Source organism: Peromyscus leucopus, chromosome 2 (genome assembly GCF_004664715.2).
Source record: "Peromyscus leucopus breed LL Stock chromosome 2, UCI_PerLeu_2.1, whole genome shotgun sequence".
Lineage (NCBI taxonomy): Eukaryota > Metazoa > Chordata > Mammalia > Rodentia > Cricetidae > Peromyscus > Peromyscus leucopus.
This window is the reverse complement of record NC_051064.1, coordinates 51,532,949-51,677,127: the sequence shown is the minus strand read 5'-3', so window position 1 is coordinate 51,677,127 and position 144,179 is coordinate 51,532,949. Positions and strand designations below refer to the sequence as shown.

Sequence of the window (144,179 nt, the reverse complement as noted above, 5' to 3'; positions counted from 1 at the left end):
TACTTGCAGAAGCTGAAAGAAAGCGTTAGAGGCTCTGAGGAATTACAGGTGATTGTAAGCAACCATGTGGGTGCTGAGAATTGATCCTTAGGCCTTTGGAAGAGCAGTTAGTGCTCTTAACACCTCTACAGTCCTCCTCCTGTCTGTCTTGACTTGGAAGGGATATAAATGCTATAATTTCTCTCTAAGCATGTAGTCAAAATTAATATATGGTTTTGTTTCACTGCAGGGGAGTTGGCAAACATTGCCATGTTCATTGGTGAAAGATAATTATTGAGCACTGACAAGATCTAATTCAAGAAATGCTCATTCTAAATATTAATAAATGAAGGAAGAGTGATAAAGACTCCAATGGAAGTCAGGAAGGAGAAGAAGAAGCAGAGAGCTGTAAGTTTTCAGCAACCTGGTATGTGTTTGGGAGAACTTTAAATCTGGTAGCAGAAAATATTTCTTTCTTTCAAGTAGTTTAAAAACATTTGGGTTTTATAAGCAATATAAAGTGAAACAATATAACCTAAAATAAGATAAAATTGGATTCTTGTTCATACATTGCCCATTTTTTATATGGGGTGATAGTGAAGGGTTGGACAAAGCCAGTTCCTCTAGATCTGCGCCAGGCTCAGTAGGGAATTTCGTGTTTTATTCTGAGAAACATCAGAAGCTATTTGAAGGTTTTAAAGCAAAGACAGTAAATAGATTTATGATTATGAAGGGTTACTCTTTCAAAGGAGAGAATTGACTATTGATTAAGATCGGGAAGATCGTTGGGAGAAAGGGGCAGTAGATCTAGAGGAACAGCAGTGGCAGCAGTGGGATGGGAAACAGGGCGCGGCTCAGCCTGAGAGAGCAGAGCAGATGCTGCCTTTTATTTAAGGAACAAGACTAAGGGAAGAAGAAGAGCAACAGAATGACAGAAGGTGGAAAATCATTTACAGGTTCTATTTTTTTTTAAATGGAGATGGCCCTCTGCTAAGTGCAAGTGATTGCTCAGTCCATGGAGCTTCACTGGTAATAGTTTGTGTATTTTCCATCTTAGAATCACCGTCTGTTCGATTCTATTGGTCCACATGTCGGTTTTTATGCCAATACCAAGCTGTTTTTATTACTGTAGCTCTATAGTAGGAATCGAATTGAAGACCCTGACATTAACCCACACACCTATGAACATATAATTTTTGACAAAGAAGCCAAAAGTGTACAATGGAAAAAAGAAAGCATCTTCAACAAATGGTGCTGGCATAACTGGATATCAACATGGAGAAGGCTGCAAATAGATCCATATCTGTCACTGTGCACAAAACTTAAGTCCAAGTGGACCAAGGACCTCAACATAAATCCAGCTACTCTGAACCTGCTAGAAGAGAAAGTAGGAAGTAGTCTTGAACACATTGGCATAGGAGATCACTTCCTAAATATAACACCAGTAGCACAGACACTGAGACAAACAATCAATCAATGGGACCTCTTGAAACTGAGAAGCTTTTGTAGAGCAAAGGATACGGTCAACAAGGAAAAGCAACAGCCTACAGAATGGGAAAAGATCTTCACCAACCCCACATCTGACAGAGGACTGATATCCAGAATATATAAGGAACTCAAGAAATTAGACATCAAAAAGACCAACAGTCCAATTAAGAAATGGGCTATAGAACTAAACAGAGAATTCTCAACAGAGGAAACTCAAATGGCTGAAAGACATTTAAGGAATTGCTCAACATCCCTAATCATCAGGGAAATGCAAATCAAAACAACTCTGAGATACCACCTTATGCCTGTCAGAATGGCTAAGATCAAAAAACACTGAGGACACTTTATGCTGGAGAGGATGTGAACTTGGGGAACTCTCCTCTACTGCTGGTGGGAATGCAAGCTTGTACAACCACTTTGGAAATCAATATGGCGCTTTCTTAGAAAATTGGGAATTAATCTCCCCAAGATCCAGCTATACCACTCTTGGGCATATACCCAAGAAATGCTCAATCATACCACAAGAGCACTTGATCAGTTATGTTCATATCAGCATTGTTTGTAATAGCCAAAACCTGGAAACAACCTAGATGCCCTTCAACTGAAGAATTGATAAATAAATTGTGGCACATATACACAATGGAATACTACTCATCAGAGAAAAACAATGACATCATGAGGTTTGTAGGCAAATGGATGGATCTAGAAAAAATCATCTTGAGTGAGGTAACCCAGACCCAGAAAGACAAATATGGTATGTACTCATTCATAGGAGGATACTAGATGTGGAACAAGGATGACTGGACTGCTACTCACATCACCAGTGAGGCTACCTGGAAAACAGGACCCAAGAAAGCACGGGATCACCCAATGATGGAGAAATGGATGAGATCTACATGAACAGCCTGGACATGAGTGGGAGCAATGAACGGCGAGGGTCGAGGGAAAGAGAGCGGGAGATCCCACCTGGATCAAGAACAGAGAGGGAGAACAAGGAATAGGAGACCATGGTAAATGAAGACCACATGAGCAAAGGAAAAACAAAGTGCTAAAGAGGTCCACAGAAATCCACAGATACCCCACAAAAGACTGCTGCAATGGTCGAGAGACAGCCAGGACTGACCTACTCTGGTGATGGGATGGCCAAACACCTAATAGTTGTGCCAGAAACCCCATCCAAGGACTGAGGAATCTGGATGCAGACATCCACGTCTAGGCCCCGGTGGAGCGCTGGGAGTCTAATTAGCGAGAAAGAGGAGGGTTTATATGAGCGAGAATGTTGAAACCAAGGTTGGATAAAGCACAGGGACAAATAGCCAAACGAATGGAAACACATGAACTATGAACCAAAGGCTGAGGGGCCCCCAACTGGATCAGGCCCTCTGAATAGGTGAGACAGTTGATTGGCTTGATCTGTTTGGGAGGCATCTAGGCAGTGGTACCAGGTCCTGGGCTCGTTGCATGAGTTAGCTGTTTGAAACCTGGGACTTATACAGGGACGCTTGGCTCAATCTGGGAGGAGGGGACTGGACCTGCCTGGACTGAGTCTATCAGGTCGATCTCAGTCCTCGGGGGGTGGCCTTGATCTGGAGGTGGTGGGAATGGGGGATGAGCTGGGGGGGAGGGGAGGGAGCAGGAAGGGGAGAACAAGGGAATCTGTGGCTGTTATGTAGAACTGAATAGTAATGTAGAACTGAATAGTACTGTAAAATAAAAGAAAAAATAAAAAAGAAAAAAAAAAAAAAGAATCACTGTCTGAAGGATACCAATGGAAACAATACTCTGGCTTATGTCTCCCTGTGCTGTGCTGAGTTTCTTGAACACCTGGGCTGGGCACGATTAGACATGTGTGTTAAGTGGAGTCTTAGGAATCAAAATCAAGAGAGCCCGGGGCCAGGGGTCCAGAGATGCAAAAAGGAAGAGAGGCATTATTGTTTGAGCCTGCATAAAGATGACCAGAATTTGTGACAATCTAAAATAAGAGCCTAGTAAATCTACGATGTCAGGTGGTGCATGCGTCCTCCATGAAGAATAATTTGTGACAAACTTGGGAGTTAGGAAGAATGACTCTTCTGTGACTTGGATGGTGGTGTGGTGTAATGACAGGGGGAAGGAGAACCATAGGACCAGGTAAGAGTTAAAATTCATGCTGTATGTATTTGTCACCTCTGAGCATATGCAATGGGGTGACATGCAGGGCTTCTCAGAGGATGTGGGGGGAGGACAAAGACTTCAGTCATCAAATAGATCAATGCAGGATGAGAGGCCAACAGGTGGCAATGGAATGTGTGCGAAGACTTGAAAACTAAAGTTGGGTGCAAATATTACTTGGGTACTTAGAACACAGAATCTGACTTTGGAGTGGGCAATAGGGAAAAAAAAACATGCAACTGGGAACATAGAAGGAGGAATTATATAAAGCCTCTTAAACTACATGGAGAGGTTAGATTTTATAACAACTGAAGACCATGAAATACAAGCTTTTAAATATTTTTCAAAAGGTTAGTCTATATATAGGATACAAAATACACAGGAAAAACACAATATTTGGGCAAAAATGGCGTGTGACAGCATTTAATAGATAGTTGGATTGTTATGCTTTGTACAGAGATGGTCTGAGTGTTTTTCCAGGACCAGCATGATGGGAGGAGAGAACTGGCTCCCAAGATGTCCTCCAGTTTTCACTGGAATGCCCCCAAGTAATACACAAATTTGTAAATACATCAATAAATGCAACTAAAAAAAATAAACCCATGAATTTAAACCTGGACTAATCTTCAAACAATTACAATTATCTCCAGCCTTGCTCAGAAGCTTCCCTTTGGGTTGGAAAAAACCAAGAGCTGAATGACTCACACTGTGAGCTCTCGGCCAGTTGTAATAGAATAATTTTCCTCCTTGGAAAAAGACTTCAAGTCTATGGCCATACCACCCTGAATGCACCAGATCTCGTCTGATCTCGTAAGCTAAGCAGGGTCGGGCCTGGTTAGTACTTGGATGGGAAAAAGACTTCAAAACACAGCGAGTGTCATTGGGCAAAGGAATATAAGCTGAATTAAGATAGAAACTGATAGAGTACAGGGCCCATAGAAGAAGTAAAGCATTCCAAGCTTGGCCGTCCTCAGAGCAAGGAATGTTTCTTGTCCTGGGTTGGCTTCTGCTGTGGCTGGCTCAGTGCAGACTCAGTGAGCAGAGCTGTACTCCATGAGAAGGCCCATGGAGTAGATTCATCTGCACGCACACAGTACGTATGACTGTACCACCCCTTCTCCCAAACAGGAGTCTTGGAATCTTCATGGCAATGCACACTGCTCTTTGTTGGGGTTGTTGCTGTGGCATATTGGTTACTGTGTAATGCAAATTGCTAGATGGTCTTATTAATAAAAAACCTAGATTCAAATATTGGGGTGAATGTTGAAAGATCAGAGAAGCAGAACAAGCCACAGCCAACCTCATCTCAACATCTCCTGAGCCAATCCTGTTTCCATGAATCCTCAGACTGAAAGCCTCTAAGTTCTTACCCCTGAGGGTCTCAGTTGAACTGCTGCTCAAAGCCTCTAGTTCCAAGTCCTCATGCCCTATGCACCTTTCTGCTTCCTGCCATCACTTCCTGGGATTAAAGGCGTGTGTCTTTCCCAAGCAAAGACATGAGATCTCAAGTTCTGGGATTAAAGATGTGTGCCACCATGCCTGGCTCTGTTCTCAGTGTAGCCTTGAACTCACAGTGATCCAGATGGATCTCTGCCTCCCAAGTGATAGGATTAAAGGTGTGTGTGCCACCATTTTCTGGTCTCTATGTCTAATCTAGTGGCTGTTCTGTTCTCTGACCCCCAGATAAGTTTATTAGAGTACACAATATATCAACCACATTACTGCTAGATTAGTGGAAACTCAAATATTTGCAGTTGCCTGAATCATGAAATACAGACAAAGTGAATGATAGTGAAAATATGAGGAATATGTGTTGTATTATCAGTAAAGCTATCTGGAATATTTAGACAAAGCATCATTATGTGGTTATCTTCACCAGTATGCATGTATGTGTTATATTATATATTGGTGGTTCTCAACCTTCCTAATGTTGTGACCCTTTAATACAGTTCCTTGTGTTGTGGTGACCCCAGCCATAAAATTTATTTCATTGTTAATTCATAACTAATTTTGCAACTCTTACGAATCATAGTGTAAATATTTGATGTGTAGGCAGGTTGAGAACTGCTGTTATATATGAAGGCTGAATCACAGATACTGAGTGTAAATAATGGAAAATCATATCTTGACACCAGAGCCTGATATGGTGTGATTTGATTTATGCCATTAAGGGCTGCATAGCAATACTTTTCTCCAAAGCTTTGGAAAGAAACTTTCAGCTATCTGTCACATCACAGGAGCAAAACACATTTCAAAAATATTTTCTAAGTTAGAGCCTCCTAAGATACGCTCATGGAATTTATCTTCCATTACAATCCCTATACCACCTTAATACAAAATGCTTCAGGGCGGCCCTACTGCCATGGTGCATAGCACCTACCAGCTGGGGGGCTCGAAACTCTCATAACGAAACTTGGCTAGAGGCAGAGAGGAAGGCGGGGGATCTCATCTGTGTGTTGGCATGTACAGTAATCAGGGCCCAAACAATGTCCACGTTTCATAATTTGTTCTTAAGAACCAATGTGCTAAGAAGAAAATCAAATACTAGTACTTTGTTCAAATAGGGACATTAATGACAAAGGATGGAAAAGAAAAAGTGCCAATTTAAAGCCGGTTTCAGTGTGCAAAGGTCAGCACACAGTTTTCTTTTTACTGTAAACAAGAAAACGTCAATGTGATTATGAGTATGACCTAATCTGTAGAACAAGGATGAGAAATACAGGCAGCCTTCTGGGGCCCAGGTAGATTCCATGCAACAGGTTAAACACTCAATTCCAGCTTTTGCAAGTGGCCCGGCTCAGAATCCTTCTTCTTTTACTCAGTCAGCTCTTTCAAGGTTATGTTGCTCCCATTTCTCTAACAGACCCTAGAGAATGACCATCCTTCCGTGAAGCTGTGGTCAATAGAATCACACAATGATGCTGTATGTCACTACTATGTATGGAAGAGCATTTTCCCCTAGTTCTTGATGCAGATCTCTGAGAGGAGAACATTAATGAGAACATCAGATTCGCAGAAACCTCTGAGTCAGGAGGTCTGTGGATGCCAGCCTTGTGATTATGGCTTCATCACTTGGTAATCACAGAGATGATTTTTAAGGGTTCCCACATGAGTATAGTTCACATTAAAATTTTCCCCTACAATCTTGAATCTGGCCAGAAGCTTGTTAATTGCCTCAAGTACTCGAAGTCTGTTTGGACAGAAAATCACCCCGAAGCCCATTAGCTCACTGAGGCCCCAGCATGACTGGTAGTTGTATAGGCCAGAGTATTAGTTCTAGAAACGTTTTTTTTTTTTTCAAGATGTCACTCAATATTTCATTAATTCCCAGCACACTTGGTGCCTTGAAAATATTCTCCATAATCTTTCTTCCCCCTGAAGCGTACATAAACAAATCTAATTCCTTGTTAGATGCTAATTGCAACTGGTACATAACTGTGCCTCTGAAACCTCCTAATAACACTATCCATATGTCAAGGTCTCCCCCTAATTGCCTGGTTACTCTAATGAGAGAATTACTTCTTTTTTTCTTCCTGACTGCATCCTATTTATCCTGTAAGTGAGATGTCTATTGTGAAGATATCTGGTGTAGCCCAAGGTCAGCAGCATTGTGTACCTCTCATTTCCAGTGACAATGCTTTTGATAGATTTTCCTAGAATACCAAAGACATAGGTTGTGTGAGGCTGGACATATTGCTGAGTTATGTAATTTTATCCACCCATTTCAAGAACTGTTGGGCATCAGGTCCCAGATGACACTAGTATCTGGTGACCCAGAGGGTCATGATGATTCCCTGATCACAGACGAGGATGAACAAGTCAAGCAAATAAATGGAGATGCTCCATCCCAGGTGTGTAAGGATATTCTGCTGAGGATCACAGACTGATAACCATTTCTGAGTCTCTGTAATGTTGGGATGGGGGTACTTGGTATGTGGCAGAAAATTTTCTTTGATTCTGTCATATGTTGGGTAACAATTGTTATGGAAAAGAATAAGTCCAAGCAACTCTCCTTCCTCTTGCCAATTCTACCTTTGCTTCCTCTTTTTCAAGTAGTGGCAAGATGGTAAATGTCTCAGAACTGAATTCCTGGGGAGAAAAATGCTCATTTGTTTTTTGTCAATTTTCAAAATGCCGACTTTTGTTCTGTCCATTATAAACTGTTTGCTAGATGTCATGGAATGAACAGCTGGAAAAAGATGCATGTAAGTGCTTCTTGCCATCCAGTAAAAGCTCGTTCCAGCACTCCATGGCAGGCGTTTTTTTTTCTCAGCATTCTTCTCCAGTGTCTCCAGTATGAAATATGTCTCATACCATGTTAGAGCTTGTTTAGGAAACCCTCATTCAAAATATATAGCCACTTTTCATGAACTGGGAAGGACAGTGTATGTAGTATATGGAGAAATCCAAAGAATGTCAGCATCAGGGACCAGACTGTAGCATTGAGGAACTCCATGGGAGGCATGAATCTCAGCCATACCCTCTGTTAGTGGAATGACAAGCAGCCATTGAAGGAAGCCTCTACCGATCTGGTGCTATGGGTCACAAGAAGAAACATGTCAGTCCTGGCAGCTGCCTCATCTTAAACAGTGGCTGATGAACCTGGAATACAAGATTGGGGCTTGAACTTGAAGTATTTGAGTCAGCCAATTACAGATATTCAAAAAACGGTATAAAGCTAAATGCAGATTCCATGGCTGGGCAAGTCCACTGCTGAGGTTTGGAGAGTCCATGTTCCATTTAAATACATTTTCTGCTATGTGTCTAAGGTGGTTAATCTTCAACTTGACTTGATTAAAACACCGAGGGAACACTTGCCCAGGTGTATCCATGAGCGTAATTCCAGAGAGGAATGACTGAAAAGGGAAAGTTCACCCTGAAAAATGGGTGGTACCACCCATGAGATAATCTTGGAAAGAATAAGAGAGAGAGAGAGAGAGAGAGAGAGAGAGAGAGAGAGAGACAGATAGACAGACAGACAGACAGACAGACAGAGACACAGAGAGAAAACAAGAAGAACATCAACATTTGTCTCTCTGGTCCTCCTCTGTGGAAGCAATGTCACAGGAGCCGACTAATGCTCCTGCTGCCACTGCTGGAGTCGTTCTCACTGGCGTAACTTGCCTGCCATGATGGCCTGTTCCTTCAAGCTGCGAGCCCAAACCAACCACCCCTTCCTTAAATCATTTTGTTGGGTATTTTGTCCCAGCAAAGAGAAAAACAGCACACCCTGTATGTGTATTATTTTTAATATTTGAAAATAGCACACCTTGTATATGTATTATTTTTAATATTTGAAAATAGCACACCTTGTATATGTATTATTTTTAATATTTGAAAATAGCACACCTTGTATATGTATTATTTTTAATATTTGAAAATAGCACGCCTTGTATATGTATTATTTTTAATATTTGAAAATAGCATGCCTTGTATATGCATTATTTTTAATACTTGGAAAAAGTTAAGATAGATGACACTGACTATTCTTCATGTATTTCAAAAAAGTTACAAAGTAGAAACTCAGGGAAGTTAAATGACATGATTAAGAGCATGTATTAAATGCCCGCCAATTGAGAGCCCAGGATGAAAATCTATTGGAAATACATTTTGGGTGGGTGGTGTCCACTTGAGCCTCTCCTCACACAGTTTATGACTGCAGCATGGACTAGGGAGTTTTACAAACCAAACAGACCCCGAGAAGAATCAGGGAGTTTCAGCTGATACAGAATGAACAACTTCTGCTTTCCTTTCTGGAAGTTAGACTCATCTCCCCTAAGAGACCAGATAAGGGAAATTAAAATTCATGTCAGATGGAAGATGAAGGGATATGTGATCAAAGTCCATAAATCATGAAAGGTACATACAGAGATTTGCCCAAAATGTAAAGTAATAGAAGATGGGGATTGGTTTGATGCTTCTTAAAGCAAAGCACAGCTTGTTTAGTACGCTATGGGAAAGACAGGGGCTAAGTGCAAACTGGTTGTGTTCCCAGTGTTAGTCCTGGACACTCATGGCTCCTAGTCTTTCTGTGACAGGGATTCCAAAGTGCTAGAGCCACATGCTAGCAAACGTCTTGAGACATTGGGCTGATACGAGGGGAAATGTAGATAGAACTGTGAGATAGCGAGGAGGCTATAGCACAAAGGCAAAAGTAAAATGGATGAGGCCAGCGAGACAGCTCAATCATCCAGCATGAGGACCCGTGTCCATCCATCAGAACCCATGTAAGAAAAGCCGGCATGATAGCACACACTTGTAATCACGGTGCTGTGGAGGCAGAGACAGGCAGATCCCGCAGTTCATTGACTAGCTAGCCTAGCCTATTTGAAGAGCTCCAGTCCCATAAGATGAGAGATGCTGTCTTTAAAAAACAGAGAAAGATAGATCTTGAGTAACAACAGCTGAGACCATCTTCTGTCCTCCACATGCATTTACACACACACACACACACACACACACACACACACACACACACACGGAGTGGGCAAATCTTTAGTCCAAGTGGCGTAACTAAGAAAACAAATCTGGATGAAGAAAGAAGATGGGAGAGAGGTGGGTGAAGACATGGCTCAGTGGTTAAGTGTAATGAGTCTTTCTCTGTCCCACCAGCCAGCTCTCAAATAATGACATGGAGACTGCTTATTAATCATGAAAGCTTGGCCCATAGCTTATGCTTGTTCCTAACTAGCTCTTATAGCTTAAATTAACCCATTTATATTAATCTATGTAACATGGTGTTACCTCTCTTCCTGGCATCTCCTGCACACCCAGATTCTCTTCCTCTTTGTCTTTCTCTCCCTGGAAATCCCGCCTATACCTCCTGCCTAGCTATTGGTTGTTCAGCTTTTTATTACACCAATCACAGCAACACACCTTCACACAGTGTGCAAATATCCTCAAGGAGTTAAGAGCCCTTGGTATGCTCTTCCAGAGAATCCAGTTTCAATTCCTAGCACCCACATAGTAACTCCCAACAGCTTGTACCCCTGTTCCAGAGCATTTCATGCCCCCTCTGGCCTCTGAAAGGACCAAGCTTGATGATACTTTGAACAGACATACATTCAGTCAAAATACTCCTAAAATAAATTAAACAGGACAGTATTATGGTGAAAAGGTCTGAAGGTAAAACTCAGAGAAGAGCTTTGACTCTGCTTTCAACTGGCACCTCCTAAGGCGACTGAAGTACCTCTTTAGGGGGAAAGAGGGGGCCTACTCTGGGAGAAGTAAATCCTATTCAGATGGTCTCAGGGCTCAGTCTGAAGTGACTGGTAAAAAGCACAAAGTGCGTTTGAAATTATCTTGCAAATTCATAAAATCTTGAATTCATAACTTGTAATACATATTTATTAACAAAATATTTTTTGATAAGTACTAAAAATTATGCCACCTGAGAAAATATGGCATGTATATTTTCTGTAAGTTAACTTCTCCCACTTCAGGAGACTTGTCACTTCTGTTTCTGAGGACCAGAGGGATTGGGCTGAGTTTTGGCTCCTGTGCCGACCATGTATGTATGACTGTGCATGCTTTGATGAGCATATTTAGTTTTCTTCCCAAATCATTGTGTTTCCCATGGGAAAATGAGTCTTCCCTTCAGACACTGCCTGTGGGATTTGCTAGGGTGACCAATCTCCGTTAGCCAAGGGTCAGGCACTGAACAGGAATTGGCTCAAGTAATTTACATCTTTAGTTTTGATGCACAGTAGTTGAAGTTGGTGCTGATCCTGCTAGCAGGACTAATGGCGACACAGTCTGCTAAGATTCTTGTCTCAGAGGAGTCAGGGGAGGGGAAACCATAGTCAGAATATATTGTATGAAAAAAATCTATTTTCAATAAAAAAGGAAAAAAATACTGTTCTTGTAATTTTGACTTCTTAACTCTGGCATATGGTTTTTGTTCCATGCCAAATCCTCTGGTTTTCCCAAATTCCTTTTACCTGCAATGACTCTCATTTTCCTTCAGTTTGGTCTGCTAAAGAATCACGACTTGTAGACATTTGCTCGGCTTAGTTGAAGATCGGCAGGAGAGAGAGGAGGGTTTGAAAGAGTATGCACAATACGGAACTAGTGAGCCAGAGTGCAAACCATGCACAGTGGGCCCGGAGCGTCTGGCTTGCTTATTCCTTTTATGGCCAATAAAAAACACAAAGACGATGTTTTGGGACCCCAACGAGCAGTGGGTTAACCCACCAGAATTGAGGTGCAAGAAGAAACAAGGAAAAAGAAGCTCTCCTACGTTTACTGAGAGCATCTGGCAAGGGACTCTTTGGGTCAGCGCTGTTGGGAAAGGATCAAGAGTGGAGCAGTGTAAGCGATGTCTTTCCTATCTCAGAAAGAGAAGCGTGCAGTGGTTAGTGTTCAACAGGACCTGTGGGTAAAGAATGCAGATTTAAGATCAGAGTTAAGCGTTCTTTACTGACTAGGAGGCAAGGTTGGTCACAGACAGCAATCCGGGAGGCGATTGAGAAAGTCCGGTCAGAGTTTGCGCTGTGGCTGAATCTGCTCAAACCCCTGCGGTTGGGTGAGGAAATAGGAGCTGAATATGGGATGGCGGTGTTTCTGACAACTCTTGGACACAGGCCTCATTAAGTTGGATTAAGCGACCTTTTGAATAGACTGTTCAATGCTGTCTACCCAGTGAAAGAGAGAATACTAGCCTTTTGTACACAAAACCAAAAAAATGCTTAAGATCTTAAACAAATAAAAAAGATAAGAGGGAACTGATCTTAGTCCTTACTTTTACAGTTGTTTGAAAAAGTTTATTTTATTATTTTAGATGCTCGAGCATGTTGCTGCATATATGTACGTGTACTGTGTCTTGTACCCGAGGGGGTCAGAAAGCAGGGTTGGATCCATTGGGACTGGAGTTACAGATGGCTGTGAACCCCATGTGAATGCTGGGAATTGACCTGGGTCCTCTGGGAAGCAGCCAGTGCTCTTAACCGCTGAGCCATCTCTCCAGCCCCTGATCTGGGTTCTTGACTAAAATCTGGGCAAGTCCCTTTCAGCTTCGGTAGTTTCAGTGTTCTTTTTCGTTAAAAGGAGATAAACAGTGGCTCTTGTTAGGACTAACAGGAGAAGTTAAAGTACTCGGGATACAGTGGCTGTCAACAAAATATAGAAAAGCTGTAGTGCAGCAATATGTCAAATTACAGACCTTCCTTAGCACGCTGCCCATGTAGGTTATTTCCACAAAGCCTCAGCGTATCCCTTGGGATAAGTGTTATTAGTATTGCCGTTTTACAGAAACAACATGTACAACCTGAGACAGAGGTGGGGAAGTCATGGAGTGCGGGTGAAATCTAGCCCACTGCCTGCTTTAATACCCACAATCTTATTGGAGCACAGCCAGGATCCTTCATTTCCATATCGCCCGTGGCTTCTTTCTCACCTCAAAGGGAGGGTAGAGAAGAAGCAAAGGACATTGAATGACTTGCAAACCCTCAATATTTCCTCTCTGTGCCAACTTTGACTCTGGAAAAAAAATCATTAGTTGCTTGAGGTTGCATAGTTGTTCTTTCTATATTTTAATCTGTTTCATGAAGAAGGACTCCTTAGAAGTGGAAACAAAGAAAAAAGGATATTGCAGACACACAAACTAAAATGCATGTTAAGTGGGCAAAGAAGTCTTTGTAAAACTTAACAACTCTAAAGGGAAAAACAGCATATGAATTTAAAAAGAGTGTCTGCAGGAATCATCAGCAACTTAAATATTGTCATTTCTTACATGGAAATGAAGGCTTTTGCTTAGACGGTTTAAGGAGTTTTAATCTGTAATTATTTATCATAAATGAATTCATGTATTATATCTTAATGTGTAACTTCAAAAAAGTAAATGGGATTCTAAAATTGAGGCTCATATCTTTGAGAGCAGAGAAGCAGGTGTGTCACAGACAGAAATAATGGCATTTTAATATCCCACCTTTAATAGAAGGAATCATTACACAGGATATATCATGAAATTTATATTGTACACTTTGAACTGTAAAGGTAGCCACTGGTATGGATGTAAAGATGTCCATCCTTGAAAGAAGCATATATAATGAATGAGAGAAAACATTGTTATCTATAAGCTAGCAAGAGAATGAGTAATAAAATTACATTTGGAGTTTTCACCTCATTTAAATTATATACTAACAATCTCTCAACTTGCTTTTAAAATCAAAGTATAATATTTAAACAATTTTTAAAATGTATTTTTGTTTTCTGTGTATGGGCATTTTGGCCACATATGTGACTGCACCACATGCATTCTTGGTGCCTGTGAGGCTCGAAGAGGGTGCTGGATCCCCTGGGACTGGAGTTCCAGATGACTGTGAGCACTGGCATTGAACCCAGGTCCTCTGAAAGAACAGCAGTGCTCTTAACCACTGAGCCATCCCTCCAGCCCCCCCCAAAATTAAAACATAATTTTTTTATGGTAAGTATATCAAAACACCAGTGACCAAGGACGTTTAACAGTGAAAGTCAAATATATTCACATTCAAAATGGATTAAATGGGAAAATAAATCCTTTCCTTAAAAAAGGTACATTGAAAATATATAACATTAATAAATATGGACATATCAACTGAAATAGCCTGGGCAATTGTGCAAAAATCACTCAAGATTTATGTATTTCTCATATATGAGAAAAAATGAAATAACAAAGAGTAACAGCAGACTATATATGCTCAGGTATAGAAAAAATCAAATATAAATAAGCATGTAGAGAACCCATGGTTAATATATGGTTATATGGTAGTATATATTTGGTAAAATTCTATATACAAAGCAATGAAATGTACCTCACTAGTCTCAAAGATATTTTAAATGACTTTAGCCATGTTTGTTAGTAGTGTGTCTAAGTTGTATAGAGTAGGTTTCATTTACATATTCTTGATCCTGAATATGAGAGGAAATGTGATGGTTATGTTTTTTAGCCTGGATAGTTTTTGCTGAACATGATATGCTCCACACATTTTTTCACAAACATGACTTTGTCTGTTTTAAAGCTGAATAAAATCCCACTGTTGTGTTTGACTCTTTCCTTCAAACTAGAGGGAGGGGTGGACTCATACGACTCAGGAAGCTCTGAAACATCCAAAACCAACGAATGTGGCCCCTGCTTCCCACCAACTGTGCCCCAAGGTTACAGAAACAGTGAACAGCTACTGAGGGAGAGGGGTCTCTTGCAGACTTTCACACCCGCCTGCAGCTTTTTGGAGTCCCACTCAGGCTGTCGTAGGCTTTTCAGTGACACACAGGCTTTGTGTCACTCATCTTCCAATAACTTCTCACCTATCCTCCTGAAATTAAGTCCAACGACTGCCCGGTTCACTAAGCTAGACTCCAGTGACATCATTTCTTTGGTCTGCTGTCAGTTATCTGAGGTAAACAGATGTTCACTCAAATCTCTGCAGAAGGAATCATGCGATTGCACATATATACCAATTTTATTTACCCATTTATCCATTGACAGGCATCTAGGCTGCTCCTGTAACTTAGATTTTGAGAATAGTGCTGTGGTGAGCATGCGTGTGCACATATTGCTACAGTATGCTGTCTTTGAGTCCTTCAAGTCTGCACTGGGAGAGTGGTCTAGATGTATCATGTGGTTGGTCCAGTTTTAGAGTTTTGAGGAACCAATCTTAGAGAATTTTAACTGAATAACACAACCACAATAAAAATGAAAATAGATTTGTAAAAATAAAAAAAGGTGCTGACTACATTTTATAACAGCAACACAGTAAAGGTCCAAGACAACTCCAAGGTTTGAACACCTCCACTACCGCCATGCCACCAAAACTAAAACCTCGCTGGAATCTTCTTTTTAAAATGATTATTAGTTGAAAGTAGAATACAGAAGTCTTCAAATAGATGCACATAGAATTTCTCACATCAAAATGTAGTGTTATTTGGTCCAAACAGTTTATAGAGGAAAATTAACATTTTTAATCATTAAAGAATAGAAAAAAGAGTTTAATACCCATTTCAAATATTTTTGAAAAAAGTAACAGAAACTTTTGTGCAATCAAGCTTGGAAATAACTTTATCAACCAAAGAGAACATTATTTCTTATGAAGACGCAGTAATTTTTAACATACTGTAAACAGTGATAATTTTCAATATAATGTAAATTTTAGTGATAATTTTGATCACTTTGGATCATTGCTAGAATAATCTTCAAATATTCTTAGAATTTCAAACAGTATGTCTTTTTGCATTAAATTGATTATTCAGATACTATTTATATGCATTTCTGCATCTGTATGCTTGTCATGACTTAATAATCTGAACATATTTATTATGTGAAATATTAGTTTGTATATTTTTATTGGAACTTTGATTGAAAGAGGAAGTAGGAGAGTGGAATGTAGGTAATTTTTTTGTTCCTTCCTTCCTTTAAAAAAGATTTGCTTTATTTTTAATTATGTATATGTGTATTTCTCTGTGTTTAGGCATATGAATGTAGGTGCCTGTTGAAATCAGAGCCCCTGGAGCTGTAATTACAGGTTGTCGTAAGCTGTCCAACACAGGTGCTGGGAACCAAACTTGGGTCTTCTTTAAGAGGACATTCTTGGTAGATGAAACAGTTGAGAAGTAGAAAGAAGAGTGTCAAGTCCTGCAGGTCTCCAGGGACAGACATGACTAGGGTGTGAGGGAGCAAGGAAAGATGGACAGAAAGTAGGATCCAGTTCTCTGGGCTCTCAGATGGAGATTCTCAGCACCCCAGGATCTCAACACCCCAGGATCTCAACACCCAGGATCTCAGCACCCCAGCATCTCAGCATGTTTCTTATATAGTTTTTAACAGAAGGGCCAGTTATTTCATACTGCTGAACAAGGAGCAGGGTTATTACATACAGATAAACAAGGAGGCAGAATTTGGGGCATAGAACTGTATCAAGGAGACAGGTTTAGCTAATCCTTGAAGGCACAGTCTTTGTAAGGGAGTAGTCTTCAGACCATAAACATTTGGGGAAGAAAGCTATCGTGGACAAATTCTATACACACTGTATAAGAGAAGGCTTTGTCATTTTACTTGAGCCTAAAGTGAGGCTTTGGCACTTTCCCATGACTCTGAAGCTACAGGGTCCTAGACATGGCTAAGCCTGTGTCAACAGTACACATTCACTCAGGACTTCATGCACTCAGGGCTTTTTCAGCTCCTCACAGAACGGACTCTGTCTGTCAGAGGCTGATGACTCCCTTACCATTCCTGTGGAAAGTAGCTTGGCAATTCTTAGATGGCAAGTGATGTTACCCAAAGTAAGGAAATCCATCGCACTGATGTTTACTGTGCTTACTGCTTTCTCTAGTACAGAAGAATATCCTTCAACAAAACACATTTTTGGAAGGATGTTGGTATTGAATGATTTTAAAAGACAACACATGAAGGGATATGGCAGGGCAGCCATGACATCCAATCATTTCTTCATTTGAGCATGAGCTCACAAGTAAATATTTCCTTGTTGCCTCTTATGAGACAAGAATGGATTCCTTGCTGTGTTCTTGCCATAGTTCTGAGGTTTTCTACTGCTATGGAGAAACATTTCCAGTGTTTGTCTTTTACAGGTGCTTCTGGGTCCACACCTCCCTGGCTATATTTTTTTAAGGGCAGGTATCTGTTTAATTCATGATCATTGATAATCACGGCATACATACCCTTCCTTTCCAATGGTAAGAAGTGGTTCAGAAGTGGATGACTTCTGCCTGCATTATTAGTGTCTTTCTACTGAGTATTTTAAGGTGGGGGCTAGAAGCAGAAAGATACTGACATATTGCTATTGAGTCTCCTATGGCTGTGATGGGTACTGTTTCACTTTGAATAGTAATAAACGATTCTGAAGGAAAAAGTCATTAGGGAGGGAGAGGGGGAAGAAAGAAGGAAACAGAGAGAAAAGGGAGTGAGGGAGTGTCTTAGGGGTTCTATTGCTGTGAAGAAACACCATGATCACAGCAACTCTTATAAAGGAAAATATTTAATGAGGCTAGCTTACAGTTCATAGGTTTAGTCCATGGTCATCATGGTGGGAAGTATGGTGGCACAAAGACATACATGGTGTTGGGGAGGAGGCTGAGAGTTCTACATCCAGATCCGACGGCAGCAGGAAGAGACTGAGACACTGGGCCTGGCTTGAGTATCTGAGACCTCAAAGCCTGTTCTTAATGACACACTTTCTCCAACAAGGCCACACCTCCTTATAGTGCCACTCCCTTTGGGCCTATGGGGTCCATTTTTATTCAAACCACCACAGAGGGAGAAAGAGAGAGTGAGAGAGATAGACAGACAGACAGACACACACACAAAGAGAGAGAGAAGAGAGAGAGAGAGAGAGAGAGAGACAGACAGACAGACAGACAGACAGACAGACAGACAGAAGGAGAGTTGTAACTCTTCTCATGTCTTTCATTTTGGCTGTTTCATTGTTAGGTGTTCCTTAGAGCAGAATTCTTGCCCTGTTTTAGCCATGTCAATCAACGCCTTTAGTCTTTCCCACATGAACTCAATTTGAGTTTCTTTTCCTTGGTCCAAGTAATGTTGCCTTTAAGGTGTTGCAAATCTACTCATGGAAAAATAAGCAAAAATTGATTATATAAATATTTTGTGATATTTTTCACCCACAGAGAGTAAAAGGTATCTATTTTAATCAGATTTTTAAATTATTATTTCATGTTGCTCTCACAGTGAATCGGAGTTGTACAAATTGCCAGATTTTGTACATTAATTCAAAATGATTTTATAGTTTACTTGAAGGCAAAAGTAGCAAAGAGATTTTAAATAGTCTTTAATTATAGTAATATCTTAGAAAATACAGTCTATGTTAGACCTTATGTGCTATTTGTAGAAGCAAAACCAGAATGAACGAAAAAGTAAATTTAAATGTCTGAGCTTTCCTTGATTCTTATTTAAAAATATGAAATTTATATATACTATCTTAAAACGTAAGGGAATGTCATAGAGCGGTTTTGCCCAGCCAGGGGATGCAGTGATGAAGCAACCACAGAGGTCCCATGTGGTCTAGGCTTTGTCTTCTGCGATTCACTCCATTATTTCACTGTGGTTATACTCGCCTTTGGGTAGGTTAGAGTTCAGTTAAGAAAATCGACAGTAGTCCCCTTGGTAGAAAAATGAAAGAATAGAAGTAAATTAATTAACAATAGACATCAGGTTAGACCACTTTTTTTGTTTGTTTTTTTTGAGACAGGGTTTTCTCTGTGTAGTTTTGGTGCCTGTCCTGGATCTTGCTCTGTAGACCAGGCTGACCTCAAACTCACAGAGATCCACCTGGCTCTGCTCTGCCTCCTCATAGACCACTTTTATTAGATGGTCTTTTTTTTTTTTTTTTTTGGTTTTTTGAGACAGGGTTTCTCTGTGTAGCTTTACGCCTTTCCTGGGACTCACTTGGTAGCCCAGGCTGGCCTCGAACTCACAGAGATCCACCTGGCTCTGCCTCCCGAGTGCTGGGATTAAAGGCGTGCGCCACCACTGCCCGGCCTGTAGCATGAATCTTAACAGGTTTTATTAATAAAAACAAACCCGAGCTGGGTATTGGAGTGAATGCTGGAAGATCAGAGAAGCAGAACAAGCCACAGCCACCTCAACTTGCCAATTCCTCAGCTGATCCTGTTTCCTCAGACTGGAAGCCTCTCAGTCCTCATCCAGAATGAATCTCAGGTGAACTGCTTCTCAAAAGCCTAAGAGCTTAACCAATCCTAGTTCCTGGTCCTCACACCTTCTATACCTTTCTGCTTTCTGCCATCACTTCCTGGGATTAAAGGCTCACTTCCTGGGATTAAAGGCGTGAGTCACCATGCCTGGCTGTTTCCAGTGTGGCTTTAAACTCACAGAGATCCAAATGGATCTCTGCCTCCCAAGTGATAGGATTAAAGGCACGCGTGCCACCATTTTCTGGCCTCTATATCTAGTTTAGTGGCTGTTCTGTTGTCTGGCCCCAGATAAATTTATTAGGGTGCACGGTATATTTTGGGGAACATAATATCACCACGCATTACCGTATAGACTACTCTCTGGGTTTGGTGGTTACCTCCAGAGGGCATCCAGGTTCTTGTGTTCTGGAACAAGGAATCAGATGAGACCCATGGACGTTAGCAGGCAAAGCAAGATGATTTATTAAGAAAGAATACACAACTGAGGGTCAAACTGCTCCCTGTCGCAAAGGATTAGAGTTTTTGAGTCACAAAGCATATTTTTTGGGGGTCATTTGCACAGCATGTGCTTTCCTACTCATCTGCATACTGTGAGCATTTTGGATGTGCTCTGTTGCATGAAGTTCTGTATACAACCTCACGCATCTGTGCATCTTACCTAGTACTGTAAATCTCCACCCAGGACTGTTTTAGTACTAACACTCTGGAGTGCCGCTGCCTATGCTCTGGGGGTAGGAATTAGTTGGCTTTGACCAGTGGGTTTTCCAGCCTTCATTTTTGCCCACTGTTTTTTTCTCATATGTTAATTTTGTAAGGCTTTTAGCAAAGCCATCTGGACCACACTGTGGTCCATATTTACCTTCTTGCATTAATAACAATATTTAAGAAACTAAATAAATATTAGATGATAGGATTGAGTAAGAAGTTAAAAATAAATCAATGGAATTGTTTTTATATCATGTTATGTAGGACAGATAACCACAATGAAGTAGAATAGTATATCAAGAAATTTTCCACTGATCCATGTTGTTTGGAGACATTCTTAAGTATTCATGTCCAATTACCAAAATCACTAGCATTACTGTATTCAATATTGTACCTTATATTTTATCTGTTGCATTTTAATTTGGAAATTTCTCAGCTGAATTAGAAGACAGTATCATCTAATTGCATTGTGTTCACAAGTCACGTTTTAATGAAATTTCATTATTGGTGAAACTTTCATATGGAAAACTTCACACATGTGTGGGGCTTTTGTATTATTTTAGTCAAAAATCAAATAAAAAGATGACGAAGAAAGAAGGCATTTTAAGAATGTAAAATGACACTCAATCATTTTTCTTTTCTATAATCAAAGAATCTTATCCAGACCTGGTTATTTAAAGAATTATTTTCCCTTTATTTGGAACCATCTATTTTAATTATATGTGTTAAATACTATGTCATACATATTATGAAGATATTATATTCATGTTAATACCATGGACACGATAATAAACATGATGAATGATAAAGAAAAAAAGACATGTAGCAGCTCAGGCAGAAGCTTCCTTGACAGTGTTGATAAGTGCCTTTCAGTGGGTCTCTTACAAAAGCAGTTTTCTACGGTATAGCAGCTTTAAAACATGGACCCTACTTGTCTTCCATAAATCTGGAGACCACACACAGACATTCGTACTCACAAATAACACTTGAAGCCTTAACCATTATTGCAATCATTTATAACACCCACTTTTTTTATTAAAATACCAAGCTGCTGCTCCCTCTAAACTCTGAAACTGGCAAAATGGTATTCCACGTGTTTGTCAGAGTCCCAACCACTGTTTGGGCTCTCCTGCGAACCCCACCTCTGTACCACGACGCATCCCCTTTAAGAAAACCAGTACAGCTAGGCTCAGCTTGCACATAGGTGAATTAAAAATAAATTCACGAAGCAAATTTTGAGGTAATCTAGAGCACTTACAACCAAAATTGATTCATAAAATTCAATTTACATTAATCTCTTCAGTCACTCAGGCATGCCACTAGATGACATGGGACTGTAAGTGACAAAAAGTAAGTTTCCAGTGAAATGAACTGAGCTATATCAGATTCAGATGAACAGCCTTAACTCATATTGAAGCCAGGAAAAATGTGAATTAGAGAATAATGTCTTCATATGAGAGAGTCTTTCCAGTAGTTTCCTGTTTAAAAAAATGATGCAATTATGAAATGTTTTTCACTTACACACACTGAAAAAGGTCTTCTGCCTTATTAGTTAATATTATTAATAAGAAAGATCCTGGCAGGCGTTTGTGGCACATGCCTTTAATCCCAGCACTCGGGAGGCAGAGCCAGGCAGATCTCTGTGAGTTTGAGGCCAGCCTGGGCTACAGAGTGAGTTCCAGGAAAGGCTCTAAAGCTACACAGAGAAACCACACAAAACAAAACAAAACAAAACAAAACAAAACAAAACAAAAAACAAACAAGCAAAAAAAAAAAAAAACCCAAACAAACCAGAAAGACCCTTTTTGGCATAAACATGAGTTTTTGTGGAATGATTATGGATCCAAAGATAATTCTTCATTGATAGCAATTAGGCAGCTACTAAGAATATTAATGTTCCCAAAATAAAGTAAATTTGGGGATGTAGTTCTAGACTGTATTTTGGTCATAGGTGGGTTTCTTCTAGGACCTACTAAATTAAGTAAGTAGGATCCTTTTTTCCCCCTTTCCTTTCCTTTTTTCCTTTCCTTTTTCCTTTCCTTTCCTTTCCTTTCCTTTCCTTTCCTTTCCTTTCCTTTCCTTTCCTTTCCTTTCCTTTCCTTTCCTTTCCTTTCCTTTCCTTTCCTTTCCTTTCCTTTCCCTTTCCTTTCCTTTCCTTTCCTTTCCTTTCCTTCCCTTCCCTTCCCTTCCCTTCCCTTCCCTTCCCTTCCCTTCCCTTCCCTTCCCTTCCCTTCCCTTCCCTTCCCTTCCCTTCCCTTCCTTCCCTTCCCTTCCCTTTCCCTTTCCCCTTCCCTTCCCCTTCCCCTTCCCCTTTCTTTCTTTCCTTTTTAATCACCTGCATTTTAACAGTGACCAAACTGAAACTCACAGGTATTGAAGACCTGTCTGAGTCTTGCTGTTTATCACTTCAGAGTTTTTCCACACTCCTGCTTCCAGCTGTGCGGCGTACCCAGAGCTGAATGGCCCACCAATCTTCTACTTCACAGTGCAAACTAAAGCATAAAACCTTGAAATTTTACAAAGCCATTGACTTTGACTATTTTTTTTTTTTTTACTTATTTTTGTGATGTGTGTGTGAGTGTGCACATGTGCACGTGAGTATGGGGTGCTCCTGACACAGCATTCATGTGGAGGTCAGGGGACCTTCTTGGTTGTAGGTCCTTTGTGTCCCATCTGAGACAGGGTCTCTTTGTGGTTCGGCTTCATGCACAGGGCTGGTGACTAGCTGATCCAAGAACTTCCTGGATTCTCCTGTCCCCACTTCCCATCTTACTCTAGGAGGACTGGGGTTCCAGGCTCATACTACCATGCCTAACTTTACATGGGTTTTGGGGATTAGAACTCAGGTCCTTGTGCTTGCCTGGCTAGTCCGCCACCTGCCCACCTAACACTGATGATTTAAAAAAAACCATTTTCTTACAAACTATTTGTTTAGGATAGAAATTGACTGCATAATCATTAGGGCAGAATGTCTCAGTACTCATGCTGTATGCTGTGATTTGCCCTTTCAAAGCTAGTGAGATGTGGTCCTCTGTTCTTTAAGATCAGACTCAAGTAAGCCTATACTATATTTCCCTATGACTTTCCAAACATCCTTAGTGCTGTTTATCCTTTCTCCTTTCCTCTCCCTTTGTATTGCCCTCTCTTGCGCCTCCCCAGTTAAGCCCACCACCCATTTTTCTCCTATCCATGTCATACACAGCACATACACTATGTGCTCTCTAGATTTCCTTCTCCTCACCCTAGAGATCGCTCTCCACTTTTCTGACTCCTGTGTTTACCCTGAGCTATATACTTAAACCTAAAGATTCAAACCTAGGACCCACAAATAAGAGAGAACATTCAACATTTGTTTTTACAGCTCTCTGTTATCTCACTCAGTATAATATTTTCTTTTTCATCCTCTTATCTGCAAGTTTCATTATTTCATTTTCCTTTACAGCTGGATAGAATTCTATTGTGTGTATATGCCACATTTTCCCACTTTTAAAAGCTGATAGTGGATTTCCTAATGCAATATATTCTGATTATGGTTTCCCCTTTCCCAACCCCTCTCAGATGCTACCCACCCAACCCAAATCCACATCCTTTGTCTCTTTCATTAGAAAACAGGCACCTAAAATAACAATAAAAAATAAAATAAGATAAAAACAAACAAACAAGAATAGGACAAAACAAACAGAAAAAACAGCCAAAGAAAATCATAAGAAACATTTATAGACACAGAGACACATACATTTACACATACAGAAAACCTCCAAAAACAAAATTGGAAACCATAAATTATAAGCAAAAATATGTAACGTAAAGTAAAAATACCCAGACAAAGTATTATGAGAACAAGAACCTCCAAAGATGCCATTGAGTTCATTTTGTGTTGGCCACATATTGCTGGGCAAGGGGCCTGCCATTGTGTTCTTTGTATACCCAGTGAGACTCCATTGGAGATAACTAATTTTTATTTGGTGAGAGGTTATCAATTGGAGATAGCTCTGGCTTAGTGGTGGGGGCTTGTGTCCAATTTTCCCTCTCAGCACAGGGACTCCATCCGGCTTAGACCTGTGTAGGCCCTGTGCATGCTTCCACGGTCTCTGTGAGCTCATATGTGTTGTGTGTGTGTGTCTAGAAGGTCTGCTTTCTTTGGTGTCCTCCACACCCATTGGCTCTTTCATCTTTCTGTCTCTTCTTTTACAGAGTTTCCTGAGTCCTGAGGGGAAGGATTTGATGTAGACATCCCATTTAGACTGAGTGTTCTAGGGCATCTTACTATCTGCCTGTTGTCCAGCTGTGAGTCTTTATATTTGCTCCCATCTACTGCAAAAGGAAGCCTCTCTAATGAGGCTGAGAAAGACACTGATCTATGAGTACAGTAGAATGTCATTAAGAGTTTTTATGGCTATATGCCTTTATCAGAACAGTGGTTTGGTTTTTACCTAGGTCCCTGGGCTATCTAGTTTCAGGTTCTTGGCCAAATGAGCAGTGTCTGGCATGGGTTCATCTCATGGACTAGGCCTCAATTCCAGACAGTGGTTGGTTACTCGTACAACTTTGGTGCCATTATTGTACCGGTGTATCTTGCAGGAAGATTGTGGATTTTAGGGTTTGCAGCTGGGTTGGCGTTTAACTTTCTCCTGTAGTAGTATACAGAGTACCTCGCAGTACCATGGGCACTAGTTAGTAGGAGTGAAGGCCCCGGGTAGGTACCAGTTTGACTTCTCCATGTTTAGTGAGTTATGTAGGTGTTGTCTTCAGAAATAGTGCTTTACCATCGGTTTGTAGAGAGCAACCAAAGCCTTGATAGTAGTCTGGGTTGTTGGGGGATTTCAATAGGATCTCTTTGGCTAGTATTTGATTAGATGTAACCCATTTCTGGTTCTGGTGGGTATTGTAGTTAATAGCATATGTGGCTGGGTAGGACTGATGATTACTTTTCTTCTCCAGTATCCTATATAGCCCCTTCCAGCACTATGAATGCTTGTCAGTACAGGGAAAGCTTCTAGTTAAGCACCAGCTGATTTCTCTGTGTTTGATGACATGTATGTAGTGTTGTAAACTATAGAGTCTCACCATCAGGTTGTGAAGCGTAACTGATATCATTGTCAATAGTCTGTAATCTTTGAGGAAGAGGATCTATGAGACACCTTTGGTCAATGACACAAAAAGATGTAACTCATTTCTGCCACTGGGAGTTTTACTTGGTAGAATTTGATATCTAGTTGGGAAATTACCTAGTTCACTATACAGTAACTCCATTTGAATTCCTTTAGTATCTGTTTTAGGTAGCTTCTTTATATTTGACTTTATTTTATGTGTATGGGCATTTTGCCTATATGCATGTCTGGTCACCATGTGCATTCAGTGTCCTTGAAGACCAGAAGGGGACATCAGATCTGGAGTTGCAGACAGTTATGAGCAGCCAGGTTGGTGTTAGGTATTGAACCCTGGGTTCTCTGGGACAGCATCTGGTGCTCTTAACTTCTAAACTATCTCTCTAGCCCCCTTCTTTTCTAATCTTCATTAAGATAGCAATTTTAATGCTACACACATGACAATAATTACCAGAATTTTCTCTTTCTAAGAACTTCCAAGTTTCTCATTGTTTTTGCTTGGCCGCTCTTTGGCTTTTGCATTCTCACTTTGGACACTGAAGAGTGGAAGTTGTCCCCAGGTGGGTTTACCATCACTTTGGCAACTGAAGGCTAGAGAAGAATGTTTTATAGCTTTTTGATTGACAGAATTCCTGGTTTTCTGGGTCAGGAATCAGACAGTTTGGAAGATCAAGTATTCTCCTGTCTCTATTTTTAGAAAGTCTTTATTTTTCTCACAAATTGAAGCGAGTATATGCCATTTGCCGCATTCTGAATTGGTTTTCTAAATCCAGCCCTATCAATCGTATGATTGTTGTCAATTCCTCTAAAATTATAGTGTTAGGCTGCCTGATAGTGGTATTTTTCTTTGTGATATGGCACTTTTTTGTCATTTGATATTTTATCGAGAATCTGAAAGAAGCTGTAGTGGAGGTGACTGAGCTGGTTGAAGAATGAACTAGAAATAGTCACCATCTTTTACTGGAAAACAAAAATCCCAAGTCCAATTAATTCACTACTGTACTCTGGTCCATTTGTGTTTCATGGTGGAACAATGTTCAGTTTTGTATGAGAATGTTTCATTCATTCAAGTTCTCTGTTTTCTTGTATGACCAAGCACTGCTTTCTTACCAGTTGTTACAACTGTACCTTTTAAGAAAGCACTTTCAAGGCACAAGTGAGCTGTGAGTGGAATTGCTCATGAATCACCAAGGAGTCCACCTTACGATCCCAGCACAGGAAGAGTGGTGAGCACTGACAGCAGTGTTACATACCCCAGTAGAGGAACAGCGGTGAGCATTGACAGCAGTGTTACATGCACTTTCTATTTCACCAGACCGAGCTCAGGCAGCATGTGAAGGCAATCTATCTCAGAGAGAGCTTTTGTAGATACCCAGCATAAAACTATGGAAAAAGTCAAAATCAAAGAACCTGTGGAATACTCTTATTTTGTGACAATTACACAAAACCAAAGTTTTTTTCACTAACTATCTATTTTTATTAATTAAACCAGTTTCCTGGTTCTCCACTTTATTGTTGTCAGAGGGAACAGGTGAAAGGAAAGGGAGGCAGAAAGAAGGGGATGCCTGCATTTGTGCTCACAAAGTCTTTGGGAATCATTGCTAACCGAAGACTCTGGCTTTTACACTTCATCACCTGAAATCTCTTTGTCCCAAATATATATATATATATATATATATATATATATATATATATATATATTTTATAATTTGATTTAATTTTACATATCAGCCACGGATTCCCCTGTCCTCCCCCTCCCACCTCCGCCCCCTGCCTTCCCCCCAGCTCACCCCGCATTCCCATATCCTCCAAGGCAAAGACTCACCTGGGTTATTAAGCTCAACCTGGTAGATTCAGTCCAGGCAGGTCCAGTCCCCTCCTCCCAGGCTGAGCAAAGTGTCCCTGCATAGGCCCCAGGTTCCAAACAGCCAGCTCATGCACTAAGGACAGGTCCCAGTCCCACTGCCTGGGTGCCTCCCAAACAGTTCAACCTATTCAACTGTCTCACTTATCCAGAGAGCCTGATCCAGCTGGGGGCTCCTCAGCCATTGGTTCATAGTTCATGTGTTTCCACTAGTTTGGCTGTTTGTCCCTGTACTTTTTCCAACCCTTGAAATCACATTATACAAAGGAACTGGAGTGTTGACTTAGTGGCTAAGATCACTTACTGCTCTTGCAGAGGACTTGAGGTCCTATGGGACAGTGCACAGACATCCTTAACTCCAGTTCTAGGGGATCCAACGTCCTCTTTTGATCTCCTTGTCGCCAGATATACACATGTGCACCCACATACGTGTAGGCAAAACACTCAGCTACATAAAATAAAGACATCTTTAAAAATTTTTAAAAAGAAATTACATTATTTGTACATTTCTCTCTTTTATATTCATGTCATCATTTCCAAAAACATAGATGACCCATTTCAAGGAAAGGAATGCATATCTTAATTACAACCAAACTAAAATCTGGGAACATCCTGAGGAAGGATGACTCTGGTGCCTACATTTGAGTGACACATTTTAATCCCAGCTGTCAATAGGCAGAGGCAGGAGGACCACTGTGAATTTTTAACCACTCTGGGCTACATAATGAGATTTAGGTCAGCCTGGGCTACAGAGTGAGGCCATGTCTCAAAACAAAACAATCCAACCCAACCTAATCAGAAGCAATCAAACCAAACCAAAATAGACTCAATATTGAATATAAGGTTTAATAATGATGATAATACGTTAAAGTAGTTTGCTGGTCCTTGCAGTTCCTTACTCCACTTGGTGTGGTGTTCAAATCCTCTGTAAAACCATCATTCCATGGAGTTAACGTCCTTCAGACAGACATAGAAATTCTCACTGACACAAAACTTATAGTGGGTATTGGAACTCGCTGCTGAATTTACAGATTATCACTTCTTCAACTATAAACATTAGTAAGCATCTTTTAAAAATCCTTCATGAGATGCTGAAAGAAATGTGTTCTGTGTGCAATCAAACTTAATGTAACAGGAAAATACATATTGATTAAAAATTCATAGATGCATTAAAAAGATTAAAATAATGAATTTTGTTTAGTACAACAAATACCTTCCATTAAAAAGGATGCTCTTGGTGAAAAGAATCTTAATTTCTATAGCATGCATAACATAACATAAATTGCATAGAGAAGTCACATTGGGACATTATAAAATCCCATTTTTCTTTAAGGATTTTATGTATCTAAAATAACAATAACAACAAGAATAAGCAATAATCTTAAAGCAAATTGAAACAAATAAAACAGAAAATAGAATCTGAAAATAAAAGTGGTGATCTGAACCTGGCCAGGAAGAAGTGACAAATAGCATTTAAACTACTGGGACTTTTTTACGATGGCCTTATAATAAGATGAAGGGGGCTTTGTCTAAGGTGGAAGCAATTTCACATCTAATTTTGAGTCTCAAGGTAAAAAATACAGAACTGTAATAAGAAAAAGGTCATTTTCACAACAAATTGTATCAAAGACGAAACAATAATGGTACTATTATTTTGCTAAAGCCTTCTGTAAATTAAAAGGAGCACAATTTATGACCAGATGTGTGGTTTTCCATGTTAATAGACTATTGATATTTCAAGCCAGAAATCTAAAATGAAGAAAGTAAAAGTGTTCTATACTTGAGTTCAAATATGCTTTTACCTAATTTTAATATATCATAGAATTCATTTTTATTGTTTTAAGGCTTACTAGTATATCATTCTTCCACCTTATTTAAGGCCATTCTTATTATTTTATGAGTAAAAAAAAAATCAGTCTAAGATAGCTTACGATGGGCTTTGAGTAGCATACTCAATCATTTGAACGTTTGTTTAGAAGGAAACAGTGAGCCACAGATGAGTATTAATATTCAATAGGGGAGTAAATAATGAAAGTTGGGGCTCAAAAGTTACTCTGTGACAATGACTAAGATTGAAGTAAGCATCCATGATGTGGGAGGCACAATGAGGGGACCTGAGAGTTGACACTGCATGTGCATTTCCTGTGCATGCTGTGAGAGCTGACACTGCATGTGTGCTTCCTGTGCATGCTGTGAGAGCTGACACTGCATGTGTGTTTCCTGTGCATGCTGTGAGAGCTGACACTGCATGTGCGTTTCCTGTGCATGTTGTGAGGGCTGACACTGCATGTGCATTTCCTGTGCATGCTGTAAGAGCTGACACTGCATGTGTGTTTCCTGTGCATGCTGTGAGAGCTGACACTGCATGTGTGTTTCCTGTGCATGCTGTGAGAGTTGACACTGCATGTGTGTTTCCTGTGCATGCTGTGAGAGCTGACACTGCATGTGCATTTCCTGTGCATGTTGTGAGAGTTGAAACTGCATATGCATTTCCTGTGCATGTTGTGAGGGCTGACACTGCATGTGCATTTCCTGTGCATGCTGTGAGAGCTGACACTGCATGTGTGTTTCCTGTGCATGCTGTGAGAGCTGACACTGCATGTGTGTTTCCTGTGCATGCTGTGAGAGCTGACACTGCATGTGCGTTTCCTGTGCATGCTGACGTATTTGCTGGACTGTGCGTTGAACTGTGTTCCTAGCTCCTCACTCTCTTTTGTCTTTTTTCTCCCATAAAATCTTCTGAGAGAGATTACTTTTACTTCAGACTTTTCCAGGAATTAGGCTGACAGATTTGAGTCATTATCATGTTGTATTGAAAGTCCTTGTTATTCAATAACAACAAGAAAAACATATATTGGTTTAAACTCCTGCTCGAGTTCTTGTGGAGGGCAGGCATATTTCAGAGGGACTTCTCAGGTTTCTTCATACAGATCCTTCAGTGTGCTGGCCATGCCCTCACACGTTAGAAGCCCAGGAACTGACAGAACCCTAAGTGATTTCTTAGCAGGCTGCTCAGCTCTGTAAATAGGCTCCTGGCAGCCCTGGCTCATCAGTTTTCAGGACATGCCCAAAGCTGCCTGCATCCCAGCAGGGTCTGGGAGTATCTCAAATTGTGCTCCTTGTTATCTTTAGTGGATATCATTGAAATAAAATAAAATAACACATAATTTGGTATCTGTATCAACTTTAATCTTCACGAGATCACTGGCAGCACATAGGAAAGACATTTTTTTTTATCATCCTATTTTTTGAGATCAAGCTGAGCTCTGTTCTTAGCTACCCCATATTGTGTAAAACGTGATTTTTCAGGTTCTGCTTTGTCCTGACAGACTCCATTTTACAAGTATCTGTTGACTCCATTTTGAGAGCAAACACAGGCAGGACGACTCTGAACCTTGGTGGGCATGTAAATACACAATGTGCCTGGCCCCACCAGTGAGGCACACAGAGAGACAGAGAGAAGGATGGGTCAAACTGAGATTCCAGAGAGAAAGGAAGTCCTGAGAAGCTGCCTTGGTGGGTGTTACTTCTCACCTGGGAGCTTTGGTGATTTGTATCTGGCCCCCATGCTGGGAACAAGCCAAGCTGAAGGCTGTAGATTGTGAGACACCACATAGAGCCTTCAAGGTTGTATTATGCTGGAAAGCTGCAAAGTAGAATTCAGGAATAAGAAGAAAATGAGAACTCTTTGAAGCTCAGGAGCAGGCATGTGGGTAGATATAAATGAGGATTGACCGTGCATAATAATAAAAGAATCTTAGCCGGGCGGTGGTGGCGCACGCCTTTAATCCCAGCACTCGGGAGGCAGAGGCAGGCGGATCTCTGTGAGTTCGAGGCCAGCCTGGACTACCAAGTGAGTTTCAGGAGAGGCGCAAAGCTACACAGAGAAACCCTGTCTTGAAAAACCAAAAAAAAAAAAAGAATCTACACTGTATTTAATATAATATGTGATTGAGTATATATCTTATAGAGCAATTATTTAATTAAAATATATGACACTAGTAATCCAAGATACATTGTTCTAAGCTTGTAGCATTGTTAGGCAAGTGACATGTATCTTATAATGTAATAATGTCATGGAAATCCATCTTAAGCTCAAAGACATTATTAAATGAATAATAAATAGGCAATCTAATAAAGAAGGAAATTAGAATATGGAATTATTTATTATTTTCAAAAAGAGACAAAAAGAAAGAGCTGGTAGATGTAACATGGTAAGTTTAAATACAAACACTGATAATTATATTAAATATAAATAAACAAAATATCCTAATTGAAAGAGAAAGACTGTTATTATATGTAAAGAAAACACCCACCATTCAGTTAACTTAATATGCTGTATAAAAGATGTGCTAACAGAATAGTTAAAGTTGTAAGTTTATCAATCTTGCCACATATAAGGTGATTTGCATTTGTTTCTTTTACCCAAACCAACACAAGATAAACAAAAAGCTGGTGAGGATAGATTAGTACCAGTCAATAGAATCCAAGGCAAGGAACATTACCCAGGATACACAGACTTATTGGAAATATATAGGTCATTTCATCTGGAAGATGTAAATAGTCTAAATTTATATTCACCTAATTACATAACATCAGCATGCATAAAGACAGCATTGACAGAAATTAGAAGGAAAGTGGAAAAACCACAATCATAGAGGCAGGCTATAATGTGCATTTGTCAGTAATGGATAAGACACATGGGTAAAATTAGAAAAGCTTCAGAATAAGTGAACAAAATTAGTAACAAGTCTCAGTAACTATAATCTGTGAGTGCTATAGATCACTAAAATTATTTTTGGAAAATAATAATTACCATAAATCTAGTCACAAAAATTTTGAATAGTTACAAATTATGTCGAAGATGTTCTCTGATCGTAGCAGAGCATGTTATAAATTGGTCACAAAAATATAAACATAAAATTCCGAAGTGTTTTGATATTAAGCAATATCATTCATTATGATCCACATAAAGGAAATAAATTTTTATAGACATTTAATATATTTTACCTAAAACTTTAGAAAAGGATTCCTAGGTATAAAATTAATTCATCTGAAAATCATGGCATTCTTTTTTTTCCACACCAATCTTTACACCTATATTTATTTTTCTGGTCACTCATCTAATGTTAAATAGAGTGTTAGCAGACATCTCTATGTGCTTCCTGTTTTTGGAGGAATGTTTTCAATATTTCAAAGGAAGAATGATTGTTCATCTAAGGATCATATTTCTGAACCAAAAAATACTAATTACAGACCAGGAGAAGGCATTTGACAAAGGTCTTTTATGTAGAATATATAAAGAACTCCTACAACTCAGTTTAAAATAAAAAAGCTAGTCCATTGACAAAATACACTGCCTCACACACATGGAAGAAATGTGGAGAGCCAGTAGATACCATGTTCTACAATAAAGCTTTTCGAGGAAATGAAAGTTAAAATGTCTGCTGTGATAAAACACCATGACTAAAAATAGCCTGAAGAGGAAACGATTTATTTGGCTTACATATCTTGGGTCACAGACTGCTGAGGCAAGCCAAGACAGGAACTCAAGCAGCAATCTGGAGGCAGGAGCTGAAGCAGAGGCCAAGGAGGAGTGCTGCTTTCTGGCTTGCTCGCCACGGTTTGCTTAGCCTTTCTTATACACCCAAAAACAACCAGCCTAAGGATGGCACCACCTGCAGTGGGCTTGGCTCTCCTGCATATGTTCATTAATCAAGACAATATCTTGTCTATAGACCAATCTAATGGAGGCCTTCTATCAGTTAAAGTTCCCTCTTTCTAGATGACGCTTGTGTGGGTCAAGCTGACAAAACTAATCAGCACAATTGACTCTTTGTCAGCTTATAACATAAATACATCACTATCAAACCAATAACCTTTGCTTTCTGATTGGAACTGGAGAGTTGGCTATTGCTTTGACAGACTTGACCACGTTGTTTTGGGGATGATTATGAAAGTCTTTGATACATCAGGTTAGAAAAGCCATTGAGTATTCAGATCTTAAAGGGTTGTTCTGTGGGAGATTAGAAGACAAGACTGTTGAAAGAAATGCATATGATGGAGGCCTGTCTTGTGCAGTTTCAGAGGGAAGCAAAGATTCTATCAGGGTTGTTCATATATTTTGAACTGACAATCTGTGGTTTCTGTTCAGCTAGGAATGAAGAATCAGGTATGATTAGCAAGAAACCAGCCATCACTGAAGTGAAACCTTTCATTTACTAGGACAATTGATGCTGGTTATCTGGGGGTGAGAAATCAGCAGTGATTAATAAGAGATCAGCATCATTGAGGTGAAATCTTCTGGGAATTATTTCCTCAGGGTCAGCATACAACACTGTTGCCCAGGTTGGCCAAAACTGTATTTTACAGGAGCCACATTGGCTATTTTAAAGAGGCTGAACTGTCAAGCATTTGAATTTTTAAAGACTATAGGACTTTTTAAATCAGACTATGTTTTATATTGTGTTGTAACTATTATCCTGGGGACTTTTAAAGTTGGACTAAGTACTTTTATGCATTATGATATGGCCATGAGACTCTAGGGGACAGGAAGTGCAATGTGGTTATTGAATGAGAAATATCTCACATAGTCTGGGGCACTTGAACATTGGCTATTTGGATAGGGTTAGGATATGTGGTCTTGCTGGTGGAAATATGCCCCTGGGGCTGGGCTTTGAGAGCTTAAGGCTTTGCCCTCCTTGAAGTTTGCTCTTCCTGCTTTGTGTTTGTGGCTCAAGATGTGAGCTCTCAGCTTCCTACCGCTGTAGATACCATGTTGCATCTGCTGCCATTCTGTTCCTGCCATTATGGACTCTCACCCTCTGGAAACATAGGCCAAAATAAACTCTTTCTTATCTAAGTTGTCTTGCTCATAGTGTTATATCACAGCAACAGAGAAGTTGTTAATAGACACGCCAACATGAAATACTATAATATATACACCAGAATGGCTAGAATGTGAAATTAATATTGTTATGAGTTGTTTAGGATGGGGAGTCATTTGGCTCCTTAGGTTGTCTGTTGAAAATGGTAAAACTACTTTGGAAAATTGTCTATGTCATCAAATAAAATGGCATACTCTTATCATTTGGTCTAACAATTTAATTCTCACTTAGGCATTTGTGATGGTTAATCTTCATTGTCAACTTGATGGGCTCTGGAACTAAGAGACCTGTTTTCCTTATGTGTGGAATGATAACTATTATGGTTGGTAAGGCTAAATGGAAACAGTTAGCTCTACCTCTTCCAGAAAAAAAATGAACTAACAATATTGCACTCCTTAAGGGTCTGAAAGATGCAGGGATGGTGATTTTCACATATTTCTTTAACTCTTTTATTTGGCTTGTGTAGAAAATGGATAGATGATGAAGAATGATAGTTGATCATTATAAACCCACTAAGACAGTGATTCTAGTTCAAACTGCTGTACCACATGGGGTTTCCTAGCATAAGCATATTAACATATCTTCTGCCACCTGGCATGCACCTAGTGATCTCTCCAATTTTTTCCTTCTCTACTCCTGTTCATAAAGACTACCCAAAGCAGTTTGCTTCCAGCTGACAAGGTTCTCAAGGGTATACTAATTGTCTGACCATGTTTTCAAGTATTTTGATAACCTTGTCTCTTTCACAAGGTGTCGTACTGGTACACCAAGTTGGAGTTGATCTGCCCCATTGGTCACATGATCTAGCAGATCCAGTAGTACTTGAGGTGTCAGTGGCAGGCAGGGATTTGGTTCAGAGCCTTTGGCAAGCCCTCATAGGTGAATTACAGTGGAGGCCCAGTAGATACCTTCTTTTCCTTTGAAAGACTGTTTTATCCTGCTATTGGGCATTTGATTATGGGCCACCAAATTGCAATGCACCTTGAGCTGTCCATCATGAGCATGTTGTTATCTGGCCCACAAAGCCATAAAATTGGATGCATACAGCAGCAATCCACCATCAAATGGAGATGGTAATAACATGATCAGGCCTAAACAGGTCTTGAGGGTACAACTAAGCTACATGAAGGCGTGGCTAAAATGTCTATGTTTTCTATTCCTGTTATAATGCCTCTGTACCCAAGCTTGTACCTGTGGTCTCACAGGGTGTGCTCTATGATTGGTTAACTAGGGAAGAAAAGACTAAGGCCCAATTTACAGGTGGTTCTATACTTCATGTATGTATCAAAATGTAGCAAACAGTTGAATCACTACACCTCCTTTTTGGGACAACCTTAAAGGATTCCAGTGACACAAAATCTTTGTAGTGGGCATAAATTTAGGCATTTCACACAGTTGTACTTTTACCTGTAAGGAAAAATGGCCATATGTGTGCTTCTATACTGATTCATGAACTATAGCCAATGGATTTGTTTGATGGTTGGGGAGCTGGAAGGCATATGGTTGGGAAATGGGTGAGAAAGACATTTGGGGAAAGGGTATGTGGATGTCTTTCCAAATGGGCATATGATGGTTAGGTTTTTTATTTTTTGTCAACTTGATACAAACTGGAGTCATTTTGGAAGGGAGAATCTCAACTGAGAAAATGCCCCCATGAGGTTGTCCTGTGAATAACCTGTGCAACATTTCTTGATTGATGATTGGTGTGGGAGGGTCCAGATCACTGTGGATAGTGCCACTCTGGGCTGGTGGTTCTGGGTGCTGTAAGGAAGCAGGTTAAGCAAGCCATTAGCAACAAACCAGTAAACAATACTCCTCCATGGCCTCTGTATTAGCTTCTGTCTCCAGGTTCCTACCCTGTTTAAATTCTTCTCCTGACTCTCCTCAGTTATGGGACGTGATGTGGAAGTGTAAGCTGAAATCAACCCTTTACTTCCATTTTGGTGCATTTGGTCACAATGTTTTATCACAGTGATAGAAACCCTAACTAAGATAAAAACAAAAGATATGAAGATACTTGTGTCCCATGTATTCAAGTAGACAAGATGAAACTGTGTATCGACAGTACTCAACCTCTTTATTTGGACATCTCTGTCATGGTCCAAAGGGCCGATGAACAAAGTGGCCACAGTGGCAGAAATAGAGGTTATGCATAGGCCCAACTACCATGTATGACCTGTTTATGGCTGCTGCTGAGTGCAGGAATTGCCAGCAGCAGAGACCAACAATATTCCCAGATATGGTATCATTCCCTGGAGTGGCCAGCTAGCAATCTGGTTGGCAGGTTGACATTGGACCACTTCCATCACAGAAGGGGCACCTCTTTGTTATTATTGGAGTAGATAATAATTATGGAGAATCGCTTATTTTGCATGCAATTCTTCTTCTAAAACTATCACCCATGGACTTACAGAATGCTTTACCCACCATCATGGTATTACACACAGCATAGCTTCTGACCATAAATTCATAACCAAAGAAGTAAGCAGTGGGTTCATGCCCAAGGAATTCCTTGGGCTTCCCATGTACCACCATCCCAAAGTAGCTGGGTTAACAGAACAGTGAAATGGCTTTTGAAAGATGCTGTTGTAGTACCAACCAGGTGACAATAACTCAAAGGTCTGGACAGGGTTCTTTTAAAGGTTGCATACAGTGTGAGTCAGCAAGCAATACAAGACATTGTTTCTTTCCTATTCAGGACTCATGGATCCAGGAGTCAAGAGCTAGAATGTAAGTGGCACAACTCACTGTCACTCTTGGTTACCCACCATCTACTGACCAGGTGATTTTGTGCTCCGATGATGTGAAGTCTTCATTTCAAAGGGGAGAGACTTATGTCAGAGACTTATGTCAAAGAGAAGTCTTCCAGTTCATTTTGAACTCTTGATACCTTGGGTCATCAGGATAAGAAAAGAATAACAGTATTACAAGGGACAATTGATCAAGACTACCATGTGTAAATTGGGTTGCTTCTCCATAATGGAGATAAAGGTGAGTATGTCTGGAGTGCAGGAGATCGTTTAGGGCATCTCTTGGTGTGACCATGTCGTGTGATTTAAAGTCAATAGGAAACTACAACAAGCTACTCCAGGCAGTATTATAAATGGCCCAATCTCTTCAAGAATGAAGGTGTGCATCATTAATCCAGGTAAAGGGCCAGGGCTTGCTGAGGTTATTACTGGGGGTAGAGTAATATGGGTAGAAGAAAGCAGTTATAAATATAAGCTACAGTCTTGTGACCAGTTACAGAAATGATGATTGTAATAGTCATGAGTGTTTTTGTCCTACTTTGTTAAGAATATGATTGTGTATACATACATACATACATACATACATACATACATACATACATATAAAGCAGAAATTTGTCTATATTTTTCTCCACACAATAGTAGTATTCCTCTACCTGGTAGAGTCTACCACATAATATCAATTGAAATTATATCAGTACTTAAGTGCTATTAGATATATATTTTCACATTTAAGTCATGAGCTATTAAGAGTCTAAGCATTTCTCAAGTGGTTTTGTCATATATTTTAGAGGAATAATTAATGTATTTTTGTTGTATATAGAACAGTGATATCATGTTAGGTGAAATTCTGCCTTTGTTACTATATTCATTTGGAAATTAAGCATGATACAGGGAGATATGGTTGCATCTGCAGAAACAAAGTTAACAAGGATTGGATCTCTGATGGTTAACTTGGTTTTCAACTTGGTTGCATCTGGAATCAACTCAGAGACACTTCTTGGTAAGTTTCAGGAAGGATTAACTGGGAGAAGACCCTCCCCCAGAGTGGACAACACCCGTTGCATGGCCAGAAAGAGAGAAGTCTGGAGGGGTGGGGGTAAGCCTTGCTTGCCTGCCTTAACTTCTTCTGCTTACTGTGACTGTCCTGCTGCTGCTGCTGCTTCTGCTGCTGCTGCTATTGCTGCTGCTTGCACTGATCTTCTTCTAGCTCCTACTCCCATTCTCCACTAACATCACACTCCAGTTTCCTTGGCTTTCCAATGTACACTAGAATCTCAGATACTCCCCAGGAAGCTTCTAAGCCTTTAATGCTAGATTGAAGCATCCAGCCTGTGAAGTAAGATGTTCTTGAGTTCCGGCCTCTTCATTGTGCAAAGGGCCATTGATATAGATCACCCAGCTGCTATCATGTTAGCCACTCTAGCAAATTCCTTTTTATTATATATAATATGTAATAATGGGTGTGTGTGTGTATGTGTGTGTGTGTGTGTGTGTTTGTGTATACCGTAGTCTATCAGTTCTGTTCCTCTAGAGAACTTGCCTAATACAACACACAAGAATAATGAATGCATGTATATATGCACCAAAACCAGGTAAAGAAGTTTTTAGCAGCATTTGCAACTAATCTCAAACTTAAAACTCATGAGTCATTTAAAATTTAAATGAATGAGTAAATGTTGATATAGTCGTACTGTGGAGCATCATGCACCACTGAGAAGAAGTGAGTGATGATTGCACATAATTGAATGGAAGTTCACAGCTTAATGTTCAAGAGAAAAAGCCAGGATATTTAGGGTACCATTACTAAATACACAGTTAATCCATGATGATGGATAAGGGTTACTCTTGGGGGGTTGCTAATGATTCAGAAGCTGAAGAAGATAAGCTTGTTGGGTTCTGATATATTGCATATTTGATCTTGATATTGATTACTTGAATGTACCTATTTTGTATGTTGTTTTTAAAAACTCATCAGGTCAACTCTGGCACGGGAAACAGGCTAATTGCAGATCTTCACCCACTTCCTTTTCCTCAAATCCAATGCCTAATCTCATCCTCAGCACTGTAGCAGAATACCTGCTGCAGCTTCCCCTCCCCCAACTACCTCCATCTCTAGTGGATAACACAAATCTTCCCCTCCAAACTTCCTTCCACAACTTATCACTTTATCCAAGCCTCAACTCCAGTGGGCACTCCCTGGGAACCCACAAGTCACAATGGCCAAAGAAGCAGATAGCCTAACTGCAGATCCTCACTTCTCCATTCTTCTGAGTCCAATCACCCAGTTTCACTCTCAACTCTGTATCAGACAACCTACTCCACCCTCTCTCTTCTCTCTGCCCCCATCTCCAGTGGATCACTCAGATCTTTTCCTCTAACCTTCTTCCTCACTTGTACTGTTATCACAGCCCTAACTCCAGCATGCATTCTCTGGGAACTCAACATTCAAGCCTTCCAGAGAAGCCAGTAGGCCAATGATGTACGGAGGTGAGCTTCAGATCATCACTCTCCCTCCTCTCCTCCATAGCCAATCCCATCTCATTCTCTGGCCTGTAGTATATTACCTGCTATGGCCTCTTCTCACTCTCTGCCTCCATTCCCATGGGACTAACTAAGCAGATCCTGGTGGAACACCTTGTTTTTCTACGTCTAATGAAACCTCTTTACTGCACTCAGCCTATCCCTATTCTTAAGGATCAGGTCCCAATGCCCAGAAACACATTTTGCCTGGAACCCCAGTGCCTACATCTGCAGAACTCCAGAAGATTTTCTATAGACAACACACATCCACTGTATTTTCCTAAGAACCACAGAGGAAACAGAAACCAAAGAACAAAACAGTCACCCAACAAAGACAAGACCAGACATCAGCATCTTGAATTACAATCTTTACAAACCCAAATGCTTATATTTCAGTACAAAAAACACAATCAAATACAGCCAGGACAATATTTCTCTACTAGAGTCCAACAACCTTACCACAATAGGTTGTGAAAATTTCAACATAGCTGAAGCACACAAAAAAGACCTTAAAATAGTTTCATCGGTATGACAGAGGTCCTTAAAAAGAAAATTAATAAATTCTTTAAAGAAATTTTTCTATAAAAAACACATGCTAACAGAATGGATACCAAAACAGAATTCGTCCTTCTGCTGCATACAAGAAACACACATGAACTCCAAAAACTATCTCAGAGTCAAAAGCTGGGAAAAGACTTTCCAATCAAATGGACTTATGAAGTAAGCTGGTGTAGCTATCCTAATATCCAACAAAATAGACTTCAAACTAAAATCAATCAAAAGAGATCTGGAAGGACATTACATACTCATCACACGAAAAATCCACCAAGATGAAGCCTCAATTATGAACATTTATGCCCCAAATACAAGGTCACCCACATATGTAAAAGAAACATTATTAAATCTTAAATTGCACATCAAACCCCAAACTCTAGTAGTGGGAGACTTCAATACTCCACTCTCACCAATGGACAGGTCTGCCAGTCAGAAATTTAACAGAGAAATACTGGAACCTAACAGATATTACAGACCAAATGTATCTAACAGATATTTGTAGAAAATTTCACCCAAATGCATGCAAATAACATACCTTTTTCTCAGCAACCCATGGAGCATTCTCTAAAACTGACCACATACTCAGAAACAAAGTAAGTCTCTACAGATAATAGAAAATTTAAATAAAACACTGTTACCTACCGGACCACCACAAATTAGAGATGGATATCAACAACAGAAACAACAGAAAGAAAGCTAACAAACTCATGAAAACTGAACAACTCACTACTGAATGGAAAATGAGTCAAGATAGAAATTAAGAAAAAAAATACAGACTTTCTAGAGTTGAATGAAATAAAGAAATTAAACACCACATATCCAAATCTAAGGAGCACTATAAAAGCAGTTCTAAGGGGCAAGTTCATAGCACTAAGTGCCTACATAAAAAATAAATAAATAACTGGAGAGATCTCATACTAGTAACTTAACAGCACACTTGAAAACTCTAGAACAAAAAGAAGAAACCATACTCTAAAGGAGAAGACAACAAGAAATAATCAAATTCAGAACTAAAATCATAAAATGCAAACAACAACAAACAATACAAAGAATCAATGAAATGAAGAATTGATTCTTTGGGAAAATCAATAAGATTGATTTATCTAAATTAACTAAAAGGTAGATAGATAATACCCAAATTAACAAAATTAAAGATAAAATGGGGAACAGAACAGGAGACCCCAAGGAAATCCAGGATATCATAAGAATATATTAAAAAAGCTGTGTTCCACTAAATTGAAAAAAATCTAAAATAATCTGGATAATTTTCTCAATATATACTACCTACCAAAGCTAAATCATGATCAAAGTTGCAATTTGAACTGACCTATAACCCCTAGTTAAATAGAAGCTGTCATTAAAAATCTACCAACCAAGAAAAAGTTCAGGGTCAGAAGGTTTTAGTACAGAATTCTACTAGGTTTTCAAGGAAGAGTTAACACCAATACTCTTCAAATTATTCCACAAATAGAAACAGAAGGAACATTGCCTAATTATTTTTGAAGCTACTTTTATTCTGATACCATAACCATATAAATGCACCACAAAGAGAATTAGAGACCAATTTCTCTTATGAACATAGATGAAAGAATTCTCAATAAAATACTTGGTAACAAATCCAATAATACATGAAAAAGATTATTCACCATGATCAAGTATGCTTCATTCCAGAGATGTAGGGGTAGTTCAACATGTGCAAATTGACAAATATAATCCACCATACAAACAAACTGAAAGATAAAACCCACATGATCATCTCTTTAGATGAAGAAAAGGCCTTTGACAATATGTACCACACCTTAGTGATGAAAGTCCTGGAGAAATTATGGATATAAGGAACATATCCCAGCATGATCAAGGCAGTTTACAGAAAGCTGATAACCAACATCAGCTTAAATGGAGAGAAACTCAAAGCAATTCCACTAAAATCATAATCAAGTTGTTGATTAGGTATAGATTAAGGACCTAGGGGGCCAGGAGTGGATCTTTCCATATCTATTCAATATAGTACTTGAAGTTCTAGTTAAAACAATAAGACAACTGAAGGAGATAAAGAGAATACAAATTGGGAAGGAAGAAGTCAAAGTATCTTTATTTGCAGATGGTATGACAGTATACATAAGTGATTCAAAATATTCCAGGGGAAACTCCTATAACTGATAAACACTTTCAGCAAAGTAGTTGAATACAAAATTAACTCACAAAAATCAGCACTTTGCTATATACAAATGATAGAGTGAGAAAGAATTCAGGGAAGCAGCGTCTTTCACAATCGTCTCAAAATATATAAAATATCTTGGGGGTAACTCTAACTAAGCAAGTGAAAGAGTTGTAAATAAAAACTTTAAGACATGGGAGAAAGAAATCAAAAAAGATATCAGAAAATAGAAGGGGCTTCCATGTTTATGGATTGGTAGGATGACTAGTAAAAATGTCCATTTTATGAAAAACAATGTGCAGATTCAACACAATGTCTTTCAAAATTCCAACACAATCCTTCAAACATCTTGAAAGGATACATTTCAGCTTCCTGTGGAAACACAAATAATCAAGTACAGCTAAAATAATCATGGATAATAAAAGAACTGCCGGATGCATCACCATGCCAGACCTCGAATTGTACCACACAGGTATAGCAATAAAAATGGCATGGTATTGGCAAAATACAGACGTGTTGACCAATGAATGATTAAAGACCCAGAAATAAGCTCACACAGCTTTGTACACATGATTTTTTTTTAAATAAAAAGGCAGAAATGCACAGTGGAAAAAGCATAACATCTTCAACAAATGGTGTTGGTCAAACTGGATGGCTGCATGTAGAAGAACCCAAATAGACTCATACTTATCACACTGCACAACACTTCACTGGATCAAATAAAATCTCAACATAAAGCCAGATACACTGAACCTGATAGAAGAGAAAGTGGGAAATAGTCTTAAACTCATTGGTAGAGGAAAAAACTTTCTGAAAAGAACACTATTAGCACATGCTCTAAGATTAACAATAAATGGGACCTCATAAATCTGAAAAGCTTCTATATGGCAAAAGCTACCATCATTCTGACAAAGTGGCAGGCTACAGAATGGTGAAGGACTTTTTACCAGTTACACATCTGATAGAAAGCAAATATCAAAAATATATAAAAAACTAAAAAAATACTAGAACAAAGAAAACAAATAATCCAATTTAAAAATGAGGTGCAAATCTCAACAGAGAATTTTTAAATAGAAGGAAACTCAAATAGCTGAGAAGCACCTAAAGAAATGTTCAATATCCTTAGCTAGCAGGGAAATGCAAATCAAAACTACTTTGAGATTTCATCCTATACCTATCAGAATGGAAAAGATCAATATAACAAATGGACTGCTCATGCTGATGAGGGTGTGGAGAAAGGGAACCACTTATCTGTTGTTGGTAGGAATGCAAACTTGTACAGCCACTATGGAAATCAGTGTGGTGGTTTCTCAGGAAGATGGGAATCTGTTTTCCTCAAGATCCAGCCATACCACTCTTGGCCATGCACATGAAGGACTCTATAGCCTACTATAGAGACACTTGCTCAAACATGTTCATTGCAGCTCCATTCATAATACCCAGAAATTGAAAAAAAAGACTAAATATTTGCCAGTGAATGAATGGATAAAAAAATAAAATATTACTCAGCTCTTAAAAATTAAATAATGAAATTCGCAAGTAAATGGATGGATCTAGAAAACAATCACCCTGAGTGAAACTCAAATGACCAAAAAGACAAATATGGCACATGTTTGCTTAAATGTGGATATTAGCTGTTAAATATTTACTGAGCAGGCTATTACGCACATGACTGAAGAAGTTAGATATAGATTAAGGGACTGGAGGCAGGGTTGGATCTCCCTAGGAAGGGGAAATAGAATAGACAGTCATGGATAGATGGGAGGAGAAGGACTGCAATGAGAGGATCAAACGGGGAAGGGGAGAGAAGAGGGGGAAGAGGAAGAGACTATGAGGAATGACAGGTAAAACTTAGGGCCATTTGAGAGTTTATATGGAAACTTAATACAGTAGAAGCTTCCTAAAATAGATGCACATATGAAGGTGATCCAAAGGGACTTGATAAGTCATAGGGGAGACAGAGGCCAGACTGAACATCTCCTGTCACCAGATGAAGTCTCTGATTCTGGAAATGGGTTATATCTAATCAATTTCCTGGCCAAAGGGTCACATGGGAGCCCCCAAACAGTGCAGGGTATTACCAAGGCCATTGATTGCTCTCTGCAACCTAATGGTAAGGTCCTTTTACTGAATACAGCATCTATGAAACTCATTGAACACAGTGAAACTGAGCTGTTAACTACCTGGAGCCTCCACTTCTACTGACTAGGAGTCATGGTGCTGGAAGGTACTCCACATGCTACCAGAGGAGAAAGGCAAACACCAACCCAGCTACAAGTCCTTCATTCTGCAGCAGTGACCTGCCTGCCGGATACAGTGGTGCAATAGTGTCACAAAGCCTGTGAGAGTAACCAACCAATAATTAACTGGATTTAAGGCACACACACTCCACGAGATGGAACCCATACATTATACAGCTGGTAGCCAAGAACCTGAGACTAGCTAGGCCAGCAACCTAGGGCGACAAACAAAATACTACTATTATGCCAAAGGAATACAACAGTAAAGCAACTTCTAAAGACATTCTGTTATACTCATAGATCAGGGTCTTGCTCAGCTGTTGTCAGAGAAGCTTCCTCCTGTAGTAGATGGGAACAAATACAGAGCCTAGACAATGTGCAGAGAGTCAGATCTCAGAACATGGAGTCCTAAATGGACTCCCTCCCCTCAAGGCTCAGGGAGCCCTTCAGAGGGGGAGGCAGAAGATTGTAAGAGCCAGAGGGGATGGCAGACACAAGAGAAACAAGGTCTTCAGAACGAATCAGGACATGTATGCACATACGGACTCACCAAGACTGTGGCAGCATCCACAGAGCCTGCACCAGTCTGGGTGAGATGAGGTCTCAGTGCTGAGAGGGGAAGTGAACACAAACCCATACCAGGAACTCAGAAGCTATATCCAACTGATAAGCACCAGCAAATAGAAAATGAATTTTCTCCAATGATGTCTCACTGGGTATACACACCACTATTGAGGCCAGGCCCCATGCCCAGCACTTGATAGCCAGTACAAAACAAATTTATAGCATTTTTGGAGGTTCTTGGTCTCCTAATGCTTTGCTGAGGCTTCTCCTGTCTACATTTTTAAATCTTACATGTCCTCTCCGTGAATAATATGTTTTCTGTTTTTGTGTTTTTTTTTTTATCAGATTTCTGTGTGTGGGAACATGAGTGTCTCTGTGTCTATATGTGTCTTTTGAATTTTTTCCTCTGGTATCTTCTTCTGTTTGTTTATTTTGTCCCATTCTGATTTGTTTTTATAAATTATTACTATTACTATTATTATTATTGTTATTTTTTAAATGCCTGTTTGTATTCTAATAAGAAAGAGGAAGAAAGGGTGTGGGCTTGGGTAAGTGGGAAAGTGGGGAGGGTTTGGTGGGAGAGGAAACCATAATCAGAATTTATTGTATAAAGAAAAATCTATTTTTAATGAAGAAAAGAAGAACCTCATTAGGCCCTACATTACCAGATAATATAATTTGTCTTCAATAATCTGCAAGGAAATGTCAAGTTTAAGCTGGAGTTTCATTACAGAAATAGTATATGCCTCCACTTTTACCTTTAACAAAGTATATGAAATCATTTTGAAAGTGTACAATAAATTAGATTAAAATATTTACACCAATTGCCATTAAAGCTTGAAGATGAAGCACTCATGAACAGTGTCAATCAGGAGAGAGTGCTTGATTACCTTCAGGAAATAATCTTCACATCGTGACCTTTGAGACAGTAAAAGGTCAGACATGATTGCGGATGTATTATAGATTCAGGTATCTGCAATATATGCTCAATGAGATGAGATTTTTCTGAAATGAAGGCAGAATGACTTGTATTTCTTTTTCAGTTTTAAATATAAAGGACACATTTATTTTGTTAAATCATGTTTGAAAGATAGAATATATGTATTCATGTTTAAAATAGTTTTTGAATAGAAATCTACTAAAATATTTTCCCTTCACATATTCTAGGAAATGTATGGTACATAAAAAGCATTTCCCAGGAGCACAAGGTGCTGGTCTGGGCTGCATCTTCACAGGTTTGTGGTGGAACACCTGATTTCAGGGTGAGGGTCCCTGTCTCTCCTTAACACCTAAGGATTTTTCCTTGGTGAAAGCGATGAGTTTTCAGTGGTAGTGAATTAAAATTGCATGATGTTAACTATTTTACTAATTGTAGTTACCAAAGTGTCTAAGTTTAAATTACTATAAAAAATCAGGAATAATTTTTATTCCTCTTAAGGTACATATACCAATAATTTAAAATATTTGTCTCTGAAAACATCTTGTAGTCGATGTTTTGGTGGCCTGGTAAAATAGCCCAGTTAGTAAAGGCTCTTGCTGCCAAGCCCCATGACCTGAGTCTGATCCTTGGGGCCCCCAGGGTGGAAGGAGAGAAACTATTTCTCTAGTTGTCCTCTGGCTTACATATCACACACACACACACACACACACACACACACACACACACACACACAAATTGTTTTTGATGATTTGTAATTATGATGTGCTATAAAGCATGTGTGGTTATCTTTTTTTTTTACAGTATGAAAACTAACTGTCATTCTGTCTGAACACCTGTCTTATGTCCCCTCATGCCAGCTCTCTCAGTCCTCACTACCTACATTGACAAGTTGCCTTGTGAGCAGTCTTGGCCAAGTCTCCTGGATTCAGTCCGTTTATGCTTCGGTCATTCCTTAACATAGACATCCTTTGCTGAAGGAAGTCCTACTGCATGGTAGAGAGAGACAGCTTGGGCCTGAGTGGTTCCTCGGCCCTCCCAGCTAGGCGGGTCACGTGGCTGGCTTGTGCAGTTCCAGTCACGTGACCTGCTCTGCTCTCAGTTTCTCAGTCACTCTTCTTCCTTGCCGCAGGGAGCTTCTTTAAACTCAATACTTCTCATCCTCCTCTCAATTCCTAGCTGAAGTCACACCTCTCCAAGCGCTCCACTTTGCCATGATAGCAGACGGTATTTGCATTCCTGCATCTATATTTTCAAATCTATCTATTCTTCTGGGCTATGACCTCCATGAGGCAGAGGAGTAGAATTATTTTGAGATTGATTATATTTATAATCTCTAAGACAAGACACCTCATGCAGTGAGTGTTCAGTGGGTGTTTGCTAAATAAGCTAATGAATTTGATACAAAATGTAAATCAGAAAGTAAAATTATTAGTTTAATCTTATCAATTCATTTAGGTTTCAATTTCAATCAATTCACAGAAAACTCCCTTCTGTCTTTTTTGACCATTTTACCTCAGAAGGAAAAAAAATATAAATATTTAAATTTCCCCTGTTACAGAGAAGAAAACTGGGATTCATGAGAGGGTAACTGATGCTGGTCTATTTGGACCTACTCCATGCTAAGTGGTTTTGTGACATGTAATCATTGCTTTTTATCCCAGAAAATCCCCCATGAATGCTTGTGAAAGACAAAGGTAATTATAGTGTGATCTATATTGAAACATGATACTTATAAATAAAATGCTTATAGGGAACAAATTAAGATGCTTTCACTTAGGGAAAACATTGTGTCCTAAAAATGATGTTTTATGGAAGACACACTTTTTAGAATGTAAACACTTTCCCAGATCATATATAACAAGGCTTTTAAGGCCCAATCTCTGCTTTCATTAGTGCATGCTGAACATTGCCAATTAAGTCAGTTCCGTTCCAGATGCTTTCTAATTTGCTTTTGATTGATGTCTTAATTATACCTATTTCCAATTTCCTTAATGCTTAGATGGTGTTTGTGTATTTCCTTTAAAATGCATCATCTTCATCTGAAAGTTTCAGAGATATGACACAAAGAACATGATTGTCTTACTGAACTTTAGGTGACTTATACTGAGGTATTTGGACAAAGATGTTGGGTAGGGATGAGAGTCTTCCTCTTCCACACATGAGGCACCACCTTATCTGAGCATCCTTTGGAAGCTGCGGCTTTCTCCCCACCAAGAATTCCATGGTATCCATAACCTTCATGAGGGCAGACACACTTTACCTTCAGTTCTGCTGGCCATGTTCATTGACTCCATTTTCTGCAGCTAAATCTGACTCATGAATGCTATGAAGTTGGTTACACATTCCATAAATACATTCCCAGAGTTCTTGTACTGTATCCATCATGGTCCCCATCAAAGAATATTGCACTATCAGCCATTATTCTCTATACCTAATGAAGCTGGATTCTGACTGTTACCCATTTAACATTTCTTATATGAAGCAATTATTATTTAACCCCATAAATATTAATACAGAAACCAAAATTAATTCTTCATGTTATAGAAAGAAATATTGATAGACAAGTCTACCATGAGCATTCTTTTAATAAGTATTCTTGTGAAGGCAAAAGTTGTAACAGCACTCACTAACACCTTTTGATAGAAACTAATGAGTCACAAGATAATATTTGACACTAATGCCAACCAAAAATTATATTCTTTTAGATAAAGGCCTATTTTGTTCTTGTAAATTTTATTTCGCTGCTTATCAGGGATACTTACAGTGGAATGTGGAAAGAGAGAATCCATTAGCACCCCTCCCACTCCCCACCCATCAATGCCTGCGGCAGGTGGGAGAGCAGGCCCTGCACCTTGCATGGGCATCACAGTAGAGCCAACCCTGTTGGTGGAGGTATGGGTGAGCCAGCCCTGAAGTTGGGAGCATGGGAGAGCTGTCCATCTCTCATCTGTCAAATAATGGCATGAGCAGAGGAGAGATGCCACACCCACCCCAACCAACACCTGAGGCAGGTGGAAGAGCTGTTCCTGCCCCTCATGAGCTGCAGCACTTGGGAGAGTGGCCCTTACATCTCGCCTGGGCAACACAGTGAAGCTGGCCCAGAAGGTGTAGGTGTGGGAGAATCTATCCAGAGTATGTGAAAGGGGAAACGGCCCCACCCCTTGCTCATTGCTGCAAGGGATGAACTAGCTGGAAGGGCAATACTGGAGAGCTCACCCTGGCAGCGAAGACAGGGGAGAGCTTGCAAGCTGACCAACCCTGCAACTACCCAGGCCCAGGACCAGGGTTATGTGTTGGTCCACCCCAACATTCACCCCATCCATGATCTCCTGGAGCACTGCAGGGGGTTTAGGGGTGGAGTCAGTCCTGTGGCCCCAGGGCTGCAAGATCTCCATGACATATGGCAGCAATGGGATGTCCAAAAAGAGTCTCAGTAAGGGCTCAGCGTCGGTGGTGTAGCAGAGACCAGGGGCCTCGAACCATACATATGATTCCTTGGGATGAACACCTGCATATAAAAATCTATGGATAAAGGGGTTTATTGCATAATTCACTGTATCACACTACAGCATCCATGATGAGATTCTCCCTTTATTCCTTCCTTCCCCCTTTCTTCTCTTAAATTTTATTTTGTTTTTAATTGTTTTTTTTTGGGGGGGAGAAGGAGGTGGGTGAGAATGGGAGACATGATGTGAAAGACACACAGATTAAACAAAAAGAAGAGTAGTTTAAAAAAAGGGGGCACAGGAGCATCTGTGCTATGTGGCAATTGGACTTGAATTCAATCTTGTACCTGAAGTTTCAGTAACACTGAACTTGGCAATAATTCTCTGAATCTTTATTAGCTGTGATCCTGGAGGGTTGTTTTAAACCACACTAGAAGTAGAAACTGCTTACAATAGGTTATCTTCTTTAATGCATCAAGATCCTAATGTGTGAAATACAATGTGCTTCCAATGCTCACATTATGTCACTCAAACTCAGCATTAAATTTACTTAAAAGTGAAAAAAAAGTTCCATCTTCCCATTTAGCCACACCTGATTGGTATGGCATGTGCACTGAAATTTTGTTTTATATCTTTGATGTACGTTGTAATTGGTAGTCCACCTCTATTAATTTCTCCCTGTTGTCCTACGATGGTTATAGACAGAATTTCCTTTAACTCTCAAAACTGTCCATATTTTCATGACATATTAGAGTTCATTTCAAACATGAAATTGCAGCTGGAAGAAGGGGCTGAGTTGTGTAGTGTGTTGTCTTGCATTTTTGTTTGCTGAGATGTTGACTCAGTGGCAAAGAAGGTAGGATCTGGTGAGTCGCCTCCCATTAGCAAAACTATCTGATACTCTAAGGCAGCGGTTCTCAACCTTCCTAATGCTGCATCCCCTTAATACAGTTCCTCGTGCTGCGGTGACCTCCAACCATAAAATTATGTCACTGCTACTTCATAACTGTCATTTTGCTACTATTTTGAATAATAATGTAAGTATCTGATATGCAACCCCAAAGAGTCACAACCCACAGATTGAGAACCCCTGCTCTGAGGGATCTTAGAAGAAGCAGGGATGGCACAGAGGGCTGGTTGTTTACTCAGCGTCTTCCCTGTGTCTGACTGTATCTGAGGACAAGTGATCATGGTCTCATACAAAACAATCCTGAGTGCCTTGACCATCCCAGAGTGAGTGAGAGGAAGGGTAATGACAGGAAGCCTTTCAAAGCCATGCTTGCTGAATTCACCAGGAACTGGGTCCTTTGCATCATTGGCTCATTCAGTTTTCTGTCAACTGTCTGGTCATGGATAGTTTTTTTTTTCCCATATTGGCTTCCATCTTAGCTTAGAGCGACACATTTATAGTGAGTATGGCGACACACATAAGTAAAATAGCATTGGAACGCTTAACTTGTTACTATGAGGTCTGCATGTGAGGACAAGATGAGGATGCTATTCATGTGAAAGTGGCCACATAGAAGAGCATCTGCCCCCAAACACTAGGTACAAAATGATGCTAAGCAGGAAGCTTCAGCTTCATTTGTATTTCTGAGAATGAGTGTTTTACCTTCAGAGGTAAACTTGATTTCTACAGAGGCACTGTAATGGAATCCCTCCATACATGTACCTTGATATCTGTACTTCAATCTTAGTGCCAAACACAACTACTTCTCAAACTGTTTCTTCAATCAGAAAGTCTTCTCTGCCATGTTGGCCCATGTGTCTGCTGGCCCATTATTGAATCATGGCATACTTTGTGAGGTCTTCTATGGCTTCTCAGACAAGAGTGGTCTCATGTCCCAAGGCCATGTCTTACTGCAGCATCTTTCTTTAAGTCTTATTCTACCTGTAATCTTTTAAAGCAAAATTTAACAGGAAAGCTAGCACAACTCCACTGGAATGCCCATTTCTGGTATAGATACTGTGCAGTATTTACTTTCATATGTTAGCTCACATTAAATATTGAATATTCAACCTTCATTAATATTTCACCTGTTTGAACATGGTCTCCAGTGATTTTGCCTGGCTGTACTGTACCCTCCTGTGTAAAGAGTAACCAAGCACACTTTGGAAAAATGTTCAGCATTTAGCCATATGCTCATAAAAACAAAGAGATACAAAAATCTTTGTCTACATGTGTTGGAGAAACTTTTTACTTAATTGGAGTCTATTGAGATAAAGAAATGCATGCACCTCTATGTCACTGTGGAGTTACTTTGTTTTATTTTCAATGAGGTTCACCCAAGGCTTAATTAACACTCTTTGGAGAAAAAAAAAGTAATTCCTGACATGATTCACCTTCTATCTGGAGCAAAATTAAAAAAGAAAAATGTAAGGTGTGAAGACATGGAGGCACTCAGAATGCATCAATTATTTATATTAACATTCATTAGCTGACTAAAAGGCAGGATAAAGGCTTTGGGGAATTGTAGGATTCATATAATTTCTCTCTAATTATTCTAATTTACTGTAATTAAGACACTAAAATAATCTTGAGGGAAAGCAGTAATGTCTTTTAATATCAACTAAGAGGGGAGAAAAGCTATTCTGTATTTTGGTCTTTATTTACCATAGCTTTTCAATGTGACAGAAAGATTGATCTTGACTTATAAACGTTTTCCAAATTATGGCTTTCAGAACTCCTGATGTGACTCTACATAAATCAGAACTTGAAAAATCTAACATTTAAATCTATAAAGTATTTATAAGTTCATAACCCGGTCACATCAATGCTGTATGTGAACTCAGTCAAGGTCATGACTTATGGAAAAACATCTATGTTCTCAGGATTTCAATAGAAGAGAAAACCATGGAGAGTTTCATCTCTTCTCTATGAAGTCATTTTCAAACGGCAAAAGAGCTTTGCTAGACACAGCTATAGAGCATATAAAACAAGAAATATATTACTCAATAAATTCAGAGATATTAATGTAATGCCATGCTGCACTTCCTCACATAATTAGGAAGCAATTTCTACTATAGTTGTTTTATTTACTATTGTTGCTTTTATTATTAGTTTTGTATTTTTTTGAGTCAGTGTTTAGCTATTGATCCCAGACTAGTCTTGAACTTGGGTTGGTAGTGTAGGACAGTGCAGAAGTAACCATCTTATTAAATAAGAAACACAGAGCCAATGTAAAGATAAAAGCCCAAGAGGTCAGAGCTAAGAGCCTTACCCTTCCTGCTTCAGCGATCCTCTTCAGCCAAGAGAGACCTACTTCCTGTGTGTTTATCTTTATATAGACTTTCTGTTCTGCCTTCTCATTGGTTGTAAACCCAACCACATGACCTCCTCGTCACTGCCTGTCTGTACAGACCTCCAGGTCTTCTATGGTTGGTATTGAGATTAAAGGCGTGTGTCTACAATGCTGGATGTATCCTTGACCACACAGAGATCTACCTAGTTCTGCCTACCAAGTGCTGGGATTAAAGGTATGCACCACGAACGCCCAGCTCCTCTATGGCTTACTATTAGCTCTGACCCCCAGGCAACTTTATTTATTAACATACAAATAAAATCACATATCAGTACAAATAAAATATCACCATAGGACAGCCTCCAACTTACAATGTTCTTGCCATAGATTCTTGAATATCATGATTGCAAATCTGTCCCACCACACTTAGCTGACATATTATTTTAGGTAAAAGAAACATAGTTCAAGCACACACCATTATTACTGGATGTAGACAACAACTCAAGCAGGTACTTCTATAACTCAGAACTTTTGAAGTCCAGGAAAAGTTCAGGGGACCCACCAAGTGATAGAGACACAGCAAAGAAATATAACCTTGCAGAGAAAGGTATGTTGAGACTATGTCAGATTTGTAAGGGATTTTCAAAAGTAATTTATTGCTTCCTATATTGCAATTTTAGCAATTGTACTAAATGTATACTCTTAATCTTTCCTTTCCTAAAATACTCAAAGCAACACTGGATAGATCAATGTCTACCTTTTCAATTTTTCACTGGGAGTATAACATATATAAAAATATGAAACAAAAAGAACAAGACTGCAACAGTTGACTCCAACACACCTGCTACCTTTGAAATATCTCCTCCAATCCTATACTCTGCAGAGCAGCCATTGCCTGGGATTTTGTGTATCTGTTCACTTGCTTCCTCTTTTGGCAGTTCACCAGAAACATAGGCAGCCCGCAGTCATCTACTGTTTATGTTCCCTGTTTTGAACTTTCAAAAACAGAGATGCGGTATGTATTCAGTGTTTGCTTTTCTTTACTCACCATTGTGAGTGATTTATTCTTATTGATGTGTGTAGCTCGACTTAATTCACGTCTCAGCAACCCAGAGCGTGAATATAAAAATTCCATCGTGTGAATTGTTCAGATCACATTATGTACATTTCGTTGTGTGGATTTGTTACAGTTTGCTCATTTGATTGTTGCTCAGCATTTGAGCTGTTTATGGCTTGGAATACTTTTTACAAGAATATCATATCTACGAACATTTCTACATGCACCTCTGATGTATACAAGTGAGAATTTTCTGGAGTCTAGAGTTTCCTTAGCCAGGAGTGGAGTTTCTGGCTAGCAAGGCACATGTGTGTTCCGCTTTAACACATGATGCCACACTGGTTTCTAAGTGCTTTAAAATCTGTTTTCACTTTAGTAAGCACTGCCTTTATGTTCCCATTGTTTTATGTGCTTGCCAATTGATGTGTGGTAAATGATATCAGAGTGAGAATTATCTGATGAGAAGTAATTATATACATGTATATACATGTGCATATGTGAAATGAATTAAAATCACAGCTGTACATCGAGAAATAGCTGAACTTTTAAAAGGAGAACTGAACCAATGCTAATGCGCTAAGCTTGTGGCACCAAGATGAGTCAATAAACTGTCTTGGCCTAGATTACACAGGAGGAAAATGAGCTAAGATACATTTCACACTGAGACAGTATCTTTCTGTTTGCAGTTACATCCCAAGTGGGATACCTATGTGGAGAGAACTCAAGCTTTGTATATTGGAAAGTTATTTAACTAAGCAGAATGATAACATTAATAAAAATGCATTCCAGCTGGTTGTTTATGTATTCAGCTACTGAGAATGTAAAATACTGGAGAACAGTTATTTTATGAACTAGTCCACAAATTGAAGCTTTTGGCTTTATAACATGATACATGTGTATTTGTATGTCTATATAAGTATAGCTATCTATAATTTGTCTAGTGATGGGAAAAATAACATAAGCCTTGTATTATCCAAAATAGACGAAGCTTATTTATTTTCTAGATCTGGACCAAGAAAATTGACAGATGAGTAATTTATTAATTGCTTGTTTAACTTTTTGAATCACCTAAGGTTAGCCTTTATCACTTAGTCCTAATAGTTCAGCTTTGAGATAGAGGGCATAGTACATTGTTACCTGCCTTCTAGTTAACTTGGTAAAAACGTGGAAGTAGCCTATTGTTGCGGAAGAATGATTAGTAGTCTATCCCCTAAATAAACTGTATTGTTTTATATTGAAACATTAGTTACAGTGGAGTAAGATTTTAAAATTTGGTTAATGGCTTTAATTTTTGAAAAGCATGAGTTTAATCAAAACCAAAATCATTTTTGAAAACCTTAGTCCTTAAGCTGCAGTATGCTTTATAGACATATACATACACTTAAAAATTTGCATCTTTTCAAAAGTTGGGCTTGTTAACTGTATAGTGGTTTTGATTTGTTTTCCTTGCACTTCCTGTAAGAAGAGGGTTTCTTCATATGTGGAGTAGAATGTGACATGAAACAGAACTGAGTAGGTCCACTCAGATAAGCGGGAGCAGCCAAAGTAAAACGTCATCATCGTTTACAAGGATATATCTGGGGCGGGCGACAGAGGCTCTGAGGGCCTTACAGAGCCCCAAACACAGTCACTATTTTGCGAAGAAATGATCTGATAGTGCTTCCTGAAAGCACTGTTACAAACCTCTGTGATCTGCCTGACTTTTAGCAAGAGGAATGTGTTCTTTCACAGGGCTGGAGTCTCGAAGTCCAAAGTTGTGGTGCCATGAGACTGCTCTCTGAGGACAAGGGTGATCTGTCCTTTACTTCGGTTGGCTTTTGCTGGTGGTGCCTCCAGACACCTGGACTTCTGGATGCATCTGTCTAGTCCCATCTCCATGCTCACATCAGCACTCTTCTGTCTGTCTGCCTGTCTGTCCTTCTAGTCTGTGGCTTTTCTGTATGATCAGTGTGGAGGAGCTGAATTATGACCAGAGTCTCACACATAGATGAAGCCCTCTGACGTGTTTTCCCATCTCCGCTACCCACACTCACCCCGTCCTGCACCTGCTTCTCCCTTGCTGCCGTCCAGAAATCCCCCTTCAGCTTCCGCTTGTTTGATTTCACTTTCACATATGAGAGAAAACACACTGGCTTAAACTGATGACGTTCTTTAGTCTTCTGAAAATTACATGATCTTTTTCTTTTATATTAAAAAATTTAAGTTAGCATACACAGTATTAGGTTTCCTTATGGGTTTTCAAACCAAAGGGTTGCTTTTGTTTACTTCCCCTCCCCACCTCTTCACACGCACCAGGAGCCCCCTGTCCCCTTCCACTTTCAGACTCGGTTCCATGCCATGTGCCCTGGGGCCCTTCTCCCTTCTTTGGCTGGTCTTCCCCACTTTTTGTGGTTTCCTTCCTACTTTCAAAGCCCACCCCCACACTCATACACTGGGATCTACAGATGGAAAGGAAGTACATACTTCATCTTTTTTATTTTCCACATCATTTATAATAATTTTCATATCCATTCATCTTTCTGAATATTTTCATAATTTCATTTTATAGCTGAATTCCATTGTGTATATGTGTCACATTTTCTTTATCCATTTGTCTTTTGATGGACATCAAAGCTGGTTCTATTTCCTTGCCATTGTGCATAACGCAGCAATAAGTCTGGATGTGCAACTGATTTTTGTGTAGAATACATGGCTCTTTGGGTATATTTTCAGGAATGGTATAACTGAGTTATATGGTTGTTCTATTTTTAATTTTTGAGAAACCTCCATACTGATGCCTTTCTGTCTATACCAGTTTACATCCCTGCTGTGACAAATAAAGGCTCCTCCTTCCCCACATCCTCACCAACATTTATTGTTGATTTTCATTTTGGCTAATTGAAAATATTTTTTCATAAATATATTGTAATCACGTTTCCCTTCCTCCATGTCCTCCCAGATCCACCCAGCTCCCCATTCATCCAACTGCACACCTTTGTTCTCTCACTCTTTAGAAAACAAACTGTCATAAAGAAAGAAAAAACCCCAAATGGAATAAAACAAAAATGAACAAACAGAAAAAACAAAAAAGCACAAGAAACAAAACCCACACAGACACACAGATGTATACTCTCTCACAAACACATAATCACACAAATACACACAGATGCACACAGTCACACACATGAACATACAGACACACTCAGATACACACACATCAGAAAAAACACAAAATCAGAAAACATGATATATAAGCAGGGTAAAAAAAATGTCCCCCCAAAGCATTATGAGATGAACAAACAAACAAAAAATCCAAACCAACCAAACAAAAAACACCTTCTAAAAATATCATTGTTGTACCCAGAAGTGGTGGCGCATGCCTTTAATTCCAGCACTCGGGAGGCAGAGCCAGGCGGATCTCTGTGAGTTCGAGGCCAGCCTGGTCTACAGAGCGAGATCCAGGACAGGCACCAAAACTACACAGAGAAACTCTGTCTTGAAAAACATAAATAAATAAATAAATAAATAAATAAATAAATAAATAAATAAATGCCATTGAGTTTATCTGGAGTTGGCCATCTACTGCTAGGCATGGGGCCTGCCCTTGAGTGTAGTTTGCACATCTAGTGAAATTCCATTGGAAAACATTACTTTTTCCTATGTAAGCTTGTTCTATATTTTCTTGGTTACAGCTATTCAGACCAGGGTGAATCTTAAAGTGTGTCTGTTTTAATGCATTAATAATAAACTCAGATTCACCAATAATTCATCAGTGTCACATTAAGGAAAGAATTCAAAGCAATTCCCCTTGGAGTCATTTAACCAAGGGGAGCCCAGATTTGAACTCTCTACTTCATTCTTCCTGTGTCTTCCTGCATCCTCGGCTGCTGTTGTACGAGCCTGAATCTGTCTCTGATTGAAGGGTGCCTTGTGAATCTGCCCCCATCCTTGTCTCTGTGTCTGTCTGAGTTTGTCTGTCCCTAACAGAGGACTTTGATTTCTCATTTTTGAAAAATTAGAGAAAGTATCTCATGGGGAAGGAATGAGGGATATTTGACAAAAAATCTCTAACAGAGTTTTTCAAAGGATTAAGTCACTGATTCTAGCTGACTCCAGCTGACCCAGATAACAAACATCATTGTTTATCAAACAATATATAGATATACATTGTGTTCAATATTTATGGTGGATATTCATTTTATAAGGTTGCTTTCATCCTATATTTTCTGTTTCCAGCAAATGATTATCATAGCATATATATATATAAACATATAATCTTTGGTCAGGGGCATGAAGAGTACAAAATTTAAGATTACAGCTATGCATTATCTTAGTTTGTAAATATTGATTACATGAAAATCCTAGATAAATAAAATTGTTACATTGTTCTCTTAAAGGCAAGTTAAACAAACAGGCTGAGTACATAATAGGACAGAACTCTTAAATCTTATGTGACCTCAAGGTGTATTATTAACTCTGTCTTTGAGGCCAGCAAAAGTTCTGTATATTAGAATGTAAGAAATATTTTATCATAATATCTCATTACCACATCAAAGTAGTTTTAATTTAATTTCTCTGATGCATAAAGATGTTAAATACTAAAAAAAAAAAAATACCCATTGGTCATTTGTGTTGGTTCTTTTGAGAATTCTCTGCTCATTTCATTACCTCATTTGCTAACAACAATTTTTTATTATTTGTGTCTTTAATTTGAACAGTTCTGGTGCTTTGCAGAAACTTTAATTTTATGTAGTTCCATTTGTTTTTGAGGCAATTTCCAAGTAAAGTGCCCAGGAATCTAACTAAGGGAGTAAAAGACCCCGACAATGAAAACTTTAAGATGCTGTAAAAAGATAATAAAGAAAATTACTAGATGATAGAAAACCCTTTCATGGTCCTAGGTTAGCAGAATTAATATTACCAAAAGTAATGTGTAGATTCAGTTCAATCCCCACCAAAACTCCAATGATACCTTTCACAGAACCAAACAAAATAATCCAAAAATTCATATGGAATTAGAAAAGACTGTAAACATCCAAAACAAGCCTAAGCAGAAAGAATATTGCTGAAGATATTACAATGATGGACCTCAAATTATACCACAGAGCCATAGTGATAAAATAGAATTGTACTGACATGAAACAGACACATTAACCAGTGTAAAAGAGAGAGAACTGAGAAATGAACCCATACAGCTATGGTCAGCTAATTTTTGACACAGGTATAAAAAACATAAATGGGAATGCCCACCCCCACTGCAGTGTCCCCCACCTTGGGTGGATATATACTGCTCAGGTGCAGGCCATGATAGTCAGAAGAATAGGTAGGGGCCTATCTTCAGGGGGAAATCCCCCATATACCCTTGTTTTTTGCTCCCAAATACTCAACCTGGCCACCACCCTTTCCTACTCCACTGCCCACCCCCACTGTTGTGCCAATAAACTATAAACTGTTGTTCAGGGATAGTTTAAAATACAAAAATCTGTCAATGTAATCCACCATATAAATAAGCTGAAAGAAAAAAATCCCTATGATCATCTCATTAGGTGTTAAAAAATCCAACATCCCTTCATGAAAAAAGTCTTGGAGAGATCAGGGATATAAGGAACATACCTAAACAAAATAAAAGCAAACCTCAAGTGGAGAGAAACCCAAAGCCAATTCCACTAAAATCAGGAACAAGACAAGGCTGTTCAGTGTCTCCATACCTATTCAATATAGTACTTGAAATTCTAGCTAAAATAATAAGACAACTGATTAAGGGAATATAAAATAGAAAAGAAGAAGTCAATGTATCATTATTTCAGATGAAATGATAGCAAATATAAGCAACCCCAAAAATTCCACCATGGAACTCGTTGATAAACATCTTCAATGATGTGAGAGAGTACAAGATTAACTAAAAAAATCAGTAGCCTTCTTATATATAAACAATAAACTGGCTGAGAAAGAAATCAGGGAAACAGCAACTTTCACAATATCCACAAATAATATAAAATATCTTGGGGTAACTCTAATCAAGCAAGGGAAAGACCTATATGACAAGAACTTCAAGTCTTTGAAAAAAGAAATTGAAATTTGAAAAAAGAAGATGGAAAGACCTCCTTTGCTCATGGATCAATAGGATTAACATAGTAAAAGTGGTCATCTTACCAAAAGCAACCTACATATTGAGCACAATCTATGTCAAAATTCCAAAATAATTTTTTCAGAACTTGAAAGAACAGTACTCAATTTCATATGAAAAGACAAAAAAAACCTAGGAGCTAAAACAATTCTGTGCAATAAAAGAACTTCCAGACATATCACCATCCCTGATTTCAAACTGTACTGCAGAGCTACATTAATAAAAAGCACATGCTATTATCATACAAAGAAACAAGTTGATTAGTAGAATCAAACTGAAGTCCCAGACATAAATCCACACACATATGGACAGAAATATACAATGGAAAAAAGAAGGCATTTTCAACAAATGGTGCTGGCCTAAATGGATGTCAGCATATAGAAGAATGCAAATAGGTCCATATCTATCACCGTGCACAAAACTCAAGTCCAAGTGGATCAAATGCCTCAACATAGAACCAGATACACTGAACCTGTTAGAATAGAAAAATGGAGAATAGCCTTGAATACATTGGCACAGGAGGCAGTTTCCTGAACAGAACACAAATAGCACAGGCATTAAGACTGACAATTAACAAATGATACCTAATGAAACTGAAAAGCTTCTGTAAAGGCAAATGGCACCATCAAAATGATAACATGGCAGCCTACAGAATGGGAAAAAAAACTTCACCAACTGCAGCTCTGACAGAGGGCTAATACCCAAAATACATAAAGAACTCAAGAAACTAGACCCAGACAAATCAAATAATTCAATTTAAAAAATTGGGTACAGATCTCAACAGAGGAATCTCAAACGTCTGAGAATCACTTAAAGAGATATTCAATATCCTTGGCCATCAAAGAAATGCAAATAAAAAAGACACTGAGATTCCGTCTTATACCTGTCAGAATGGTTAAGATAAAAAACACAAATGACAGCTCATGCTGGAGAGGATGTGGAGCAAGGAGAACACTCCTCCACTACTGGTGGGAATGCAAACATGTACAGCTACTTTAGAAACCAATATGGTGGTTCCTCAGGAAATTGGGAATTGAATTACCTCAAGACTCAGCTATACCCCTCTTGGGCATATACCCAAAGGATGCTCCATCCTCACACAAAGACACTTGCTCAGCCATGCTTATTGAAGCTTTATTCATAATAGCCAGAAAGTGGAAATGACCTCAATGTCCCTCAACTGAGAAATGGATAAAGAAAATGTGGTTCATTATACAATGGAGTACTACTGAGCTATTAAAAACAATGACATCATGAAATCTGCAGGCAAATGGATGGAACAAGAAGAAATCATCCTGAGTGAGGTAAACCAGACCCAGAAAGAAAAACATGGTATGCACTCACTTATAAGTGGACATTAGTTGTTAAGTAAAGGTCAATCATGCTACAATCCACAGATCCAGAGAGGCTAAGTAAAAAGGAGGGCTCAAGGGGGAAGCATGGAACTCCCTGGGAAGGAGAAATAGATTTTGTGGGTGAACAGGGGGAAGGTGGGGATGGAAACAGGAAAGATCAGGTGGTAGGGGGAGAAGGTGGAGGGAGAGAGTACTGGGAGATCCCACTGGTATTAGAAACTAGTGCTGTAGAAACTCCCTGGTATCTACGAGGGTGACCCTAGTATAGACTCCTAGTAACAGGAAGTATGGATTACTCAACCAACCATTTCTGTAACCAGGCAAGGCTTCCAGTGGTGGGACCGGGACATCAATCCAGTCACAAAACCCTCCACTTACAATCTGTCCTGCCTTCAAAATGTGTGGGGGTAAAGGTGGTGCAGAACTTGTGGGAGTGGCCAGCCAATGACTGGTCCAGCTTGAGATCCACATCATGAGAGGGAGCCCATGCCTAGGGCCCATGCCTGACACTGGCTGGCTGGCTGGTCAGGAACTGCATAGTCCAGAGACCTAGGACAGAACCAAACATGACTGGAAAAATAATTCGGGAAATGATTCCTAATGATATTCTGCTGTGCTCGTAGACTGGAGCCTAGCATAATTGTCATCAGAGAGGTTCCATCCAACAACTGATAGAAGCAGAAGCAGACCCACAGCCAAGCATTAGGTGGATCTCAGGGAATCCCATGGAAGAGGAGGAGAAGGGATGCAGAAGAAGGGGAGAGAGGATTGTGAACACTACAAGAACACGGTCCACAGAATCAACTAACTAGGTCTCACAGGGACTTACAGAGACTGAAGCAACAACCAGGAAGCCATAGAGGTTTGATCTAGGTCCTCTGCATATATGCTATGATTGTGTAGCACACTGTTCCTGTGGGACTCCTAACAGTGGGAACAGGAACTATCTTTGACTCTTTTGCCTGCTTTTGGAACCCTTTTCCTCCTGTTGGGTCACCTTGACCAGCCTTGATAAGAGAGTATTTGCTTAGGCTTATTGGAACTTTTTGTGCCATGTTCTGTTGATATCCCTGGGAGGGCTGCTCTTTTCTGAAGGGAAATGGAGGAGGAGTGGATCTGCAGGAGAGGGGAGGTTGAGGGGAGGGACTGGGAGGAGAGGAGGAAGGGAAAACTGGAATATGTGAGAGAATAGATGAATGCTTAAAATATTCATGAGAAAAAAAGAAAATCTATCTAACAAATGGTGCTGGCCAAACTGGATGTCCACCTGAAAAAGAATGAAGTTGGATTCTTATCTCCTGCTCTGAACAAAATTAACCCCAAGTGTACCAAAGACCTTAGTTAAAAACCCTACATTCTGAAACCACTGGAGAACACAGGGACTACACTTCAGAGCACAGATATAGGCAAGAATATTTGAACAGGACCCAGCAGCACAAGAAACAGAGCAAAGGTTTCATTCTTTATCCATTCAGTCATGGACGGGCTCTCAGGCTGGTTTAAACAACACGCTGATTGTGAGTAGTACCACAATAAACGTGAACATGCAGCTAGCTTGATTGTTTTCTGCGTTTGAAGCCATTGCGTTTATACCAGGAGCTGGAACACAGGTGAGTCTACTTGTAGTGCTTTAGAGACATCCATGCTTATTTTCCAGAGTGACTGAACTAATAAGGGCCCCTTCGGCACCCTCGATGATGTTTTTTTTTTTTTTTTTTGTCAATTTGTGAGACAATTTCAGTGGAGTTTTAAATTGGATTTCCCTGATAATTAGATGTTGGATGTGTTTTGGTGTTTATTGGTTATCTGTTCAACTTCATCTTCAGTTGGTATTCAATTAATTTGCCCATTTATTGATTAAATTATTGGTTCTTTTGGTGCACATATATAGTGTTTCTTCTGGATGTTAATCCTCCATTAGATGAATAGTTGGAAAAAGACTTTCTTCCAGGCTATAAGTTCTCTTTTCATGCTTGTAACTGTCCTAAGCAATCTTAAGGGCACATTTCTCATCTTGAAATCTCAAAGACAGTGGCACTATATCAGCAGGGTTTGGCATTATTTATCAGGCTTTGTACAAAGTGGTCCTGGACTGTGATAACTGAATTACCCATGTGCACTCTGGGGCCTGTGTGCCTCAGAACTTCTTTCTTCTCCTTGCTGGGAATAGGTTTATTTCCACAGGGTAACACAGATGTCATCAAGCTCTACTGTGCTGACCCCACTATTCTATGTTCCACTGGAAATGAATAGCTGAATTGGTTTCTTCCATCTTTATATATAAATAATATATATATTATATATATAATATATATAATATATATATTTTGCTGAATTACTATTAAAACTTTGTATTCAATTGTTAAGTCCCAGTCATTCATATCAAGCCTTGGATTTTGTTTTGAGGTGACTTTTTTTTTGGACTTAGGTTTCAAGTGAATTTTATATGCTCCTTAGTTCTGAGACTTTTAACTCTATCAGAATACCTTTTTTTGTATTAGAAATTTCACAGGGACATGCTACATGATTGACCACTGGGCTACATCTGCAGCCCCCAAATTGGGGTTTTATACATCATCTGTGCACTGCCACATATGTTTGGTAAAATGACTTCCATACAGCAGGTGCTGTGTTTTAATCTAAAACATCTGTATTAGATATCTGAGCAAAAATTTGAAGCATTAAATAAAAACAAAACAAATTGGAAATAATAAAAATCCTAGGTCTGAGGTGTAGCTTCATGGTAAAACATTTGCTTAGCACATGTACTAAGTCCTGGGTTCAGTTTCCATGATCACAAGAAAGCAAAAGACTAATTATGATTTCAAGAATTCTACTATTTCCCAAAAATAAATTTCTATATATCTATGTTTCCATGTGGTTATTGATTATTTGAATTGTAGTTATTTTGTAAAGTTAAAATGGCTAGGGTTAGTATAATTTTGGGTTCTCTATTTTTGCTTTATTTCTATCCCATTACATCAAAATATTTCTAAACTGTGATATATTCTTATAATTATAATTTTAATGGTTGCATAATAATCCACAGAGAGAATTAAATGTCATAATTTACATAGCTATTTTTATATTTTCAGGCATTAAAGCTGTTTGTAGTTTTCAGTATTATAAAGAACACCACAAAGAATATCTTCATATTCATAGATTTTTATTTTTAGTTTATTGCTTTGGGATATATATGCAAAAGTATGAGTAAATTTCCATGAAATAGAACTGTGCCAGAATTGTGAAAGTCACTGTAAATGAGGAGAGAACAGGCCTCTCAATCAGAAGTAATGTGTGTCTGCCTGGCAGGCCTACCTCAGAATCACACTGGGGATGGTAGCAAATGGGCCCCCAAAAGGAACTCCCTTTGCTCTGCGCCTGAGAACTCTTGTAAAATACAGTGAGGCTATGACCTGAAATATTCCTTGCTCTGTGAAGGTGGCATTTAGCTACAAAACCATTGAATGTATAAAAAACTACAAATATGAGAAATCTTGATAGATTCATCTGATTGTATCTTAAACATTCGTTATTCTCTGCATCATGACTTTCTGCCTTGAAAATAACTCTAGATGAGCATAGGTAAAATCTTTCCTGTCAGTTTTACTGGGGAGCAGACTGTAGAGTGTTAGTGAGTGCTGGTATTTTGTGAGTGGTGACATTTTGGACAGTGTTAAAATAAGGTCCTGGTGATGCCTGAGTGCTACACTCAGTTACAGTTAGTCTCTTCATAAGGTCCCTGAGTAAAGAGTCTGATGAACAAAGATGTAAAAAAGACAGCATGCAACAGGAGATGCCTGTGTGAACTCAGAACCACAGTTTTTGTAACCCAGGATGGCCAATGAGGTGCTTCCCTATCTCAGACTGCACAAGGAACCTTGAAGTCTCTGTTATATGATGCCTGTTTACTATCATCATCATCATCATCATCATTATTATTATTATTATTATTATTATTTTGTTTTTTTGAGACAGAGTTTCGCTGAGTAGCTTTGTGCCTTTCCTGGAACTCGCTTTGGAGACCAGGCTGCCTTCAAACTCACCGAGATCCGCCTGCCTCTGCCTCCTGAGTGCTGGGATTAAAGGCGTGCACCACCGCCACCCGGTTTTACTATATTACCTAACCAGGTATGAGCGAAAGAAAAACTAGGTATTGACCAATACAGAAGACACCTTTCTGTATTATCACTCTCTCTCTAAAAACAGAAGTATTAGTTATTCCAGTCCTTAGAATTCAGATAGCTTCTACACACACACACACACACACACACACACACACACACACACAACAATGAACCACTGTGGTCTTATTTTTCATTCTCTCTTCTTTAAATAAGTTGTCAAGATTTTTGAATTCTAATCCATGAGATTTTACATTATACTTTCAAGAGTCTCAAAATATTTGGTTGATAGCATTGCTGTTTCTTTTTTTCTTTATTTCCTCTGAGTGATTCCTCAAGAAAGACTGAAAAGGGGGGAGTGGGCTCTGCATTTTCTGAACACCGTTGTGTCTGAAAATGCATTCTTTTGCTGTTCACACAGATGAAGCTTGTCTGAGTACAGCCCCATGGTCACATCCTTTTATATTTAATGAGGTGACATTGCTCTATTGCTTTCCAACATTAATCTTGCAGACAAAAAGTAAAGACAGCCTAGTTCTTTTTATTTTGTAGACAACCCATTTTATTTTTCTTTATGGAAGCTTATGGGATTTTTTTTATCACAGCAATTCATAATTGTCCCTAGGGTACAGCTAACTGTGAACCTTCTACCAATATTTGCGACCTACATTCAGAGAAAGCTATTTCTCTCTAAAGAACTAAGCTCAGGCATACTTCCCTTTATTGTTTTATTAAATGTAGCCTTTCCTTTACATTATTTGTTTCCATTTTGTCTCATTATCTGGGAAACACCCTGGGATTATGAGAAACATAGTCAAGACCATTACACCAATGTACTTATTTATTTATTAATATTTTTGTACTTCTTGGGAACATGCTAGGCAAGGACTATCACCAAGCTTTGCTCCGGGTCAATGTAGTTATTGAAATCATTTCTGTGTTCTTCCTGTGTTCATTCTACCCTCAGATGTAACCCATTTCATGGGCCTTCAAGCACAGAAAAAGCTGAAGAGAAACTTAAAAAACAAGAATGTCCTGAGTACCGGGAAAATTTATTAGAGTAATTTTAGTTCACTGTTTCATTATTTGATCAGTTGTGACCTACAACAAATCAGTAGCTGAATGAAGCAAGCAATTTCTTCCTCTTGCTCTAAACAAATGATCATTGCTTCTGTCACTAACAACAGGAGCTTTATGAGAAGTCACCGTGAGGATGGCAGATTTCTGAGCAAAATAAACCAGCTGCTTGGATGGTGGGGGCTGCCCTAACACTGTTAGTGAGCACATCAAGGCGATTTTCTATATGGGTACAATGATTTACATAAACATTTACTTCGGTGAAGTAATTTAATATTTCCTTAGGTTTAGTATCTCCTCTAAAGAGGGTTGTGCATGGTAGTAATATACTGATATTTTGTACACACTTTGAATCAGTGATGCTCACCTCCCCAATACCTTTTGCTCACTAGTCTTACTAGAAGAGTTTTAAAGGTACCATTATCTGAGTCACTTTCTAAAATACCTTATCCTCTATATCTAAGATCACTCAATGAATATCCTAGCTAACACCCACTACAATGATGAAACAGAAAGAGAGACTTTTTTGTACTTGTTTATCTGATGATCACTAGGTGTGATGCATGGAACTCTGATGGTGGCTGCTTGTCACAGAAAACACATGGGGGATATGGTCAGCCATGCTCTGGACCAAACCATTTCCCAAAGATTGTAAAAGTTATGCAGAACCCTTTAGAGCTCTGTAGAATCATGCAGAACTGTGAAAAACCATGCAGAAACATTTAAAGTCATTCAAAGCCATGCATAGGAATGGACTGGGCACATTTGTAAAATGTGTCTGAGAACTTGAGTTCCTGCTTATCACCCAGGTGACAGGGTGCATTGGAAACCAGAGATTGATTGTAGTAGTTTTTCACAGGAGAAGAAAAATTTATTCTAGAGAACATGTTGGATAGTCTGGTCTGCTATGTTCAGAAGATCAACTCCTATTCCATACTGTAAGACTGTCCAGTGTAGTCTTCTCATCCATTCAGTTTCTGGGCCCACCATTTTGAAGTCTAAATTGAGATAAGAGCAGTGCATTATTTTCTTTGAAAAGTTCTCACTATTTAACATCAAATGCTACAGCTAGGACAATCACTAACTTTAGATTATAAACCTTTCCAGATTGTGTTGACAGGATTCTCCATGTTAAGGTAAGAAATTTTGGTTTCTTATATCCGTGTTTTCAAGTATTTAACTCCTAGTATTATGTGCCAATCTTTTCACTCTTCCCTCCCTCTTTATATTGATTTTTTAAAAGAACAGCTTTTGGTTAGCTTCATTTTTATTTTTAATTGTGTGTATGTTAAGTATTTGTGGAGCCCACACGTGTTGGACCTTTTGGAGCTAGATTGTGAGCTACCAAATATGGGTGCTGGGACCCGAAACAGCCATTGTTCTTAACTGTGGATCCACCTCTCCAGCTCCCCTTTTGAATTTTTATCTTGTATCAATTAGATAATAGAAGGAATTGGAAAATGTTATCAAGTTGATACATGCAGATTTCATACTTCAAATATCTTAAGGAGGTAAAAAATTCAAGAGATACCAAAGTGTTAGTGAATCTGTATTGTCCATACATATGGCTGTGTTGCTTCTTACATGGACAGCATCAGCACTCGACAGTTGTCCCCACTAGCCATGGAGAAATGACCACACACCAGCATATTCCTAGAATCCCAGATAGTATGCACAGCTATATTTTTCTATACGTATATATTATGATAAAATTTATAATTTAGGTACAATCAAAAATGGCTTATACTATAATAGAGCAATTAAAACAGTATTCTGTAAAAATGATGGGAACTTCTTTATAAGGCTTATCTTAAAGTATTTTCATTTTTTTTGGATGGTGTGAAATATTTAAAAAGAGCACTTTGTGCTTCTCTTAGATCTATCCAAATTTCCAACATTCCTCATGACCCTCAAGGTCATCTTTAAATAGAATAAGGGTTAGTTGAACAGTGAGCCCTGTGACATCTAGCTACAAGCTGATAACTGAGGTGGGTACTAAGTGATAATGGGGATGAATAAAAGGACTGGTAAAGGGATAATTTATATTCCAGAGGAATGGATCAGAACAGTGGGAAATTCATCATGCTGTTTAAAATGAATCCCAATTTGAAAATTGTGAATTGTTTATTTCTAGCATTTCCTGTTTCATACACTTAGTTTGTGGTTGACTGGTAATAGAACTTTGGAAAGCTAAACCAAGGATAGGGTCCACCGACATTTCTCTTTCCTTCTCTTTCTCATTACTAAAAAGGAACAGTAATGGCAGTAATAATAATAGCAATGTGTGTGTGTGTGTGTGTGTGTGTGTGTGTGTGGCTTTTCTTGGGGAGACACAACACACAAAGACATGTCTACTCACCCTAGAAAAGAAACCCAGGACAGACCAAAGTAGTAATGGCACTAAAGTCCAGCTTGATGCCAGTGCATTTTCACTGGGATTACTTACTGGAATATGGATGAGGGGTTCACTTACAGGAGCCGAGATGACTCAGAGACAGCTGAATCACTGCAAAACCCACCCAACATCAGCGATGACTCACACAAGTCCAGCTCTGCAGCTCTCTGCACATTTCTTTTCCAGACAGTTCAGTGGTCTGAGAATTGCTCCTCCGCAGCTCTCGAGTCAGTCTCCTCCCCACCAAACAGTTATTTACTCTGGGGGAGGGGCCTTCGAGAATCTTCTGAGTTTCCATTTTCCCATACCTGTCACCTTTTGTTTACCTCCGGAGTCTCATGAGCCTCCCACCCCCTCCTGGACGGAATACTTTCTTTGGAAACCACCACATGGCACAGGCGAAACCTTCTGGAACACTCACTGCCTACGCCCTTAGCATCTTAAACTCTCTTAATCCTCACAATAACGCTGTATGAATGGGCTCTTTATCCCCCCCATCCCCATTTTATACCAAAGCAAACCAAGAGGCTTATGGAGGTCAATGACTGGAAATATTGAGAACTGGAGTTAGAAGTTGAAGCTGTACTCTTTACTTTCTGCTATATTTAATTGTATCTAAGCATATAAAACCTAATTAGAAATATAAAATACAATTTAAAGTCCTTGGGACACAGAGTAGAAAATGTGCTCAAGATAAGAAACTTCAGCCAAAGCAAATGAAAGAATGAGCCCTTCGTGAGGTATGGACATGAATTTTAAGGAACTAAATCGGATTGCAGCTGAACTCAATACTGGTACCTAGAGGGCAGGATGACAAAAATGCTTTATTTATTAGATCATTGAATTCAGCAAAACAACCGCCTGAGCAAGAAAGCCGATTTTTAATTCTAGGTTATACCTTCAGTATTCGTAGCTACAACTAATGTGTTAGCTATTATGTTATAAACAATAATCAAGATCTTCCCACCAACTGCTCCTTTTTTTTACTTATTAAAGTTCCCATTTTTAACATTTTTTGTTTTTGTTTTTCGAGACAGGGATTCTCTGTGTAGCTTTGCACCTTTCCTGGAACTCACTTTGTAGACCAGGCTGGCCTCGAACTCACAGAGATCCTCCTGCCTCTGCCTCCCAAGTGCTGGGATTAAAGGTGTGTGCCACCATCGCCCAGCTCATTTTTTACTTTTAATGTACACATTAAAAACTCCCCATCCATTTTTGTTAGGTTTATTTTGTTTTAAAATAATTATCTGACTCTGTTTCACTGCACCTCCTAACCAGTTGACTGAGTCAAGATGAGGTTGAATATCTCTTTCCCAGCCTCTGGCTGTCAGAAACTCATTGGAGTGAGTGAAGAATGCAAGCTTTATACTTTGTATGAGAAGCGCATGGCCACAGAAGTGGCTGCTGATGCTCTGGGTGAAGTGTGGAAGGGTTGTGTGGTCCGTATCAGTGGCGGGAATGACAAACGAGGTTTTCTCGTAACAAGGTGTCTTGATCCACTACAGAGTGCACCTGCGGTTGCAAAGGGGGGCATTCTTGTTATACATCAAGAAGAACTGGAGAGAGGGGGCAAGTCTCCGCAGATGCTTTGTGGATGCCAATCTTAGTGCTCTCAAATTGGTTATTGTAAGAAAAGGAGAGAAGGATATTTCTAGGCTGACAGATACTATTGTACTTTGGTGGTTGGGATCCAAAAGAACTATCAGAACCTGAAAGCTTTTCAGTCTTTCTAAGAAGGTGATGTCTGACAATATGTTGTCAGAATACCCTTAAACAAAGAAGGCAAAAGTCCCAGGACTAAAGTACCCCAGAATCTTGCTACTCCACATGTCCTGTAATGCTAACGCCGATGTGTTACCTTGAAGAAATAATACACTAGGTAAAACAGGGTGCAGGGTGCAGAATATGTTAAGCTTTTGGTGAAGAGAATGAAGGAAGCCAAAGAAAAACATCAGGAACAGATTGCCAAGAGACGTCTGTAGGTTGTCCTCACTGAGAGCTTTTACTTCTGAGTCTAGTCAAAATAAGACTTTAACAGTAACAAAAAAATGATCAAACCTTTAAAAAGAACATTATCTCTGTACCTTTAATGTTATACATTTAATTGTTAATAAATACTATTACATACATAAAAGGCTGTTAAATCAAACATCTGTGTAGGAGTTCCAACCAAGTTTTCAAAAATAATCCAACCCATACAACTGACCTCTTCATTACGGCTCCTCCAGTGACTCTTCTCAAGTGTGAACATGATTTGACCTTCATCTCCATCATGTCCTTGACTTCCTGGATACAAAGAAATACAAATAGCTACAGGGAAGACATTTCATCACGAATAATTTTTATTTCTAAAGTTCATATAAATGGCATCATACTATAAAGTCCTGCATCTTGCCTATTTTAGCTAACCATGTGTTTTCAGAGATAATTTCAATTTTGTATATGACATAAATTTGCTAGTTTTCACTCCTGTTTGGTAGCATAGCATAGAAATATATCAAAATAATATACCCATCCACTTTTCCTTTTCACGATCATTTGCCTTGTTAACAGTTTCTCTGTATCAGAAATGATGTTAGGAACTTTCATGTATGTACGAAGGAATTTCTACAGGTGTGGATAATGAATGATAGCTTATGTACATTGTACATTGTGAGGTTTGAAAGATAATGCAATTTTGTTTAACAGAGTCTTGGAAACATTTTCACAATGATGAAGAGTCCCATCAATCCCAAATCCTTACCGATACCAATAGCATGTCCGGAGTATAGAACAACTCAGAAGGAAAGCTAGCCGCAGCGAGGTTTTAATTTGCTTCCTCAGGTAGTAGCACTGACCTAACTGATTGCCTGTTTCAAACACTATTTCTTGGTTTTTGTCTCCCTTTCTCAGTATTTTCTACAAGTTCTTTAGACGGCAGGATGATATTTGTCTGTTTTAAGAGATTCCCAATTTTTGCCTTGTTTTCATTTCTTCTCTACACTTACTTAAAGAGAACAGTTTGAATTTATTATACCTAAGTTTATCAATCTATATGGTTAATAGTTTTATGCCACATAAGTATTTCTCATCATGAGAAGTGGCATGTTTTAACACTTAAAATGGAGAAACAAACAACAGCACAAAGTGGGAAGGAGAATAAAGAAATAGAAGGGAATTAGAGGGAACATGAAATAAACACCCAATTTTAGTTACTAGTGGAAATAGAAGCCTTGAGACGGTTCACAGGCTTGTTGGTATTTATACTGTCTCTTCTGTTTCCCATGGAGGCCTCTGGAGCACATTTGTCTGGATCAGTGAAAATATAATGCACAGACTTACATATATTAAACCTGCGTGTCTGCTGCTCCTCTAACTTTGGTCATGTTTTCCTATTTATTTGTTCTGAGTCTGCAGTGTGTGATATAGATTTATGTAAACATTCAGGATTTGAATCCATGAATCACATTTGTTTTCTTAGTCTTCAAATTCAGAAGGTCCTATGAAGCCTAGAGATTAGTCAATCAGTGTTTATCCACCTCCTTTTTACTTCAAGCAGTTGGAACTTCAGTGTGTTTATTACTAACTTGAAATATGGCCCTAAAACCTTATTAAACAACCCATAGTATCTCCTAAGATTGTTGTTCTTCATGTAATTAAGATCTTGTGTGCACTAAGATCTCTGCTTTAGGTCTGTATTAGTCAGGGTTCCCTAGAGTAACAACTTATACAATGAATCTCTCTCTCTCTCTCTCTCTCTCTCTCTCTCTCATATACATACATATGATATTTATATACATATATATGATATTTATTGAAATAATTTAGTGGTAGTACCCCTAATCCAACAATAGCTGGCTGTGAAAAGAAAATCCAAAAATCCAGCAGTTGCTCAGACCACAAGGCTGGATGTCTCCGCTGGTCTTCAGTATATGAGGGAATCCAAAGAAGTCCGCTCCAGTGCTAGTGATGGACAGGATGGATGTGCTAGCAAGGCAAGGCAAGCAGCCAAAGAGCAAAAGCTTCCTGTTTCCATGTCCTTATAGGTTTCCAGCAGAAGGTGTGGCCCAGATTAAAGGTGTGTCTTCCAGCCTCAAGATCTGGATCAAAGGCATGTGTGGATTCCTACTACTAGAAGTGGGTTCACCCACTTCAAATCAAGCAAAAATAATCTCTCACCATTGTGCCATCCATTTCTGGATTATAGTTCATTCCAGATATATTCAAGTTGATAACCAAGAATAGCCATTACAAGGTCTATGGAAGTCATTACATGAGTCTACCATTTTTGATTCTTGAATAAAGGCCATATTATACTATTTTACTTGTTGAATTTTATAACATTATATCTGTAGATCTTTTGTAATATTAAGTCTTTGAGGGTTTGTATATCATTGGTGCCTTTAAACTTATGATTTTTAAACACAATATTAATTCTTCATTGAATCAGAGCCTGTGACACTTAAAACTGAAATGGCTTAGAGGAGAAAAAAGGCTTACTTCACTGGTATGTAAATAGGATTTTTTTCCCTGCCATTTCTATCCTTAATGGTTGGTAATTGAAATTTAGTCTTAGCCAAAGCTGCTGTAAGTGTGAACACCTGAAGAATTCTTTCATAAATGCATTGTAACATTCTCTCTCTTTCTCTCTGAATGCCTTTGGGCTAAAAGATGTCTTGAAGAGGCATATTGTGGAAAGCCCTGGATTACAGAAAGAGAAAGTCTCTGGGGATAATTAATACTTTTCATTTCCTCTCAAAAGTTCCCTTTCTGCAAAATATTACCTATTTCCCTCCCACTTTGCTTTTAGCAACTAAGGATTTAAACACAATGTTCAAGACTTTATTAATTTGGTTTTTTTCTAGGGAAATAATCAACAGAACCATTGTGGAGCATGCATTTGTGTATGCGTGTATGTGTGTAGGGAGGTTATAAAGAACTGATCCATGTGATTTTGTAGGTTGAGTGGTCAGTAAGCAGGGGGCTTGGAAGAGCTAATGATAAAATTCCAGTCTGTTCGATTAAGTTCCAGTCTGGAAGCTGGCAGGCCTGATATTCAAGAGACACTAATGTCAAGTTCAAGTTTGAAAGCATAAAAGGCTAGTACTCTATTTCAATCAGTTGGTCAGGAGGTATGGTAAAGTGGCTTCTACTTATGGTAAAGTGGCTCTTTTGTTCTTTTTAACTATTCAACTGATTGGCTAACAACCACCAATATTGGACATAGCATTTTGTTTAATCAGTTTCAGTGATTCATATCTAAAACCACACATGTGGAACACACCCATAATGCTTGGCTGGCAATTGGCCACCACAAGGCCCAGTCAAATTGATATAATTCACCACCACAGAACAAACCATTTCTCCATTTTGTACCCATTAGGAGAAGGTTGCAAAAAGTCTTACATCTTACTTTCTTAGTTTATTGTGATATTTTTGTTTGCTATCCTTGTGGAAAATTGAAAATGAAAGTTGATTTATAAGATGTTTCAAAAGGGTGGGGAAGTTTCTACATTTAAGCCATGGTGTGTCCCCAAATTCTTGGATATTCTCAAGTGAAAGGAAAGACAAACAGTAGTTCTGCAGATCATCTGGAAGCAGTAAGACTGTCAAATCCTTCTGAAAGATACAGCTGTGAACTAGCAGTGCCAGAGAAGGAAGGGGGAGACAATTGTGTTTCTGTGAGTGCAGTGGACATTCTGAAATATATATTTCTCCTCAGAGAGACACACACAACTTCTGTAATTGAAATTGTCTCAGTGGAGGAATGAAGAGAAAACAGAATGAAGTACTAAAATCTTTGTTACACTTGATCCTAGGTAAGTGTGGCTCACAGAGAGAAACTCAATACATGACCAGACATGGATACTTTGAAAGTCTGTATCATTTTACATGTTGAAGTAATGAATGTCTATTTACTCTCAATGAAACTTAACTGAAATATGTGCAATCAAAGTTTTTTTTTTAATGGAAAAGCAAATATTAGGATATTAAAATTCATCTCTGATATATCAGTTTAATTAAAAAGGAAAATCAGGTTCCAATTCACTTGAATCCACTAATCTGTTAAAAAGTATTTATTTCCTACATGAATAATATTATTCCATGTACAGAGAACATGTCTGTGAGAATGTTCTTATAAAAGAGGCCCCAGAGATCTGTTCTCCTCCCCACACATGAACACACAGCTAGAAGTCACAACAAAGAGCAGGTATTGATGCACATTGGTTAGTGTACAGAACTGTAGTTAATAAATCTATGTTGTTTGTAAGTTACACAGTCTAGTGGAATTTGTTATAGTAGCCTAAATGGACTAAAACTGGGGTCCAGAAGAATACAATTGTAGTATTGTAAAATATGTACTAAGTATCAGCTTAAAAAAAACTTTGGTAACTCTAGGATTTTTATGTAGCTCTTTTAATAAGCAAGCACAAATATAAAACTTCTGATAGATACACAGTGGATCAAGAGAAAGGAATCAATGCACACCACGATAAAAATCTGAGACCACAAAGAAAGTAAAATACAAGTATAAGAATGAAGGCAGAATAAAAACAAAAACAAAATGTCAATTGTAAGTCCTTACCAATCAGTAATTACACTAAATTTAAATATATTAAGCTCGCCAATAAAAAGGTAGACTAGATGAATTATAAAGTAAACTCTAGCAATGATGCTTACAAGAAACCCACTTTACATTTAAGGACACATATGTTGAATAAGAAGGGATAGAAAAAAAGTCGTTTGAGCTTGGAGATGGCTCAGTCAGTAAGGCACTGGCCATTGCAAGCATGAGGACCCAAGTTCGGACCCCAGGACCCATGTAAAAGCCACATGTTGCAGGCATATCTGTAATCTCAGTCCAGAGCTGTGCAAACAGAGAGGTCTGTGGGACTTGTTGGCGAAACAACCTGGCTGGTGAGGAAGATACCCAGCAGTGATTGCTAGCTTCTACATACCTGTGCACATATCCACTACCACACCCCTACACAAAAGAAGAGGGAAGCACATCCAAATAGTGACTAAAATAGAATAATTATGGCAACATTTAAATGTAAAAAAAATAGTTTCAATCAAGACCTGTCCCAGTGGACAAGGAGGTAATTAAACAATGGTAATGGGGTTAATGAATCCAGAGTGCATAATAATTACAAATATCTGTTCAGTCAATACTGGAACACCTAAACACATAAATCAAATATGGAAAATAGTCAATAACTCAATAGTAGTTAAATTCAATCAATAGGTATATCACACAAATGGATGGTAAAAACCACTCATCTGACTCTATCAGATCTCTCAGATGCACAGAAAACAGTCTCCACGATAGTCCACTGTTAGACTGAAAACACATTTTAACAGGCATGACTGAAATTGTCCCAAGTATCTCTTCTGACAACAGTAGTATAAAATTAAAAGTCAATAACAGATGTAATTTTGGAAAATTTGCAAGTAGGGAAATTAAACAATGCCCCTCTTGGCCATGTGTTGCCTTTAACCTGAGATTCATCATGCCCTCTATGATGTTTCTTTCCAAGCTAAAAGTTATAACATTTACAAGTAAAAGCAGTGAGGATAGCTATTTTATTCTTCTAGGACAAGAAGACTATAATTTTCACATTGCTATAAATAGTGACACAAAATTAACAGAATGGGAAGGAGATGATGGAAATCAGATACATTTTTGCAATGCAAAACCATTGATCAAATCCCGTGCAACATTGCAATGAATTGTGATAGGTTTGACCTAAAATCACAAATACCAGGAAGCTCCATTTTCAGCCTCTCCATGATTATGTTATTTTTTTGGTCTGGAAGTTTGAATATCTTCCTTCTGTTCTACTTCAGGTATTTCAGAAATGGAAGTCTCTCCAGCTGAGTTTCTTGAACTTGAGACTGATGGTACATGGGATGCATTCTGTCCAACCTGCTCCCTCTGAGTATTCACCTCTTTAGCTGGATTTGAGTTGGGTACCAATATTTAGGATTCCATCAACAGGGATTAATCATTGTGGGCACTCATTTCTATGTACGCATAGCCTCAAAAGCAGGAAGTTAAGATCAGCTTGAGATCCTCAGTCTCAGAAAGCATGGATTTTTTGTGTTTTCTGTGGTTTCCATTTCAGGATCACTGCTTAGGTGTCGCTCTGTCACTGCTTAGGTGTCAGTGTGCCTGACATCTGAAAAGAGGAAGGTGCAAGTGAGAACTCCCTCTTGTTGGAGAAGACATCTGATAAAAATTCTCAACACATTCGTGCAAGTGAGAACTCCCTCTTGTTGGAGAAGACATCTGATAAAAATCCTCAACACATTCTGATTTATTTCAGCCAAATTTCCTTGGGCATGTGGCCACACCTGGCTTCAAAAAACAATATAAATTACCATCTCCCTGCTGGGGACAAGAAGTCTTTAACTCCAGTCAGAATAGGCATGCCATTTCCTAGACTAATTTTAGATGTTGTGATTTGAATGAGGACCCCTCCATAGTCTTATGTGTTTGAGTGTTTGGTTCCTAGTTGGCAACGCTGTTGTGGAAGGTTGTGAAAACTCTAGGAGGTGAAGACTTGCTAGAGGAAGTGGACCATGAGGGGGCAGACCCTGAAACTGAATAGCCTGGTTCCTCTTCCTGTTCCTCTCTGCATTTCTGGTCCTTGGAGATATGAACAAGCAGCCTCCATCTCCTGTTACCACAGCCTGGAGCCACTGCTGTCACATCTTTCTTCCAAGAGGGATGAACGTCTTCAAACTGTGAGCCAAAACAATCCCAAGTCCCTAAGCTACTTTCTGTCAGTTATTTGGTCACAGTGACAAGAAAAGTAACTACCATAACATACTTCCCAAGCAATTAAGAATTACAGATGAGATCAGGCATATTCAGCATGGTATGGTCAGAGACAAGGTGCAGAGGCTCTTGAGCTCAAACTGACCTGAAAACCACCTTCCTGGGACTAGCTTTCATGATACCATACAGTGCCATGCAAACTTCTAAAGGAGGGAGGGAACTGATAGTCCTACCCAACTATGACACCTGTGAACCACAACAATGACCATGGCATGATAAACCTAAGGATGAGGTCATGGCACCCATTCCTTGACAGTAATCAGCAGCTCTCTAATTGGACTTAAGACCTGTTCAGCAGGAAGGAAATCGTATCTGGCATTGGAAACCTAGTCCACTACCTAGTGCTAGTGATGTCAAGTATATTGGAGGGGAATCTCCAACTTCCACTTTACTAAACCAGCATCACCCTTAACTACATTCTAAATATTTGTCCTCCTACTCATAGATAACTGTAGTCCTCACTCCTCATTAAGTTATCTTCTTGTTATAAGAGACCACTACAGAAAATAACAACCAATCAAAACACAGAACTATAGAGCCCAGTACCAGTGGATACGTCTACAATACACCTGCTTAGGGAATAATATGGAAAAGGGGGTAGAAAGATTGTAAGAGCCAGAGGAACATGGAATTTATTGTGTATCAGAAGACACACCTATAAAACCTCACCAACATGACTGTCTCATCATCAGCTGAACAAGGACAATGGCAATAGACATGCTCAAGGGGACAGGAGGAAGCCCAGGAGGCCTCAACCCTGCACAAAGAACAGCAGGCACCCAAGGAGGGCTGAGAGCGGGAGAAATGGTCTTCTCCTGAGAAGGGCACTCCAACTGGCTGTCCAACTCCAAAGGTCAGCTCCTAAAACATAATCATAAGTAACACGCAGATTGAGCAGGTTGTACTTAGGTATTTAGGAATGCGCGTGCGTGAGTGTATGTGTGTGTGTGTGTGTGTGTGTGTGTGTGTGTGTAACAATCTATAGAGAAGGGGAGAGAGGTAAATACAGAAGAAGAAAGGAAGAGGGTAAAATTACAATAAGGATGTCTGAAAAAGCCATAATGAATTATACTATTAATTAATTGCCTGAAAGAACTACAGTATACCCAATTTTGTGTATAAATATACACACATAATTTTTTTTTTTTTTTTTCGAAAGTTTTCTACTTTTTTCTATCATTGTAGGCTGTCGAACTACAGAGATCCCCCCCCCCACTAAACGCCCACCACCCCCCTTACACACATAACTTTAAAGCACTTTTCTCATCTGGGCTGAGAACTTAGTCACCAAGCCATGGCCAGTCAGAATGTGGCCACACCAGTCTTTTCCCTAACTTCAAGAAGGTCACTGCTCCCTAGGATATGTTCCCCTGGGGCTAAGGTAGCATGTTAGCATGTGTTCCCAGTCCTCTCACAGAGGCTCAGCAGAAAATGTCATTAAATTATCCCAGTGATTTAAAGGCAGACATTTCTGATCTTACTCTCTGCGTCATCCCAAGTGTGTGCATACACATTGACTAAGCAATCACGTGGAGGATGAGTGTCATAGCGAAATAGAAACACTGTCATCATCAGAATGCCTGTCACAGACTCTCCTTTTTGTCTTCTGTATTTAATAAATTCCTTAGGAGAAATTGAATTTAAAAATAGGATCTCTCACACATTAAAAGTCAAAGAAAATCATTCCGAAGGAATCCAACCTGAAATAGAATGACCCTGCTTTCATGAATAAATGTCCAAAGATCAAAATTCTTAGGGTTAAGTTCAAACTATTTCTACTTCCTTCACTATTCTGTTTACTTTTAGCTGAAGGTGTGTGTGTGTGTGTGTGTGTGTGTGTGTGTGTGTGTTGTGTGTAGTTTTTGTTGTAGATCCCTACTGTGCAGCACAGGGTTGTTTCAAACTCAGCATCCCAAGTGTTAGGGTTACAGCATATGCCTGGCCAGCTAGAAGTCCTTGAGGTCTTGATAAACTCTAGATTCTGTTTGAAGCCACAGTCTGGATTATATCTCATTGGTGTGAAAATAGTTTCAGGGCCTTGGAAACCATGTTAATGCAATGACCCCAAAATGAGCCCTCCGCAGTTTATTTCACTGTCTTGGTTTATGCTGATAGTGTGGCTCTCATGGATTGATCATAACCATTAATGCCAGAACCTCATTAATGTCTGCTGAGATGATGGGAATCCAATCTCTGGCTTTGCAAGCAGCTCGAATGGCAATGGACCTGCCGTCAACTTTCCTGGTTGTATCTCTCAGCAGACTCCTTCCATCCCAGGTCTTAGAGAGGCTTTCCTAACTCTCCTCTCAATCACCTGTAAGATCTTTTATCATGAATCACTGTGCTGCGTATCTTATTGTGCTTATAGCCGGTCTAAGTGAAGGCCAAGAAGATTGCTTTCTTCAGCTGCATCCCAGTGGTGAGAGAGGCTTCCTGAATACATCAGCCTATCTGTGTTTGTGGAATAAATGTTTGTAATAAAGAGCAAAACTCCCTCAATGTCTCATCTCTGTTCCTGAGTCTGAACTGCCTTTAATTTCCTTTGTTCACAATTTCTGTTTATTACCTTTATTTCTTCATAGATCAACTTGGGAATCTATTCTTGATTCCCTGCTATACAGAACGGGGATTTTAGGCTCAATTTGTTGCTCCCACAATCTGTCCACTGTTAGCAATATTACTTCAAAGATGACAAATTCCACACTGAATCTCTGTTCCTCATTATGGCAGATGGTAGGAAGTGACTCACTCATGGCCACTTCCAACAGCGCTTTTCCCCAGCATTGGCTCTGCCCCTTCTTCTGCCTTGCTGGGGAGGCAACAGCCATTTTGTAGTTGTGCAACAGAAGAAAAGACACAAAGATATCAGATCCTCATTAAGACACTGACAAGGTTATCCACCTAGGGTTGAGGCTGACCCTCGCATGTCCCTCTCAATATTCTTAATGCTTATTTTCTTGTTACTTTCAACTAAAAGTGCTACTAACTGATGCACTTTTTGGGCCACATGTTGTTACTGTCCTTGACTCCCCAATTATGAAACAGGGAAATGAGGGTCCCTGTCTTTCTCCTCAGTTGTCTTCTCTGGAAATTTCTCTTTGCTGTATCATTATTTTACCATCAGGGTTTACAAATTCTTACATGCTGTTCTGTTATGGTAATTAACCCCTCTCAGGGTTAGTCTTCAGAATTAATCTCATATTTGATAAATAGTGAACAGCAATATAATTATGTCACCATCAGTCACAATTAGAGCCTCAGATTGTGATTGGATTCAGAGACACACCTGAACAGCCCAAAGGGGCGTCTTGAATTGCAGGGGACTGTGGTTTCACGGCTCACTAAATCGTGTTTTAGTTGGTTCATTTCATATTTTCACCATGACTTTCTTATATAGCTGTTTTCTAAAGCTTGTACGTGTGTGTGCCTGTGTGTGTATCTCTCAGTGTGTGTAGTATGCATATGTGTGCATGTATGTGTGTGTCTGTCTCTCAGTGTGTATAGTATGCATATGTGTGCATGTATGTGTGTGTGTCTGTCTCTCAGTGTGTGTAGTATGCATATGTGTGCATGCATGTGTCTGTCTGTCTCTCAGGGTGTATAGTATGCATATGTGTGCATGTATGTGTAGCACCAAGGTTGACATTAGATTTCTTCCTCAGTTACTCTTTACCTAAATGAGACAGGCTCTCTTACTGAATCTGGAGCTTGCCATTTGGCTAGACTGGCTAGCTGATGAGCACCCTAGAGCTGTCTGTCTCTGCCCTATAGTGCTGGGGTTACAGGTGTGGTTTGCCATGCTCAGTTTTTACATGGATGGTGGGGAATTGAACTTAGGTCCAAATGCTCGGCCAGGAAGCCCTTTATTTTAGCTGAACTTGAAAGTTAACTCTGCAGGTTGTGTGCTAGTATTACTTAAAGGATTCTTTATTAAATACTTATTATGTCCCAAATACATACTAAGATGTTTTAGTCACTGAAATAAAAGGAAGTATAAAACACTGTGTTCTGTGCTATCATGAAACATATATTCTAAATTAATTTCTAACTAAAATGTCTCAACTTGTTTATGAATACCCGTTGACATTAGCAGCCTGTGCTTTTAGGCATCCGGTCATTGTGCAGACAGAAGCACTGTGTCCCAGCACTCCTGGCTCAGTTCCCGCCAGCTCTCTTTTCTCCGTTATTAGAATTAACTCAGCATGCAAGCACTTTCTGTGCAGACAGGTATTAAAATTGCAAATCAAAATGACTGTTTTCATTTCCCTTTTCCTAATTAATTAATACTGCAAACATAGATAATATAGTCTCAAGACACCTGTCGCTCTACCTCTCTTATTCTGCACCAACCCCACTACCCACCACCACCACTCTTCCAGTCACATCCCCATCCCACCTTCAGGAGTTTGGGTTCTGATTTGTAATAAAATGGATTGACCCAGGTTCACTCATATGGCACGCTGTGAAGCTGTCCATTGGATCATGAATAACAGTGTTTACAGCAGTGAAGACAAGGATTTCCTCATCCTCAACAGCACTAGCTTGCCATTAGCTCTTCTGGGCAAGGCAGTGTGCCCCATGAACCCTTCCCCATTTTTAAATGAATAATTACAGGCCCAGGCTTATATAGACTCTATGTAGGCAAACCCAGCTGTTGTGAATTCATGAGTGCACAGCCATGTAATGCCCAGATGAAAACATCATCCAGCTCTTACATTCTTTCTGCTTCCTCTTCTGTGATGCTCCCCGAACTCTGGAGAGGGTGATATGGGCATCTGTTTAAGGCTGGGCACCCAACACTCACTTGTTCTTGGCGCATTGACCAGCCACAAGTTTCTGTATCAACTGCTGTTTATAAGGAGGAGCTTCTTTGATAAGGGCTTTGACACATATTTAGGATGCATTTTGACAACATGTTCACTTACAAAACAAAAGTAATAGGTTTACCCATAATGCCTATGGCTTTTCCAGTCGTGAGCCTTTGACCAGTTCACAATGTTGGTCATGAACTCCTTCCTATTTTTATTACTGTTTCAATTCTCATTTCTTGTCATGGATCTGTTTAAATTATTGTTTAAATCATCATTGTCTTGTTCTAATTTTGATAGGTCACTTGCATCTAGAACATTATCCATTTTACTTAGACTCTCCAATGTAGTGGAATACAGCTTTAGCATGTGCTGATGATTTTCTGAATTTCACTGGTGTCTGTTATAATGTTTTTCCTTTTTTTTCTCTCTGGTTTTATTAACGTGGCTTTTCTCTCCTTTGGTTAATTTGACTGAAGTGTTTTCAATCTTACTTATCTTTCCAAGAACTAACTCTTCAATTCATTGATTCATTGCATATTTTCACTTCAGTTTCATTGATTTTGGACATCGTCTTAATTATTTCTCCAGGTCTACTGCTTTTGGATTTGATTTGTTATTTTGTTCCCCCTGCTGCAAGTCCTTAAGGTGCATCTTGAAATTATTTAAAGTTTTTATGAAGATTTTTTTTAAAAAAGTTTATCTTAAGTTAAAATTAAGTAACTTTGTATTATACGGATGTTTGATTTAGGCACTAGGAGCTGTAATTTTTTTCTTTTTGGACTGCCTCCATTGTATTCCACCGCATCTGGTATATTGTATGTTCATTTTCATTTCGTTCTGGGTATATTTTCATATCCTCTTTGATTTCCTCAGTGACTCATTCATCATTTCATAGTGCGCTTTTTGGCTTCCATGAGTTTATGTTTTGTGTTTTCTTTTTTTGGTTTTTCAAGACAGGGTTTCTCTGTGTAGCTTTACACCTTTCCTGGAACTCACTTGGTAGCCCAGGCTGGCCTTGAACTCACAGAGATCTGCCTGGCTCTGCCTCCCGAGTGCTGGGATTAAAGGTGTGCGCCACCACTGCCCGGCTGTTTTGTATTTGCTTATATAATTTTTTCTTCTTAATATTTAGCTTTTTCCACTTTGCTCAGATAGAATACTAAATGCCATTTTGTTTTTTCTGTATTTTTGAGACTTGCTTTGTGTCCTCATATGTGATATATTATTTAGGATGTTCCATGGGATGCTGAGAAGAATGTATATGGTGAGGGTGCAGAGATCTTCTATATTACTGTACTGGAGTTAATCTGTGATTTTACATTATGTTTTGTGCATATGTTTTTTAAATTGCAGTATCCAGTTAATAGATTATTCCCTTAATGTATAAATAAACTTTTCTTTATTTCACTTGACTAATTTTTGTTTGAAGTCTATTTTTTAGGGTAGTAGCATAGCTACATCTGCTTGTTTCCTAGTTCCATTTGCTTGAAATACTTTTTTTCTATACTTTTACCTGAAAACAGTGTCTATTCTTGATGGTGAGATATATTTCTTGCATTCAGCATAAAGACAGATAATTTCTAGTCCAATCTGCTAGTATTTTTCTTTTTATTTTGGGAACCAAAATATTAATATTTAGACTTTTTATTAAAACACATGTATTTTTATTGTTTTTTCCACCTTAGGCCTCTTTTGATTAAGTGTATGGATGTTGTTCATTCTTTTCCCACTCTATTCTTCCTTGGCCTTTTTGGTGTGTCTTCTTTATCCCCAGTCTGAAGTATTCCTTTGCATCTTCTGTTGAGCTGGCACAGTGGTCTTTAGAACATGATGTGGAGACTTTCTTTTCTGGTCCTATCTAATTGGTGTTATGTTCACCTCATATTTATATTGTTATTGCTTTCTTTAGGTTTGTGGAGCCTTCTGTGATTTTATTGAAAATATATTCTATGCCCTTGACATTGAATTCTCATTTTTCTCTATAAATAAAACATATAAGTTATATATTTGATCATTTCATGGTGTCCCAAAGGTCTTGCAGGCGTACACACACACACACATACACACACAACATATGCATACACATGTACACACACACATACACACACATGCACACACATTTAAATTTATCATAGACCTTGACTGCATGGTCCTAATGCTCTATTTTGTGTTCAGGCTTTGATATTCTGTTCTTCATCTGATCTATTCTATTGGTGAGCCTTTCCAGTGAACTTTATGTTTGACTTACTGTGTTTTTCATTTCCAGTATTATTTCAGTTTGATTTTTTTCTCAGTATTTTTATTTCTTTGTGAAATTCTATTTTCATATCCTAAATTGCCTTGCTTTTTCATTGAGGTCTTTGTTTGCATTTCCTAGGACACATTTACATTTATGTCCTTGAATTCGGTAACTATATTTGTGACTGTTCTTTTGAATTCTTTGTCTGGGATTTCATTTATGTCACTTAGTGGCCGTAAGTATTCTTTCAGAGAATACATGTTCTTTTTTTTCCCCCTCATTGCTTTGTTTCTGTGTGGGGACTTATATATTTGGAGTTAGTTTGTTGACTGAGATTTTCTTTCTTTAAGTCAAATTTTGTTTTTATTCAAGTCATCTTTTAGTGGAAGCTTTTGCAATATTCAGAAGAGGAATAAATTGCCACTTCATTGAGTGTAGTGGGTAGCTATCCCAGCTTGATCTGGAAGTTCCAACCCCCATTGAGGTAACTGTCACACCTACAAGGCAGGGCCAAGAGAGGACCCTGAATACCCAAGATCTGGATGCACCACCTCTCTTGGTTCCTGGACCCTGGACGCTGGAGGTAGACCAAGCAGAGTTCTCCAGAGAACACCGCCGGACTGTGCTATGTCTTCCCCAGACCCTGCAACCTACCTATCCCTTCATTTGTAAGTTATGCCACTAATAAACCTCCCTTTTAACTACGTGGAGTGGCCTAAATAATTTCACCAATATCTGGTGCCCAACGTGGGGCACAAACCCCCAACCCTAAGATTAAGAGTCTCATACTCTACTGACTGAGCTAGCCGGGCATTGTTTTCTTCTGTGCTACTGATATTACGGCCATGGATTCTGTCCTCAGTTTTCACCTATGAATCTGCTCTACAGTTACTCTGTAGGGGTCCACATATCCTTGTCTGGTATGACTCTCTGTTCTAGGGTAATGGATGTTCAGTCAGGCCCAGCCCTCCCCTTCAGCTTCTGTTGTATTTTGTGAGTCCCTACCCTTAGTCAGTTCTCACCTGCTCCCTGTTTCACAGCCTCTGCTGCTTGTCCTCCTCCTCACCTTTGTGTGTATGTGTGTGTGTATGTATGAGTGTGTGTATATGAGTGTGTATGTGTGTGTGCACACATGTGTGTATGTGTGTGTTAGTGTATGTGTGAGTGTATGTATATGAGTGTTTGTGTATATGTGTGTGTACACATGTGTGTATGTGTGTGTTAGTGTATGTGTGTGTATATGAGTGTTTGTGTATATGTGTGTGTACACATGTGTGTATGTGTGTGTTAGTGTATGTGTGTGTATATGAGTGTTTGTGTATATGTGTGTGTACACATGTGTGTATGTGTGTGTTAGTGTATGTGTGTGTATATGAGTGTTTGTGTATATGTGTGTGTACACATGTGTGTATGTGTGTGTTAGTGTATGTGTGTGTGTATATGAGTGTTTGTGTATATGTGTGTGCACATACACACGTGTGTGAGTTCTGAGGATTGACCTTGGGTCTTTGTGCTTGCATTGATTAAAACCATCTTCTGAAACTTTGTAATATTTTAAGAAGTTACATTTTAATGAAAAAACTCACTATGTTTTAATCAAGAAATTTATAAACTATTTAACAGTTTTTATTTGAAATTCCAATTCCTTAGGAACATCAGGAAATGCACAATATAGTTGACAAGTGTTATAATAGGGCAGAACAAACAGGTTTCTCTCCTGAGATTGCCACTTCATTTGCTTGGTTAATTTTCTTTTCTCCTTTAATAGTGAATTAAAATTTTTAATGTGTTTATTATCTGTAAACTAGAAATAGCTATGATAACTATGTTATAAATATCTTGTGTAACCTAAATTGGAGAAAGTGTTATGTGTTTGTACAAAGACTTGAAAATGTGAATGTGTGTGTATTTGTATCTGCTATTATAAATTACTAATTAAAAAAGAAAGTTGTGAAAGAGGTCTCATTACAATTGCACCCTGGTTAACATTAAGTTTTCCACAAGCATGGTATCATATATTAAATCATTTTATGATTTTTAACATGTTATGTTACTAATTAAAATGGACCAAAAATGGGGTAAGACATTAATCTAGAATTTCAACAAATAGCTTTTCCATCTAAATCCATATTTTACCCAAACTGACCATTCTTTTGGATATTTCTCATAAACTCAAAATGATATAAACATAACTGCAAGTGAATAATCATTTCCGGATAGTGTGTGAACTGGGATGATGACTGGAGCTAGCAGTGAGGCTCCCTTTTGGTATTTTGTACAGAACTAAACACAGTCTAAGTATGCTCCTTCTTGCGTTTACTTTTCATTAGTAAGTTTTGCAAACACAAAGAAGTTGCTGAAGCACTGTGAAGGATAATTGTTTTAATTTTCTTATTTATGCTTTCACAGATTCCTTGATGCTTTTCTCAACTAATAATCTTAAAAACCTTCTCCTAGTAAATGAAAGATGTACTCAAATGAAATATCTCAGAGGAGCTGCTTCTAACAGAGCAAAATTGGAGTCTGCCATGGTAGCCAGAATCATGTGAAGGGGATTTCAATTTTAAAAACAAAATTGAATGGATTCAGAAACAAAAAAGCTTGTTGACATTTTGTTGCTTTAAATTTATAATCTGCTTGTTTCTCAAGTATTGAGATGATGAAGAATAAAATGCATATTAATTTATTAAATTCTGACATGTGCTGCCATCAAACAACAAATATTTTAAAGCTATACAGCTTGCTTTGATGATTAAGGAAATATTTTAATGTGAATAAATAAGAGCAATAGTATACAAATGAGAACACCGACCTTGGAGTTTACTTCTTGCCAAGTGGCCTCCAACCTCTGCCTAGAGGCTCCTGTTCTGGCCCTTTTTGTGAATAGAGAAAAAAAATTGAGACAGAGTCTCTCTATGTAGCCCTGACTGTAGACCAGGCTGGCCTTGAACACACAGAGATCCGCCTACCTCTGTTTCCTAGCACTAGAATTAAAGGTGAACATCACTACACCAGGCAGGAATTTGTTTTTAGACAGATGTTTAGAATACTTCAATATTGTGTATTGAATTAGAACCACACAGGTAATTTAAGATAGAGAAAACCCAAGGATAGTTTTATATACATACATACATACATACACACACACACATATACACACATATGTATGTATATACATACATATATATGTATATGTGTGTGTGTGTGTTTCTGTAAACATTGTGGTACTTGTGAGGCAAGTGCATGGAGACACACAGAGTATATTCTTGTAATGTCTGTGTGTCTGATGAAAGTAGAAGAGATCAAAGAACAATGAAGCAGGTAAATGAAAGCCAGTGTGGTATTCTCATTGAGTTGAGAACATTCTGATAACCATTTTCTTCATGATCATTTCATCAATAAGTGGATGCTGTCATGGTCACTTCATTGCTTCACAGATTCTTTGAATTTGGGCAGGACATACTGTGGGCATGGCTGGCTTCTCCTCTATGATTCGTGGAGTCTCCAAGACTGGGTTGAAAACATCCAAAGGCGTTTACTCCTGTGGGTGGACTGAAATGACTGGAAGTCTCTATATGGCCTCTTCATCTGCCTTGGCTTCCTCACAGCATGGCAGCTCTAGGCAGTGATGCCTTATACACAGTGGCAGCTTACAGCTCCAGGAAAGAGCATCTTCGGAGGAAGAAAATAGTTGCCTCATATTTTATGATGGAACCTTGGTGGTTACACAGGGTCACTGCTTCTGTGTTGGATTGATTGAAGCAGTTATAGCTGTGAAGGAAAAAAATGTTTTCTTTTTCCAAAATTCCCTGGAATAAACTCAGAGCAGTTAGATTAGAGGGACACACACACACACACACACACACACACACACACACACACAAACACACACACACACACTCACACACCTACTATTTATGCAAATCAGCAAAGTGGGGCTCACAGGCGAGCGATTGAGTACTCAATAACCAGCAAGGTTCATTCCATAGATTTCTTTTTAGAGAAGAGGGGAAGGAGAAGAGGAAGGTGCCCACCTTCTGGGAATAACAGGAATGAAATATCAGGGTGTGTAAGTATGCAAATCAGTCCCCAGACGATGTGGAGCTGCCCGGAGTGGAACACTTGAAAAACTGGGTGTGAGAGGACTAGACTTTTAGTCTTTTCTCTGATCATTAATTTTTCCTGAACAAGACTTTTCTTTTGGAAGACACTTGCTCAGATAAGGGATTGAGAATACCCTGCAAGCCTGGGGGAGAAAGGGTGATTGGAGAGGCCTTGACTCTTGAGATGGGCTCCAGCTCAAGACCCACACTCTGTGCTCTTGTTTTCTGATCCTACTACAGTAAGAACCCTTCCCATGTTCAAGTGGAGAAGACAATAGATGGTGCCTTTCAATGAGAGAGAGTGCAAGATGTGGGGTGGGGGATGTTGAGAGGCAGCTTCAGAATACTTTTAGTTTTGTATGGTTTCAAAACTACAGAATTTTACTCTTGGTCTTCTAACAGATTAACGTAAAGTAAGATTTTAAGCACCCGCAGCTTAAAAATGACAACATTGCAGTTAAATTAATAACACACAATTTTGCAAAAAGAAGAGACTTTGCCAAGGTTAATGAAGGTTTGTCATTTCTATTATGATAAAACCGAAAAAGAAGTGGGGCGAAATTTCCTAAGAGTGAAATGTCCAAAGAGCTGTCTGAGGTTGACTCCAGCTCAAGGAATTTGCAGTCTGTTGAGTGTAGCCCGATGCACTGCTGTTTTCCAGTCTGAAACTGCTGTCCATGGGGAGGGCAGCCCCTACGCCATCCACCTTACACAGCAACGTCCACACTTCTGTCAGCAAACTGTCAAGAAGAGGCATTATTTCACTTCTATGGGTGAAAGAGAAAGCACACTTTTTTCTATAATACCTTTTCTAGACTGGTAAACACTACAGAGATGAAGTCTCTGCCTTTTCTGCAGCTGCTCCTGTAAGGAGTGAGAGCAGACAATGTTCCTCCAGGGCTCCTGCTTAACTCCTCTTTCCAGGTGAGGTAGTGAGCAGCATGCAGCAAACATGCAAATAAAATGGCTACAACTTTTCATCTAAGCAGACCCTGGTTTAGGGAGATCAAGCCAACGCTTTCTCCTTTAAAGCTCTGGCTCTCTGGACTTCTCGAACTGGACAGTAGAAGTTGTTTGAGGAAGGAAGGACTCAGGATGAAGTTTAGAAACATTGATGGGACCAGCTCTTCTCAACCCGAGAATTGTGATCCCTTTGGGGATGAACAACTGTGGTGGTATTGTGTTCCCCAAAATACTGTGTACCCTACTAAACTTATTTGGGGTCACAGAACAGAAAAGCCACTAGATACTTAGGATAGGCAGTGGTAGCACACGCCTTTAATCCTAGCATTCCAGAGGCAGAAATCCATGTGTTCAAGGATACAGCCAAGCATGGTGACTCACGCCTTTAATCCCAGGGAGTGATGGTAGAAAGCAGAAAGGTATATAAGGCATGAGGAACAAAAACTAAAAGCATTTGGCTAGTTAAGCATTTGGCTAGTTAAGCATTTGGCTGGTTAAGCTTTTAGGTTTTGAGTAGCACAGTTCAGCTGAGAGCCATTCAGATATGAGGACACAGAGACTTCCAGTCTGAGGAAAGAAGATCAGCTGAGAAGTTGGCCAGGTGAGGTTAGCTGTGGCTTGTTCTGTCTCTCTGGTGGCAGGTGGATCTCTGTGAGTTCAAGACCGGCATTCACCCCAATAACTGGCCTCAGGTTTGATTTTATTAATAAGAACTGTTAAGATTCCTGCTCCAAACAACCCTTTCACAGGGGTCACAAATCAGATGTTTACATTATGATTCATAACAGTAGCAAAATTACAGTTATGAAGGAACAACAAAAATAAATTTATGGTGGTGGTGGTGGGGTCACCACAGCGTGAGGAATTGTATTAAAGGGTCACAGCATTAGGAAGGTTGAAAACCACTGAATGGGACCGCTCTGGGGCACAAGGGGCTCTGAAACTTTTAGGAGTACCGGTTAGGAAAATCAAAGCCTATTGTAGCACTGGTCTTGGTTTTCTCTCCTACAAAAGGGCATCATCCTTCCTAGGATCAGGGACCAGTTGAAAACCAGCTGGGAATTCCATCTCTTGATGGTTAAGTGAACCACCTGCCCATCCTTGACAATCCAGAAGGGAAGGACAGGATGGACTATGCTGCTTCATGCTAGACCTTGTATTCCGGACCATCACGTGCTCACACTGGAGCCAGGACTCTCACTTTTCTGTCATTACTATTGGGTCATATCTCCATTGATAATGAAGATATTTGAAGCTGGTGGTGGTTGTGGCGGCGGCGGCCGCTGTGGCAGTGGCGCACGCCTTTAATCCCAGCACTTGGGAGGCAGAGGCAGTTGGATCTCTGTGAGTTCAAGACCAGTTTGGTCCATAGGGTGAGTTCCAGGACAGACAGAGCTGTTATACAGAGAAATTTGGTCTCGAACACTCCCCCGACACCCTGAAAAAAAAAAAAAATTCAAGCCAAAACAGAGATATGTGGGGTAGGAAAAAGAAACTTAGTATTAGGTTTACTTTGTATTCTCACCTACCACTTACCAGCTGTACAGCTTTGAGCAATGCACTGCTAAAGAATAACAGCATTTGTGGCACTTGTTGAAGATGGTATAAAAGACATTACTAAAGATGTGGCCTTGGCACAGGGATCACCTCCACAGGGTCTTTCAAAAGAGGGGAGTGACTGCATTATTAGATGTGCTCTCACAAGGTCAACCACCTAGTAGAGGGGTGGGCCAGGGATGGAAAAGTCTCAGCAGGCCTGGAAGGGTGAGTCTCTGCCTAATGTGGCTGTGATAAGGCTGTTGTTGAAGGAGTCCAGGCTGAGAAAAGATCAGTGCAATTAGGTCTCAGGGATTCTTGCTCAAACTGCCTCCAACAAAGCCATCAGCTTTACCAAGATGAGGCTGAGGGAAATTTTAGTCAATGAAGAATCTTCTTTCCTAACTCCCAGCTTTCTCTTTGTGAAAACACAGAAGCTTATGATACGGACTATGCTCAAGTGTTTGGGAAATGCTTGGCCCATCATGATGAAAATGTAACTCTATGTATATTGCTTGCTTTATTATTTCATGCATGCAATGCCTTTATATTGATTTTTGAAAGAATTAGTTGGATAACTATGACAGAAATGAAAATTGAATCAAATCTATTAAGAATCAGATTCCTTTGTAGCTCAAATGAGCAAGTGAATTACCCTATATAATTCTAAATTCAACAGAAAAGTTATTTGTAATTTCTTTTCTTGAAAAGTTTTATGACATTTTATTAATTTATTGTGTGCATGTGTGCACATGAGCATAACGGTGCCTATGCGGAAGCCAGGGAATGACTTTCTGGAATGAGTTCTCTTTTTAACCATGTGGGTCCTGGAGACCAAACAGTTTGTCAGGCTTTCTGGCAAGCACCTTTACCTGTTTTACCCTTTTGTTGTTTTTATTTTTATTTTATTTCTTGAGGGTTTCATGTAGTCTCATGGCTTTGATATAATTTATCCATATCGATATTTTTATTTCAAATATATTACAAATTTGTATCAATAGCAGTGGCCCATAATGATTTTTGCATATTATTTTAGCTATTTTTTTAATGATTCTAAGCCGTACATCAAAAGTAAGAAGAAAACAATACGGAATATAGAAAAAAGGTACTGTTTATGCTTTTTCCATTTTCTTATTTAATTATGTTTTAGCAGAAATAATTTTTAAACACCCATGGTTTTAACATAGTATTCTAAAAATAATTTTCAATAATTCTCTTAAAATTATGTGGTTTGTTATTTTCCTCTTTAAGTATGTGTAGGAGAGAGGAAGAAGTCCATGTGTGTACGTGTATGCTTGCATGTGTGTGTGTATATGTGTGTGTATGTGTGTGTGTGTGTGTATGTGTATGTGTGTGTGTGTATAGACATGGTTGTGCACTGGAACACTTGTCTGTATATGTGTGTTAAGGCCAGAGGTCAACATTCAGCATTTCCTGTACCACTCCTGATGTCTTCTGGTATGGGTCTTTGACTAGACCTGGGGTTCACTGTTCTGGCCAGCCTGGCTGCCCAGAAGCTCCCAGGAACAGCTGGTCTCACCCCACGGTATTAGGTTCATAGATGCTTGCTGTCATACATGGCATTTACACGTGTGTTGGGAATCCTAATGCAGCCCCCGAGACATTTCCCCAGTAACTTTTCTTTGACAAAGATAGACTACGACTTAAATTTTCATTGTTCTTCTTGAATTGTCACACTGTCATGCCTTTGATAAAGATTAAAACTCTGTCCTTGGACAAAGAAGCATTTTAATGGAGCTCCTTAAGGATAAAAATTCTATTAGGTATCTTTAAATTCATGTAATGATAAGTTTAACAGTATGTGCTATAATTTTCTTACCCAGATTTAAGGAAATTGAAAATTTGAAAAAGAATGAATTTTAATAGGCTACAAGAAGAGTTTCTTTGGTGCAGTGAGAAAATGTTCTGTGAAGATTCAGATTTTAAGTGTGTAATATTTTTCTTTCATTTTTCCTGTTGCAGGTTTTTTTTTTTTAATGTGACTATATTTCCAAGCTTTAAACATACAGTTAAATACCCAGACAAGATATCAACAGAGTTAATAACTGGAATAAAGACATACTGCTGGAAGCATGGCCTACAAAACCAGGAAAAAGAGGAATATGCCTGATTCACAAAACTGTGTCTAACACGCAAGAAAAAAGCCAAAGTCTCGCTAGCATGTTCTTGACACAAGAAAGTAGACATCTAATAATATCAGGATTAAAAAAAAAAGTACAGAGTTATCACACAGAAGAGGCAGATCATCTGCACGGCAATGGCAGTTGAAGTTAGAACAGACCTGTCAATAAGAAAGAGTTCAAAAGAAATGGAGAGGCACATTTTTTAATTTATTTTTATTTTATTTTACAATACTATTCAGTTCTACATAACAGCCACAGATTCCCTTGTTCTCCCCCTTCCTGCCCCCCTCCCATTCCCCCCAGCCCACCCCCATTCCCACCTCCTCCAGAGCAAAGCCTCCCCGAGGACTGTGATCAACCTGGTAGACTCAGTCCAGGCAGGTCTAGTCCCCTCCTCCCAGATTGAACCAAGCGTCCCTGCATAAGGCCCAGGTTTCAAACAGCTAACTCATGCAATGAGCCCAGGACCTGGTACCACTGCCTAGATGCCTCCCAAACAGATCAAGCCAATCAACTGTCTCACCTATTCAGAGGGCCTGATCCAGTTGGGGGCCCCTCAGCCTTTGGTTCATAGTTCATGTGTTTTCCATTCATTTGGCTATTTGTCCCTGTGCTTTATCCAACCTTGGTTTCAACAATTCTCGCTCATATAAACCCTCCTCTTTCTCACTAATTAGACTCCCAGCGCTCCACCTGGGGCCTAGCCATGGATGTCTGCATCCAGATTCCTCAGTCCTTGGATGGGGTTTCTGGCACAACTATTAGGGTGTTTGGCCATCCCATCACCAGAGTAGGTCAGTCCCGGCTGTCTCTCGACCATTGCCAGCAGTCTTTTGTGGGGTATCTTTGTGGATTTCTGTGGGCCTCTTTAGCACTTTGTTTCTTCCTTTTCTCATGTGGTCTTCATTTACCATGGTCTCCTATTCTTTTTCTCCCTCTCTGTTCTTGATCCAGCTGGGATCTCCCACTCTCTTTCCCTCGACCCTCGCCCTTCATTGCTCCCACTCATATCCAGGTTGTTCATGTAGATCTCAGCCATTTCTCTATCATTGGGCGATCCTCGTGTCTTTCTTGGGGTCCTGTTTTCCAGGTAGCCTCACTGGTGATGTGAGTAGCAGTCCAGTCATCCTTGTTCCACATCTAGTATCCTCCTATGAGTGAGTACATACCATATTTGTCTTTCTGAGTCTGGGTTACCTCACTCAGGATTAAGAGGATCTAAAGCAGGTTGATGTATCTCTTTGTATTCATCTAAGCTGGAACAGAGAATAAGTTAAAGTAGGGAGGTTTCTAGACATAATAAGAAGATATTTCTGAGATTTTACCCTAGCCCATGTAGAGGACAGATATGTAGCATATACAGCAGCTATGGATGTGGAGAATATTTTTGAGGTATCAACTAATTATGTTATTGCAATTCACTGCAGAGCCTAGTAATCAAAGATTTTTGTTTTAGTTTGGGTTTCTATTGCTCTGATAAAAAACATGGCTAAAAGCAACTTTGAGAAGAAAGGGTTCATTTTACCAAACAACTCTCAGGTTATTTTCCACCCCTGAGGGAAGTCAGGAGAGGAACTCCAAGCAGGAACCCTCCTAGAGGCAGGAGCAGAAGCAGAGGACATGGAGGGATGCTGCTAATTGGCTTGCTCTCCCTGGCTTGCTCAGCCTGCTTTCTTATACAACCCAGGACCACCTGCCCAGGAGTGGCAGTGCCAACAGTGGGCAAGATCCACTCACATCAATCATTAATCGAGAAAATGCCCTATGGCATTCTTATACAGGCTTACAGAAAAGATTCCCTTTACTCAACTGTGTCTTGGTTTGTATCAAGTTGACAAACCAACCTGCCCAATTACTGATGATCAAGAAGACTTATAACTGAATAACACACCATGTAAACTACTGGATAATTAAATATGCAAGAAAAAGGAAAAGAAAAATGGAAACCAGATCTGACCACACAGCCTGTTGATGAACCTGTGGAGATGAATGAGCTTTCCCTCAGTGCGGAATGAAGGCAGATGGGGATGTATTGTTTTTACCACTCTGCAAAGCAGCTTGTCTCTATTTGGTAAAGTTGCAAATGAGTATGTATTCCCATAGTTATAACCCTATGGAAAATTTGACCTAGACGTCAGTGTCTTTTACGATAATGATATTTGCATTATTGTTTAAAATAGCACACACTTGAAGCAATATTTGTATTAAACAGCCTGAAAATGAATAAGAAAGCTAACACAGTAAATTGTACACACTGCAGATGAGTGAACACTGGCTTTAAACTATCACTAGAAAACTCACCTGGGCTTCATTATGAATGTAAAATGTTTCTACAAAATAGTACATAAAGCACAATACCATTGATATAAAGATGGGACAACAAAGTCATCTACTATTTTGTCTACAGAAATTGTATGTGTGATAAGAGTTACAGGAAAGGTAAATGTTGAAATGCCATGTATTGTCATTTATGAAGAATGAGATGGTAGGATTGAGTAGAGGGGACATACTCAATGGGCTTTAATTCAAACCATGTATAAGAAATGGTTTGCTTAAGGTGAGCTTATGCCAAGAGAACATTTTTTTTTCAAGAAAAATACACAGAAAACAAAATAATCTCTTAAAATATTGCTGATATTTAAAACTTAGCTTTATTCTAACAATAATGAAGGTGACTTTAAATTTAAAATAAAAACACCAGCATCATTCATCATAAGGACATTTTTTAGGTGTAACATCCTTTTTGCAGTACTTCAGTGTATTAATTTTTTTTCGTGTACTGAACTTTGTAGGTCTAGTGATTAACAGATTAGGAATTCTTTAATTCAAATTCATTATAAAGTAAATGGGCATGCTGCAGTGAAGACATCCTCTCCTGATCCATGTCCTTGGTTCTTCTTTCCCATGTCTCTGCCCACCAGAGCAGTGCAAACTCAGACATGTTGAACTGAAGATTTCTGATGAACCAGTTAACAGTCTTTTTAAAAGGCGAATTTCTTAGAATAAAATACCATGAAGGGCTGTTCATATAGAGAGTCCGCAGCAATGAATGTGATCATTGCCTTGGGCACTGTACTTGCCCTGAATTTTCTGTGGCTCATCTTAGTCTGTGGCCTCGTTTTTCATGCTTGCACTGAAATAGGGGCTTTCCCTGGAGAAGTTTCTGTCTCTTTCAGGGCGCTTCCAGTTTTAACTTGTCTTTCTAGGCTTTGCTCTTTATCATGACACCTCAGTAAACCCTGCTTTTCCTGTGGAAGTGACACGGCACAGTTGGCTGCTTTTCATACTCAGAGAAGGCAGCTACAGTGTAAAGACTCAGAAACTTGACTCTTTTTAATATTCTTCTGAAATTTGTATATTTATAATATATTTAAGTCCCCTTAAAAGTAATTTCTGTTTTCTTAGTTGGGTTACACTTAAGATTGCTTTTCCATAGTACTAGTTTTTATTTCAAATTTTTTTGTGAAGTCTGTACATATGTTTCACATGTTTAAAACCCAGACTTAAGAAGAATCTACTCAGAGTAGAGTCTTCCAATTTGATATGAAATTTTTGGATATTTCTTTCTTTCTTTTTTTTCTGAGACAGAGTTTCTCTGTGTAGTTTTGGTGCCTGTCCTGGATCTTGTTTTGTAGACCAGACTGGCCTTGAACTCACAGAGATCTGCCTGGCTCTGCCTCCCAAGTGCTGGGATCAAAGGCGTGCGCCACCACCGCCCAATAAAATCTTTGGATATTTCAAACTTATGTATGGAGAAATATACCTATGTGTTATCTCTGCTGTTCTCTCTCTCTCTCTCTCTCTCTCTCTCTCTCTCTCTATATATATATATATATATATATATATATATATATATATAACTTATATGTCTATTAATCAATAAGAAAGCTGAAAATCTAGTATTGCAATTAGTTATTGTGAAGCTAGAAGCAATCACTGAATGTAAGGTGGTTTAAACAGGGAAAGAAATGTGACAATATGGCTAGGGATGGACTGTTCAGAGATGGGACACTCTCATAGTACTCCAAATGTGGAAGTGACAGAAGCAACTTGAAACAGGTGCAGTCGGGCTGCAATAGGAAGGTCCAGTTGGGTCATACCATCCCCCAATACTCTCCTGTGAGTAAAGTGTTAGTAACAAAGATGGCTGCTGCTAGGCATAGATGCCAAGTTTGGGGACTGGAGTCGAAGGTACCCAGGGAACAGGTTAACTGGCTGCGCTTCCAGGAGGATCTGAGAGAAGTCAAACTGCAAGACCAGTTGCCTGAGCCCCTAGCCAAGAACAAAACCATAAGAAACCACAAAAGCAAAGGCCCTCTATGAGCTGACCAGATTCCACATGTCTTTAGTGCTTACTTTGATACAAAAGCATGTCTGTCCAGAAAAGAAACTCATTGGAAACTGTAGCTGATGGCTGAGGTTCTCCCTGGAGACAGGTGCTGTTTGTCTCACGTCCACATCACTTCATTCTCAGTGAGGATTGCTTTTAAGGAAGACCGAAGATTCATGTGGTTCATCTCTTGTTAATTCCAACACTTGAGTCAGCTGAGCACCAGGCAAGTCAGACTCCTGCCTGTGTCCTTGAACCAAAACCCAACAACAGCTGTCACCTGCCAGATGAGGAAACAGGCACCCAGCCATTCAGAGGTAGAACTGAGATCTAACACAGTCACCCCCAGCCCAGAGTACTCCTTCTGGACACTGAAGGACCACACATTATCAATACAAACAAGTAGCTCAAGGTAAGGAGATAAGGCTTTTGAATTTGTGTGCATTTTTCTCTGCTCACAATGAGGTGAGCAGATATTTAACTACTGAACAGCTACCCTAGGAAGGAACTGATAATCTGGGTCAGGTACCAACGAACATTTGTACTCTGAATAGACATTAATTATTTGGCTTTATTGTTTTGAGAAGATTCAAATTAATTTATCTTGAATTTATTTTGGCTAAGAAAACTTTGATTCTCTGATGACCAAAACAGATATATTTATGAATATATTTCACAGTAAGAGTGTGAGTTGGCCCTCATAAGGATCCCAGGTTTTAAATTCTCAAGTGTGTGAGTGTCTACGTATGTGTGTCTGTGTATGAATGATGGTGTATGCGAATGATAGTATTTGTATGTGAGAGAAAAAGCCCCCCTTTCTCTGTGAGACCTGAAGTGGCTGACAAGTTGCCCACCTTCAGAATCTCTCAGTCAGTAGGCACATATATTCAAATAGGTAGTTTGACCTTAAGTAACACTGAGACTTTCTATTTATAGCTCTCTGGATTCATTTTTTGTGTCTTATATTTGGAATTCTTCCTTTAAACACTTCAGAAACATACAGAGGACTACTGTGTCCCTATTTTTAGAGTTTAAGGATCTCTATATATAAACAAAAAAGTGGATTATACTGATAATTAGGGTATATTTAATCAGTAACTAAAATGGACTGGTCAGAAATAAGAAGACATATAAGTCCTACCATTTTAAAGAATTTATAATTTAATATTTGATAAAGGGACACACAGTGAATTTCCTTTTGTCCTGTATGAATTGGAAGTTATACGATTTTACTGTTGTAGTATCTGGTAAATATATCTTAAAGCTTAGATTTATTTTTGACATCTAGTTTAAGCACATCTTTTTTTCCATTGTAATTACATTTCCAAACTGAAATATATTTTCAAAATGGGACGTTATATGTGAAAACATTTTCCTTTTCTACTCTGAAATTGAGGACATCTAATCTAATCCCTTTTTACATTATTTTCTTTTTAGCATCATGCACATGGGGGAAGCAAAGCACAAGATTTTGCCTCAGCTTCAGTACCGTGGGTAGTGGATCATAGCTCTTATTTGTATGTCTAGATTGAACTCACTCGCATTTCTTTGAGCAGTATTTATAATACAGTATCTTTAGGTAAACAAATGTTACAGCCATCTTCCCAAAGAGGAGTCAAATTGGTTTGTTAAACAGAGACAAACCAGTGTGCCAGGGACTGGAACTCAGTTTTTGGCTCTGCTGCTGCTGGACTGTGTGTCCCCAGAGCTTGTGATCATGTTTGAAGCGATGGAACACATTTTCCCCATTAATTCTCCTTCATGTCACTACTCACATCAGAGGCACTCCCTGCTAGTTTGCTGTGAGCTGTGTGTGCTGAATTTAAATAGCTAAGGGCCTGTTCTTCCAGAAGACATTAAGAATCTCACTGCCGATAATTGAAATTGCACAGTGAAGGTCAACTTTTCTATTCCCTACTCTTCTGTGTTTGAATATCTGGTTATTATTAACTTTGAAAGTTTTCTTCTTTTTATTATGTGTGTTTGGGTACACACACATGTGCACGTGCTCAGGTATCACAGTGGGCATGTGGACGGAGGAGGAAGCCTTGTGGGAGTTGGCTCTCTTTGAACGTGTAGGTCCAAGAGACCAGACTTGGGTTGTACAGGCTCAGAAGCGAGCTTCTTTACTCACTGAGCCATAATGTCTTATAATTATTGAGGAACAGGCTGAAGTATTGCATATGCTGCCACACTCTCAAATTACAAAAAGCAAGTAAGGAACAGGAACATGGGCTCATTGTTGAGGTCCAGTTGTGGGATCTCCTGGATCCCAAGTGTTTAAGGAAAGGAGATACTTAGGGGAGGGAAAGGTTACACCAAACTTTTGATCGTTTATTAAATAGATACTTATTGAGATTCTATCTTGAACCACTGATGATTTAGTCACTGGAATAGAGCAATAAAGCAGAGAAAAAAAGGCAACCTCTGTCCTCAAGGAGCTTACAATAAATTAAATATCACATGAAACAGATATTTAGGTGGCCTGAGGAACAGCAGTTAGCGGGTAGCCATAGAATAGGCGTTGGCTGCAGGTCTGATGTGAGGACTGGCAAAGATTTGACAGATGACTAGCAAGTGCCCATTTGAGAGGGTGGTTCATGAGTGAAACCTGAAGCCAACCATGTAGACAACCGTGGACACACGTACCCCACTAAGGAAAGAAATGAAAGAGATCTTAAAGCAGTATTGTGTCTTCAGGAAATTAAGAAAAGTGCACCAGAGATTAGAATAATAGGAGACAAGGGCAGAGAATAGAAGATGTTGATTCAGGTCTTGTGACACCTTTTAAAGACAGACATTTTCAGTGATATAAATAGAAAGTCATTGGGAGCTATGGAAAAGAAGACTAGGGATGGTCATGTGACATCCTTCTCTCTGCTGTGTTTGAGAGGCTGAGCTGTATGAATATGTAAATTACTAACCAGATTCTATTAACAGATTGAATTTGAGGCACTTGCCGAGGAAGTTGGGAGGGAAATACAACGGAAGTTTTTCTATCTTCTGCAGCTCTTTCAGGTCTCCACCAGCAGCCATCATCTGCCAATCATCCTCCACTATTGGATGGGGCCTCATGAGTTCCTCATCCAGCCACAGTGGGATTTTGGCGGACTTGATCTTGTGCAGGCCTTGTGCAGCTTACTGCTCTGAGTTCATGAATGCAATGGCTGTGTCATGTTCTAAAGATATCATTTCACAGCACCTCTCCCCATTCTGGCTCTTATAATTTTTCTACCTCTGTTCTATGATGTTTTCTGAGCCTTGGTAGAGGATCCCGCTAGAGGGCTGAGCATTGAAGTGACTTATTCTCAGCTTGTTGGCCAGGTCACAGTCTCTATATTAACCACTGCCTACTACAAAATGAAGCTTCTCTGACTGATCTTGAGAGCAGCACAGATACACTAGAGTAAACATGAATATTTAAAAGGCAGTTGGGCAACATGACCATTTATCAAAACAACCATAGTGTGTTCCTAACCGGAACATCAATCTCCCTAACCATGGGCTTTTGACAAGGATTACAGGACCAGGTATGAGTTCCCCCTATGGAACAGGCCTCACATCCAATTAGAAATTTGTTATTACCCCCATAACAGTCACACCTTTTTGTTAAACCTTTCTTAATTATTCATACTTATTTTTTGTTTTCTATTAGGATTGCCTCATGCAGTGTCTAGGAAGCCATCTGGCATTCCAAAAGAGATATGATAATAATTTTTAGGAGGGATGGTAGCAGTTCATAAATTAAGGACCTGTCTTGAAGTCAGAATATGGTCTAGATATTTTTCCTGAGAATAAAGGAGTTGCCTTTGCATATAGTCTTTTAAATATAGAGACACTAAGACAGACATAAAATTGGAAGCTGTATGTATCCAGCTTCCACTGGGATGTGATCATTAAGTGACTGTAGACAGAAAAGACAATAGATCCAAAAGCTGAGCTTTGATGTACTTGGATATTTAGAGTCAATGAAGGGAAACCTGGAAAAGAGAGTGGGATGGGGTCAGCTATGAGGTGAAAGACCCACAGAAGATTAGAATAGTCTTGAAAATGATTGAAGAGAACTACAGTCTAAAGTTTAGACCCTAAACACAGAGAGATGGCTCTAAAAGATGCTGAGAAGCAAAGACCGACTTTCAGTGTAAAGTATTATGATTTTATGCATATATATGTACATATACATTTTAATAGATGAGGTTTAAAACACCAAAGTATCTAAAAAGTACATCTCGTAAGTAATATTACCATTTTAGTTGTCTGCATATCACTTGTCCTTAGTCACTTGAACTCCTGTGACTATCTCACAGGTGAGCTTGTGTGAAGCCTGACATCTGTGAATCATCAGAGCATCAAATTCCATGCTTTGCCATCTAACTCACTGAACCAAGAATTCACATGTCAAGGAGGAAGGTTAAAATTAGTTGACCTCCAGAAGAATAATTTTTGCACCAGGAACCAATAGAGATGATTAGCTTACTCAGGGACTCTTAAGAAAAGCATCTCATATAAAGAGAAGTAGATAGAATGGCATACCAATTATTATCATTAAAAGTAAGAGACAGTTAAAGAGATTACATATGTAGATAGTATGTTCACTAGTAGAAAATACAGTGCAAAGTAGCCCGGAGTGAAAACATATATGGCTTTCATAAAACCCTCTTTCTTTACCTGCTATCACTTACAGAAAAACCAACATGATTCCCACTGTTAGAGAATATCCATCAAATTAAATATTGATTAACATGTTTAAACCCAATTTTTAGTAAAGCAACCCAATTTCTGACTTTTTCCCCAGTATAACAGAGCAGTCAAGGCTGGTTTATTTGCGTTGTTATAAATATACTCTGAGCAATAACCAAAAAGGGGGATACATTATCAAACATGAAGAAAAAAATCATCCTCATCTTATTTTCATCATTCCTTGACTTTTTTGATAGTGGGCATACAAATTTAAATAAGAGAATTGCCCCCAACATTATTGTAGTTCTAAACATATAATTCTGACATGACAAATTGCATTATGTAGGCGAAGAATTAAATTTTAAATAAAAATACTGTCCTTACTTAAAAAAAAAAGAAAAACACCTCATGACTATAATGACTTAAAGTGAAGGGCCTCTGGTTCATTCCCAATAACTACAGAAGTTAGAAGCGAGAGGGGCAGTTTTCACATCTTTAGGAAATCTGGTAAAGAGAGCAACTGGACATTGTTTTTCATGGCTTTAAAATTCTAAGCATCTCATTTTGTTAAGTGGTTGTTTGGAAATAGCTAGTGACTAATTTACTTCAGTAAAAATATAGAGTAAGCTAATAATTTGAGTTTTAATTGACTTATATCTTAAAGCTTATTGGAAAGTTCCCTTCTGTGAAGATGTTATTCATCATTCTATACTATATGCTCACATGCCACAATTCTGAAGTGAAATTATTTTGCAAATGAGCTATTGCTGCATGAAAGAGTAGTTTTTAAAACCCAATTCAATGATGCATTAGTGGAGTCCTTCCTAAGGGACTTGAGTAATAACGCAAACAGGAACTCAATAATGTATGAAAGGAAAATGATATTTCTATATGATGTGAGTTTTAATAAGGCTAAATTAACTAATCAAAAACTGTATATTCATAGTGATGGGGTAGTTTGATTTTGTTCATATCAACTGTTAAGCATAGAATTTTCTAGAGCAAATTTCTTACTCTTTTTTTTTTTTTATTTCTGACCCAAATGTGTGTCTCTGTGGCCAGAGTTGATGAGAGGACCTTCACCTCTAGGAAGATAAAAGAGGCTAAATAATGCTGTCTGATGATTATAGATTCTAGACCTTAGGGATGCCTGGTTATCTTGTAGATTTTAATCTAGTAGATAAGCAAAAAGTTCCTATCCATTGGGGAAAAAACCTTGAAGGTAAGATATCAACTACTTTGATGAAAAATCTGGAAAATTGACTGTAATAATTTTTATTAAATTGATAATAAATTCCTCACAATTCTAATGTGGCTTACATTATTTTAGCATTTTATTGCATGCTATTTAGTTTTTATGCCAGTGTGACAAAAGGCAGAGTCATGTGAGAACTTCATTTGAGAAAGGCCCCATCAGACTGGCCTGAAGGCCAATGTGTGAGCCATTTTCTTGACTGATGATTGATGTGAAAGCCCACTGTGGGAAGTGCCATCCCTAGGCAGGCAGTGCTGTGGGATAATGCTTTTGCACACTGGTTTAATAAAATGCTGATTGGCCAGTAGCCAGGCAGGAAGTATAGGCAGGATAAGCAGACAAGGAGAATTCTGGAAAGAGGAAGGCTGAATCAGGAGATGCCAGCCCACCGTTCAGGGAGCATCATGTAATGGCACACAGGTAAAGCCACGAAACACATGGCGACATATGGATTAACAGAAATGGGCTGAGTTTAAGTGTAAGAGCTAGTCAGTAGTTTGCCTGAGCAAATGGCTGAGCAGTTTTAATTAATATAAGCCTCTGTGCCTTTGTCCAGGGACTGATGGAGGCAGATGCAGAGATCCACAGCCAGGCGCTAGGCTGAGCTCTCAGAATCCAATTGATGAGAGAGAGGAGGGATTCTGCAGGCAAGATCATGATGGGTAGACATGCAGAGATGACCAGCCACACTAGTGGAAGCCCATGAACTGTAGACTAGTGGCTGTGCAGCCTTCATGGGACTGGACATGAAGAAAAAAATCATCCTCATCTTATTTTCATCATTCCTTGGCTTTTTTGATAGTGGGCATACAAATTTAAATAAGAAAATTGCCCCCAACATTATTGTAGTTCTAAACATATAATTCTGACATGACAAATTGCATTATGTGGGTGAAGAATTAATTTTTAAATAAAAATATTGTCCTTACTTAAAAAAAAAAGAAAAACACCTCATGAATATAATGACTTAAAGTGAAGGACAATTGTGGATTGGATATGGAAAATGGTTGTTTGACGTGAACTGTTTGGGGGGCACCCAGGCAGGGGAATTGGGATCCATACCTGGTGCATGGGCAGGCTTTTGAGAGCCTGGTGCCTGTGGTGTGATGCCTTGTGCAGCCTTGGTGCAGTGGGGAGGGGCTTGGACCTGCCTAGGCTAAGTGTGCCAGGCTCTGCTGACTCCCCATGGGAGACCTTGATTTGGGGGATGTGGAGATGTGGGATGGCTTGGGAGGGAGGACTAGAGGGTAGACAGAGAGAGGAAGGGGGATCTGTGGGTGGTATGTAGAGTGAGTAGAAAATTTCTTAATAAAGAAAAAGAAAAAAATATAAGCCTCTGTGTGTTTTCTTGGGTCTGAGCGGCTGTGGACTGGGTAGAACACAGGAAAACTACAAAGTGGTCCTGGCATGTTAAAAGAACAAGCTGAGAAAATCAAGAAGAACAAGCCAGCAAGCAGCATTGCTCCATTGTTTCTGCTCTGGTGCCTGCCTTGAGTTTCTGCCTTGGCTTCCCACAATGGGCTGTGACCAAGGACCTGTAAGCCAAATAAACCTTTTTCTTCCCAAGTTTTGGTCATGGTCTTTATTACAGCAAGAGAAAAAGTAAGGTACCACTTTTCTCATTAATTAGTGAGAAAATCTTATATGTGTACATTATATTTGCAAGAGAACCATGATTTTATATTTCTGAAAGTGTTATTTGATCAGCAATGAATAACAAAACTAGCAAATGGGAAAATGATGGAATCAAAATGTCATACTGCTTTGGATCTCCTGATGAGTTAGTGGGTATAGGCACTAGTGAGCAATTGCTGACAACATTGCACATGAAAGAGATCATAAGCTAATGTGACCTAAATGCAGAAGACACTGCATGTGAAGCAGTCTTGCTAAAAATACTGGCTCTGCATCTGAAGACTGAAAAAATCAGGGTTTGGAATTGTTCAGAGTACTAAAAACAAAGTGACAATTTTCTTTCATCTTTGTCCCTTTCTGTCAAAGCTATCAGTGTATGGCTGACATTTTTTTTTTTTCTGAAAGGTTTTAGTGGTAAGTCCCTGGCAGCATCTCAGGTATGTCTTGGCTTGACATCATCAGGTAAGAGGTTCCTCTTCTCCAATCATTGCTAGATAATTATGCCTTTATAACTGACATCTGCTCACATGGTCCTGTGTATCTATGACACATGCTCCATCTCTTGGAAGAGTGTGACTGAATGCTCTGATTTAGTTGGAGAATTTCCCAAAGTGTTAAATCTGAGTTGTTTTCTTTAGCAGTCTTCCTTCAGTTTATCTCTTTCCTCTCACACATGTTCAAGATTAGCAAGAAGAAACCTCTTCACACCTTTAACACTCTGCTGAGAATCTCAACTAAATAGCCAAACTTATTACTAATGAGCTCAGCTTTTCGCATAACTGCAAAATACAACCCTATGCACAGCAACCCTGCCAGCAGTCTCTGAGGACCTAGATGTTTGAAGAAAGTTGGCAAAGTATTGAAATGAGGAGACAAATGAACAAAGACAACAAACAAAAGCATACTAACTTCCTCTCACCCCAAACTCCCTTAGTTTATGGTCTACAAAAGTCTAGGAATACACTGCATTCTACCTACAGAATATAATGAAATGTAAAGGAAGAGAGTACTAGAAGGGCTGACAGTGTCCAGTAATTGTGCCTCATCTCTTGAGCCTTCCACATCCTCATTGCTAAGCAGTCTGTTTTTGACTTGGTTATTCTCTACGGTGATGACTCTTTTCAACCATGTTCTTCTTTCCTTGGGAATCATTAATGGGAGGATCATTATCACGTGCTTTTCACTAATGTTTATTTTAAAGGCCCTCCAGCCCCTTTCTTTCATCTGTTCCTCAATGTTCTCCCAGCCTCTGCTTACTTCCCAATTCTACAGCCACTTCCACATGGTTAAGATCTGCCACAGTAGCATCCCACTCTCAGAACCGAAATCTGTATTAATCTTCTGTTGCTGCTGCATTAATTTGAAGCTAATACAGATTTATGACCTTTCAGTCTCTGTGTTAAAAATCCAGCATGGATCCCAGTGAAATAATCTTGTTTCCTTTCTGAAGCTTCAGAAGAGGACTGATTCCCCACCCTTTCCAGCCGAGGTTGGTTGCTTCCTTGCCTGATGAAACTCTTCTGCCTTGAAGCCTGCCACCAGCCTTCTCCTACTGTCATCATGTGATTTCTCTGTTCCTAGTCCCTCTTCAACTTTAGGGACTCCAGTTTGCCATTTTATGGATTCAGTTACCTGAACCATCAACTAAAACTATGACAGAAAATTCTGGAAGTGGGCTGGGGAGACAACTCAGCCCATGAAGTGCTTGCTGCTCTTGATCAGTCATGCCAAAATGTATCTGCAGTTAACAAGGATAGATAGATACTGCAAGCAGCTTTCCTTTCCTCTGACTTTAAAATATGGAGAACTTATAACCATCCATTATATACCACAGGAAAATCTGAAAATAATAAAATACAAGGTTCATAACAAAATAATAATAAAACAAAACTGGTCCCAGAAGAAGCAGAATGAAATAACACCCTTTCTGCCTGCTACTCAGGAGTTTTCAAAATTCAAGTGTATTTTGTAGAGATGGAGTGATGTCTTACCAGATAGAAGCTCTTGTTTCTCTTACAGAAGACATGGGTCCAGTTCCTAGCATCAACATGGGGCAAAAAAAACAACTACCCAGACAAACAAATGTAGCTACAGTTTTTCCTGCCTTGCCCACAGTCAGGACAAATCTCTGTCACCCGCCAGTCCCACAGCCGCTCAGACCCAACCAAGTAAACACAGAGACTTATATTGCTTTCAAACTGTATGGCCGTGGCAGGCTTCTTATTAACTATTCTTATATCTTAAATTAATTCATTTCCATAAATCTATATCTTAAAGTAATCCATTTCTACAAATCTATACCTCGCCACATGGCTGGTGGCTTATCGGCGTCTTCACATGCTGCTGATCATGGCGGCGGCTGCAGTGTCTCTGGTCATGGCGTCGGCTGCAGCCTCTCTGGTCATGGCGGCGGCTGCAGCATCTCCTTCTGCCTTTCTGTCCTTTTATTTCTCCTCTCTGTTAGTCCCGCCTATTTTTCCTGCCTAGCCACGGCCGATCAGGTTTTATTTATTAACCAATCAGAACAACTTGACATACAGACCATCCCCCAGCACAGCCAAGTGCAGACCATCTCAAACACCTGCACTCAGGCCCATGGTCCTAATCATCCTTTATGCGGACCTGCTGGGTAAAGCCACGAGGAACCCAAGAAGGGCTCCCACAGGACATACAAATCATCCCACAGCACTTCCCCTTTTCTTTTTTTTAAAAAGGAAGGTTTTAACTTTTACACATCTCCAAAGCCAGCTTGGTATATTTGGGAATTTGGGCGTAGCTTCTCTTAACTACTTCCTGCTGGAGGGGGCGCTGTATCTTATGGGGACGCAAAGAATATTTAAGGATCATGGAGTAGTCCATGAGGCTGTATCGTCTGAGCCAGTTGCCTTGAAACAATTCTGGATGTAGAATCATCTGGGCCATGGTGTCATCAGAGACCTTCAGGGGGTCTTGGCTGGTCAAACCTGATGTGTCTTAATCTGGAACAAATCCATAGCCTCTGGCTTTCTGTGAAAACAAAAGCAGAGTCTCCTTTCCAAAGTAACACATCCTTATATCCAAATTTTAAAGTCAAAGTATCTTTAATATATACATATTGGTTTAACTCAACATCTTTTACGATCAAATGTTTTTCTGCAGTTAAAAATCCCAAAGACAATATAATCCAAACTCTCTGTGTGATATCCATCTTTACATGGCTTATTTTTTATATTACTTTTACTTTCTCTTTAAAGACTTTATTTTTTTAAACTTTCTATTTCTTTATATAACTGTCTATGTTCCTTTTCCTCTCTCTTCCAAGCCTATGTACATTTTTACACACATTGTAAAGCATTTAAAGTCTTGTTCCATCTGAATCTGTCTTATTGCAAACTTATTGCCTTAAACTGTAGCCTTCTAAGCCTGAAACAGCTCTGTGGCTGCTGGCTCCGCCCCCTTCAGCTTCCCAACATGGCGGTGGTACGTTTTCCACCAGCTCTGGGAGCCATCGTGGGTCTGTGCTTTTATCCAAGCAGCGTGTAGCCCAGAAACCTTTTTTGTTTTGTAACTAGCAAAGGCTAAGTCCACCACGCAGCTTAATGTGCCACTTGCAGAGGCCTCATTCCCGCCATACTGCAGGTCAAGCACACATGCCAGGAACCCGCCAGTAACTCAAACCGGCGGCTGCCGCTCATTTGAGAGAGAGAATTAGGAACGGTGGGGCGTTTACCGACGTCACCATTCCTGGAGAACTTACCGACGTCACCGCTCCGTGTGTTGAGTTCTGAATCCTCTTTACCACCACTCGAGGATTCTTCTCAGATCACACTTTATTGGAGCACCTCTTGGTTAAGGGACTTTGTCTTTAGTATTTTTTTTTTTCATAACACCGGCCTTTATCCCTGTTCATTTGTCCTTTTTCTTTAGTCCCTCTTTTTTTTTTCTTCCCTTTTTTTCTTTAGCCCCACGTTGGGCGCCATATATTGATGTAACCAGCCGTCTTATTAAATAAGAAACACAGAAACAATGCGAAAGAGAAAGCCGAGAGGTCAGAGCTCAGAGCCAAAATCTCACCCTTCCACCTGCGGTGTCCCAGCCTCCCGAATGAGAGCCCTATTTCCTGTCTGGGTTTTGGGTCTGGGATAATTTTCAGTATTTAGGGGGGTTGGTTACAAGTTATTGTCAAGGATTAAGAAAAAGGCTAAGCAAAGGAGATTAGATTTAAGGTTCTTGTTTTAAAAAAAATGAAAGAAAAGAAAAAGACAATTACTAATACTTTACATTGGATTGAATTGTTTTATATTGTATACAAATTTGAAACTGATATTGTTAGAAAATAAATTTCTGATCCTTGAATGTTATTATTACCAACTACTAGGATATAAAGAAATGAAAGTTAGTAGTTAAACATTACAATAGAACTTGTAGTCATATCAGATATGTTTTAAAAATTGAGCAGAGATGTTTTAGATAGGTCATCTTCAAACCCTTCAGAGATCTATAGAATATGGCATTTAAAATGTTTTAATAACTCAGAAAATTTTTTTTTGAGACATGTCAGCTCCTGGCAGTACTAATCTACTTCAGAGAAAATATGGGCATTGAAGAAACTGCATATGGAGTCAACTTTCCTTGTGGCAAAAGTTAGCCACTGGACAACAAAGTATCCTCGAATCAACAGGACAAAATGGACAGACAAAACACGAAACAATGGACTACTGATTCTTGTCAAAACAAGTGGGGTTATGGCTTTATCAAAAGGTATCTTCTGAGGCCAGGACAATATGGCCCCATCCCTGAAGTGGCCTTCGCATCCGGAAAAGGTACGGTGCCCTTTTCTTCGAAGGCAGCTTAACAGGCAGAGGGCCGATGGCTTCTGTTGTGCAATGGAACAGCAGCTGAAAGTTCATGCCTCTCGAAAATAGACTGGCATTTAATAGAGGGATGTGGAGAAGAAGGGGATGCTGAGATGAAGCCATATATACACAGCCAAGAAGAATGGACAGCTGAATTCAAAAACTGTCAACAATTTCCAGAATTTAAAAATCCTGAATCATGACAGGACACTAGTGGAATTCAGGTGTTTCTGGTACACGGACTGCTCTCACCCAATGTGAGATTGAACTGTTGACCTTGTGTACATCCTACTTCACAAATGAGTCTGTCAGATACACTAAGCCTATAGGCTGAAGATGATGCACCAACACTTCTGAGAAACCTCAGGTGACTGCCCAGGCAGCTGGCTGTTTCTGTCAACTCACAAATTTTTTGGAAGTTGCTTGCATGCACTTCCTGTTTTTTATTTTTGTTAGCTAATATTATTTCCTTCTTGGGTCTCTGAGGGAGTTGAAGATTAGTTAGTTATGGTTGAAGATTAGTTACTTATAGTTGAAAAATTAATTAGGATAGAAAGTGCATTAGATACATCTTGGATTTACCAAAATAGGATAGATAATGGAATTATTTTCTCTGATTTGTCCAATACCTGTTTAGGTATTTATTATTTGTATATATTGTATATAGTTATTGTACTTTTGTATATAGTTTTTCTTTTGTTAGTCATAACCTTTTGCTTTTTTTTCTTTTTATTAAAATAAAAAAGGGGAAATGTGGTGGTAATCTAATTGTACTGAAATGTGATTTTGATTGTATGTTAATAAATAAAGTTGCCCGGGGGTCAGAGCTATTAGAGCTATAGCAAGAGTGTGGCAGTGGTGGTACATGCCTTTAATCCTAGCATTCCAGAGACAGAAATCCCTCTGGATCTCTGTGAGTTCAAGGCCACATTGGAAATAGCCAAGCATGGTGGTGACACACTCCTTTAATCCCAGAAAACCAGCCTTTAATCCCAGGGAGTGGTGATATAAAGCAAAAAGATATATAAGGCGTGAGACCCAGAAACTAGAAGCATTTGGCTGGTTAAGCTTTCAGGCTTTGGAGCAACACAGTTCAGCTGAGAGCTATTGGGATGAGGACACAGAAGCTTCCAGTCTGAGGAAACAGGACCAGCTGAGGAACTGGTGAGGTGAGATAGCTATGGCTTGTTCTGTCTCTTTAAATAGACGAACAGACAGGAAATAGGGCTCTCATTCGGGAGGCTGGGACACTGCAGGCGGAAGGGTGAGATTTTGGCTCTGAGCTCTGACCTCTCGGCTTTCTCTTTCGCATTGTTTCTGTGTTTCTTATTTAATAAGACGGTTGGTTACATCAATAAACAAACAAACCAACAAAAGCAACCAAACCAAACCAATACAACAACAGCAAACTCATTGACATATACCCAGAAGATATAAAGGAAAATATGAGGATAGTGATTAAGAAAAATAAACAGAAAAATTCTTAGAGTTTAGACATATGAGTTAAAATACAATTTTTGAAAAAAAGACTTTTAAATGTTGAAAGGTAAGAAATCTCAGAAAATACCAGACAAAAGATCAGTCCAAGTAGTTAAGCTTCTTCCTTACCATTTTTCCAAGGGGCTGCTGACAAAGTGGAGTGGAAAAACATCACCAGTGGACAACATGTTAAAACTAAATTCCTAGAACTAATGCACGCACCAGGGGTGGGGGGAATCCATCTTTTTAACAGGATAGGGTTTTCTGATAGAAGTCCTATACTCAGAAAACTCAGAAATTTCCTGCCGCAAAATATAAAGAAATCTAAAAATTACATAGAGAACACAAAGCACACAAATCTCATCTTGTCTTTAGGCATCCCATCATCTCATCAGCATCAAGAAGTTCACGGCATAATGCTTTACAATTGTTCAGTAAAGAAATCTATCATACTTTGTAAGTTTAATGCCAAGCAGTGCGTGATTTCAAAATTAAATTTGTTCATACATTCCAAGACTTACAAAGCTTGTCCTCTGTGAGCTCTTCTTTGGGTGTTGCTCTAAAATGAGGAGTCTCTCCCACCAGGAAAGGCCAAGGTTAATAAACTAGAAGATGGAAGGCAGCTCCTCTGCCTAGAGGGGAGTGAACTAAGACATAGAAAACCTTGATAATGTGGAGGCAGCAGTGGTGGCATACAGTGTCATCCCAGCACGTGTGAGGCTGATACAGGGGGATCGTAAGTTTGAGATCAGACTAGACTACTTGGTGCGATCCTATTGCAAAGATAAATGTTGATAATGGGATAAAGAATGGAACCTAAAAAGCACAGGAAGACAGAAATCCACAGGAGACTGAAAATTTGCTGCTCTAATTGTAACTAAATGGATAGGGGAAAGTTCCAAATAAGTTCAAGAAGACAAAATAATAAAGCTAGAAGACATCAAGAGTACAGACAAAAATAAAAAAATAAAAAAATTTAAAAAGATTACAGATAATTCTCTCTCCTAAGCAATCATCACTTCCAAAACAACAACAAAAAATAATCATATGTGGTGGATGGGTGTAGGAGTAAACTTAAAATGCAGTATAGAAGCAAGCTCCTCAAGACTCAGGGAACTATAAAGGGAGATAAAATGTTCAACTCTGGAGGAAAGTTTCTATTAAAAAAGGAGTTTCTATTAAATCAGGGAGTTCTAAAGGCAAGTTCATTAAGACTGAGGAAGTAAAGAACTCAGAGGACTCAGGAAGTCCCTGAAGCTGACAAGGTACCCAAGACAGAAGTAGTAAATGCTCCTGAGACCACCTGAGCTGTCTGAAGGGGCTTGGGTGAGGTGAGCTGCAAGGAAGAGACATTCTCTGACCTTTCCAGGTGTCTGCAAACGGTGCAGCATGCGAGCTTCAGGGTTCCAGCTTCCATTGTCTGAAGTGGGATTATGGTTACACATCTGTCTTTGAGTCATTCCTGCTTCTACAAATAACCCCAATAAAGATTCACTGGTTCACCAAGTTGGACTTTGGTCAAAATTTTTATTTTGCTCTTTCATCAGTTACCTGACTTGGGTGAACAGACATTTGTTCACATCTCCCCAGAAATAGTGTCACACAACATGATGTGAACCAAAATATGAGGAGTTTAAAGAAGGAAATGTTATGTGATGCTCCACTTGTCTGCAGAGAAAATGATATTTTATAACACTAACAGTGTAACTTTCATTTATGAGACTTAAACTTTAGATCTACTAGATTATAAATACAGAGTTTGTATATGGAAAACTTTCAACATTTGATTTTTGTTTTTGTTTTGGTGTGTGTGTGTGTGTGTGTGTGTGTGTGTGTGTGTGTGTGTGTGTATTAGTTACTTTTTTTCTATTACAAAATGCTTGACTGATGCAGCCTCATGGAGGAAAGTTTGTTTTGGCTTATCCTTTTAGGGGACACATTCCTTCATGACAAGGAAGACACAGTGACTGAGGCAGTTTCATCCACAATTGTGGGGCTTTGAACACACTTGTTTATATCTTGGTGGAACAAGAGGCAGAGAGTATGCCAGAAACTGGATTAATAGTTTTCAAGATCTTCTCCTAGTAGCCAGTGTTATCTATCCATCTAGACCCTACATCCCTGAATTTCCACAGCCTCTCAAAACAATGCCAACAGCTGGAGATCAAGCATTCGAACATAGGAGCCTGAAATTTTATAGCCAAATCAAAAGGCAGAGCTGAAAGTGGGGGATTAATTATTCCATGGCCAAATAATGGTATAGGCATATTACTATAGAAATTATCCACACAGTGACACAGAAGACAAGTCAGATAAAGTAAATTTTTCATTTGTATTTTGTCATATTCCTTTTTTTAAATCTCGAAGTACAAAACTCACATAGTAATAGAAATTGGAAGTCTTCGTTATGCGTCTTAGCCATCCTTATCCCTGCTTAATGCTGCAAGCCCAATGACTTCAGTAATTTTAGTTTTTGGATTTTAGTTTTCTTCCTGGGTAACCATATGATAAACTAAGAGTTACACTTGTGTGTTTGCTTTTTGTTGGTTGGTTTTAAAGTGGATGCTGTAGAAATGGAGGCTTAAGTATAGTGTATAAAATTTCAGGGTATCTTACCAAAAGAATACAAAACAATTATTTATTATACTGGGAAGAAAATATGGGGGAAACGAGAGTGTGTTAGTGACATATATCTTCACATTAATATCAGCAGCAAATGGAGAATATAAAATTTTGACACAGAGAAATAACTATCATATTTTGCAGCAAGAGGAAAATCATATTGGAAATCATACAGAGCCAAGTCAAAAGGTCATCGCCTTTGACATCTAGCCATGAAGAAGTATGAACAAGGACATGTTTTCATGGTAAAGCCTGCGTTTCTATGAGACATTTGTACTTTGGGTTAAATTGAGGGCTATTGATAAAGCTGAAAGACAAAAACTGATTTTCTTTGCTTATGTTAGTATTTAGTTTTATGTGGATAGTTTTATATTGTGATGCCTTATGCTTCAAAATCTCTGGAATAAGACTAAAGGATAGATGTACTTTACTAATGAAGAAAGCTCTTTGAGAAGTTAGAGTTTTTTTTTTTTTTTTAATTTGTGTGTTTTCACATGTATGTGCTGTGGTGAAATTTTCAGAAGTTGCTTCTCTTTTTTCACTGTGTGGATCCCAAGGATCAAACTCCTGACCTCGGGTTTGGTAGCAAGCACCTTTGTGCTGTTATCTGTCTTTTCTTATCTACGGTGGCTCCCCCTCAAGCAATGGCTTCAGCCCCAAGGGCCGCAGCCTGGGGTGATTTTGTTCCCTCAGGCGTCGACTCTTTCAAAGTTACTAAGGGAATTTGTCTAAATCTAAAGAACATATGATTCAGTGGTTTAGGTGGAATTCTGCTTGCTCAGAGAGACTGAATAGCTACTAGCTAACCTTCTCCCTTTGCTGGTGACTTCTAGAAAACCCAGGGTCCTCCTTTCAGCCCCCACTTAAAAAACCCTTGCTACATGTGGTTCTTCCCTACCACTTCCTGTCTGCCTCAGCCTCCTGCTCACAGACTACTTTTATTTAATCAAACACATCTTTAAATTGTTGAAAAAAAAGCAGTAGGAAAAAATGCAGCACACTTTAAAATAATATTCCCCAACACCGTTGCTCAGGATCTAAGTCTTTTGAATTGCCTATAAACCAATTGTCATAGTGACTAATATTTAGCCTTGTAATTAAGATCTTAAAGCAAGAAACAATTGCATTGGTGGACCTAAGTTGAAAGCAGTGTGACTGTGGTAATCTTATTTAAATAGTGAACACTGCCAAGACCAGAAACAGAATGTGTAAGAGTGGATTTGAAGGAGCCACCAAAGATCAGAGCTTTCATAAACAATTGTTAGGTCAACACTTGACATTTCTAAATACTGTTTCAATTTCATGCGTGAGAGTTGGGTGATTTGGGCCTAGCATGGAAAGTTAAATCATGAGCCCTGCCCTAGTGGATAATTCTTGCAAATATGCTCACTTTTGCTACAGTATGCTTGTGCCTGTAGTCATAATGGGGGAGAAATGGGAAATTTGTAGTGGAAAGCCCTTATATTAATTGGTCTTTGGAGCTGAAAATACTTTCTACTTTTAAGATCTTAGTTACTCTGCATTAATACCATTTAGAACAGAGGAATTAAGACCTTGAACAACTACTATTTGGATGTAAGAAGAGTGCTACAGTGTAGGTCTAGAATGCCTCTTAAAGGCATATTTTAAACAGTGTCCTTAGTTCCATGGTGTACTGGAAAGTAATAGAACATTTAGGAAGCAGGGCCTTAGAAGAAAGTGAAGTTTCTGGGATGTGTTATTGATGGGAATCCCAGCCTGTCCTTCTCTTCTCCTTGCTCTCTGGTTGGTATGAGATGAGTGGCTGCTCTCTACTGAAGGCTCCTGTCCTGAGGTGATGCCTCATCAGGGGACCCATAGCAATGGGGAAAACCTATAACAGATTGAAACATGCAAAAATATGAGCCTAAGCAAACCTTTCCACTTGTAATGTGGATTATCTTGGACACAGTAAAAGATAAGTGACTAAAAAAATGGATACCAATAAAGAGGACATCCTAATAGTAAGTTAACAAAAAGGGACAGATTTGGAAATCACACTCCAGCAACAGAGCACCGAACTCAGTACAGCATTTGCTCATTACAAATTAGCATCATGATTATTTGAGAACTTTGTTTTGGATTTGAGATCTCCAAAAATGTTGTTTTTTTTTTTTTTTTTTTTTTTAAGGGAAAATGCAACCCCCCCCCCCCCCCGCCTGTTCTGATCACCTCTATTCTAGGGAATTCTGATGGTTACTGTGGTTATAAAGACAGCCTTGATTGGTGGTCCCTTCCGCCCAGCAGAGGATTGTACCACTGTAACTGAGGTTTGTTAATGGACCAGTCAGTGGAGCTGACAGGGGAAAAAACAGGCTTCGTCATGCCGGTATCTTCCCAGTAGATCATTTCTACCACCAGTGTTCCTCATACATAATGATATCGAGTACTTTCTTTGCTACCAATTGTCTGGTTATTTGTAAATTTGAATTATCTGTTTGTTGTCTGATTCATTTTCAAAATGGGAACCTTAGTATTATTTTGAGGAAGTCAAGATACTCATGCAAAATATGACCTGCTGTTAAACAATCTTCACATTTATTAAGTCAATTATTCAATTTTGTTGATATCCCTATTGCCCCATTGCTCAGAGAGACTGAATAGCTAGTAACCTTGCCCCTTTGCTGCTGAGTTCTAGAAAACTCAGGGACCTCCTTTCAGGCTCCACTTAAAAAAAACCCTTGCTACATGTGGTTCCTCCCTACCACTCCCTGAAAAAAGTTTATAGCTTTAAGGTAAAATTTACATATATTAAAATGTATAAATGTAACCTATGCCTTAACAAGCTATAAAATTTGTTAGTCTAGAACCTTCTGTTATATCCAACCCCCTCCCCCCTCCACTAACTTGTCTAATTAGGGTTTCTACTGTGATAAAACACTGACCAAAATCAATTTGGGGAGGAAAGGGATTATTTCATTTTGCAGCTTGTAGTCTTTTACTGAGTGAATTCAGGGCAGGAATTTACGGAAGAAGAGGCCATGAGGGGGTATTGCTGACCGGCCTGCTTTCCATGGCTTGCTCAGCCTGCTTATAGAACCTAGGACTACCTGCCCAGGGATGGCACCACTCACAACAAGTTGGGCCCTTCCACATCAATCATCAATCAAGAAAATGCCCTACAGACTTGCTTATGGCCCAATTCATAGAAGCATTTTCTTAATTAAGATTCTGGCCGGGCTTTGGTGGCGCACGCCTTTAATCCCAGCACTTGGGAGGCAGAGGCAGGCGGATCTTTGTGAGTTCGAGGCCAGCCTGGGCTACCAAGTGAGTTCCAGGAAAGGTGGCAAAGCTACACAGAGAAACCCTGTCTTGAAAAACCAAAAAAAAAAAAAAAAAAAAAAAAAAAAAAGATTCTGTCTTCCCAAATGGCCCCAGATTGTGTCAAATTGTCTTAAAAACTAGCCAGCAATGAGGGAACCATTTTCAGTGAAACTTGCCTGTCTTCAGATGAATGTCTTTCCACAGTGTACACTCATTTGCCTGGTTAAGTTCCTTCATCCTGGTTTCTGTGGGAGTCAGCCATGTTCTCTATCATTTTTTTCTCCTTATTGATGAAGGAAGTTGCAAAATTGTCCTAATTTTAAGTTTGCTTAGATAAATCTAGAGCTCAAGAACATACTCTTTGAATAAGACCAAGTCTATATCCAGAAATATCAAGTGAATAACTGTGTAATTTACTATGGAGTTTTAATTGCAGAATCTTAAACAATTGTGTATTGGAATATATACATTTTGTTTATGCCGAAATTCAATACCACCTCACTGTTCATAACACATTTGGTATGCCAAAACGGGCCATAAATACGTCCACTTTTTGAGTGGCTTAGAACAAAAGAAACACTAGTGAGATTCTGATTATCTGTTTTTGCTTGGAGTCTTTAATTCTGCCTGTTTGAGAAAGTTAGCATCTACTGGGTTTTATACATAATGGTTTGAAATTTTTGAAGTAAATATTGTGTCTGTATGTGAAATGTTGGAGGAAGATGGCGGGATACACCTCGGGGTGTCAGCATGAGCATCCAGTGGCTGCAGAAAATGTAAGAATGAGACATTGCTCATTCTAAGAAGTTCATCTTTCCTAAAAACTTGCCACGTTTTTAGGAAAGCAGAGGAAGCTGTGCTTTCTTGTCTCTATCTTACACTTTTCTCTGATAAGTTGTGCAGACACCACTTTCCTGGTCTACTTAGCATATTCACTCTGGAAGGCTTGGTTGGGAGTAATGAGCTGCTTTGGTGTGGCAGTGTCTCTTCACTGCCCAGAGGCTTGGGATCTGCCCTTTGCTCCAAATTCCTACATCTCCAAGATTCTAAATTTTGCCAGATTTTTCTTCATTTCCCATAGCTTGCTTTTGTCTCCCAAATGCTGGACTCGAGACTCAAAATGCCTTCCTAGTGTTCATTACTAAGTATTTCTTTGCTCGTTATTATAGATTTGGGCAGGTTAAAAATATGGATTCAAACCACAAGTGTAGAGCCAATTATCCATTATAGGACAGATTTTCACACTGAATTAAAGAAATCTAGTAATTCCTAAACTACTGTGTATGCTCATATGTACATCAAAGAGGAATTATTGGGCTTTAATCCTTCTCATTGCTTGGCCTACTCATCTATAAGAATGATTTTTGAAAGTAATCACTCTATTGAGTGTGTTTTTAAATTTAATATCCCAATAAAAATTTGCATATATATATAACGAGTAGAAGGTAGTAGTTGATAACCAGTTGGTTCTTTGAGGCCCTGAGGATTCCTTACAGTGAGGAATTGGAACCCCTGCCTTATTTCCCTTTTGTTTGAAAACAAAGTGATATTTTAGAGACATTATTCATTTGTTCATGAGCATTGAGAACTTTTTGAGCTCATTGATTGCCTTCAGCAAAACCATCATAACTGTTATTAACTACAAGTGATGAACTTAAACACATTTCTTTGGGAAAGTTTGCTTGCTAATTTAATATAAACTCATTTTCTGTTTGCCTAATTTTATGGTGATTATTAGCAATCCTAATAAGCTGACATTTAATTAAAGACTGATTTATAGTTTACTTTAGCTTTAGGGTCATACAGGTAGATGTTAAGAGCTATATCTCTTCCAAGCTACACTTAGGGTTAATCCATCTTTTGTAAAGTTCATATTCCTTAGCATAATGTTAACATGTAGTAGATGTCTGGGGTATGTTTCTCACAGTCACAGATGAGGAAAATGGGGCAATGGATATGCTGGATATGGTCAGAGTGTCTACATCTCAATGCACAAACAATGGAAGGTAAGCACAGTGTTTAGAGGGGACCTGTGGTAAAAACAACATCTTGAGACATTTTTTTTGCTACCCAGAAATGATTACTTCCATGGGCCACAGGTCCTGTTGTAACCCAGATTCTCATTGCTTCTCTACGATTCTGTGGCTCTGGGTTTTACTTTTAATGTTTTTTTGTTTGTCCTTTGTACCTTTACCATCTTGTGCTTTTAACTCCTCTGCTTTGTCTTTAGATGTTTGAAAACATTGATGGGTGTGATGCCCCAGTGGAGCATCATCTCTCTTTAAGACATTCATGATTCTCTGAGTTGGTGGTTTTTAACCTTATTTCTGAAATCCCTGACACTTTTACGGTAAAGTCATGTGAGGTGCTTCCTACATTGGGTCTCTGAGTTGCAGGAAGCTGTTATTCATATCTCCAAGCTCATTCCATACTCTTGATCTGAGGCAAGACCATCATGTTATACTTTATTTGATTTATACTATGGGCGTAGAGACTTGGATCTGGTAATTTGACTTGGCGAGGAGTGAATGAAGAAGTGATAAACACAAAAGGAAAATGTGGGATCAGGTGAGTTGTATACACTAATAGAGATGCACCTACTACTTCTGCAACATGAAACTCAATGCATTTATTATGTATAACACATAGGGAGGGGCTAGCCAGTCTCCATAGGAGGCCTCTGTGGTCCAGTGGTCTTAGGCTGTAAACATCTTGGAGGAAGAAGCTGCAGTAGCTAGTTTTTTTTTTTAAACATCTTTATCAATTGTAAACATTCATACTTGGACCAGAGAAGGAAGGCTTTGCCAATTTTGAGCCTGACCTACTGTGAAGGCTTTGCCAGTTACCCATGGATCTGAGGCCTTGGTCCTTCTCATGGCTATACTCAAGTCAACCATACACATTCACTGAGGACTTTACTCATTTAAAAATTAAATTTAATTAATTAATTTGTTTCCTGTGGGTCTCAGAGTCAAATCCAAGACCTCATGTCTGCTAGGCAAGCCGGTGACCTTCATAGCAGCTCATTTTATTTTAGTTTATTTTCTTTATGGTCCTTATTTGGGCAATTTTGCTCAACAGTGATTACAAAGGGGCAAACACAGAGTTTGAACTTCAGATTCTTTTCTCAAGAAACAGGATTAGAGCCAGGTAGGGTGGCATATGCCTTTAGTCCTAGCATCGGGGAGGCACAGGTAAGTGGATTCAACCCAGTGTATGATGTGAGTCCAGCCAGAGTTACATAGTATGGACCCTGTTTTCAGAGAAAGAAAAAGCCTGTCTCAGAGAGTGTCAGAGAAACTCATGCTGTTTGTTTAAAGGTCTCAGAAAAATGCTCCAGCCTGAGTAGTGGCACTGGTGGGTCATGCTGCTTCTGTGAGGTGTCTTCCTGTGCCAGCCCAGCAGCATGTCATCCCAGTCAGGGTTAGCCTGTGGTATGTCTACCCCCAGCTCCCCGAGGGCAGTGAAGAGTTCTGAAAATACTACAGGGACTTGTGACAGTAAGGAGAGGGAGATGGCTCCTTAGACACCGCCTGCGGAGCTGTCACCTCTGACACTTAACCTCACTAGTGACCTTGAGGGGAGTGGCTTTGGAGATCTTAGGTTAGATCAATGAGTACGTAAGATGGTACGGAAAAAGGCAAGTGGAAACAGCAAATACATACTTCTCTTTTTATATCTGCTGTTTTATTTTAGTTAAAATATAATTACATCATCTCCCATTCCCTTTCCTCTCCCCAGCGCTTTTATTTTGAGGAGAACTGTGATAAAGAGAGGCAGAGAATGTTCTCCAAAATAGCCTTCTAAAATGGAAATAATGTGACTAAGAGAAAAATCTAAATCAATTTTAAATCTCACATCTTGTACAACAAAGAGAGAAAAAAGTCATAGAGAAAGTCACAGAAATGAAAGCAATGTAGTTGAGTAATAAAACTTTGTAAGCACAGTGAGCACCTTTGCTATCTCCACATTAATCTCTTCTCCAGCTCTGAGGAGAGCAGCGTCCACGCAAAGACTGTGTAATGGAGGGCTCCTGAATTAAGTACACGGCATAGTTAGATCATTCAGAAAAGGAATAAAACTTTTGATGTGAGACTGAAATATTAAACTGACTGCATTTCTCAGCAAATAAAATGTTTTCCTCTAGCCTTCTGTGTTGTATACCTGCTGCTGTTGGGAAAGTAATGGGGATAATGTCAGACATTATTTTTATTTTCATCACTTTGCAAGTGAAATGAAGCTGGTCAGATTGAGAACAGCAGAGCGGGCATGCTTTGTCAAATTATGGTTTTGACAATACACTGCACTATTATAAAGCATTATCCAGTGTTGCATTATGTTAGCCACTCAATAGAAAATGGAAAAGCAATTCATAATTAAATTAATGAAACCTAGTACCAAGGTGACCTTTCAGTAATTTACTTTATGGCTCTACTGCAAGACAGATATAAAATACTGTGTGATCTTTGACATGTATTATAGATTTAAATAAATTAAATGGAATTAATGTAATGCACATGCAGTTGAGAGGGTAGGGAGCTAAGGAGTATTTTACATGTGACCTTTCTAATTAGGGAGTGAAATAGGCTATTAACAAACCATCACATTGTTCCCAGTATTTTGCTTAGGGCAAGGACTAGAATTAGAGCAGCTTCTGTTACAGGTTCTACTAAAAGCTGGTATGCCTCATTCCTGACCTGTGATTCAAGTCCAAAGCATAAAGTAGGAGAACGTCTAGTCTTCTTTTTTTCTGTTAGCTTAGGTCTTCAAAGACATTTCTAACACTGATTTTTTTCAATAAATTTTTAAGTGTCCATTGCCTTTTTAGGAAATGTGTCAGTTGTTATTAGGATTCACTCTTCTTTCTGTCTATACACTTACTTCCTGCCTGGTTATGTGTACACGAGAAGTCAGGCCCATCCACTTATACAACTCTAAATATTTCCATGATATGAAAATGCACTAGATTTGTATGATATAAAATGTTTGCTATACAATTTTTATTTTAGGGCTGAGTTCATGTTGCATTTTGCAGCCAGGACTTAGAATGTCTGCAGAAGGAGAGCTTGGTCTTCAGGAGCAGCTGGAAATGCCTGGAAAGGAATGTGTAAAATTAAAGGCAGTTTTCTTAGAATATTTTTCCAACCCAAGCAAAATAAGAGTTGATTTCTTCCTTTAAATGAGCAATCTCAGCACCCTGTGTCATACTTTTTAGCCTTTCTTCCACATGCCACTGAAGATGTTTTCAAAATGGAAAAAAGTGTGAATATTTTGTTTTCTCAGCTGAAGAGTAAAAAAAGAAAGATTTTTTTTTTCTTGAATAGCATAGTGGTGATAGCTCACACTACTGTTTATATGCTGGAAACTTGCAGAATGTATTTCAAATGTTCTGACCACAAACAAGTAACTATGAGAGATATGAATTGTTAGTCAGCTTGATTGTGATAGTAATTTTACAATATGCTCATCTATTAAAATATTATATGTACCATAAACATATATTTTTTGTCAATTATTCCTCATTGAAGCTAGGAAAGAATTTTTTAATCTATTTCCCCTTAACACTCAACTCCTTATTTATTTATTTATTTATTTAATTTATCAAATACCTTATTTATTAAACATATATAGCAGCCATCTATTTAAATTCTCTAGAAGCTTGCTGTTGAACATTTGGTAAAGACATAAGTACTTAGGTGTAAATCTCTAAGTTAGCTTTTGTTAACCTGAATAGATCTTTATAGTAAAAGATGGCTGCCAGCTACTTGGTTGCCCATGAATTCACCAGCCAAGATGGAGGAAAGCCATGTGGATGCTGTTTAAAGCATGTTTTTCTAAACAATAATTACTCGCACACATATGCACAGTTGGACCCGTTACATACATATGCATATAATTAAAGCTAGCTTTCACTCATACATATAGTTAAACCCAAGTCACATACATGTCCATATACACACATATTTTTTTAACATAACAGTTTGCAGAATCATCAGCTAATTTTAAAATGAAAACCAACCAGAATTAACTTTTAAATTCAGTATTTGCAGGTATAAGAAACCACAATGAACATAGTTCACATTCCCTCTGACCTTCTACAACCTTCCATAAGACCCCTTCTGACTTTCTATAACTTCCCATGTACCCTCAGTCTGTCCAGACATTTATTTTTGACAAATTTCTTTCTTTTTTTTTTTTTTAACATAGAAACTCTTACCAAAGTCTTTCTTGTGATTTTCCTCAGTGGTTTAGAATATACTGTAAAGCTGCAATATTTTAAATAAGAACAGAAATGCATGCGTATACCATAACAAGAGTAACTCTAAATTTGGATCAGCACTGTACCACAGACAAGAAACTGTTGGTTAGCCTAACAACACAGCCACAGCAGCTTAGCAACAATAGGCAGTGACATTCCATTCCATTCTTGGAACCAACCCTTGATCAGGTTTTAGCCCTAGGGCAGGTCTAAGAGGCCCACCCATCAGCATGGGAGGTGGAAGAGGACAGTGCACAGCATGGAGACAAAAGATCGTTATTAAACCCAGATTCTCAAGTACATGAGAGCGGCTGGGCCCTCGGACCTGTAGGCCACTCCTGGACTGTGACCCTGGAGGGGCAGTTCTCCACCAGCCCCCACCAGGCTCAGGCATGCTCTGAGCTCCTTGAGGCCCTGCTGGCTCCTGCCTGCACTGTACCACAAAGCCTCTACCCTGAAGCTCCCTGCACAGGGGCTGGACTCCAACATGCTGTGTGTCCAGGCCATGCCAAGTTCTCATGGCTGCTGCCCATGCCACGCCGAACCACCGCACCATAACAATGAGCCACTGCCTGAGCCGGCCTGCTGCCAGCCAGAGAGAAAGGAGGCAATGGGGCAGGAACATTCTTAGTCTGTCTTAGCTCAACCAAAAGGACCCGCTATCCCTCAGGCTGGTCATCCGGCCCCAAACGCTGTCCATGCACAGCTTCTATTAACAGTCATAACACACATACAAGCCCAGGCATAAAACACGCATACCTGTGGCCACGTTTCTCATACAGTTACACATTCATATAGGTAGTACAAGAAAGGCAAACAAAACTTTTTACGACATACAAGACAACAAAACAGCTCTCCTGGCACCCGGAGACAAAACCAAAACCAAAAAGATGCTGGCCTCACACTGGTCCGGTGGGAGCAACCCATGTGGGCTATACAAATTAAATACCTGCAGGTACTTACAAATTTTGGGCACTTACAGAAGGATATCCAAGGGTCTCCTAAAGGCCCACTTACAAAAGGATATCCAAATGAAACCAAACCAAAGTAAACACCACAGAAAACACAAAAGTAGACAGGTAGACACAGACACAGAAAACACACCAGCCAGCTCTTCAGGCTCTACAGGCTGGTGGTCTGGTGGGCTTGGGGGATCCCAGATGAGCCCCCAAATGTTATGCCCAGATGGTGGGGACCCCCAAAAGACCACCATGGAGACTGAATCCCACGTGTAAAGGCAAAGAACTTTTATTTCAAGCTCTGGAGCTTGGTCCCTCTGTCAGACGCAGTGGTGAGAGCAGAGAGCCCAGCTCCTTATTTTAAATGATATATTTTTTTCTCTTTCTCTCTCTTTTAGACTAAATAAATCTTGCCTGCCCACCTGTTCCTGAATAACCAATCAGAGACTTAGTATTAATTACAAAGTGTTTGACCTATGACTTGGGCTTATTACTGACTAGCTCTTATGCTTAAATTGACCCATAATTCTTATCTGTGTTTAGCCATGTGGCTTGGTACCTTTTCTTAGTCCAACATTCTCATTTTGCTTCTTCTGCATCTGGCTGGCAACTCCTGACTCCACCCTTCCTCTTCCCAGAATTCTTCTGGTCTGGTCACCCTGCCTGTTCTTCCTGCCTGGCTACTGGCCAATCAGCGTTTTATTATACCAATTTGAGTGACAAGTCTTGACAGTGTAGAAGAGTCTCATGCCCAGCACTCTCTCTAATGTGTTAGATTAGGTCTGTTTTCAAGCTTTCTTACATTTTTCCATTCCTGCCTCTGTTTATATTTTTATTTCTTCACTTAGGCTCCTGTTTCCTATTAGAAATTGTGTTAGTCACTGTTGCCACTGCTCGAACAGTGTCTAACAAGAGGCAACTTAAGGGAGGAAAGATTCAAATTTTTACACAACTTTCAAACTGGAAATTAAGCTCACTTAGTTCCCTCTGGTTCCCCAGTATCTGCATCTGAGTAATTTATAGAATAACAAAGAATTTCAAAGTGCTTTTTAGTTTCACTCTTAAATATAAGTTGGTAACTATCCCCTAACTGTTAAATATGATTATAGAGCTGAAAATGAACAATTTTGATGAAAATTTCCAGTATGTTTTGGATGCTAAATGCCCCCACCCCGGTCTTCTGTATTTGAACACTTTCTCTCCAACTTTGAGGTGCTATTTTGGAGGATGGGAAAGGTTTGGGAGATGGGTACCAGCAGAAACTGCATCAGTGAGGGGTGTTGGGCAGTTTTTGAAGTATATAACCAGCCCTGTCTCCTGATGTGTCCTGCTCTCTGATCCATAGTGATGTGAGTAGCTTTGCATGCCTACCACTAGAGCCCTGAGGCCTTCCTGTTATGAAGCTCACCCTATCATTAAAAACAATCTATTAGCTCCTTTCATTTAATTCTACTATGTGATATCACACTGTCCTTGATTATCCAGAATATGGAATCGTTCTCTGAAGAGTAGACACCTGGTTACTATCTATAAGGGTGGAGAATTGGCCATAGAAGTCTAATGTCTACTTGTATTTTTTCAAGTAATTATCCTTTCTTTGGCCTTGTCTGTGTTATCACACCATCTTCTGAAGTACTTGCTCTTTCAAGCTCCTTAGCCTTTCTATGTTCCATGGGTGCATACATTCCTTTACCACTAGCATCTCATCCAGGCTTTAGATAATGGTTATGTTATTTTGTTCAGTCAACACTCTTCTGATAATTTACTGTTTTACAAAACTATATTTATACTGCTCATCAATTTTTGTCTCTGTCATGAGTACTTTGTCTTACTGAGCCTATGCTTTTTTGTTCCTCATAGTATTTAAAGACACAAGTTCTAGAGTAGAACTCTGGATTTGAATATGGACTGTGCCATATTTCTAGCTGAGAGATAATAGACAATTGTGTAAACTTACTTATCTATTCCTTTTTATTATCTTTATAACTGAAAGTACTAATAATGAAAGTACCTATCTCATAGGAATTAGCCCATTGAAGTACTCTTAGAATGATACAGAGTACAACGTATCTGTCCAAGAAATGTCAAATGCAATTACTGTTAAAAAAATGGAAAATCAGTGAAATTGACTTTTATTTTGCCTAAGGTTTAGAAAATGTCAGCCAGAGCATTTACAAAGTGACAAATGATGATGACATGAACTTGGCTGTAAAATGAGACTTGAGTAATTATAGGGTTCATAGCCAGGTAAAGCCACTAATGACTTTTCTCCAACATCAGCTTCTGTTCTACCTCCTGACACTGTGAAAGCTCTCTGGCAGGGAGGAAATTTTCAGCTCAGTTCCAGCTTGATTTATTTACATCATGAACCTGTGGCATGCCGTGTCTTTAGCAAAAGCATCTTATCATCTAGTTCCAGCAAACAATCAAGAGGAAGGGCAAAAGCTTGTGTTGCTTTGAGAGTCCTCTGGGGTCTCCATAGCCAATAACTTGTTAAGAAATATCCAACCTTTAGTACTGCATATTTTGTTTAATGACTTGGGAAAAAGTGGCACTACTGTTATGGTTGTAACCAAAGCTCTCTGATTGGATTTTATATTTGCTCCCAAGAAGGGCGTCTATGCATGGTACTGTAAACCTAGAAAAAGAATTCGATGCTAGGTAATATGATAAGCCCAAGAGGGGAACTGAGTACTGTTGTTTAGCCTTCTAAATGTTGTATTTATAGCCACAGATAAATGCTACTCTCAGCCTTAATCAGAGAAGCCTTTCATTCTAGTGAATACTGGTGAGAGCAGATTCATGGGTATACAAGATACTGAGAAAAAGTGATAGTTGGGGGATCAGTCTTAAATAAGACATTTATATCACCCCTTCTGAGGTTCAGGGAATATTGCAAAATAGGGCACAGAGAGTATGAGCCTAAAGATAGGAAGGGCTAAAAAATACCATCTTCTGGGCAAGAAAAAGCTGCCATAATGATCAAATCACAGCAGACATAGACTACTGCACCGAGTCTACAGAACCATGGGCCCATCAACGGTCAGACACAGATGGAAGAGTGATTTATGGGTCCCCATCCTTCACAGCTAGGAGATCGTTTTTTTGCTACTGATAGATGCAGGGAGGGGACTGGCTCATTGTTATCAGCTGTGTACCCACTAGTGATTCCATCAGTCTCCAGTGGGTAATTCCAGTTCAATGCTCACATGGATGTCCCCAGTTAAAGTAAAGGCCAGGAACAAACACAAAATTCATGAATCTTGGAAAAAGACTTGTAGGAATGGGTGTTAATAGGCATGCATAGAAGGGAGATGAGAAAACATGTAGAGAGAGCATACTCACAGTATATTCTCTAGTCATACATGTACATGAATAAATATAATTTTATAATATGGCATTGTCAAAGAAAAATAATTCAAGAATAAATGTAGTGATGGCCTCAGGGCTGTGATTTTCAGTGTCCTCCATGTGTCACACTCTTTATGAATTATCTTCATGGATTAGCACCTTATCTCCTAGTCTCTTGTCAAAATAATTTCTCAGTGAGTGTATTAATGGCTCATCTATTTCTCCAGGTGTGTTCTCTTCTGTTACTTCAGTGGAAGCATCCTTCTGCACTTTATTAACCGCCTTTTCAGCATGTATTATACTCAATGATATTTACCAAGCAAATGAATGATGAAGAATATGTGGGCAGTTGCAACGAATATAAGTTTTTGAATGAGGTATGTATCTTCACGGAATGTTCTAGAGTGCATGTAAGAAATATTTTCTGTATTCTTTCAACCATGAAGTAGAAAATTAGTTTCCTTAAAATATGGCATACCATTGTTATTTTAATTAACTTTTCATTATCATAAGTCAAACATATTGCTTAGCCATGAATATTTCCAACTTTTAGTCTTTTTCTTTTCCTAACTCTGTTGCCAGTTTTTCTCTTGGAGTTTTAGCCTCATTCTTACTTCTCTCTGTAGAGATTTCCTATCTTTGTGCAAAAACTCTTCGGCATAGAGATTTTTCACTTTCTTTTCTGTCAGTTTTATGCTTTTGGTATGTCAAAAGCATTAGTATTTATATTAGACCTTTTTCACAATCCCTTTCACTTGTTTAAAATTGAGAAATGACTCTTTTCAGTTGCAGACTTTTCAACAATCTTAGAGCTACTTTCCCTAGAAAGTACCAGTTAACACTTTGTCTATTACAAAACTAATCCATACTAGTATTTAAAATAGTATGAGTACTTAGAATTTTTCCGTTGTAATTCTCAATATAATTGATGGCAATTGATTATATACAGATAGAACTACAGATTCCTTCCAGAGAGACAAATGGCTTTCTTTTATTCTGCTTGGTTGATCTGTTACATTGTTCTCCTTTTCATCACTATTGTGATTATAACTTCATAGTATATTTACTGCATGGTAGAGAAATTCAACTTTTTGTTTGAAAATTATTTTATCCAGTCCAAAATATTGTTTCCACCAAAATATTTAAAAATCATTTTTGTTAGCTCAGAAAGAATCTGGTTGGAAACTTACTTAGCTTAACTAAAATTTTCAATTATTTTGAGATAGACTGGAATCTTTATGATATTTAATATACTCATCTATGGAAAAGGCCTATCTTCCTTATATATGCATGCCTAATTCATATTTAGAGAATATTTTGTAGTTTTATTCATCCTAGTTCTGTAGAATTCATCAGAAGAATATAAATACATTTATTTGGCTTCGATTCTTAAGGAAAAAGGATATCATTCATATATATATATATGTATATATATATACATGATATACACACAGATACACACACACACACACACACACACACACACACGTCTATATTGAAAGCTACCCCATGTGGGTGCTGGGAACTGAACTCAGAACCTCAGAAGGATCAACAAGCAGCAAGACTTCTCAGCTGTTCATTCCTCTCTCTAGGCTCCCCCAGCTGTTCATCCCTCTCTCTAGGCTCCCCCAGCTGTTCATCCCTTTCTCCAGGCTCCCCCAGCTGTTCATCCCTCTCTCCAGGCTCCCCCATTACATTTTCAGAAGCCATCAGGTACTTACAATGTTTTAACTATTGGCCAGCAATTTTTCTTCATTTTATCCTTTCCTAATGTAGATATTTAAAATGGTTGAAGGGAAGTTATTTTGTCCTAACATTCCTTAGCTCTGTCATGTCAGAAGTGACAAATAGATATCATTTTGTATCATTGAAGGATAATCACGTTTCCTTTACTATGATAGAGAAGTCACAGGAAATGATTTGTCCCCATCACTATTTAAATATAGAAAGATTTATGTCATAGATTCTCAGTACAATATAAAATCTGATAATAAATCACTTAATATTTTGCTTCGCTTACCAACCAAATGACTAGCTATTTTTACTCAAGTTCACCAAGATATATACTGCATTTAAAAAAATGTCATTGCTTTTTATTGTAGATATAAAAATGAAACACTTTAAGAATGCAAATAGTGACAAGATCTTGCAAAATTAGAAGGGCTTAAACTTCTTGATATACAAAATACTATGAAAATGAAAATTGAAACTAATAGCTTTCATAATTGCATATTGTACAGCACATAATCTTTGATGAAACATATTTATCATAGGCCAATATCTAGAATAGTTTTTGTGTTAAGTGGGTAAAGTTTTGAATAATATTTTTATAGACCACATACATATAATTTTATGATAGTCATGAAACGTTTTCTGTTAGACACTGCAATGTTCCTTTTATCTGCTCAATCCACTCTATAAATAATATTGCCACTCAGCTTTGTAAATATTTAAAAAATAATTTACAGAAAAATTCAAATATAAATTCCCTAAGATTTTGGAGCATTCTGCAAAAGGAGAAACATAAGAAAGCTGAACTAAGACAGTGAGTGTGGTTGAGAGCAGGCAGCAGGCATTTCCCACAACAACTCAGTCATAATGTGAAATTACAGTGAACAGGAAAGATCCCTGAGTGTAGTTTTAAGGAGCCCCAAAACTGTCAAATGTTATTTGGAAACTGTTCTTTGCAATTCACTACCTCAGAAGTTAGAGATGAGAAATACTCTACACTGAATAAATCATAATGTTTTCAGTTTAGCATTAATGATCACGTTCAAATATTTCACCAGAAAAACAGAGTTTGTTTATCGGTGTATAGGATGTCGGGGGAGCATTCATTGGGAGAATGAACAATCTGTTCTGCTTTTAGGTTGGGGATAAGCTCACTCACAGTAGCAGCAGCATTACTTGAACCCTAATATACCGTTGTTTGTTATAACTTATGGTTTAATAGCTATAACACATTTTTGTAACTATTTGCTCTAAAATTTAAATCATATTAGCATAGTTGAACCATTCATTCTGAGATAATTTGGTGAAATCAGAAAGAAACCAAACATTAATCAAATACTTATAATTCTCTAAAACCTGGCATCAAGGTCTTGAACAAACAGAAAAATGATGCTGTTCACATGGAACATTTTTCTTAGTCAAGTCTCACTGTTCTTGTCACCCTGATGACTTTCTGACAGAATTGGTATTTGTCAGAGGAGACACTGGTAGACCTTGCTAACATGTTCATTTGTTCTACCAAATCCAGGCTGATCCCAGTAGAAGACCTTCATTCTACTTTCTATGGAAGCTTTTTTCCTCACATCAGGAAAGGCCTAAATGTACCATAAAAGGGAAAATAGCAGAAGAAGTAATATTCAGAAATGTAGACTGCACCTGATCCTCTATGTAAGCTGAGATTTCAGGGGCCTTCAGGTTTGATACAATAAATTTTGTATCAGAAGATTGATATGGTAGCACATACCTTTCATATCAGCACTCAGGAAGCAGAGACTGGAGGATCTCTTATGATTTTGAGGCTAGTTTGGTCTAAATAGGAAGTTTCAGGATAGTTAAGACTATGTAGAGAGACCCTGTCTCAAAAAATATTCAAAAATATTCAAATAAGGGAAATGCAAACATCTTCCACAATCACTCATTTTCCCTGTGGCTTGCAGTTATCCCTAGTGTAAGGCACCAAGACTGGTGCTTTCTCTGCTAAGGTGGAATTGGAAGTGCCTGGAAATTATGCAGACTTCTAGTGATTTTCCCTAGAGATGAGAACAGAATTAGGTACTGTACTTAGATTATGGCTCCAACATAACCCTGATCCAATGTAAGTTTTCAGGCTGAGGACATCTGTTGGGTGTCCAGCTTTGATGTCTCTATTCTCATGTTGGTTTAAAGAAGTAAATGTTCACTGAGGGTTTATCAGTCTTACTAATCCCTGGTGTGATAAACAATCATAGCAATAGGCATATGAATAAATCATGTGTAAACAACACCTCATTTTGCATTGACTTTATTCACTGCATCTCTACTGGCATTTGATATAACCAAAGCATCATCCTCTATACTTCAAGAAAGCGGGAAGAAAGATTGAAGGAAAGGATCGGGAAGGGACACACACACACACACACACACACACACACACACAGAGACAGAGAGAGAGACAGAGACAGAGACAGAGACAGAGACACTGACAGAAAGACAGAATCTCGAACTGGGATACATTTTATAACAGAGATTAATGGAATGTAAGATGTTAAGGTTTGGAAAACAGGAAAATATGTGAAAGAGGCAATCCTGAGTTAAACCTTGAGAAATAAGTTGATGGAGAAGAGCTTTGGAAGACACAGAAAGTGGAATGGGGTACTCTCAGGTCAGAGCACTGAGAGTGCATCCCAGAGGGCACACAAGACATGGAAAGTTGTCTGAACACACAGAGAGGGATGACACACAGCAGGTGTTGACACTAAAGCCGCAGCTGGAACCTGTATTCTTCATGCCTTGCTAAGGACTTGTGATTGTTTTTCAGGACTGCTTAGACATCTTGGTTTGGAGAGCTAACTGACCAGTTCTAACCTACTGAAAGAGAAAGATTATCCTAATTATTGACATAGAGGAGAGAGAGACTGACAGGGAATTACTGCAGAGTGTTGACCAGGAAGCTCAAGAATTAGTGGAAAAACGAGGAAGTCTGAAGCTCCCTCAAGATACGAGGAGTTGAGAAGAAGATCAGCCCAGGCAAGAAAAGAATGGGGCAGGAGGACATAATTAAGCTACCTCCTCTATCCTTTCTAGGGAAGCATCTAGGAAGAAAATCAGATAATACAAAAGTGTGAAAGTTTGTAGGAATGGTTTGGAAAACAAAACAGAACAAAAATGAATGAAAACATAATCTGACTTGGCTGAACAGTGCTATTTCAAGCCAGTGGTATAATGGTCTCAATTGTCCTCTGAAACACAGAATAAAGATGGTGACTAAGAAGAACCACAGTACACTGTAGAGAGGCTGAGTCGACCAGGGTACTACAAGTAAGTGACTCCAGAGAGATAAGGAGCACAACCTCATATTTCAGGAATATACATTTTTAACGACAGAAACTCATTTATCCCAGGCTGGCCTCAAACTTTCTATGCATCATAGGGTAACCTTGAACTTCTGATCTTGCAATCTCCACCTCTCAAGTGCTGGAATGGCATGTGGTACTGTGCTGTCATAGCTTCAGTTATAAACTTGACACACCTGGAACGAGGAAACCTCAGGGAAGGAATCTCTCCATCAGATTGGCCTGTAGCCATGTCTATGAGGTATTTTCTTCTTTAACATAATATTTTTACTGATTCTCTGGGACTTTCACATTATGCACCCTGATCACACTCACTTCCCAGTCATTCCATGTCTGCTCTCCCATCATACTTTTTTAAGAGTTCTCTTCAGTGGCTTCCTGTCTAGTCTGTTACTTTTTTGGGGGGGTGGGGAGGGGATGGAGTGAGGGTAGGAGTTGTCACAGAAGCCTTCAATGTCCCTCCCTCTCAACTGTATATCTGCAGTCATTGATATCACAGCAAAAGTAGCCTCTTTGCTCTTCACAGTGGGAGCATGGATCATGGGCCTCTACATGGTCTCTAGCAACAGCACAGACCAAGAACATGAGAGTATGACTCCTAGTTGCAGTAGGACCATGAACCCAGACAGCCTGGATCAAGGACATCAACATGGCCTTGGATAGCAGAGCAGGCCACCCACATCAACATGGACCCAGTGGCAGCAGGGTCTATGGACATCAAGGTGGCTTCAGGCTGCAGCACAGACTCCGGACATCTGCATGGCACTTGGTGGTAACATGGGCCAAGGACATCAATGTGGCCTGACTGGCGGCTTCCAAAGTACCTGAAGTATTTTCTTTATTGCTAACTCTTAGGAGGTCTTAGTTCACTGTGGGTGGTGCCATCCCTAGCCAAGTGGGCATGGTCTATAGAGAAAGGTAGCTGAGCAAGCTGGGGAAAGCAAACCAGTTTGCAGAGTTTGTCCATGGTCTTTGCTTCACTTCCTGCCTTTGGGTTCCTGTCTTGGCTTTCAGTTGATGATGGACTACAACCTGTAAGTTAAATGAGACTTTCCTCCCCTAAGTTGTTTTGGTCAATGTTTTATCACGGCAACAGAAAGCAAACTAGGGCTCATGCTCTACTTATGCACCACTGGAGATTGAACCCAGGGCCTCACGAATAATGGGAAAGTACTATATCAACTGAGCCATATCCCTAGCCCAAGGATGAAATGTTTTCAAGAGTAAATTGAATTTTTGTCTTAAATGACAACTGTAGAAATTGACTCAATGGTGAATGATATCAGGAAAATTGTTTAGGGGTTATGGACTCTTCTCTGATACTTTATCTTGTCTGGTGCATCTTGTCTCTGTATGTTTCCTTCCTTGTGAGTCCCAAATCATCTTGGACCACTCATTTAAGAGTATTTTACCCCTTAGTTTATCTTAATTTTTGTGGTGGAATATTTGTACACTGTGTGAAGATGTGTCAAGATTGGTATAATGAAGACCTTAATGGCCAATAGCTAGGCAGGAGAGAATAGGCGGGACTTCCGGGGAGAGAGAAGAACTCAGGAAGAATCTGAGGCATAGGAAATTTGCCAGCCAGACAGGGATGAAGTTGGATATATAGAATGGAGGAGAGGTAAAGAGTCACATGGCAATATGTAGATTAATAGAAACTGGCTGATTTAAGTTTTAGGAGCGAATTAAGAACAGGCTTAAGCTAAGGCTAAGCATTCATGGTTAATAAGAAGTCTCTGTGTCATTATTTGGGAACTGGTGGTCCAAAGAAAATATGATTACAAATTTTATTTAATTTTTTTTCCAGGAAGACAAAATGTGGAAAAAATGAATGAGTACCTGGTCATAGAAAAATGTGTTCATATTGGTATTGATGCTTTATGATGATGAACATCAGATGGAGAGTAACAGAAGGTAGGGGAGAGACGAGGGACTACCACATAATGTTATGCTTGCTCTGACACAGATGGGAGGAAACTATATATATAATATATGTATATTATATATAATAGATATATGTAATATAATATATATAATATAATAGATATATTATATATACATATATATATATAAAATTATCTCTATTACCAGTCAGTATATCTACTACTTTACATACACTATTATTAATTTTCCAAGGGTTTTCAATGCATGTATGAATATTCTGACTTTATAAATAATGAAATTAGAAACAAAATATCAGGATGTTTTTCTATACTCATCTAACTACATGGAAATAATGCTAACATTTGAATTTATCTTGATTAATTCAAAATACAATTTCTTTTTCCCATTATGCCACACTGACATCCATGTGAAATGTGAGTCTACTTCTAAAAATCTCATATTCAAGCTAATCCTAAATACTGGGTAGTATTTATCTGATAGTAAAGAATTTGTTTGTACACTTGGATATATGATATTGTTTATTAGGATTTTGTTATTGTAAGGTTTTGAAAGTGTTTCCAGGTGATAGCAAACTCTGATTATTGTTATTACCAAGCCTCATGCTATGGAAGATCATTAAAATTCCATTGCCTTCCCAATTTATTTATTAATCATGTCTTCTCTAAAGCGGGAAAAATTCAGTAAAATTGAGAATGCTCAGATTGACCCATGAGCTCCTTGGGGCCCCACCAAATCTCAGGTGACTGTGGAAATGGTTAACAAAAGAGACCCTTGACCTGCCGTGAGTGAGTGGGAATATGGTTTTGTCTCCCTCCCAAGGAGCCAATGTTGTCAATCTCACCCTGAATAAACTTAACAGCTGTCAACCATGAGTAAGCTCTTCAACTTCCTATAAAATTCCCTTCTTAGTCTCTGCTACAGCAAACCATCCTTGCAGATGTCATTCAAATTCAAAACTAGCCATGGTACCACAGGGCTATTTCTGGGCAGGCTCTGGACAACAGGTGCATGAGAACTGCTTAGCCATCAGACTTTGCTTTGGTATTTTCTCCCGATGCCTTCTTTATCCTTACATATGCACGGTGAAAGAAGCAATCCTTCAAAATGAAATGTGCACTTTCTTCATTGAAAACTGTGCCTGTATAGACCTGCTCAGATAGGTCAATGTGTAAGAAAAGCTGTGCTGTTCATCACTGGTCCTCTAGGTGATCCCAATAGTCCAGGAAGAAACAAAAATAACTGAGAGAAAAAAAGCTAAAGTCACATAGGGACAGCAACCACCATCCTCAATTAGTGAGACAGAAATATTCTGTGGCATAAAGATTCATCTCTTGGCCTTTACCCTCCTAGTGGATGAAGTTCCTGTGCTGAACCCAGGTGAGATGATAAGAACACGCATAGACTCTCTTGGAGCAATGTTATGGGATATGTGATCACATTGTGACACCCCAAAACTGTGTTAATAAAGTCAACCTTAAATCAGGGGGTGGAGCCAGGAATAGCTGGCTGGAATTAGCCATAGAGAAGGCAGGAATATGGAGAGAGAAGACACACAGGAAGGAGTACGGAGGTACTTGGAGATTTCACAGTCTTTTCGATCAGGGAAGTGTGGAGAGAAGGTCAGCTGGTCACTTCTCAGCTGCTTCTTTGATCAATCAGGGTTTTACCCTGATATTTGACTTCCGAGTCTTTATTGATAATAGAACAACTTAAATAAACACATCAGAGTAAGCCACCCAGGTTTGACTCAACTGCTCTTTCTCTTCTTTCAATTTTCCCCGACAACACCCCGGTTTTTAGGCAAAATGGATGGCATCAGAACACACTGATTCTTGGTGTTTCAATCAATTTATGGCATCCTCTGTGTTGTTATTCATTTGTTCATCATCATTTAGTGACTCCCTTCAAGGTTCTAGGAACTGGGATAAGACACTCTGCATACTTTAAAGATTGGGTTACCTAAACAAACTGAATTAAATGTGAAGAGCTTTAATGTACAAGGGGTGAACAAAGACTTGAGGGAGTATAGTTAATGAAATTTCCACTATGTGTACCCAGTATGTTAGTGTCTGGAGAAGATCATTTTATATGATAAAATAATTGTTCATGATGACCATACAATTTTAAAGTATTTTACATGTAAATTAAAAATTTCACTTACCAGCTAAATATCTTGTCTGTAGCTTCTACTCTGTTTCATTCTCCAGATCCATAGGTGGAGATACAGATTGAGAGAGTTGCAGATACTCAAGTTCAAGTACAGTTTTAAAGTAATAGTGTGACATTGTTTTCCCACACTTACTGCTTAAACCTGAGAATACACAATTCCACAGAAGTTGAAGACACCATCTGCACCCAAAGTTACCTCAAGATCCTAGGATGCTGCATTCACAGACTCAATCTTAAAAACAGATGTATTTGAGTCCTTGTGTGACAAGAACTCAATGTGTAACCCAGTGTGTGCATGATCTGTGATTCAACTTCTATGCCAAATACATGACTTATCAAAAGGTAAGTAATAAAAGGTATGTTAATTTGATCCATATATATCATATTATACATATGCATCATTCAAAATCAAACATAACAATATAATTATTTTGGAGTTAGATGAAATACTTTTTTCTTTAGGAGAAGGAATTTTTTTTTTTATTTTACAACACCATTCAGTTCAACATAATAGCCACAGATTCCCCTGTTCTCCCCTCTCGCCCCCCTCCCCCTCCCCCCACCCCACCCCCATTCCCACCTCCTCCAGATCAAGGTCTTCCCCGAGGACCGGGATCGACCTGGTAGACTCAGTCCAGGCAGGTCTAGTCCCCCCCTCCCAGACCGAGCCTAGCGTCCTTGCATATGTCCCAGGATTCAAACAGCCAACTCATGCAACGAGCCCAGGACCCGGCACCAACACACAGCTGCCTCCCAAACAGATCAAGCCAAATGACTGTCTCACCCATTCAGGGGGCCTGATCCAGTTGGGGGCCCCTCAGCCTTTGGTTCATAGATCCTGTGCTTCCATTCATTTGGTTATTTGTCCCTGTGCTTTATCCAACCTTGGCTTCAACAATTCTCGCTCATATAAACCCTCTTCTTTCTCACTAATTAGACTCCCAGTGCTCCACCAGGGGCTCAGCTGTGGATGTCTGCATCCAGATTCCTCAGTCCTTGGATGGGGTTTATGGCACAACTATCAGGGTGTCTGGATCCCATCACCAGAGTAGGTCAGTTCCTGCCGTCTCTCGACCATTGCCAGCAGTCTTTTGCGGGGGTATCTTTGTGGATCTCCGTGGGCCTCCCTAGCTCTCTGCTTCCTCCCCTTCTAGGAGAAGGAATTTTTAATCATTGGAATTATTGTCTGTTTCTTCTTTTAATTCTCTTAGTTTCTACTTCAGTTATTTGTAAGATGTGTTATTGGTTGCCTACCAATTTAGTTATTAAGACTACCTTTAGAATATGTTACTGAATCATCCAGAAATCTTTCTCTATTTCTAGTAAATAAATGCAGCTGACTCCTGTAAGTTTCTTATTTGCATGATATAACCTTTGTCTGTCTGTCTGTCTGTCTCTCTTCCACTGTCACTCTGTATGTGTGGTATATGTTTGTGTGAGTGTATATGTATGTGTGGATGACAAAGGTTGATGTTGGCTCTTTTCTTTAAATCACTGTCCACCTAATTGTTTTGGGACGGGGTGTCTCAGAGTTCACTGATTGGGCTACCCTGGTTAGCTAGCAAGCTCCAAGAATACATCTGCTTTCTGATTTTCCCATCCTTATTCACCCCTGTGCTAGCCAGGGTGCTTGAAAATACTGTCATTCAATATTCATTTCAAGAACATATGAGATCATTAACTGTAACTTAATTTTATGTAGGAGCATTAAGTAAGAATTTTTAAAATGAGTGTCATAATTCATATATAACAATACATTTTTGACATTCTGTTTTATCTTTCATTCATACTTATTTGACTAACACTGCGTATGTCCAAAGGCTTACAGTGAAAAATGGATTCCTGGAACTCCTGGTCTAGTCTGGTTATACAATGCAGCAATCTGTTTTAGAAATGAAATCTACTTGTGAGCACTGGTCTCTAGTACCCATCACTGAGAAAGTGAACTCTTAAACATTGAAGCCAGGTTTTCTAATGTGTCTTGTGAAATGAGGTATTACCAGCTGATCTGTGCTGCTCAGACTTTCATTAGTGCTTTCTATATTTTGTTGGAGTGGTTCATAAACATGAGACTGGAGTCAGTCCAGAATGCCATAAATCACAGCCAGTCTTAGTCGCCCTTGTGGAGCTCACAACCATGCTGCATACTCTCTTAGGGTCCATAGAGGTCCTGATGAAGCAGGGGTCCTTCCATTTCTGCTTTCCGTGGTACTGAGCAAAAGAAGCCTCAGGTTAGGAGAGGGAAGCATATGATGGTCAGCACTATGCTTCAGGAGACTGAAACTGTGACTCAGTGTCTTTCTCCTTCATCGATTCCAGTGGGAATGACACACATCTGAAGAACAAGTAGATAGATGAAGGAGTGGTACACTGGATGATGCGCCATCAAATTTCCTTTCAAACTTAATTTCAGGGCTCTCCTAACTTTCACTGGAGCTGTGGAAAGACTCGAAAGACAAGAGTCTTCAGACAGTCTAGGTTTCTCTGTTGCAATACATTCTCATCTTGTCCCACAAATCATTGTCTCGATACTTCCAATGGCTTTTTACAATTCACATTTTCTTCTTACTTCCATATGGAGAACATGATCAAATTGTGACCCCTCCCCTCTTTAAAGATGGGAGTCTCATTTTTCTTTATTGATGATGTTTCTCATTACACAGCATGCTTCTGCAATTTTATGTCTCCCTTTGTGATTGAAAAGCTATCATTTTTTTAAAAAAAAAAATCAGTCTTTTAATTTTCCAAGTTTCTACTCAAATAGTGCTTAGGGCAGTAGTTTTGCAGCTCCCCGGAGTGTCTTTAAGTTATTTCAATGAGGGTCATTAAATGTTTCCAATTTTTGAAGTAAAATTAATATTAATTCACTTTAATGTTGAAATAAATGTACCTCAAAAGCACTTACCTGTCAGAGAACACATCTGATCTCAAGTAGCTAACCCTGACTTTTATTTCTAAATTTAATTTCAGATAGACAGAAGTTAGACAGTGTAGCTAAGGTCCAGTTTATGAAACAGATGGAAAAGCTGATAAAGCTAAGTCCAAAAAAATAAATTCAGCCTGCATGGCCTTTGGCTTTAATTTTCTGTTAGGAAAAAAATTCCTCAATAGATGAATAAAACTCTTTATTGAAGAATTAGTGGAAATTGCTGCATTGATAAGGTTGGGATGCTCAGGAAGCAATTACAAGGAAGTGTACATCAGTCTAATTGGAAAAAATTAGTCACTGTTCTCATTCTGCGATCCAATACTTGACCAGCAGCAACTTAAGGGAGGAAGGGTTTATTTGGCTCACAGTTCAGAGGACATAGTCCATCATGTGGTCGTGGGGCATGATAGCATCAGTAGCTTTGCTCTTTGTGCTCACCTGGAAGCAGAGAAAAGATGACATTAGAGCTCGGCTGGCTCTTTCTTTTTTCTTATAACTCAGTCCAGCATCCCAGCCTATTAAATAGTGCTCCCCACACTCAGGGTGCATCTTACCTCTCAGTTGGACTGCTCTGGAAGTAGTCTAATTGATGCACTGAAGGTGTGCCTTGTTAAGGTAGTAGGTGCTTCTTAATCCAATCAGATTGTCAGTGGAAATTAACCACCACACAGGGTTTATTACTGAGCAAAGAGCAAAAACCTTCACACTTAATATTACTTCCTACAAAGCAGTGAGAACACCTCTGGTGAACGAACCGTAAGTAATAATCCACAACTCTGTAAGAGCTATAAAGTGGAAGCTGCTCATTAGGAACTACACAGAAATGCAAACAAATGCAATGTAGGGACAGTATTGTAAAGAGCCCGAAACATAGAACAGAGCATTAAGTAAAGTTCTTAAAAACAACGGGCTTAAAAGAAGATGCTTAAAAGTCTCAGAATTTAATGAAAATGGATTTTGGAAAACAAAAGTATTTTTTCTAATATTCTAGTATTTCAGTGGGAAAAGAATCTATAAGTTCTGTCTGTGGAAGCAGAGTTTACAATTTGGATTTTTTTTCTTGCGGTTTGTGGCAGCTAGATGATGCTCAGCAACATCTCACTCAGAAGCCAGAACAAAAGCACCCATTCAGTGTACGCTCCTGCTGGATCACAGCACTGCAGTGGGCATGGAGAAATCAGTCCTCAGAACAAACACGAAGCCAAGGAGTGGAATCAGCCTACGCATCTGCCAAAGGTGGCTGGCTAACAGAGCGTGCTACAGCGGAGGTTTTTCAGCCTTAAAGAAGAACAAAACTCTGTCCTTTGCTAGCGATGGATACAACCAGAGCTAATAATACAAAGTGAACTAGGCCAGACTCGAGACAAATACAACCTTTTCTCTCATTTGTGGATCCCACATTTTACATAGATATAAAAATCATACACACACACACACACACACACACACACACACACACACACACACATGACCTTTGCTTGTTGTATGTACAGTTAGAAACCTTTGTGGCAGCTCTATCCTGTGTTATTTAATTCTTTAGTTTTATTTCTTCAATGCAAACATGCTTATTTTGTCACAGAAGATATTTGAGCTAAGTATCAAACATACCAAGAGCTGAGATGTGGAAAGCCATATCACATTCTATCTTAATGGATTAACATTTACTTTAAATTTGGAAAGTGGCAAAAATAGTCAAATTCTTTTTTCTTCCTGCTCATTTTATTATTATTTTAATTTAATGTTCATGTTTCAGTTAAGAAATTTGTACATGAGTACTATATTCATACTACTTCATCCCCCTCTGTCCCCTCTCTCCAACTCTTCCCATGTTCCTTCTTCACATCTTCTTGAGTTGGCGACCTCTTCAATAATTACTGCTTACACACACACACACACACACACACACACACACACACACACTGAGTCTATTTAGTTTTACTCTTGCGTAGATGTTAGGGCTGACCACTTGGGATTGGATAACCTATCAGGGGCTCCTCTTTGGTGAAGATGGATTCTCTCTCAGTAACCATTGGTTTCCTGTAGCTTTTCATCTAGGGTTGAGGCATTACGAGATTTTTTTCCCTATTCTTATTGGCATGTAGACTGGTATTATTATGCAGCTCATGTTTAGTCAACCTTATTTTGATGTTTCAAGGATGCAGTATTCCTGTCATGTATAGAACAGACTATCTGGAAGCAGGTGTTCTGGTTCTTTAGTTCTTACAATCTCTCTACCCTCTACAGTGTTCCCTGAGCCTTGTATGTAGTGGCTGTGTTGTAGATATATCAATTGTGCCCAGCACTATGGGCACTCCTACTCTGTATTTTGGTCAGCTGTGGGTTTCTGTGATGATTCCTTTCTGTTTGGAAAAGAAGCTTTTTTGATGTAATATATATATTATATAAAATGTATATAATACATAATGTTTATGTATTATAATGTAATATATATTGTATATATATTATAATGTAATATATATATTACAGTTACATTTATCTGGGCATAAAGATAAGTATTTAGAATGAAGTTAGAAATTTTGCTTTAGGAAAATGGCAGTACTGTGTTCTCTTCTGGGGTCTATGACCTCTTCAGTCAAGTGTAGTTGGCTAGGTTTATAGTAATAGGCAAAATTCCTTCTTATTGCAGAAGTCTGAAGTTTAATTAGAAAGCTGTTGATAACCTCTGAGATAATAATGCCACTATTGCCCCATTGTGGATATCTTGCCAGTGTGGTAATTTCTGTAGTCTGTAGGCTTTACACTAGGTAGGACTATTGATTGACTTTTCTCCCTTGGCAGCTTGGATAATACCTTTGGATACCATGAGAGCTGGGCCCCAGGGAGGAGGCTTCCAGGCCAGTTCCAGAGCAATAAGACAAGACTAGGAAATTAAGGGGATACAAATAGGAAAAGATGTCAAATTATCCCTATTTGCACATGATATGATAAGAGATTCTGCAAGTTCCACCAGAAAACCTGGAGAAATTAACCTCACTTTCAGCAAAATGGCAGGATACATAATCAACTGTTTAATCTGAGAAAGACTGAAGTATTTTTAGGTCCAAACTATATTACACAGGACAATTTCTCCTTATGTTCCTCTTAGATTTTTGTTTAGTATTTGTTATGGCTTAGATATTAAGTATCCCCTTAAAAGACTCACACTGAAGGTTTGGTCTCTAACTAGTGGTATAATTAAGAGTTGATCATATGAAGAAGCCTCTGGAGTGATCAGTGGGTTAATCTATTTATTAATTTATAACTTGATGGCATTATAGGTGGGTGATGAAAACTGGGAAGTGGAGCCGTGTTGGAAGAAATGGGTCACTAGGGGCATCCCTGCGTAGAATACATCTTGTCCTGATTCTCCCCTCTTTATCTCTGCCTCCTGGATGCAATGCAGTGAGCAGATCTTCCCTCTGTGCCCTTCTGATTTGATGTCTGTCTTGTCACAGGCCTGAAGGCAGCAGGGCCAGCTGAGTATAGGACAAAACGTCTGAAATCATGAGCTGAATGAAAAGGTTCTTTTCTTCAAATATTTTTTTCATTTAGTGACAAAAATGACTAATGCAATCATTCAATACCATTAGTTAAAAATGCTTCACATATATGAATCCAACACATAGTATTTCAAGATGCTTATACAAATATTAACTATAAAACCTAACTAGTAAAACCCCTTTGATTCACTGAGTACATTTTTCTCTGGAATTTTATTTAAAATTAATTTTCTACACTGTTTCTATTTTTCCTGAGGGGACTTCGCTCATTAATTCAATTTGTTGATTTGTTTTAGGTATATACATCAAAGGTACATAATTGTAATTTTAATCAATAATTTGCATTATATTATTTTTAAATTAAAAAGATATATGTTTTCAACTTTTATTTAAGTGAGAGCCTTGTACAGTGTGTTTTGTTCCTATTCACCTTCTTGCCTAATTTTAAGAGCAAACCTTTCAACAAATTTTGTTTCCTTTAAAAAACACTGCAGTATTTTTGTTTATTTTATTGTTTATTTATTTATTTATTTTGATTTTTTGAGACAGGCTTTCACTGTGTAGCCTTGGATATCTTGGAACTTGCTCTGTAGACTAGGCTGGTCTCAAACTCACAGAGATAAACCTGCCTCTGCCTCCTGAGTGCTATGATTAAAGGAGTGTGCCACCACTGCCCAGCTTGTTTTCCTTTATTTTAATAACTGTCCTTAAAAACACAATATTGTGACTCCTTTGTTCATAGATTTCTAAATATAAAGTTAAATATAAAGTTATACATTTATGCTCAAATTTACTACATTTTTACTTTGTAAAATGTGACTTTGCTGTAGCAGTGCCTGACTGTCAGATTAGACACCAAGGCATGGTGTGTGAAGGAAAGATAGATGGTTTTTGCAAAACGTATTGGTATTTGGTAATTTTCATGGTGAAATCAG

At 39.0% G+C, this 144,179-nt stretch overlaps 1 pseudogene; it reads left to right on the top strand.

Annotated features, from left to right (window-relative positions):
- The first annotated feature begins 69,663 nt into the window (after nucleotides 1-69,663).
- Nucleotides 69,664-141,027, top strand: LOC114703275 (annotated as a pseudogene).
- Nucleotides 141,028-144,179: the final 3,152 nt, after the last annotated feature.